General features: G+C 47.6%; 3 protein-coding genes and 1 non-coding gene across 7 annotated transcripts; 3 read left to right on the plus strand and 1 right to left on the minus strand.

Moving 5' to 3' along the window:
- Positions 1 to 2,249: 2,249 nt before the first annotated feature.
- On the plus strand, positions 2,250 to 68,249 carry GRHL1 (grainyhead like transcription factor 1). Of its 3 annotated transcripts, none has more exons than XM_066234611.1 (16): positions 2,250 to 2,405; positions 5,577 to 5,763; positions 9,085 to 9,155; positions 12,494 to 12,884; positions 13,908 to 13,984; positions 15,441 to 15,597; positions 15,783 to 15,894; positions 17,042 to 17,136; positions 51,184 to 51,342; positions 56,574 to 56,661; positions 58,667 to 58,806; positions 59,808 to 59,845; positions 62,201 to 62,292; positions 62,621 to 62,706; positions 65,134 to 65,198; positions 66,506 to 68,249. In XM_066234611.1, the coding sequence occupies exons 1-16, from the start codon at positions 2,386 to 2,388 to the stop codon at positions 66,618 to 66,620; spliced, it is 1,893 nt and encodes a 630-aa protein (XP_066090708.1). In that variant the 5' UTR covers positions 2,250 to 2,385; the 3' UTR covers positions 66,621 to 68,249. The 3 variants fall into 3 exon arrangements, with proteins under 3 accessions (XP_066090708.1, XP_066090709.1, XP_066090710.1); XM_066234612.1 differs by having other exon boundaries at positions 56,574 to 56,625; XM_066234613.1 differs by lacking the exon at positions 2,250 to 2,405 and adding an exon at positions 2,570 to 3,080.
- Positions 68,250 to 98,587: 30,338 nt separating this feature from the next.
- On the plus strand, positions 98,588 to 112,078 carry KLF11 (KLF transcription factor 11). The gene is made up of 4 exons (XM_066235825.1): positions 98,588 to 98,817; positions 100,600 to 100,869; positions 103,034 to 104,000; positions 109,545 to 112,078. The coding sequence occupies exons 1-4, from the start codon at positions 98,776 to 98,778 to the stop codon at positions 109,763 to 109,765; spliced, it is 1,500 nt and encodes a 499-aa protein (XP_066091922.1). The 5' UTR covers positions 98,588 to 98,775; the 3' UTR covers positions 109,766 to 112,078.
- A 4,478-nt stretch (positions 112,079 to 116,556) lies between these two features.
- Positions 116,557 to 130,636, minus strand: CYS1 (cystin 1). 2 transcript variants are annotated; one of them, XM_066236790.1, is made up of 4 exons: positions 130,197 to 130,636; positions 122,259 to 122,317; positions 121,750 to 121,881; positions 116,557 to 118,379 (listed from the first exon to the last, which is right to left on the minus strand). In XM_066236790.1, exons 1-4 carry the CDS (start codon positions 130,545 to 130,547, stop codon positions 118,274 to 118,276), a joined length of 648 nt encoding a protein of 215 aa, XP_066092887.1. In that variant the 5' UTR covers positions 130,548 to 130,636; the 3' UTR covers positions 116,557 to 118,273. The 2 variants fall into 2 exon arrangements, with proteins under 2 accessions (XP_066092887.1, XP_066092888.1); XM_066236791.1 differs by lacking the exon at positions 121,750 to 121,881.
- LOC136309735 (U6 spliceosomal RNA) lies at positions 120,922 to 121,032 on the plus strand. The gene has a single exon (XR_010726386.1). It is a non-coding gene; the product is annotated as a U6 spliceosomal RNA (small nuclear RNA).
- Positions 130,637 to 141,709: the final 11,073 nt, after the last annotated feature.

Here is a 141,709-nt window from a genome sequence, read left to right on the forward strand (position 1 = left end):
CTGCTGTGGAGACTCACCCTGTCTCCAGGCGTTCAGCACTGTCTCGGAGCTGATGTCTTCCAGATGTCCATCAACCCAAATTTCTCCCTTGGACTCCAGACTCATGATCAAATGTCTATTGAAACATCTATTGGGATCTCTAATAAAAACCTTGAACTTATGTCCAAAATGGGACTCCTGACCTCCCCTAGACTTGTGCCTGCAGTCTTCTTCATCTCGGTGATGGTAAATCACTCCTTCCAGCTTTCAACCAAGAACCTCACAGCCGTCTGGGACTCTGCCGTGTTTCTCACACTCTATATCCAATTTTCATTGGATCTTATTGATTCTTTCTTCAGAACAGATCCAGAATTTGACCACTTCTCACTGCTCCACTTTACCACTACAGGCCACGCTGCGATGATCTTTGGTCCAGTCTCCCTGCTCCCGCCTTTGTCCCAGCAGCCAGACTATTTGAAGACAGGAGTGAGATCACATCACTGCCTGAACCCAAGCCCTCCAATGCTTCCCCACCTCACTCAAGAAAAACCAAAGTCCATACAAGGGCCTACACATCCTCTGTCCCACTGCTTTGACCCCCTTCAGCCACACTGGTCTCCTGCTCCCACCTTCTGCAAAGCTGTGCCTCTGCCTGGATCACTCCCCACCCCCCACCCCACCTCCTTGAAGGCCTCTCTTCCTCTGGTCTTCTAACCCTAACTCCACCCCATGCTCTCCAGCTGCTGCTCTATTTTTCTACCACAGAACTTGCCATTTTCTAACATAAAAACTTTTTCCATTGATTTGAGAGAGGAGGGGAGTGTGGAGGGAGAGAGAAAGAGAAAGGGGGGGGGAGAGAGAGAGAGAGAGAGAGAGAGAGAGAAAGCATCAACTTGTTTCACCTAGTTTAGTTATTTCATTTAGTTGTGCACTCATTAATTGCTTCTCCTAGGTGCCCTGACTGGCGGGGTCAAACCTGTGACCTCTGACACACGGGTTGACATTTTATCCATTGAGCTACTGGGCCAGGGAATATTTTATTTTATTTTTTCATGGTCTTTTACCCCCAGTTGAATGCTGGAAGGAGGAAGGGAAAGTTTTGTCGGTTCTGTTCACTGGTTTATCCTCAGCATCTAGATCAGTGCCTGGCACACCGTAGCTCTCTCAATAAATGTTTGTTGAGACTTGTCCAGGCTCTGAACAAGAAGGGTCTTATTCTCACGAAGGACCATTCGGGCCTGGGGTAGACATGCGTGGAAGCAGGGTAGTAAGAGACTGACTGCAATAGGGCTGCTGGAAGGAGCAGGGTGGGCAGAAGCCACTGAGTCTGAGAAAGGAGCATGGACGGTCCGGAGGAGAGTGCAGGGAGGGGGCCATTGGAGCCCAGATGGTTGTTCTGAGGACCAAGGGGTAGGCAGAGTAGAAGCGGGAGACTGGTGCGGGCCAGCAGTGAGGTGGGGCCCAGAAGAAGCGGAGGGGAAGGCACATGGGACAAGGCGGCTCAGGTGAGACTGATGCGACCACTCCGCAGGGACCCATCCTGCCCTCAACCTGGAGGGGATACATCGGTGAGGCTGTAGCGGTTGTCCAGTGACTGTCACATGGTGGATTTTATGAGATGGACGAGCAAGAAGTTGGAAAGGCAGACGTCTGCGGCGGGCAAGGCGAAGGGGGAGCCTCGGGTAAAAAGCCAGAGGCCTCTTCAGTACGTGGACGCGGACTGAGAGGTGACAGGGGACAGGGGGAGGTCGGGGCACTTCAAAGACTCCAGGTGGAGTCGGCCCCATGAGGGGTGCGGCTGAGGGTGGCGAGGCTCCATCACCGGGTACCGGAGGGTTAGGGTGGGCGGGCGGCGAAGGACGAGCTCCCAGCGCTCGGGAAGGCAGTGCCAAGGCACGGTCGGTCCCGCAGGTGGGTGGTCGAGGGCGTGACGCGGCGCCTGGCCGCCCTTAGGTGGGGTGGGCGCGCGGCGGCCAGCCGAGGGGCTGCAGGTGCGCGCCAGGAGCTGCGAGACCACACGGGTCAGGCCGAGCGAGCGAGAGGCCACCGGTGCCGGCCACGCCACACTGACGCTGCTACCCCCGCCCGCGCCTCCCAGTCCCGTCGCCCCGGTCCCGGCGCCCTGCGCGCCGGCCAATCAGGCGGCGCCGCCGGCCGCCTATCCCCGAGGCCACGCCCTGAGCCGGCGCGTCGCCAGCCAATGGGCGGCCGAGCCCGGGCTCCCGGTGCGCGCTACCCGCGCGGAGCCGGCTCAGAGCGAGAAAAGCGAATCCAACCCGTCGGGGCCGCTGCTCCGGACCCGCCGCCGCCGCCGCCGCCGCCGCCGCCACCTCCTCCCCCCGGATCGGGTGTACTGTCCCAACCCGAAAGTCCAGTTTTTCGGCCCGGCAGCGGCGAGCGAGCGCGATGACACAGGAGTACGACAAGTGAGTGAGACGCCGGCGCGCGAGTCCGGCCGGGCGGCCCAGGGCGGCCGCTGCCCGGCGGGGCCGCCGCACCTGCCACGAGGCCGGGCGGAGCGAGGGCGGGCGGGCGCGGTGCGGGGCGAGCGGGGTCGCGCGTCGTGCGGTCCGCTCTCTTCTCTGCTGCGGCCGCGGCTCCTCCTGCTCCCCATGCCTTTGTTCCGGCCAAGCCCCCCCGGGGGGACCCTCGTCTTGGGGACCGGACTCCATAGAGTCCTCCTCGCCCGCCTCAACGTCCTCGACCGGGGGACCACCCCACGGGCGCTCCCCCATCTCGGCTCCCGGGTGTCCCGGGTGCGCGGGAGGAGGCCCAGGGCGCCCCGCTCGGGGGCTGCAGCGGGGACGCGAGTTGTCCCCCCCTACCCTTTCCCCCCGCCCGGGTCGCGTCTGCTTGCGCCTCTGCTGCCCGGGGGGCTCCTGGCGACGCGTCCCGCGCGCGGCTGGCGGGGCAGAGGTCTCCGGGCGATCGCGTCGCTCGGCCGGGTCGGGGGTCGGCCTGGTACAACTAACTCCCCAAAGGAGAAACCGAGGAAAAAGTGGAAGCGCTGCGGCGCCCTGGCATTTTCTTTTCCCCCGCCGGCCGGCTGGGCGAGTGAGAAAATTGCCGTAGGAGTTATTTTGCCACTTGCATCACTGAAGGTAATTACAGGCTGCTGTAATTAAACTGGCTCCGAACATATCAGGAGGACGAAACTTCGAAATCAGGGCGATAAACTTGAAAGTCCCGGACTAATGTGCCTTTTTGGAGTGTGTGATTAGAGAGACGTTTTTGACCAGTGCAAGGTTAGGTATGAGACGTTAACAGGAGACACGCTGGGTGAGGGACAGTTCTGTATTTTCTTGGCAGCTTTTCTGTAAATATAAAATTGTTCCCAGATTTAAAAAAAAATCTTAAAAAAAACCCCCAAACAAACAGGTAAATCTTACCAAACCAAATCGGTATATTTTAGATCAGTAAATCCAGGACGGAGAGGTACCCCCTCCCCAGTTTATAATTATTTGCAGAGGATCATTTTGTTGAACTGTGCCCTTTTTCTGGATGCGTAGGTTAGATATTATGGACTGAATATCTCAAATAGATTATTTTTGGGTTTTGCTGTAGAATATGCAGTTGAATTATCTCCTGAAATAAAGTATTTCGGAAGTCTTGGAGAGATTGCTGATGGAAGGTCTCGGACTCCCCGGAGGCGGTGATGAGCTTTGGGGACTAGCAGCAGCCTGTCATATGAGGAAGTAGATAGACTAAGGCAGCTGGTTTCATGTTTATTCTCAACGTGTAGTTTAGAGAAAGCAGATTCCCAAAGCTAAAATTTTGGCCCGAGGCACACTTTGGAAATGTAAGACACCTTCAGGGTGATCAGACACAGAACGATTTGCAAAAAAAAAAAAAAAAAAAAAATTATTTTCTGTTGTCTCTCCAAATTTGGGGTAGGCGTGGGAGAAGGGAAGCTGAAAAACTAGCATTATGGGGATTGAATGAGCCAAGTGCTGTCATAATCTTTTGGAAGTAGCTATTACACTATTAATAATAGCTTAGCAGGACACCAGTAAATCACCCCAAGGTACCTACCACTGGGTCAGCAGCTGTTATGCTCTGTTCCTGACTCCTGACAGTGCAGGGACTGCCCCTTTGTATATTTCTTCTTTCTTTTTAAATTTGAGATCTGTATAAATAGCCTTCATTTTACAACAAACTGTTTGAACAGCTCATTTTGTTTGTTTTGTGTTAAAATAGTACACTACCTCAAGACTTCTTGCTCTACCAATATAAGCTAACTCTGACTTTATGCCTAGACCTGAGTAAAGCATTGGCTTTGAAATAAGACTTAATTTTGACTGGGGATAAATTAAGTTGTTGGATTCCTCCCACCCCCTTTTGCAAAGATGTTCTTCCTTTTTAAAAACTCTATCTGGTTTTAAAGGGTCTGGGTGCTTGCCAAACCCTAACCCTTGTTGATTACTTGAAAAGATAATAAGTCTTTCTACATTCACTTTTAGAGTAGGTAGGTCACCTTTAGGCAGTTTACATATTTCATTTGTGTGTTGCAATGAGCACTGATCCACAAATTTGCTTGTTGGAATAGTGATAATTCAAGAGTAGTTCTGAACATTTAAATTTTTTCCTTTAAAAAAAAAAACTGCTTCATTTTGCTGGAGTTAGTGTTCCACTTTTTCTCTTTATTGACTTATTAAATAGTACAAACCTAACAGTTGGGACTGTTTACATTTCAAGATTTTGGAATCAGTAATGTTTGATTTAATCTTTGAGTCAAATCTGCTATAAGGGTTTACTAAGATCCACAACTGATTTTGCTCTATTTTTCCCACCAAACTGCAGTGTTAAAATGAAACTGTTCTTGGCCAGTGTGGAAAACGGGTAGAGATTTTTTTAAAACAGATTCCCTCCTGTTTTCTAAAACAAAACATCTTTTTGTGTAGTGGTTTCATTTATTTTTGTAGATTCTTAAGTGTTTATCTCTAAGATAAACAGTTAACTCCCATGCCAGAAAATTATGCCTCTATTGATTTACAGTCCCCTTTGGCCACATTCCATGCTCAATCTGCTGGTAATCAGTAGAATATTCTAACTTTCTCATATACCCTGGAGGATTAAACCAAGTATCCCTTTTTCTTTCAACTCTTCTCTCCCTTGTTTGGAGGTAGGAAAGTTTTTAAGGCATGGCATCAGCGGAGAAAGGGAAATAACATGTAGCAACATGATTGAACCATATATGTACTCTTTTAAGAGGGTATGGTCCTGATTACATATGTCTTAAGAGAATAAATGTTCTGTTTTGCCTTCCTTTGTATTTGTTTATATGAAGTGTTTGAATAGCCTAAATTTTCTTGGAGTGTTGTATTTTTGTTTTTGTTTTTCCTGAGTTCCATGTGCAGATTAAACTGCAGGTTTCCTGGATGCCTAAATACCTTGTATCTTCTTGGGTGATACAGTAGCCTGCAGTGAAGTGGATTGCCTTCTGGTTGTCTTCATTTACTTTATCAGGTCATTGAAGACATAGTGGACTATTTCATTGGAACATCAATGAATTGGTTATTTGGTTCTTTAAAAATGAGCTTAGGATGCTTTGCATTAAAAAAGCATGATATATATTTATTTTTTAAATCTCTCTGAAGCAAGCGGCCAGTGTTGGTTCTTCAGAATGAAGCGCTCTATCCACAGCGGCGTTCCTATACTAGTGAGGACGAAGCCTGGAAGTCCTTCCTGGAGAACCCCCTCACTGCGGCGACCAAGGCGATGATGAGTATCAATGGCGATGAAGACAGTGCCGCCGCGCTGGGCTTGCTCTATGACTACTACAAGGTGGGTTTGACTGCTCTTTAAAACGCTTAACAGCAATCCATGGTGCACTTGATTCAAGGGCATATAAAACAGTAATTTGCTGGTAGAATGTAATGCAAGTTGCTTCTGTAGTGACTATAAATAGTTTAATGAGTACTTTGAATTACTATGGTTCAAAGCCGAAAATCTACAATCATAGAATCAAAGGGTTGTTTTTAAAACATGTAAAGTAGCCAGCTGTTCTGGCTGTCTCTGCAAGGTGAGGCTACCATGAAAGAAGGCTGTCGATGTGTCTCCATGAGACCGAACATTTTACCAAAGGAAGTTCTCAGTGCTGTCAGAGTGACAGTGACCCATTGTGATGTAGTCAGAGCGATGTCCTCTTTTCCCTATATAATATTTTAGAGCTTTTGCTTTGACTTGACTTGATTGTAGGATTCATGAAAAACAAACCAACCATATTTTCCAGTCTTAGGCCTGCTAGTTCTAAGATCAGGATGTATTTTGTTGTCTGTTTCTAGAGATTTGGATGAGCCTTAAATAAATGTAGTCTCTCCTCAGGCTGGAGTTTTACATGATGTTCATGGGCATGACGCCACTGGTCTGTGTCATCATCATCATTCTAGTAACACTAGCCAGCACTTGCTGATTACCTATACTGTGCTAGACATGTTAACAGTGAGTGTGTGTGTGTGTATTTCCCATGCCTCCAGAATCCCTGAAAAATATGTGGCATTATCTCTAGTTGGCAGATGAGAAAAATAAAATTCTCATGTCACACAACTAATGCGTGTTGCAGCCGGGATTCCAAGCCTGGCCGGGCTTGTGCCAGAGTCACCCTCGTCAGTATGCCATGCTGCCTCCTGTGGGACACGCTTTGCTTGTTAGGTTCACTCCAGCAATTCTTTCTAACCTATCACAGATACATTAGGGTGGCGACATATGACAGTTTATTTGTGCCATCTTTTGGTTCTTAAAGCTTCCAAACCGATAGGAAACTTAAAATAACAGGATAATTAACTCCTCAATACCTTCACCTAGGTTGACCATTTTGCCTGCCTTTTGTTATATTCTGACCCTGTAGTCTTTCCAGAAGACCAGAAATGCAGAGGGGGGAAAAGCAAAGATAGTTTGATTATCAAAATTAGGGTGGGACCTAAACTGAAAATTTTATCCTTTTCTGGTATGAGGTCATATGGTCACTTTGTTGAGTTTCAGAGAGTGAGGTACTTTTTTTTTTTCTTTAAATGTAAATGGAAACTTGTATAGTAACTAAAGATGCTGGAAGGAACCCTTCTCTGGGAAATGTAGCCACTAAACGTTCTTTTGAAGTGGAATTTATTATATAATCTCTTCTTTTTTGGTTTGAAACCCTGGGCTTGTCCAGTCAAGGCATATATGGGAGTTGATGCTTCCTGCTCCTGCCCCCCCCCTCTCCTCTCTCCTCTCTCTTCTCTAAAATAAATAAATAAATAATTCTTCTTTTTTATGGCTTGTTTTATTGACCCAATCAGTATAAAAACCATAAGTTTCTAAGTATTAATTATGAAGTTAGAAGTTACATATTTGTAACTGCAACTTTTTTTTTTAAATGTAACTGAAACTTTTGAGAGTGGGAGAAAACCCAACAAGTTTATGTCAGAAAGACTGATGTAATTAATATACTAATTGTCGTGGTTGTCTGAGTGTGTTTTAAATATAAAGGGTCCTAAAGGTATTTTATATCTTAGGAGAAGATAAACTTTCATGTCTGTTCATTATAGATGACATTCTTTTTTTTTACTGAGAGAAACAGAGGGACAGATAGGAAAGGAGAGAGAGGAGAAGCATCAATTCGTTGTTGCAGCATCTTTGTTGTTTCTTGATTGCTTTCTCATATGTGCCTTGACCCGGGGTGCTCCAGCAGAGTGAGTGACCCCTTGGGCTTGAGCCAGTGACCTTTGGGCTCAAGCCAGTGACCATGGGGTTATGTCTGTGATCCCGTGCTCAAGCCAGCGACCCAGTGCTCAAGCTGGATGAGCCCACACTCAAGCTGATGACCTCGGGGTTTTGAACCTGGGTCCTCTGCATCCCAGTCCAATGCTCTATCCACTGTGCCACCACCTGGTTAGGCACAGATGATATTTTTAATGGTACTCTATGTCAAGCTTCTTTTGATTGGTGTAGGGTGTTTGTTTTTAAATGAACTGACTTATTTCAGTTTTATAGGTGGGAGCCATCAGTCATTTTAACATAACTTTGGTAAAGCTTTAAAAGCATGTTGTTAATACATGAAACTACTTTTTTGTCTTTAAGGATAAAATTAGAATGTAGGAATAGAATTCCCACATTGACACTGAAAACCAGTTTCAAACATCTTAGCAGTTTTGGAGTACATGTTGGGAATTAGTCTCAGTTGGGTTGATGTTCCTAGTATCCCCTGGACTGTTCACCTGCTCTCATCGCCGATCCAAAGAGAGCAGAATCGAAACAGGAATAGCACAGACTCAGTTTGATCTGTCCTTTGGATAACAGACCATGTGAATCCCAAAGTATCTAGAGAAACTTATCATTAGAAAGAAGTATTTGGACCTTGGGAAGGCACTGTTAACATGGCTTATCCTTTGATTTTTGCATTTGACCTGAAAGGAAGGGAAGCCAACAGCGCAATGAGAAAGTGGAAGGGGCCCAGTGTGTTTCTATTAGCTGCTTGTCTGATATATTATGTGGATAATTGGGTAAAACCAGGCCACAGATTTTTTTTTTTTTTTTTTACAGAGACAGAGAGAGAGTCAGAGAGAGGGATAGATAGGGACAGACAGACAGGAATGGAAAGAGATGAGAAGCATCAACCATCAGTTTTTCATTGTGACACCTTAGTTGTTCATTGATTGCTTTCTCATATGTGCCTTGACCGTGGGCCTTCAGCAGACCGAGTAACCCCTTGCTCAAGCCAATGACCTTGGGTCCAAGCTGGTGAGCTTTGCTCAAACCAGATGAGCCCACGCTCAGGCCGGTGACCTCGGGGTCTCGAACCTGGGTCCTTCCACATCCCAGTCTAACGCTCTATCCACTGCGCCACCACCCGGTCAGGCCACAGATTTTTATTTTTAAGAGATGAAACCCAAATTTCGTGGACAGTAAATTTGTGAATCCTCATTATATATGTTTTTTACATACCTGCCTGGAGAACAGATCGTAAGCTCTTGAGGGCAGGCACTGGGTCATTTATCCTGTTTGCCCCAAGCCTGGTGTTTGTAAGCAGTCAGTGGATAGATGAATGGTTGGACTTACTGAAAAGTAAAGTCTGTAGCTATGCTTCACCAAGTAAGGATTAAATTGTCATGTGTGTTGATGTCTAAGGTTCCGAGAGAGAGAAGGTCATCAACCGCAAAGGCCGATGTTGAACACCCAGACGCAGATCACAGCAAAAGGTAATGTCTAATATGGAGCATAAAATAGTTCTCTTGAAAAATACCAGGCCGGGTGTCTGTGAAAATAAGATGAGGGTTTGTTCAGATGAACAAGTACAAGTGGAAGAGATAGGTAAGTTGGACCCTGAATATCTAAATTCAGATTTCAGTACTGATTTGCCTCTTACTAATTATGATTCTATTGCTCTGAGAAGTTAGTTACCAGTTCCTTTAGAAGTACACTGCTCACAAAAATGAGGGGGGTATTTTATCGCTTCTTATTCATTTTGAATTATCCCCTCATTTTTGTGAACAGTATAGTTGCCTTTTCTAGAAATCCAAGCATTAACTTTTTCCTCCTCCAAAGGGATGTTTTTAGTAATAACAGAAGTGTTTGCTGGTTTGTCTTTGATGTTCTTTTAAGAAGGGTATGTATGGCTTAAGGCAGTAGTCAATTGAAACAACTTGAGTCCCAGTGATCTAGAATAACTGCCTAAGCAAAACTCAGTAGAGTAAATTCAACCTTATTCCAAACTCCTGTTGAAGTTAATTAAAAAATATTTTAGGTTAAAACTTTCAGAAAATTAAATTAAGTCTTGACTTTATAGCCGTGAAAGAAAAATGTAAATATACCTTTTAAATTGCTCTGTGTCCTATTAGTAAAAAAAGAATAAAACATGATTTAGGAAAAAACGACAATTCAGAATTCCATTATACTGACAATGTATGCATTTACTTTGGGTCTGCGTGCATATTTTATGTGATTGTGGTTGTATTCAGAGACAGGATTTGATAGTAAGCTTTCTTCTACTTAGTAATGTTTCAGAAGTATTTTCCATATGGCTATTTTAATCTTTATAATTACCTTTTTGTAATTATAAATTATGGCTTTATTGTGTGCTTTTTATTATGGGAATTTTTAAACATGGCAGAAGTAGAGAAATAATATAAACCCACACATACCATTATCAACTTCAACAGTTATCAGTTTAATTCCTCTTGTTTGACCTAATGTTTTGTCTTCAACATTTTTAAAAGTTTATTGATTTTTAGTGAGAGAGACAGAGAGAGAAACACTTAATTTTGTTGTTCCGTTTATTCATTGATTGATTCTTATATGTGCCCTGACCAGAGACCGAATCCACGACCCCGGCAAATTGGGACGATGCCCTCATCAACTGAGCTACCTGGCCAGGGCCTGTCTTCTTCAACTTTTAAATTAATCTCTTAAATTTATTTTTGCTGCCTGACCTATGGTGGCTCAGTGGATAAAGTGGTGACCTGGAACACTGAGGTTGCTGGTTCAAAACCTCGGGCTTGCCCAGTCAAGGCACATACGAGAAGCAACTACTATGAGTTGATACTTCCTGCTCCTTTTCCCCACCCCCCCTTCTCTCTAAAATTAATAAATAAATCTTTAAAAAATTATCTTTTCTTGAATAGATTTTTAAATTTTTAAATTGATTTTAGAGAGAGAGAAAGGGAGAGAGAGAAAAAAAAACATTAACTTGTTTCACTAATTTATATATTCATTAGGTGATTCTTGTCTGTGCCCTGACGGAGGTCAGACCCACAACCTTGGTGTGTCGGGATGACACTCCAACTAGCTGAGCTACCTGTCCAGGGCTGCAGAAGTATTTTAAAATAAAACCTAGCTATCCCTAACATAAAGGCTTTATCTATTTTTTTACTGTTATAAAGCCTCAATGATCAATTTTCTCTATAGCTTTTCTTTTTCTCTTTCCTTAGGAAAAATTTCTGGGTGTGAATTCATAGTTTAAGGTTTGAACATTTTATTGATCTGGAAATGTACAAAGTTGCCAGATCGCTTTTTTCCTTAAAAGTGTCAGCCTGTATGACTACAGGGGGCTTTGAAAATTTATTAATTTTACCCTAGACTAGACACCATCATATATTGCCCAGGATATCTATTAAAGCAAAAGTAGCCCTGGCCAGTTGGCTCAGTGGATAGAGCAGCAGCCTGGCATATGGACATAATTGGGTTCAATTCCCAATCAGGTCACATAGGGGAAGCGACCATCTGCTTCTCTCCCCCTCCCCCTCCCCCTTTTCTCCCTCTTCTGCTCCTGCACCTAGTGCTTAATTAGTTTGGGCACTGGCCCCAGGTGCTAAGGATGGCTTGGTTGGTCTCAGCACATTAGCCTCAAGCACTAAAAATAGCTCCATTGCTTCGAGCATCAAGCATCAGCCCCCAGACATGGGTTGCCTGGTGGGTGGGTCCCAGTTGGGGCACATGTGGGAGTCTATCTCACTATCTGCCCTCCTCTCACTTAATGAATAAATTAATTAATTAATTAAAGCAAAAGTAATTTTATGCCAGTATGTCTACTAGTACAGGGGTAGTCAACCTTTTTATACCTACCACCCACTTTTGTATCTCAGTAGTAAAATTTTCTAACCTCCCACCAGTTTCACAGTAATGGTGATTTATAAAGTAGGGAAGTAACTTGACTTTATAAAATTTATAAAGCAGAGTTACAGCAAGTTAAAGCATATAATAATTACTTACTAAGTACTTTATGTTGGATTTTCACTAAGTTTGGCAGAATAAATCTTTATAAAACAACTTACTATAGTTAAATTTATCTTTTTATTTATACTTTGGTTGCTCCACTACCGCCCACCATGAAAGCTGGAACGCCCACTAGTGGGCGATAGGGACCAGGTTGACTACCACTGGGCTAGTACAATGTAATCATAGGTTTTCTTTTGGTGTAAGAGAAAGCCAAATAAGCATAAATACTAGGGAAAAAATGATGGCTAAGTAATAACAGCTCATAGCTCTTATAGCTCTTAAACACTTGTGTGCCCAGCATTATTATTCACATTTCCGTATGTTAACTTATCTATCCTCATTACAACCTTGTGAGGATAGATACCATTACTATCCCAATTTTATAGATGTGCATGTAGTTACTGAGAGATGAAGTAACTTGCTCAAGGTCACACAGAACTTGAACTAAGGCCGTCTGACTTTAGAGTCTGTATGTGAGCCATCATGCTAGGCTAATCCATCTAACCATATTCATAGCTTCAGGGTTCTAGTTTGGTAATTGTATTAGAATTATTGAAAATAAAGTGTAACGGAGAAGAGCTCTGAGTTCCCAGTATTCAAATTACATTTTACTTAATGCTTTTGGACTTTATTTGACCTATAACTATGAAATCTTCTTTTCATTTTCTAGTAATGGATTGTCACACCATTTTTCTATTTATTGAGTTTCTACCAAGTGTATTATAATTATTGCAGAGGACCCAGTAGCCCAATGCCATTCAAAAAATAAAAATTGTCAGAGAACTGTATAAGCATTGAAACAGTTTTGTTTTTTTTCTTAAAGAAACAGCATACCAAATGTGACTGAGCAGCCCCTCATTTCTGCTGGAGAAAACAGAGTACAAGTTCTGAAAAATGTGCCATTTAACATTGTCCTTCCCCATGGGAACCAACTGGGCATTGATAAGAGAGGCCATCTAACAGTTCCTGATACAACAGTCACTGTCTCCATAGCAACAATGCCTACCCACTCCATCAAGACAGAAACCCAGCCCCATGGCTTTGCTGTGGGGATTCCTCCAGCAGTGTATCATCCCGAGCCCACTGAGCGGGTGGTGGTGTTCGACCGGAACCTCAATACCGACCAGTTCAGCTCTGGTGCTCAGCCCCCAAATGCACAGCGGCGAACTCCAGACTCCACCTTCTCGGAGACCTTCAAGGAAGGCGTTCAGGAGGTACAAGAAACACAAGCATCTCCCTGAGTTGGCTGTGTGTTTGTATAAGTATCGTGTTCCAGCTCTTCCTTGTTATATAAGCCTGAAACTCACCCTGAAATGAATGGATTAGGAACAAAAGTGGGTTTCTAAAAAAAAACGACCTGTGGGTGTAATTTGTAAACTAAACCTAAAAAACCAGAAATTATCATCAAGGGTACATAGCTAATCTTACCAGCAGCTGAGTTAACAATGATGACTTCAGCTAAGTGATTTGCTGGAGAAGGTGAATGAGAGCCCTATACATAATTCTCCATCAGTAACGGCTATATCCACGTAGTTTGTCTTTTGTCCTGGAGCAAGACAGGCTCCCTGCCACTGGCCTTCATAGAAAACAATCAAACGTTATTGATCTGCATGGAGTTTCTTGGTTGGGAGTACTGTCAGGGAGGCAGGTGGATCTTGGTGACAGATACAGTGTGTGAAATTTACAAACGAACTGCAAATACTTGTGAGGGTTTTGTGGTGATGAACACCTCATTCGGGTACAAGTTAGGGAACTGAAGATGTTTAAGATTGTATTGAATGCTTGGGTGAGGGTTGGGGAATATATCTATCTGCCTGTGGAATTAGGGGTAGAGTACTAACCTCTCCTGAGTAAGTGCCGCAGTCTACCTGGCCCTGCGTGACCTTGATAGCCTGTCTTAACTTGGTAAGTGACAGTGCTGACTGCTAAACCCACATGATTCTAGAATTTGAACAGAATTAGGGTGTGTGGGAAAGACAGGAAAGGGAATTAGTGGAGAAGCACTTTGTAGGAGTACTTACATAGATTGTTTTAATTTGAGTGGCATATAAAATGGATATTTTTCTTTTTAACTTTCTTTTTTTTAAGTTTTCAAAGAGTTAAAATTTTTATTTTCGAACAAATGTTGAAAGTAGTGGGTTGCTGTGAGCTGCAGGCCCTGCTGCTGCACCAGACATTGGTCTTTAGTAAGCCTGACAACCAGTTACTAGTCGTGGCTCATTGCATTGATGTTTCAGGTTTTCTTCCCTTCGGACCTCAGTCTGCGGATGCCTGGCATGAATTCAGAAGACTATGTTTTTGACAGTGTTTCTGGGTAATCGTTGTCTTTTAATTCGATTTTTAACTTTCAGCTTTTATGACTTAATTTCTTTTTTGTTGATTTGGTATTGAAAAATCAGAGGTGGCTTGAGTGGGCTTTCCCCTGTGTGTCACTGCAGTTACTGTGACAGTAACGCCTTTCTCTGTGGGAGGACAGTTGCTTCTGTGCATTCAGTTTTGAACTCTGAGCTGTGTGTCATGTGTCCTTTAATTCTCGGTGTTGGTGCTTTTTCTCTCCTTCGGTTTCTTTCTGTGATGGTGGTGGAATGGAATCTAAAGAAGAGATGAAGACACTAAGTTAGATCTCTGAGGTCCCTCCTGTTTCCAAAAGGGGACAGTTCCGAGAGAATTGAGGAATAACATCAGGAGAATAAAGGCTTTTCTTTTTTAATTAGCCTCATTAATGATCAACGAAGTCAACTTGCTCTGACCTGATAACTTCTTCCTTTAAACCTCACAAAATGGTTATCTCCCACCGGGACTAAGAATATTTTCTAAGTGCATTATGAACATAATACATAAACATCTTCAGATATTTTTTGAAAGAGTTTAGAATTTCATTTTATAGTTTTGTTTTCTGTATTTTTTTCTGTGTGTGTATGTTTTGAAGTAAAAAAAGGAGGTTTTCTTTTAAAGTCCAGGATGTTATGGGAATCAAGACTTCCCTTGGAGACCTGCCTCAAGGTGCGGGAGTCACAGGCTCGATGCCTTTAGGATATAGGATGGGGTTTGGCAGACTCTCCCTGCAAAGGATCAGATAGTAAGTGTTTCAGGCTCTGTGGACCGACAGCCCCTGTCGCAACTACCAGCACAGGGCCTGGCCCTATGCCAGTAGGTTTTTACATTTTATTTGCAAAAATAAATTTATTTATAAAATAGGTGTAATTTGCCACCCCGTCTTGGGCAGGTTATTAAACAACTTCAGGGGGATATACGGATGGTACTCTAGGATAATAAGAAATGGGGAGAATTGTGAAGTACCATTTAAAGACATTTAAATTACAAGTAAAAACAACAAAAAAGTGCTGTGCTGACCAAATTGAATTTAATAGGAGGAGTGCCAGGCACCTGTTGGCAACCTTGGCTGGGTAAACACCTTGGCCGGTAGCATGTCTTGTGAGGTTTCCTTCCAATGTCATTTTCATCTGTTAGTATCTTTAATAAATATTCTTAGACTCCAAAGTCTAATTATTAACAGTTCTTCATAGAACTTCTAGTAGGCATATTATTGTCCCATATCCGTGAGATTTGAGAATTTCTACTTTGCTGAGGTTATATTTATGACAGAGAAAGTAGCAAATACTATTTATCATAGGACATGATCAGTTGGATGTTTCTTGGTAGCCTGCTATTTTCATAAATTCACACTGAAGCATTTCAAGATTGAACTAAGGCAGATGGGAAGCTTCCGAGGGAGTGGATAAGAGATCTGTGATTGTTTTGTTCTTTAGGAACAACTTTGAATACACACTAGAAGCCTCAAAGTCGCTTCGACAGAAGCCGGGAGACAGCACCATGACATACTTGAACAAAGGCCAGTTCTACCCTGTCACCCTGAAGGAGGTGAGCAGCAGCGAGGGGATCCACCACCCCATCAGCAAAGTGCGGGTAAGTTCTGCACTCGGTGGAATTCCCTGGGGAGGCTGTCAGAGCTTCACAGTTCCAGGTCTGAAGCAGAGCTCAAAGACTTAAAATGGCAGTTTTACTCCTTACCTGCAAAAGCTAATGTTGAAAAATTTCCCCACCAGTACTCACCCTGTATTGTCTTTGTGTTGTCCTGGATTCTCCTGTAGAGTGTGATCATGGTGGTTTTCGCCGAGGACAAAAGCCGGGAGGATCAGTTAAGGCACTGGAAATACTGGCATTCCCGGCAGCACACAGCGAAACAAAGATGCATTGACATCGGTGAGCGGCTCCAGAGTCTGCTTTTCTTCCCGGGGGTGCAAGCATCCAGTTTTCTAAATCCAGTTATTTTTGGCAGTGATCAGCTTCCTGCCGAAAGCATTTGAATTTTTATGCCAGCTACTGATCTGTTCCAGTGTCCTTGGCCTCCTGGAATCAGTGCTTTTAACATTACTTTCTTCGTAAGGACCTGTGCCCCATGCGGTGGCTTTCCACGTGACACCAGGGCCGGAGCTCTATAGCCTGCTCACATAAGAGTGTCCTACTTTTTAAAAGATCTGCCGATTTTTTGAAGGGTGACACCTCTATGAGAGTCTGATTATTTGGAGATGATAGTAAGGTAGAGGAAAACAAACAGTCACCAAATAAAAGAAGATACCGCTTATATGTAGTTACCCGACAGGCTTTCCCTCCTCCATGCCCAGCGCGTGCTGGGCTCTCTGTAAATAGACCCAGAGACTCATCGCCCAGGTAGAGCAGCCAGCCGTGTAAACCCCATTAGTGAAGTGACTGTGAGAATCTCAATTCTTGTCCTATGTATAATTTTCTTATAAAACTGTTTTCTGTAAAGTGTCGACCTGGAAATGCTGAGGTTGCCGTTCAAAACCCTGGGCTTGCCCGGTCAAGGCACATATGGGAGTTGATGCTTCCAGCTCCTCCCCCCTTCTCTCTCTCTGTCTCTCCTCTCTCTCTCTCTCTCTGTCTCTCCCTATCCTCTCTAAGAAATGAATAAATAAAAAAAATAAAAATAAACTGTTTTCTGTCATAAGATGGTTCTTAACCTTAGTGTCACTCCTTTTCTTTGCCTCTTAACGATGTTCATGGTTCTCTTCAAAAGAATGAAAAGAACTGAGTTCTATTCCTTGTTCTCTGGACTAGTTTTGTTACTTTGGAACAATTATTTAAACGTTTTTTAGACCTAAATATCCTAATATTGACATAATGAGGTAAAATTAAATATATCAAAGCTTTCTGCTATACAAAAATTCTTTTCCTTCGTTTTTTTGTGTTTTTTTTTTAACTTCTTTAAATCCAACAGAATGTTAGGTTTATCTAGAGGTGATAACATGAAAAACTGGTACTGTCAACTGCTACAATCTCATGTTGGAATGAGACATCAACATTGTTTTTCTTCTCATCTCTTACACAGCTGACTATAAGGAGAGCTTCAACACCATCAGTAACATCGAGGAGATTGCTTACAATGCCATCTCCTTCACTTGGGACATTAATGATGAAGCGAAGGTAGGTAGTGAGGCCCAGGGCTCCCTGTACTCCCAGTGCGCTGAGGATGATGGGAGGAACTTGATGATTGACAGCTGATGTGTTTTACAGAGGGGCATGCTTTCATTTCTTTGCTAAGAAATAGGGAGGATGAGCTCAGCTAAGAAGATAGGTTGGAGCTGTCAGTCCTGACGTGCAGGAAGATGGGCCAGGACCCCGGAAAAAGGAATAGCTCTTATTTCATCGGCCTTGCGCTTTCTTCCTATTGATCAATTCCAGTGGGATTTTTTACTTTCTCTCCAGTTTTTTATTTTCTGAAAGTCCAGCTTTTCCCCAGCTGTTCTGCAACTCTCCTTCTCCCCTTTCTCTCTTCTCCTTCCTCCAAAAAAGATAGTTTTTGTCAACCCGTGAAGTGCAGTGCACAACCCCACAGAGGGGGCGGGGGTGGGGCGGGCCGCCCCTGCTCACCGTGTGGCCTGCTGTCTGACCCCTCGCCGCCATGCTGCTTCCTCTGTTTGCGAAGTGGGCATCATGCCTGTCTGCTCCTTCCCTCAGGCATGCTGTAAGGGTTATTGGAACAATGTCTGTGAAGCACTGGAGTTTCTTCAGAAAGGTGCTTAAATACAAGTGTCATTAGCAGTGGTCTGTTTTTTGTTCCCTTTGAAGACTCCTTTAAGATTCTTCCATCGTGGACGTTTAGAGGTGCAGAATTGCCTCTAGTTCACGTGGTCATCTGGATTATTGGAACTTTTCGTACATTTTAAGAAGAATTAAGCATAGTCTTAGGTCGTTTCTGCCTTTCCCTTTTAGTAGAGTCCCTCTCTTCGCTAAATGATTAGAGTTCTAATATTTATTTCTTTTCATTAGCTTACACTGTATTATATGCTAAAATATTGCAGAATTTTATTTTCTACTGCCTAGGATTGCTTTCGAAAACGTATATGACAGGATTCTTGAGAAACATGTTAAAATTTATTATAATTGCTTTCCTTTCCTATCGTGGTCATCATGTCTAAGGCAAAAGTGTGCCTTAAATCTGCGGGAGACAGTGACTGGTGTCGGCCAGTCTGGAAGGAAGCTTGAGTCCCTGTTATTGCATGAAAGGCTCCCTGCTGACCACTGGTTCCCATGCAGGTGTCCTCGGGCTGCTTGGTCCAGAGAGTGGTGCTTGATCAAACAATAAGTTCACCCCAGAGGAGCTGCTAGAAGGAAAAGTAAACTTTTCAATTTTATGTAATTGTTGTTACAGTAATTTTGAAATTAAATATAATAGGACTCAGTGTGCTGGCCAGTAATAGCCTTTAAGAAGAGTTGGCCTGGGGCCCTGCAGGTATTTCTGTTCTTATAGCAAAGTAGGGAAATACAGCTATTAGGGACCCATTAAGGATCGAGGAGGAGGTGGGTTAGCACATGGAAGTCCTGAGTTCACTTTTCTGACTTATTTGTGACCTTGAGTTAGTCCTTTGATTCACTAGTTTTGTTTTCTCCCCTTACTCCCCCAGAAAAAGAAAAAGCCTATAGTGGCCAGTTTTCTTTGTGGGGAGTGTTGTCAGGACTAATAAACACTTGTCAGAGTGTGAGGAGCTCTTGGCAGAGAGGCCTACATATGGGCAGGGTGCTTTGTTTGTTTGATGTGTCACTCAGGATGGGAGTAATGAAAACTGAGATGACGGGCATGGATAATGGCTGGTTTCATTTAGAAGCCTTCAGCATATTTGTACTGAAGAGAAATATTGTTGGAGGCATGTCTTAAGTAGCCTTAATAGCATTGTTAATTGTTGTAGGTAAATTCAGTTTCATTTTCCCTTCCAGACACCCAGCCCAGGGCTGACTTGATTTTTAAGCGTTTTCCTGCTACTGGAGGGGGCCGTGCTGTCTCTCTTTTTTTTTTTTTTCGTGAAGTTGGAAACGGGGAGGCAGTCAGACAGACTCCTGCATGCGCCCGACCGGGATCCACCCGGCATGCCCACCAGGGGGCGATGCTCTGCCCCTCCGGGGCATCGCTCTGTTGCAACCAGAGCCACTCTAGCACCTGAGGCAGAGGCCAAGGAGCCAGCCTCAGCGCCCGGGCCAACTTTGCTCCAATGGAGCCTTGGCTGTGGGAGGGGAAGAGAGAGACAGAGAGGAAGGAGAGGGGGAGGGGTGGAGAAGCAGATGGGCGCTGGCCGGGAATCGAACCTGGGACTCCTTCACACCAGGCCGATGCTCTACCACTGAGCCAACCGGCCAGGGCCAGTGCTGTTTCTTAATGAGGCTGCTTGCTACCTTTAGAAGCAGCTACCAGGCATCAACTTCAAGTGTGAATTGGAATTAAGGATGTGGATTTTTGCTTTCCCTGGCCAAGTTGATGTTTTCTGCTCTTACACTTAAAGTAGTTGATGCCTCAGGGCAGCTGGAGCAACCGCATGTGCACGCAGAATCCTGTGTAGATTATTTTCTACAAGTATCCACTTTCTTGTTCTAATTCAGGATACGTTTATTGGTTCATAATTCCAGTTCATTCTCCCCCACAAATATTAGGGTTTCTTGGAGATAGGTGGCATGCCCTCCTACCCCTTACAGGTTTTTGTTGTTTTTGCTGTTGTTGTTGTTTAAGGTAACTAACAGACCCTTTTGGTCATGCTAGGGTAAAGAAAACCAGAATTCTGGGCCAGCGTTGACATCCAAATTCTCCTTGTAGTGTCTGTCCCCTTTGGAGGTGACTATATTTTGAGGGCACATTAGGTTGAATCTTGAACCCCTTGTTCTATGTTCTGGTTTGGGGGAAACGCTGTCAAGGTTAGACTCATTTTATACTGTCCCTGTACACGTTTACTGATGTGATCATATATGTGCTGTTACCATGGAAACTTGAAAAAGTAATGGAACTTGTAAAAAGTTATTAGTTTTCAGAGTGGTGGTGGAGAAAGATGTCACCTAGAAAAGCAGAAATATTTTAAAGGCAGTCTGCTGGGCAGCACCCCACTCTGCTGTGAGGACCTGTTTTATTCACTTTTCTGTGCTCTATACCAAGCTGGATTTGTTTGGGTAGTCATGCATCCTTTAGAGAGCCAGAAACCTCTGGACAAGCTAAAATGCATCGGCTCTGCACATTGCATTGTGAGTAATCAGATTTCTGATCTCCTGATGTGCCGCTGAGGTCAGCTGCTGGAGGGGTTTTGGCAGGAAGAAGCAGTTACCTCGGAAACATTAAAGGATGGTGCTCTGGTGCTGACAGTCAGAGTGTGTCAGGCAGGAGGGCGGGAGTCACTGTGGGAAGCAGGGACACTTGAGTGTGTAAGGCGGGGGTCACTCTGGGAAGGGAGGACACTCAGTGTGTCAGGTGGGAGGGTGGGGGTCACTGTGGGAAGCAGGGACACTGAGTGTGTAAGGCAGGGGTCACTGTGGGAAGCGAGGACACAGTGTGTCAGGCAGGAGAGGGGACTCACTGGGAAGTGGGGAGACAGAGTGTATAAGGCGGGAGGGTGGGACTCACCGTGGGAAGCGGGGACGCTGAGTGTATAAGGCGGGAGGGTAGACTCACTGTGGGAAGCGGGGACACAGAATGTGTTAGGTGGGAGGGCAGGGGTCACTGTGGGAAGGGAGGACACTCAGAGTATGTCAGGCGGGAGGACAGGGGTCGCTGTGGGAAGCTGGGACACAGAGTGTGTAAGGCAGGAGGGCAGGGCTCACTGTGGGAAGGGAACACACTCAGAGTGTGTCAGGCAGGAAGGGGGACTCACTGTGGGAAGGGAACACAGAGTGTGACAGGAGGGAGGGCAGGGGTCGCTGTGGGAAGGGAACACACTCAGAGTGTGTCAGGCAGGAAGGGGGACTCACTGTGGGAAGGGAACACAGAGTGTGACAGGAGGGAGGGCAGGGGTCGCTGTGGGAAGCAGGGACTGGGGTGGGCTGGCGGAAAGGAGGTGGAGGTAGATGAGATGGACGCACTCTGGCACTCTCTCCATGTCTCCCGCAGTCAGCTGTGCGCCAGCCCCGCTGCAGGAATTCATCATTTTGTCCAGCAAGTATCTGAGTGCTGCTGTGCCTAAGGTACTGCGGGCAATCCCAGCTAGGATACCAGTACTGTGGGTTAAATAAGCTCTTGTGGGCTAGCCTGAGATCCTACCTAGAACATGATTTCTAAGGAAAAGTGTGTTTACGTGCTACCTTGCAAATGAACTTTGGAGACACAAATGATGTACAGATTGGGATCTGCTCATTTCAGTAGTTCCAAAGCCCAGTGAGTAATTCTGGATGGGCTGCCCATCTTGGCCTAGGGCTTAATTTCTTGCTTGGATTGTCAATCTAATAGTTTGCAACAGCACTGAGATTTGGTTAGTGATAGGAAGTGAGGGCCTCTCAGAGCCTTAAGATCTAAAATAAATAGAGGAAAAAGCAGCTACTAAGAGAGAACTAACTTCCCTGAATGCCTGTTTTGTGCTAGGTCCTGCTACAAAGGAACCTTACCTGTGTTCCCATGCAGTGCGGCAGTGGTCCCTGCTCCGTACCCGTGAGAAGCACCACGCACGTGGTTGTCAAAATGAGGCCAGCCGAGGAGGCAAGAATCTGGACTTTGAAATGGACAGAAAGTGTTCTTGACAGGGGAGAGTATTTCAGAGTGTCCAGGTTCTTATTAGTGGAGTAGCATTATGGATTTGCTAGTATAAATTCCTCTAGCACTTTTGCTACCAGGAAGTAATTTTTCTTAATTGTTGGATGAGTGATGTTCAACTACAGAGGAGTGGAAATTATAAACCAAAACAGGGTTGTATGGAATCTAGGGAAAGTGGGCAGCCAAGTCTGAGGGGCCGTGTGAGGCGGGCGGCCCCAACAGGAACAGCTGTCTGGCGTGGTCTTGGAACGTACCGGACTGGAGTTCACCCGACAGCATGGCGAATGGGGACACAGCGGCAGTTGAGAGCACAGCTCGGTGTGGCTTTGATCAGCTATGTGGAGCTGCAATTTCTATTTGTGTTAAGCAAATCTTTTAAAAATATAATGAACCCCAGGGGTACAAAATATCTAGCAGGTTTTTTTCTGACAGAGACTCCTAAATCCTTACACTGCAATGTAGATCATGGTGTAGCTACCATTTGCCTGTGTCATTTTTAAAACATTAATAGCAGAGAATGCCCATCAGACCTGCACTGAGCTTCTGCCAGAGTAAGCATCACCAGAGAAGCTAGGTGTGGGATCTCATTCTCCTTTTTTGTATTGTGCTTCTTTCTGTGGCTTAAAAGAATGTGCAGAGCTGGGAGTTTGTCCTTCAAGGCTGCTGTAAAACCTGGTTGCTTTTCTCTGTCCTCCTTGGCCCTTCAGAAGGAAGCATGCCCTTTTAGACTATGATCGGCTTTGTCGCAGACAGATGAAGTTGTGTCTTTTTTTTTTTGGTGGCATGATCTTTCTGGGGGTGACGGAGCCAGTTTATTTTTATTTTTTAAGTGAGAGGAAGGGAGTTAGAAAGACAGACTCCTTCATGTGACCCGACCAGGATCCACCTGGCAACGCTGTGGGGTCGATGTTAGAATCAGCCGAGCTATCCTCAGCGCCTGAGGCCGATGCTCAAACCAGCTAAGCTATCTTCAGTGCCCGGGGCCACACTCAAACCAATCCAGCCACTGGCTGTGGGCCGGAAACAGGAAGAGAAGGGGGAGAGGGAGGGGAAGAGAAACAGATGGTCATTTCTTACATGTGCCCTGACTGGGAATTGAACCTGGGATGTCTGTATGCCAGCCCAATGCTCTATACCAGGGGTCGGGAACCTATGGCTCACGAGCCAGATGTGGCTCTTCTGATGGCTGCATCTGGCTCGTAGACAAATCTTTAATAAAAAAAGTAATAATGTTAAAAATATAAAACATTCCCATGTATTACAATCCATTCATTTCCTACCACTCATGTTCATGATTGCGAGTGGCTGCAGCCAGTCATAGCTGTCCTCCGGGACAACACCACATTTTTATTGGATAATGTGTAATGTACACAGGTCGTTGTATGGCTCTCACAGAATTACACTTTAAAATATGTGACGTTTATGGCTCTCTCAGCCAAAAAGGTTCCCAACCCCTGCTCTATACACTGAGCCAACCGGCCAGGACCAGACTAGTTTTAACACACTAGATGTGTTTTCCTTTTCCCATAGTTTTTGCCATCAGTGTGACGTTGGCCTGTGGAGAAGGGACAGGGGCAGTCAGGGATAGGACAAAGCCAGTGCAGCCAGTTCCCCCCAGGAAAAGCCTTGTCCTCAAGAGCACTTTTTGCTTCTGTCTTTAATTCTATTCTCTCTGCTCTAAGAAGGGACTCCAAGGCATTCTGAAGGATTGTCCTGAGCCAGATGTTTTGTGTGTCATGCAGTCTCCTGTTACAAAAGAAAAGGGGTTAAAATAGAGTGTGGAGCCTGCCTAGAGCCCCGGGAAGCTCTACCATGGTGGGGGACAGGCTGTGTCTGGATGCAGTGTTGTTGCCATCTGTCTTCCCCTTTTGTCTCCTTGTCGCTGAGAAAACACGTGGAGCTCCCGGTGAGGGATTTCTGAGCCTTGCTTCCTTCCTTCTGTCAGATGGGTGTGGCCATTCTGGTAGCTTGAACTTAAGACTTTCTGTGTACCATTTGTGGGATGCAGGTTTATGGGTTTAATAACAGTTTGTTGTTTTGTCTAAGCATAATATTTGGAATTCATTGTGAGAGTAATTTTTAATTTGCTTGGGACCAAGCATATTGCTTGCATTTATAGGGATTCCATTCTAGTGAAGCATCAGTCAAGTGCACCATTAAAGTAAGGTGTTGCCATGTTTGGTTGCATTAAACAGGGACAGGTTTGGTTTGTTTCACAACTTGAGGTTGCCGGTGTGAATGGGAGGGAGGAGGGAGAGGAGTGAGTCAGGTATCTGTCTCACTTGCCATTGCCATTAGACATAGGCAGAAAATTTCAGACAAAAGTGTATACTCCCGGCCTGAATAGAAGAAGCAATCAGAAAGCATTGTTACCTTGAAAACAAAGCAGAAGGACTTCTCAAGGCCAGGCACACCAGGGCTAACTTGATGGCTGTGGCTGAGCCATGTTCCATCCTTAGACTCCTAAGGAAACTCAGAGTGGCCAGGGGGCTTCTGAAGTGACATTCATGCCACTCCTGGGGTTTCCTTGTGTACAGTTTAACGATACATATTTATTCAAGAAAATTTAAAATTTTAGTGCCAGAACAATAGTCCTATTTCTCTATAGGAGTCAGTTTGATCAGTAATGGAAATGGCAAGACACTTTCCTTGACTGGAAATTTGTGAGGAATGCCTTTAATTAGCTGCTCATGGAATAAATTCGTTACGTGGCGGCTGGAGAGTTTGCTTTGGAAAATCAGTTCTGGGTCTGATTGTGAGAAGAGTTTCTCCTTGAAACGTTTTAACTTTTTATTTTATTTTTTTAGCAAGATTTGCTATTTTGACTTGAAGCATTTCACAGAGTGCACTCTAGTGTCTAAGCAAGATGTAGCGTCCAAAATGCAGTCAGTGCTGGGGGAGACTGAGCTCTGTCACTGATCGGACGAGGGAGACACTTGGCCAGGGGAGAAAGCCCTGGTTTGGTAGCGAAACCTATGTCTTATGGAACAGCTTGGAAGCACCATATCTGTTTAGCCATGATTTGTGCTGTCACTTGAATTTGTTTTTTCTTCTTTTTTTTTTTTGGTCAGATTCCCCTTCTTCTCCACCCTGCCACTGTCACAAAACAATAAGCTCCTCTGTAGAACTTTGTCCATTGACGGTGTATCACTGTAACCCTCCTTCTAGGTCTTTCCTGGAAATTCCATCTACAGTGGTTTTTTTAATCTGTCATTTCAGCCAGTTGTGCTGCTTATAAGCTAGATCACAGAGCTTTGAGTCTGGCCTAACAAATTTAGTAGTAACTGAGTTTACCTGAAAGAGAGATTTCAAGGCAGTAAAGGGCTTTGAAGTGCAGGTTCCTTTTACATGGCACATCTTCGTCCAAGAATCCAAATCCTTTAGTAAAAATATAAGTGAGCACTACAGTAATTACTCATGTAGGGATTTTTTCTTTAGCTTTTTTCTTTTCTTTCTTTTTTTTTTTTTAATGCGAAAGAGACTGAGAGGCCGGGGTTGGGGGAGAGAGAGAGGCAGGGGTGGGAGACAGTCGGACAGACAGGAAGGGAGAGAGATGAGAAGCATCAATTCTTTGATGTGACACCTTAGTTGTTCATTGATTGCTTTCTCATATGTGCCTTAATCTGGGGGCTACAGCTGAGTCAGTGACCCCTTGCTCAAGCCAACTACCTTGGGCTTCAAGCCAGCGACCTTTGGGTTCAAGCCAGTGATCACTGGGTCATGTCTATGATCCCACGCTCAAGCCAGCGACCGTGCACTCAAGCCGGATGAGCCTGCACTCAAGATGGCAACCTCGGGGTTTCAAACCTGGGACCTCAACGTCCCAGATCAACGCTTTATATACTGCACCATTGCTTGGTCAGTCTCTTCAGCCTGTTTTAAAGTGGAAGATATTTTATAATTAGAAATTTTGACCTGAAGTCAGCTTGCCTGCTGCGGCTCCCCTTGTGACCCACATGCTTACCTGTCCTATTCTGTACCTGGAGATGCTGGAATGTAGTCTTTTTGCCTTGTGTCACACCTGCATCCAGTTCTGCATATTTCAGAACAAACATGCTACTTATTTGGGACAGCAGGTGCCAAATCACTATATCTGCCAAGTGTCCTTAAGCTCACCAGGTCCTGCTTATAGGATACAACAGAAGGAAGACAGTATGTAGGACATCTAGAATCAATTAGCCAATATCTTTGTATCTCACTCTCTCTCTCTCTCTGATCCCCCCCCTTCTCTCTGTGACATTTCCCTGGCTCTCTGCAGTCTGCAGAAACCAAGCGGCCATGTGGGTGGTGTGGGAAGGCAGCACTGTGGCAACAATAAGGCTGATGACTGGGGCCTTGTTTTTGCTTCAGGGAAACGCCCGTGTAGATTTGAGAAGATTCCAAGTTAGTACTTTACTCTTCCCATATCTCAATCCTCCCTACCCCAGCCATCCTGTTCTCTTCCTTTTCTCCTGATGGTCATTTGATTGTCTGCGAAACGACACAAATACTAGTTGCACATTGAAGGCTTTCAGTCTGTGCTGATAGTGCTCTGTGGTAGATTGTTTTAATCACCTCATATTGTCTGGGCAACGGGAAGTGTGACTCTCCTAGGATTGTCTGTCGAATTAGTAGTGAAACTGGGTTCTCCTTCTTAGTTTCTGACTCAGTCTTTGGTACCTTCTTGGGCTTAATTACTTCATTAGGCTTGCACATACAGACTGAGGAGAAGAACTGTATGTTAGTTGTTCATACATGTTTTTGGTTAGGGGGAAGGAATGTTGATTAGGATTAAGTGTCTGCTGTATAACATTTAGTAAATGTATAATTAGACTTCAGCCAAGAATCGGATCTTGAGTTCTTAAAGTGTTTCCCATTCCATTGGCTTCAGTTGACATTTATAAATTCATATAAAAATATTGGGAAATGGTGATTTTATTTTATTTATTTATTTATTTTACAGAGACAGGGAGTGAGTCAGAGAGAGGGATAGACAGGGACAGACAGACGGGAATGGAGAGAGATGAGAAGCATCAATCATTAGTTTTCCATTGCACGTTGCAACACCTTAGTTGTTCATTGATTGCTTTCTCATATGTGCCTTGACCGTGGGCCTTCAGCAGACCAAGTAACCCCTTGCTGGAGCCAGTGACCTTGGTTGGGTTCAAGCTGGTGGGCTTTTGCTCAAACCAGATGAGCCTGCGCTCAAGCTCGCGACCTCAGGGTCTCGAACCTGGGTCCTCTGCATCCCAGTCCGACTCTCTATCCACTGCACCACCGCCTGGTCAGGCGGGAAATGGTGATTTTAGTCTCTTTAATTAGTGTTGTTGGATTTCGGGGGGAGGCATGAAGTCAATACTACGTTATTGACCTCACATAGTAATTTCATTTGTCAGGAGTTTTCTGACTGAGAAGAGCTACTTAGACATGTTTCAGAGTGATTTTATTGACTGTTATGGGAAAGAGTTAAAATTTGTTCTAGGGTTTCTACTTCCAATTTGGTAGATCATTTACAGTCTAGGAATGAAATTATGGATATTGTGTCTGTATTTGACTCATTTGAATTTTAATACTAATGGGTTAAAATTATGAAGATTCCCAGAGGAAGCTGGACTGTATCCAAGATGTCTGCCCCTGTCTCTGCTGGGGTCACATCATCGACTCAATCCCGTAATTTATGTGAAGTCAAATAGGAGCTACTTGGCCCTGGCCGGTTGGCTCAGCGGTAGAGCGTTGGCCTGGAGTGCGGGGGACCCGGGTTCAATTCCCGGCCAGGGCACATAGGAGAAGTGCCCATTTGCTTCTCCACTCCCCCCTCCTTCCTCTCTGTCTCTCTCTTCCCCTCCCACAGCCAAGGCTCCATTGGAGCAAAGATGGCCCGGGCGCTGGGGATGGCTCCTTGGCCTCTGCCCCAGGCGCTAGAGTGGCTCTGGTTGCAGCATAGCGACGCCCCGGGTGGGCAGAGCGTCGCCCCTGGTGGGCGTGCCGGGTGGATCCCGGTCGGTTGGTCGGGCGCATGCAGGAGTCTGTCTGACTGTCTCTCCCCGTTTCCAGCTTCAGAAAAAAAATACAAAAAAAAAATAGGAGCTACTTGATTTAAAATATAGGGATCTTTAACTTCATGCCTCATGATCGTGAAACACCCTTCTGCTCATAGCCATTTGTGGGGGGGCCCTTTTCCCCTTTTCTCCTACTTCATGGAACAGTTGTCCCACGAGGACCTTCTTCATCTGTCTGCTTCGTTCTGGCATTGCGGTTCCGAGCAGTAGTCTGGAGCAGGAGACACGGGGCCTGGCTTTGTCTCTGTCATCATTTACTGTGTCTTTTACTGTCTGTGACTTCAGAGCCTCAGCCTCAGCCACAGCTGGACGGTGTATCTTGAGTTGAAAGATACTAAGCAGCCAGACTATGGAGCGTGGGGCGCTCGTATTTGTAGGGTGCATGGCAAGGACCAGTGCACTTTGGGGTGTGAAAGAGTTTTCATTTACCATCCTGCTGAAGCATCTTCCATACCTAAACCAACCCACATTTATTTTTTCTTTTCTTCTTCTTTGCTTATATGTACCAGCAGTTAGACCTCACTGGGGCCATCTCATTATGCAACCTAACACACAGTCACCCATGTATGACACTGACAAGGGTGGTCAGGCAGGCCTTCAGCTCTGTGTATTCACATTCCGCCATGTCTGCTCTGTGCATCTGATTTGCAAGAACAAAGCAACATTCTCCATTGAAGTTTTTTTTCAGTCATTATTGATCAATTTAACTCATTTCTTTTTTTTTTTTTCATTGATGGGGTAGGGGGAGAAGCATCAACTTCTTCCACTTAGTTTTTCCATTTAGTTATGAACTCATTGATTTCGTCTCATTTGTGATCTGACCAGGGGTCGAACCCGTGACCTCGGCACACCAGGACGACACTTAATCCGCTGAGCCACCCGCCAGGGCCCATTTCTAACATTTTTATAGGAAATTCTATGCAAGATAATTAATCTGTTGCTACTATAGGGAAGAACTGGCTTAAGAAGCTATGTTGCACCTGACCAGGTGGTGGCGCAGTGGATAGAGTGTTGGACTGGGATGCCGAGGACCCAGGTTTGAGACCCCGAGGTCGCCAGCTTGAGCGCAGGCTCATCTCGTTTGAGCAAAAAAAAAAAAAAAGCTCACCAGTTTGGACCCAAGGTTGCTGGCTCGAGCAAGGGGTTACTCAGTCTGCTGAAGACCCACGGTCAAGGCACATATGAGAGAGCAATCAATGAACAACTAAGGTGTCACAATGAGCAATGAAAAACTAATGATTAATGCTTCTCATCTCTCCGTTCCTATCTGTTCGTGTCTATCCCTCTCTCTGACTCTCTCTGTCTCTGAAAAAAAAAAAAAAGAAGCCATGTTGCAAGGAGTTCACTTTTTTAACTAAACATTCATTCATTCAGCAAATTATTCATGCTACTTATCTATGAAAGAACTGTGAGAATAAAAAAAAATAAATCACATATCAAGTCTGTCCTCGAAAGAGATTGTACTCTCCATGTAAGGATACAGGTCATAAGTGAGGTTAAAAAATTACTTGAGGACCCTGGCCAGGTGACTCAGTGGATACAGTGGCACAGATTTGATCCCCAGTCAGGGCACATACAAGAAGCGACTAAGGAATGCACCACTAAATGGAACAACTAAGCGGAAAATGAGTTGGTGCTTCTCTTTCTTTCTCTCTTCCACCCCACCTCGCTCTCCCCACCCCCCTTCCTATCTCTCTTTCTCAAAATCAATGGGAAAATTTTTTTTTTTAATGCTTAAGATTTCTAGGGGAAAAGAGTACTTTCAAGTAAGGGAATCAGAGAATATTTTATGGAAGAGATAGCATTTGACACTATTCTTTGAAAAGTTGGACCTGCAGAGTATTTTTGCAAAGTCTGTTTGGTTGGATCTTTTTCTTTTCCTTTTTCTTTTTTTTTTTCCTCCACAAATAGCTGTTGTAAATTTAAGTGGCAACCGAATCACTTAGTCTGCAGAGGGGCACTGACATATTGGGGTCTAGACATTGTGTAGTGTAGGAAACAATGGGGACTCGTCTTATGCCACGTTTGAATCTAAAAGTTGGGGACATCATTACCACACCTCTCACTATGACAGGACCTGACAAGTAAAGGGATTACATATTTAATTATTAAATACAAAACCACAAAGTTCCTGCAGTGTCGATAGTGGAAGGATGCTTACCACAGTAACGTTTTAAAGCGTAAGAGGGAATAGATGGAATAGAAAGAACATTACATCATAGCTCATTGTGTGGATGTGTCTCTGCTGTAGAGCTTACCTTGTGTCTCTCTCTATACATACGTGTCAGCGAACCTCTGAGTACCATAGTTTTTTCCAAGTTAATTGAGGGAGTATATATAGTCAGTTATTCATTCAACAAATATTTGTTTAATGTGCAGTATGTATAAAAAGCTGCTTGGCATTCTGGGTTCTGCCAAGATGATCTAGGTTGTGTAACCTGTAAGCCGTGGTTTCCTCATCTGTGAAATGGGGTCAGAATAATACCAGTTTCATAGGTCGTTTTGAGGACCAAAGAGTCAGGTATGATGTAAGAATGCAGTTAACATATCTTAAATATCATAATTCCATATAGTTTAATTTGGGTGGAGTTAGGAATTTGGGGTCATTCATTCAGTGAATATATCTTTCTTATTGGCCAAGTACTGTCAGGACTCACTGGGAATGAAAGGATGAGTAAGATATGGCCAAGTTCTCAGAAAACTCAGTTTGGAAGGATGAGTAAGATATGGCCACATTCTCAGAAAACTCAGTTCAGTGGGGGAGATTGCTGCTCTAGGAAGTACAGTCACAGAAGTGAACACAAAGGAATAGCAGGACCAGAGAGGGCTTCTCAAGGTGACTCTTGAGTGAGCCCTGAAGTGTAGTAAGAGCTAGCCAAGTGTTCAGAGGCCATATAAACCTTGATGAGTTTGAGTGCAGAACTAAAACTATGGGGGCCTGACCCCTGAGGCCAGCTACGGTGTGGGGGACATGAGGCAGGAATCAAAGGAACCAGGTCCTGACAGCCCGGTGCACCCTAGTAAGGACCTTGGATTTCACCCTTTGAGTTTGTCTTGAACCCTTGACTCTTTGGACCAAGTACATTGGGGTGGGAATTTCTTTGAGGTTTTTAATGTTGTGTTTTCAATTCAGTGATGAGATTTAAATCCTAAGCATATTGCAGGTGTTCATTGCTGTCAGTAGGCTTCCGTGCTGGTGTTTGTCTGGGTCATAGGTTTGGGCCAGGAAGACCTAATCATTTCTTGGGCCTCTGTGTGGTCAAATGTCTGCAGCATTTGAGTAGAGTAGTATTTCTCAAATGAGGATCTGGCTATATTTTTAAAGTTAAGCAACTTTTTTTCCATTTTAAAAATGATATATATATTATTTTAGAAAAATACTGCTGTAGGTGGCAGGAAATATGACTGGAAAAGTGGATTGATGTCACATATATCATCTTGAATGCTAAAGAATTTAGTCTTTATTATGAAGATTATGGTACACTATTGAAAATTTTTGAGTAAGAATAAATAATTAAGATTCTATAGGGAACATCGAAAACCCCAAAGAATCCACAAAAAGACTACTAGAAACAATAAGCCAATACAGTAAGGTCGCAGGATACAAAATTAACATACAGAAGTCCATAGCCTTTCTATATGCCAACAATGAAACATCTGAGAACAACTCAAAAAAATAATCCCCTTCACGATTGCAACAAAAAAATAACATAGGAATAAACATAACAAAGAATGTAAAGGACTTATATAATGAAAACTACAAACCATTGTTAAGGGAAATTGAAAAAGATATAATGAGATGGAAGAATATTCCTTGTTCTTGGTTAGGAAGAATAAATATAGTCAAGATGGCCATATTACCCAAAGCAATATACAAATTTAATGCAATTCCCATCAAACTTCCAATGATATTTTTTAAAGAAATAGAGCAAAAAATCATCAGATTTATATGGAACTATAAAAAACCCCGAATAGCCAAAGCAATCCTAAAGAAAAAGAATGAAGCTGGGGGCATTACAATACCTGACTTCAAACTATATTATAGGGCCACGACAATCAAAACAGCATGGTATTGGCAGAAAAATAGACACTCAGACCAATGGAACAAAATAGAAAGCCCAGAAATAAAACCACATATATATATAGTCAAATAGTTTTTTATAAAGGGGCCAACAACACACAATGGAGAAAAGAAAACCTCTTCAACAAATGGTGCTGGGGAAACTGGAAAGCCACATGCAAAAGAATGAAACTGGACTACAGTTTGTCCCCTTGTACTAAAATTAACTCAAAATGGATCAAAGATCTAAACATAAGACCTGTGGCCCTGGCCGGTTGGCTCAGCGGTAGAGCATCGGCCTGGCGTGCGGGGACCCGGGTTCGATTCCCGGCCAGGGCACACAGGAGAAGCGCCCATTTGCTTCTCCACCCCCACCCCCCTCCTTCCTCTCTGTCTCTCTCTTCCCCTCCCGCAGCCGAGGCTCCATTGGAGCAAAGATGGCCCGGGCGCTGGGGATGGCTCCTTGGCCTCTGCCCCAGGCGCTAGAGTGGCTCTGGTCGCGACGGAGCGACGCCCCGGAGGGGCAGAGCATCGCCCCCTGGTGGGCAGAGCGTCACCCCTGGTGGGCGTGCCGGGTGGATCCCGGTAGGGCGCATGCGGGAGTCTGTCTGACTGTCTCTCCCCGTTTCCAGCTTCAGAAAAATACAAAAAAAAAAAAAAAAAGTAAAAGAAAGAAACCAAAACACTGAAAGAAATATATATATATTTAAGATTTTACTTATTGATTTTGAGAGAGAAAGAAGGGGCAGGGAGCGGGAAGCATCAACGTGCAGTGGCTTCTCGTAGGTGCCTTGGCCAGGCAAGCCCGGGACTGAACTGGCGACCTCAGTGTCCCAGGTCCATGCTCCATGCACTGCGCCAGCAGGGGCCAGGAAATTTAAAAAATTAAACAACACACGATCCCTACCATCCCTTGTCCTTGCAGTGTGACAGTGACAGAAGTGACCGACAGGTGGCACGTCCAGGGTGTTCCTCTGTCCACTTCCCTGGCCTCATGATGGGAGAGGCTGCAGCTCTTCATACAAAACAAGATCATTCTGGCCTGATCAAGCGGTGGCGCAGTGGATAGAGCCTCGGACTGGGATGTGGAAGACCCAGGTTCGAGACCCTGAGGTCACCAGGTTGAGCACGAGCTCATCTGGTCTGAGCAAGGCTCACCAGCTTGAGTATAAGGTCGCTGGCCCGAGCAAGGGGGCACTCCATCTGCTGTAGCCCCCCGGGTCAAGGCACATATGAGAAATCAATCAATGAACAACTAAGGAGCGGCAACGAAGAATTGATGCTTCTCATCTCTTTCCCTTCCTGTCTGTCTGTCCCTATCTGACTCTCTCTGTCTCTGCCACAATAAATAAATAAGAAAATATTTTTTAAAAAAATAAAAAATAAATAAAAAAAAACAAGCCTGACCTGTGGTGGCGCAGTGGATAAAGCATCAACCTGGAAATGCTCAGGTCGCCAGTTCGAAACCCTGGACTTGCCTGGTCAAGGCACATATGGGAGTTGATGCTTCCAGCTCCTCCCCCCTTCTCTCTCTGTCTCTCCTCTCTCTCTCTCTCTGTCTCTCCCTCTCCTCTCTAAAAGATGAATAAATAAATAAATAAATAAATAAATAAAAAAGAAACAAAGATTTAAAAAAAACAAAAACAAGATCATTCTGGCTGCTCTGATGAGCATAACACATTGTGACTCTGTTTTCATTTAAAAATCAGAGCCCTTAAAAAGAAAAAACTTGATTTCTTAACCCTTTGAGTAGTGAGTTGTTTTCATGCCCACTGACCCCTGGGAGTGAGTTTTTTTTTTTTCCAGAAAATGGAGTTAGTTCCAGTTCCAGTTTTATTAACTTAAAATCATGTTTGTTTGATAACCAATTTATGGAAACAAGAACATACATTTGCCTTTTTTAGTGTTGCCTTACACATTTTTAAAATAAATCGATATTACTCTGGATGGTCAGGAGGCATGAGGACATACATGAATGTTCGTACTACTCAAAGGGTTAAAAAAAACTCAGAAAACTATTCAAACTGTCAGAAGGGTGATTCATACTTATTCTAGCAAATCTGAAGGTTTATGTTTTGAACTACCTATTTTATTCCACTCATTGAGAAAACCATACTATGAAAGCCAGAGAGAATTATTTTTAGTTTTATAGTATCAGTGTTATAAAAACATGCAAAATTCTGTGTAAATTTTTCAGTGGGGAAAATAATTAGACTATATTATTTGGATTTTGAGTTTTTCTCTTGTACATGAATAATATAGGATGACTGTTACTATTGTGATAAAAATTTTAAAAGAAACAGCTTTTTTATTATTTCATGGGAAATAACCTTAAATAATTTAATTATTGTGTACTTAAATTAATCTCATCATTTAGCTTCTGACTCAACTGCTTATAATTTTGGTAACTTCTGACTGAATTCCAAGTGCCTTGTTAATGCTTTCTTGCTGTGAATTAGATGGGAGAAAAATAGATACTTCTGTGATTTCTCCCCACAAATGAAATTCACTTGCTAAAGCTCACATATCTGACTGTTCTCTCTCTTTTTTTTTTTTTTTGTATTTTTCTGAAGTTGGAAATGGGGAGGCAGACAGACTCCCGCATGCGCCTGACTGGGATCCACCCGGCATGCTCACCGGGGGCGATGCTCTGCCCATCTGGGGCGTTGCTCTGTTGCAACCAGAGCCATTCTAGCGCCTGAGGCAGAGGCCACAGAGCTATCCTCAGCGCCTGGGCCAACTTTGCTCCAGTGGAGCCTTGGGAGGGGAAGAGAGAGACAGAGAGGAAGGAGAGGGGGAGGGGTGGAGAAGCAGATGGGCGCTTCTCCTGCGTGCCCTGGCCGGGAATCAAACCTGGGACTTCTGCATGCCAGGCTGACGCTCCACCACTGAGCCAACCGGCCAGGACCTGACTGTTCTCTTTAGACGAGACAGCACATTTTACCGGATTGTGCCTGGGTTTGTGAGTAGGTGAGTTGAGGGATTATCATGTCTGTTCTCAGTGGCCTTCACTTTGTTGGCTGGGGAATGAACCTCTGATGACAACCTGTGTTTTGAACATATATCATTTTCTTGTGTCTTTCTCCCCCTTTTTTCCTCCTTTGAGGAGTAACTGTATAGAAGGCAGCCAGCTCCGTGAATAGTGTTGTGTGGCTACCATATGCTTCTTAGAAAAATCATTATAGGCCCTGGCCAGTTGGCTCAGAGTAGAGCATTGGCCCAGTGTGTATAAGTCCTAGGTTTGATTCCTGGTCAGGATACACAAATGTCCATCGCTTCTCCACCTCTCTCCCTCCCCCTTCTCTTTCTCTCTCTCTCTAGTCCTTTCCCACAGCCATGGCTCAAATGGTTTGAGCAAGTCAGCCCTGGCTGCTGAAGATGGCTCCATGGCCTCACCTCAGGTGCTGAAATGGTTTGGTTGCTGAGCAATGGAGCAGAAGCCCAGAAGGGCAGAGCATCGGTAGGGGGCTTGCCAGGTAGATCCTTGTAGGACACATGCAGGAGTCTCTCTGCCTCTTATTTTAAAAAGAAAGGAGGGAGGGAGGAAGGAAAGAAAGAAAGAAAGGAAAGGAAGAAAAGAAGGGAGGGAGGAAGGAAGCAAGGATCATTATAAATTAGTTCAAGCTCTTATTTCTTGTTGGTTCTGTGCTTGTAAGCATTGGGACCAAAAAAATCTATACAGGTTAATCCTTTGATGATGTAAAATCTTTCTTTTGTTGTTTTCCTCTTGTTTTCAAACTGAGGTTTGGTTTGAAAACAAAATTAACTCTTTTGAAAAGTTGTAAGTGCATGAATTCTCGGCCAAGAATGAGGAACTGTCTTAGAAAAATGGGCAGGACATTGAACAAGGAATCCTGCAGATCATCTTCTACCTGTCTAGCAGTTTATTTTTATGGTTAGTTTTTTTCTCTCTAGTGATTTGGGGTGGGAATATTAGTTACTTATGCTTTGAGAATTATGTTATGATTATTGAAATACAATCAGACTTCCTCAAAATCAGTGGCAAGAAACGATGAGAAAAGTTCATCAGTGTTGAGGTCTTAAAGAGCTTTGCATCATGCTAGAGAGGAAAGGTCTTATATCACTCAGCCTACCCGCAGACTTCAGAAATAGGATGCTCTAAGATCAATAAAAGCTAAGGGAAAAGGAGAAAAAATAAAATAAAATAGGTGCTATAAGACTGTGTGTGTGCACCCATGCATTTTATAGACAAGGAGTTGACTGTATAATAATTCGTCTCACTTTTTACCTCTTCCCCACCCTCTGTAAGAGGTAGTGGGGCTTTTCTGTAATCACATTATAGAAAGTATTTCTCTACACGGTGAGAGTGGTCTGAGCATTTGTTTGATTCAGACTTGGGTGACTTGGCCTATTTTCCTACTCGTTTGGGAGTTGCCATTAGGTAGATCCAATCCTGAGTGCTGATATGATGAGGAAGAGAACTAACTAACCCATCTTGGTGCTACCCCGGGATCCAAAGGAGGGATGTGCCTCGTGTTCCCATACTTGCCCTTTCGTCTGTTTTGGGTGCTCCTGATTGAGAATTGTCACCATCCTAAATAAAGATTCCTAGATGCTGAGCTTCCCCTTGAAAACTTACCTAAGTCCCCTCCATGAATGTAGGCTGTATCAATAAAGAGCATGGTTGCGTGGGTGAATGACACGTTGGCAAGAAGTCCACACGGGACGTATTCACAGGAAGTCGCTTATGTGGAAAGCGGAAATACTGAGTGACAAGGAAAATAATACTTCCTGCCTGTCGCCCACATCGTGACGTGTCAGGATAGATTTCCACTCGAGCAGCTTAGAGAAGGGTTTAGCTTCTTGAAATAGTGAACTGCAGCTCTCACCTATGCCGGCCAGCTGCCTGTTGGTACAAATAAAAGTTGTACCCATTTGTTCACTTCTGGCCTGGGGCTGCCTTTGCATTGTTACTGCAGAGTTGAGTATTTGTGTGTGTGGCCCACAAGAACTAAAATACTCTTGGACCCTTTAACAGAAAAAGTTAACCAACTCCTGTTTCAATAAATACATGGAAGCTACTTTATGTGTCTCCATTGCACTTCCTCTAAGCTATGTTTATTCACTGCTCCCTCTGCTTTTTCCTTTTATTAAAAACCTCTGTATTAGTCAGTGCTGTGTACCAGGCACAAAGGGCAGGGCTGAATGTCGTCTCTGTCCTCAGTAGCTTGCAGCTCAGTGGGGACATTACTAATGAGCCTTACACTGCAGTTTAGAGAGATACCTTACACCATCATCTGACCACACACTTCATGCACAATCATCAACCCCTATGAAATCAAACATCACCTAAGGCAGTGGTCCCCAATCCCCAGGCCGCAAACTGGTACTGGTCCGTGGGCCATTTGGTACCGGTCCGCAGAGATAGAATAAATAACTTACATTATTTCTGTTTTATTTATATTTAAGTCTGAACAATGCTTTATTTTTTAAAAATGACGAGATTCTCTCTGTTACATCCGTCTAAGACTCACTCTTGACGTTTGTCTCGTAAGTTCAACAATTATATTTAAAAATACCACAGTTTTTAGGCCGGTCGCATAATTTTTTTTATACATAAATTTTTATTAATTTTAATGGGGTGACATCAATAAATCAGGGTACATATATTCAAAGAAAACATGTCCAGGTTATCTTGTCATTTAATTATGTTGCATACCCATCACCCAAAGTCAGATTGTCCTCCGTCACCCTCTATCTAGTTTTCTTTGTGCCCCTCTCCCTGTCCCTCCCCCCACCCCCCGTAACCACCACACTCTTGTCCATGTCTCTTAGTCTTGTTTTTATGTCCCACCAATGTATGAAATCATGCAGTTCTTGGCTTTTTCTGATTTACTTATTTCACTCCGTATAATGTTATCAAGATCCCACCATTTTGTTGTAGATGAGCCGATGTCATCATTTCTTATGGCTGAGTAGTATACCATAGTGTATATGTGCCGCATCTTCTTTATCCGGTCATGTGTGTGTGTGTGTGTGTGTGTGTGTGTATACATATATATTTTTTTAACTGTGATTAAAGCCTTTAAGCAAACTCTTGGCCAATACAACAAGAATCCATAAAAGAGTAGTGTCCTTAACATGTTCACCAAGTCCAAGCTGGCACCAACACCATTCCAAATCCCTGCGAATGCAACCCAACCCCAGTTCAGTCCGTTAGGAGCTATCACAAAGAGCAGGAGTCCAGAAGAAGTCCACATCCAGGAAAAGTCCGCATGGCACTGGAATTGTTGACACCATTCTATACTTTGCAGCTCATGTCCAAGTCCCAATGACTGCTGCTTCTAGCTGGTAATGATTCAGGTAGACTGGAAAAGCCATCTGCAGCATGTGTGGAGATGGAGCCTCTGTTCTCCTCTGCCTGGAGAGATGAGACCAGGTTGCTTTTCCCTGGAGCTCTGCGACTGTGGCTTGGTAAAGAGAACCTTGGGATACACTAAGCTGGGTGGCAAAGGTAAATTCACAATAGAAGTTGGCAAAAGGGGGAAAGAGAGCTCTAAATTAGGAGTAGGTCCCAGCCTGAAATATGAGTGGGGCATTGAGGCCAGAGGAATAAAGGAAACACTATATATTGAACAAAGCAGCAGAAAATAGGAGTATCAACACCCACAACAGAGATCTTTGAGGGAAGAATAAAAAACCTGACTATTCAGGCAAGACATAGTTAAGTGACCCTTGTGCAAATGAGATCAGTTTACCTGCTTCTTGGAATAAGTACCCTAGGCTCGTCCACAGTGTTGTAGATGGGGCTGACGGCCCTGGGCACCTTCAGCCTTCAGTGGCAAACCCCAGCATTCTGGGCAAGGGTAGGTCATAGGTGGCTGGAGCAGGGCTGGAAGAGACTGAACCCTCCCTTAGAGGAGCGAGGGGGAAGCCTACCTTCCAGTGTCCCTTTTCCTCACAGCAAAGGCATGTAAGCCTGGCAGGCTTTAGCTCAATGACCTTCCTTTTCACTATTGAAGCAGGACCCAGATGGATTCCTTTGAGACTTCTTTGGGGCGTTGGAGCCTTTAAGGGTGTATCCTAAAAGCTGGTAATTCACCTGATCTCTATTGGGCTTTTTCTGCCTCTTGGTACCTTAAAGGCCATGCTCAGAAGATCTCGCTGAGGGGTTTGAGGATCCCCATCCGCCTATATAAACCTTTTCCATATATCTGGAGCTATTTAGAAAAAGACAAAACAGTGTTATTAGCTGGATCAAATAAAAGAAGGTAGAAGTTTGCAGGAGAAGATTTGGCGTCTCCTGTTCATCAGTATTCAAAAGAAATTTAGCCTGACCTGTGGTGGCGCAGTGAATAAAGCGTCGACCTGGAAATGCTGAGGTCGCTGGTTCGAAACCCTGGGCTTGCCTGGTCAAGGCACATATGGGAGTTGATGCTTCCAGCTCCTCCCCCCTTCTCTCTCTCTGTCTCTCTCTCCTCTCTAAAAATGAATAAATAAAAATTAAAAAAATAAAAATAAAAGTGTAAAAAAAAAAGAAAGAAATTTAAAAATTTTAAGTAAAAAGCATGGTATGGTAGACCCATAGGAGTTCCAGGATATGACTCCCCCCCCTTAAAATTTTTTTTTAATTGACCTTAAAATATTTGCTGGGTACACTTTAATAATACCTTGACTTTAACGATTTTGAGAGATACCCATAATTCGAAAGGTTTGACAAAATACAGTAAATGCTTTTGCTACATATGCGGGAGCATTGTCAGTTTAACCAGTTTAGGAAATCCAATAATAGAAAAATGCATACAGACAATGAGCTATAACATGCTTAGGAGCCTCTCCTGTTCTGACAGAGGTTACTGTAAATCCAGAATAGGTATCCACTGTAACATGGACATAGGACTGTTTGCCAAATGAAGGTATATGAGTAACATCCATTTGCCAAAGTTGTCCTGACAGGAGTCCTTGAGGGTTAACTCCAAATGAAGGGACAAATTGTAGTATAGGACACCTTGGACAGGATTTACCAAACTGCCGTGCTGCTTCCCGAGAAAGTTGAAACTGTTTACACAGGGCTGCAGCGTTCTGGTGGTGAATAGTATAAGATTGAATTGCTCGATCTGTCATCGTTGCTCCAAATAATTTTCTTTTGGGTAGCTTGATCAACAAGGGCATTCCCTTGTGCTAAAGCTCCAGGGAGCATGGAGTGAGCTCGAGTATGTCCTATAAAACATGGAGCTCTATGTTGACATACAAGTCTTCGAAGAAGGAGGAACTGCTGAAATAGTTCATCAGCAGTTGTCCCTAAGACAGCAATCTTTATAGTGGAAACAACCATAAGTAAATATTTGCTGTCTGTATATAGATTAAAAGAGGAATATGGTGAATGCTGAAAAGCCATGATAATGGCATATATTTCTAGTCTTTGAGCTGATTTTAAGTTGACTGTTTCAGTATAAAGTTGTCCATTGATTTGCAAAAGCGATTTGCCATTTAGTGGAAATTTCCCAGAGCCATTGTTGTTGATCCTTTGAAAAAAGGAACAACAATAATTTTGAGGCTCAAAACCTATAAGCTGTAAGGGTCGCCTGTGCCCCTTGATAATCCAGGAGGCGACAAGATCAAAATATGGAAGTGTATTCCATGGGCTGTTAGATGGTTCAATGTGCCCAAGCTGTAGCTACTCTTGTACCAATCGAGCAGCTGCCCTAAGTTTCTCCTGAGAAAGAGGGCATTGGTCTACCCATACAGGATTATCTGATTTCCAAGTAATTGGGTTTGCACAATGCATTATTGGGGTAGCAGGAGCTACCAAGGCCCCTATGCTAAATTTTGATATCCTAATCCACACCTTCTGGTATTGGGTGCCATTTTTATGGGGGTGAGAATTCCTCGCTGCTCTTTCCCTGGTCCCTTAGTGGGCAAAAATCCCCAATCAAGCATCTGAGTACTGACTAAACCAGGGGTCCCCAAACTACGGCCCACGGGCCGCATGCGGCCCCCTGAGGCCATTTATCCGGCCCCGCTGCACTTGCACTTCCGGAAGGGGCACCTTTTTCATTGGTGGTCAGTGAGAGGAACATTGTTCCCAATTTACTTGTTCTTTATTTTAAATATTGTATTTGTTCCTGTTTTGTTTTTTTACTTTAAAATAAGATGTGTGCAGTGTGCATAGGGATTTGTTCATAGTTTTTTTTTTTATAGTCCGGCCCTCCAGCGGTCTGAGGGACAGTAAACTGGCCCACTGTGTAAAAAGTTTGGGGACCCCTGGACTAAACCATTAGGACTGACAAGCAACACTCCTGTGTTTTTCAAAACATCTCTACCCCACAAATTAACTGGCCATCAGGGAGTGCATAAGGCTTAAAAAATCCAGAATGACCTTCTTAATCTTCCCAATGTAAAAAACTAGAACTTTGTTGAGGGGATTTACTCTGCTCTATACCTTGTAATTCTGTGGCTGCTGCATGAGTGGGCCAGGAAGGAGGCCAGTGTAGCTTAGCAATAACAGATACATCAGCTCCAGTATCTAAAAGTCCTTTAAATTTATGCCCTTGTATTGTTAGTTCCATTTCAGGGCGTTCCTGACCTTTTTTTTTTTTTAAATCCAATTGGCAAAGTCAGAAGAGCCAAATCGCCAATTTTCTTAGGGCCCCTTTTGCAGGATGTGGCCTGAGAAGCAGAATTAGCATCCTTATACTATTCTTCTAACTGACTGAATTAGCCCTGAGACAAATTCTTTTTTTATTATTATTAATTTTAATGGGGTGACATTGATAAATCATGGTACATATCATCAGAGAAAACAGCTGTAGGTTATTTTGCCATTTGCTTATGCTGCATTCCCATCACCCAAAGTCCAATTGTCTTTCGTCACCTTCTAACTGGTTTTCTTTGTGCCCCTCGTCTCCCCCACCCCCTCCCTCTCCTCCCCCCCACCCCATAAACCCCACACTCTTGTCCATGTCTCTGAGTCTCATTTTTATGACCCACCTATGTATGGAATCATATAGTTCTTAGTTTTTTCTGATTTACTTATTTTGCTCAGTATAATGTTATCAAGGTTCATCCATGTTGTTGTAAATGATCCGATGTCATCATTTCTTATGGCTGAGTAGTATTCCATAGTATATATGTACCAAAGCTTTTTAATCCACTCATCCTCTGACGGACACTTGGGCTGTTTCCAGATCTTCGCTATTGTGAACAATGCTGCCATAAACATGGGGGTGCATTTCTTCTTTTCATACAGTGCTATGGTGTTCTTGGGGTATATTCCTAACAGTGGGATAGCTGGGTCAAAAGGCAGTTCGATTTTTAAATTTTTGAGGAATCTCCATACTGTTTTTCACAGTGGCTGCACCAGTCTGCATTCCCACCAGCAGTGCAAGAGGGTTCCCTTTTCTCCACGTCCTTGCCAGCACTTATTCTGTGTTGTTTTGTTGATGAGCACCATTCTGACTGGTGTGAGGTGATATCTCATTGTGGTTTTAATTTGCATTTCTCTAATGATTAGTGATGTTGAGCATTTTTTCATATGCCTATTGGCCATCTGTATGTCCTCTTTGGAGAAGTGTCTATTCATTTCTTTTGCCCATTTTTGGATTGGATTGTTTGTCTTCCTGGTATTGAGTTTTACAAGTTCTTTACAAATTTTGGTTATTAACCCCTTATCAGACGCATTGTCAAATATATTCTCCCATTGTGTAGTTTGTCTTTTTATTCTGTTCTTATTGTCTTTAGCTGTGCAGAAGCTTTTTAGTTTGATATAGTCCCATTTGTTTATCCTGTCTTTTATTTCACTTATCTGTGGAGACAAATCAGCAAATATATTGCTGCAAGAAATGTCAGAGAGCTTACTGCCTATGTTTTCTTCTAAGATGCTTATGGTTTTACGGCTTGCATTTAAGTCTTTTATCCATTTTGAGTTTATTTTTGTGAATGGTGTAAGTTGGTGGTCTAGTTTCATTTTTTTGCAGGCAGCTTTCCAATTTTCCCAACACCATTTGTTGAAGAGGCTGTCTTTACTCCAATGTATATGCTCTTACCTCCTTTGTCAAATATCAGTTGTCCATAAAGATGTGGGTTTATTTCTGGGTTCTCAGTTCTGTTCTATTGATCTATATGCCTGTTCTTATGCCAGTACCAGGCTGTTTTGAGTACAATGGCCTTATGTATAACTTGATATCCGGAAGTGTGATACCTCCCACTTTATTCTTCCTTTTCAGGATTGCTGAGGCTATTCGTGTTCTCTTTTGGTTCCATATAAATTTTTGGAATATGTGTTCTATATCTTTGAAGTAAGTCATTGGTATTTTAATCGGTATTGCATTGAATTCATAAATTGCTTTGGGTAATATAGACATTTTAATGATGTTTATTCTTCCTAACCATGAGCACGGTATATGCTTCCACTTGTTTGTATCTTCCCTGATTTCTTTTATCAATGTTTTATAATTTTCCGAGTACAAATCTTTACTCTCCCTGGTTAAATTTATTCCTAGGTACTTTATTTTTTTGGTTGCAATGGTAAAGGGGATTGATTCCTTAATTTCTCTTTCTGACAGTTCATTGTTAGTGTATAAAAATGCCTCTGATTTCTGAGTATTAATTTTATATCCTGCCACCTTGCTGAATTCATTTATCAGGTCTAGTAGTTTTTTGACTGCGACTTTATACAATATCATATCATCTGCAACTAATGGTAGTTTTACTTCTTCTATTCCAACTTGAATGCCTTTTATTTCTTCTTCTTGTCTGATTGCTGTGGCTAGGACTTCCAGAACTATGTTGAATAAGAGTGGTGAAAGGGGGCACCCCTGCCTTGTTCCTGATCTTAAGGGGATTGCTTTTAATTTTTGCCCATTGAGTATGATGTTGGCTGTGGGTTTGTCATAGATGGCCTTTATCATGTTGAGGTATGTTCCCTGTATTCCCACTTTGTTGAGAGTTTTGATCATGAATGGGTGCTGGATTTTACCAAATGCTTTTTCTGCATCTATTGAAATTATCATGTGGTTTTTCTCCTTCCTTTTGTTTATGTGATGAATCCCATTGATTGATTTACAAATATTGTACCAGCCTTGCCTCCCAAGAATAAATCCCACTTGATTATGGTGTATTATTTTTTTCATATATTGCTGGATCCGGTTTGCTAATATTTTGTTGAGGATTTTAGCTTCTAAATTCATTAGGGATATTGGCCTATAATTTTCTTTCTTTGTGTTGTCTTTGCCTGGTTTTGGAATCAGAATTATGCTCACCTCATAAAAGGAGCTTGGAAGTCTTCCTTCCTCTTGAATTTTTTGAAATAGCTTGAGAAGGATAGGAGTTAGTTCTTCTTTGAATATTTGGTAGAATTCACTTGTGAAGCCATCAGGCCCAGGACTTTTCCTTTTTGGGAGCTTTTTGATAACTGTTTCAGTCTCATTTGTTGTAATTGGTCTGTTTAGGTTTTCTGATTCTTCCAGATTGATTTTGGAAGATTATATGTTTCAAGGAATTTGTCCATTTCATCTAGGTTTTCTAGTTTTTTGGCATACAGTTCTTCATAGTATTTTCTTACAATATTTTGTATTTCTGTTGTGTCAGTTGTTATTTCTCCACTCTTGTTTCTAATTTTATTTATTTGAGTACTCTCTCTTTTTTTTCTTGGTGAGTCTGGTTAAAGGTTCATTGATCTTGTTTACCTTTTCAAAGAACCAGCTCCTGGTTTCATTGATCCTCTGTATTGTTTCTTTAGCCTCTATGTCATTTATTTCTCCTCTGATCTTTATTATTTCCTTCCTTCTACTCACTCCGGGCTTTACTTGCTGTTCTTTTTCTAGCTCTTTTAGATGTAGGGTCAAGTTGTTTATTTGAGCTTTTTCTAGCTTCTTGAGGTATGACTGTAATGCTATGAACTTCCCTCTCAAGACTGCTTTTGCTGTGTCCCATAAATTTTGAGTTGATTTATGCTCATTATCGTTCATTTCTAGGAATTTTTAAATTTCTTCTTTGATCTCATTGTTTACCCATTCATTATTTAATAACGTGCTATTTAGTTTCCAAGTGTTTGAGTATTTTTCAGTTTTTCTGTTGTGGTTTATTTCTAGTTTTATGCCATTGTGATCAGAGAAAATGTTCGATATGATTTCAATCTTCTTAAATGTGTTGAGACCGCTTTTGTGCCCTAACATGTGGTCTATTATAGAGAATGTACCATGAGCACTTGAAAAGAATGGATATTCTGCTGCTTTAGGGTGAAAGGTTCTGAAGATATCTATTAAATCGAGTTGATCTAGTATGTCCTTTAAGTCTGCTGTTTCTTTGTTAATTTTCTTTTTTGAGGATCTATCTAGTGATGTTAGTGGGGTATTGAAATCTCCTACTATTATAGTATTGCTGTTGATCTCGCCCTTTAAATCCATCAAAGCAGGCATCGCCAAACTACGGCCCGTGGGCAGCATGTGGCCCCCTGAAACCATTTATACAGCTCCCGCCGCACTTCCGGAAAGGGGCACCTCTTTCACTGGTGGTCAGTGAGAGGAGCACTGTATGTGGCGGCCCCCCAATGGTCTGAGGGACAGTGAACTGGCCCCCTGTGTAAAAAGTTTGGGGACCCCTGCATCAAAGTCTGCTTTATGCCCTGGCCGGTTGGCTCAGCGGTAGAGCGTCGGCCTGGTGTGCAGGGGACCCGGGTTCGATTCCCGGCCAGGGCACATAGGAGAAGCGCCCATTTGCTTCTCCACCACCCCCCTCCTTCCTCTCTGTCTCTCTCTTCCCCTCCCGCAGCCAAGGCTCCATTGGAGCAAAGATGGCCCGGGCGCTGGGGATGGCTCCTTGGCCTCTGCCCCAGGCGCTAGAGTGGCTCTGGTCGTGGCAGAGCGACGCCCCGGAGGGGCAGAGCATCACCCCTGGTGTGCGTGCCAGGTGGATCCCGGTCGGGCGCATGCGGGAGTCTATCTGACTGTCTCTCCCCATTTCCAGCTTCAGGAAAAAAAAAAAAAAAGTCTGCTTTATATATTTAGGTGCTCCTATATTAGGTGCATAGATATTTATAATGGTTATATCTTCCTGTTGGATTGCTCCCTTTATCAATATGTAGTGACCTTGTTTATCTCTTACTATAGTCTTTGTTTTAAAGTCCATTTTGTCTGATATAAGTATTGCTACCCCAGCTTTTTTTTCATTTCTATTTGCGTGAAATATTTTTTTTCATCCATTTATCTTCAGTCTATGTGCATCTTTTTTTTAAAGGTGTGTCTCTTGTAGACAGCATATGTATGGGTCCTGTTTTCTTATCCACGCAGCTACCCTGTCTTTTGATCAGATCATTTAATCCATTTACATTTAAGGTTATTATTGATATGTAATTGTTTATTGCCATTTTATTCTTTAAAATTGTATTCCTCTTTTGCTATATTCTTTTTCTCCTTTGATTTGTTTACAACAAGCCCCTTAGCATTTCTTGCAGCCTTGGTTTGGTTGTAGTGAATTCCTTGAGATTTTTTTTGTCTGGAAAGCTTTTTATTTCTCCTTCAATTTTAAATGATAGCCTTGCTGGATAAAGTAATCTTGGTTGTAGGCTCTTGTTCTGCATTACTTTGAATATTTCTTGCCATTCCCTTCTGGCCTCAAGTGTTTCTGTTGAGAAGTCGGAAGTCATCCTTATGGGGGCTCCTTTGCAGGTGATAGTCTTTTTTTCTCTAGCAGCTTTTAATATTTTCTCTTTATCACTTAGTTTTGGTATTTTAATTATGCTGTGTCTTGGTGTTGATTTCTTTTGGGTTACTCTTTAATGGAGTTCTCTGTGCTTCCTGAACATGTGAGATGTTTTCCTGCCTTAATTGAGGGAAGTTTTCAGCTATGATATGCTTGAACAAAGTCTATCCCTTGTTCTTTCTCTTCTTCTTTAGGAACCTCTATGATGTGGATGTTATTTCTCTTCATGTTGTCACAGAGCTCTCTTAGAGTTTCCTCAGACTTTTTGAGTCTCTTTTCTTTTTTCTGCTCTGCTTCCGTGCCTTTATTTATTGTGTCCTCTGACTCACTGATTCGATTCTTAGCTTCATCTATCCTGCTTTTAATTCATTCCGTTGTGTTCTTCATTTCTGATATTGTGTTTGTTATTTCTGACTGATTCTTTTTTACTATTTCAATGTCCGTTTTTATATCTGCTATCTCTTTATTTAGATGTTCGTAATGACCATCTATTGTTGTTCTAATATCTTTAAGCATCGTAATAATCGTTATTTTAAACTCTGCATCTGGTAATTTGGTTATATCTGTTCCATTCAGGTCCTTTTCTGGGGATTTCTCTTGACTCATTTGTGTTGCATTTCTCTGCCTTCTCATCTTCTCTGTGTAAAAGAAGGTCTTGGCCACTGGAGTCCACTGGTGTGGTCTGTCTGCAGGCCCACCACCCCCTGTGCTGTTGCTGCCTAGGGCGTTTAGGTATGGGCGTTACCTGTGCCTTCCCACTGGGGCTGATGCTGTGGTTTCCGCCTTTCCTTCACGGGGTGGCTGTGAACACATGCTTAAGTGTACAAGCCTTGGTGGCCTTGGCCTTCGCCCCCGCCCCCATGGGTAGCTTTATGCTCAGCCCTAAGGTCAGTGGCAGCACCTTTGCTCAGCTGTGGTCTCCACCTGTTTCCGTGCTTTCGCCTCGCCCTTGCAGGAGGAGCCCGCTCGTGGGACGGCTGCAAGCCTTGGCTCCACAGGCCAGGCGGGACTGCGTGCCCATGCTCAGTAGCGGGTCTTCGCCTGTTCTGGGCTTTTGGCTCCACCTCCATGGGAGGAGCCGGCTCCCAAGTCAGGCCATAAGCCTCGGTTCTGTGGGCGGGGCAAGGCTGTGCTCCTGCACCCTTGCTCAAGGGTGGATCTCCACCCCTTCCTGGGCTCCTGCCCTTCCCCCTCAGGCTGGATTACAGGCAGGCTGCAGCTGGGCTTGACCACTTTTGTATGCCCCCTCCTCCCCAGCCGGGCAAGACTGAGCTCACACTTGGGCCCAGTGGTGGCCACCCAGCTTCCGCCCTTGCCGACAGACAGAACCGTGCCTCTGTGTCCCGCCGCCGCCTGCCCTCCGGCAAGCCCTCAGCCGTGTGGGTGTAGGCACTGCAGCTTAGACCCTAAGACTCACTACTGTAGACCCGAAAGCTCCCTCCTTCTAAGTGACTCTGCTCTGAGTGCAGCGGGAGAGCTTGTTTGGCTGGTGTCCTGCTTCCCTTTGCTGGTATTGCTGTCTCCGGGGGGAATATTCTTTTCAGATTTGGGGAGTGACTCATCCCAGGGGTTAGGGTGGCTGTCTCTCAAAGTGTTTCTCCCTGTGCCTCCTAGATTACACTCTCTTCCTGCTACTCCAGTCCTCTCCTCTCTCCCCGTCCCCCAGAGCCCCGGGTGAATGGTTGTGAGAGAGGTGTTCTGTACGGTCCCTTTAAGAAGAATCCTGGGTCTGAGAAATCAGTCTCTTTCTCACAAACAGTATCCTGTCTTGTTTCCAGCTAAATACTTTCCATACACCTCTTCTAGGCTCTGGGGCTGCAGGCTGGGGCTTTGTTCCTGGGACTCAGGACCCTCCCCTCTCTGCTAAACTCACTTCCCACCGCACGAGTCTCTCCCGGCTGCCGTTCACTCGGGGGAGCTGGGCAGCCCTCTCCGCATTTCTGCTTTTCCTACCAGTCTCGGTGTGGCTTCTTCAGTGTTCCTTGGTTGAAGAGTCCTCTTAGTTTAGTCCAAAGTTGGTTTTTCCAGATGATAGTTCTTAAAATTAGTTTGTAATCCACTTTGGTTCTGGGAGGTGGGAGTTGGTACGTCCGCCTACTCCAGCTCCATCTTGTCTTCTCTGCCGGTCGCATAATTTTATTTTGTGCATTTATCTGTCCCACCCTAAAGGCCAGTCCGTGAAAATATTTTCTGACATTAAACCGATCCGTGGCCCAAAAAAGGTTGGGGACCACTGCCCTAAGGGATCAACATAAGTAGAGTTTGATAGGTTTTAATAGGTTCTTTTTCTGGTCACTATATTGTGAACTATGAGCTCTTGAGAATTTACATGCCTTGTTAAATAGCAGGGTTGACCATTTTCTTAAATACTGTAGGTATCTTTCCATTGATTAGATGAATATTCTTTTTTATATTTATTTTAATTGTGTTTTAGATGAATATTCTTATTCAGTAGACTATATGATGGGATGCATATAAATACATGTAAGACTACCTGAATTCTTTATAAGGAAGACATATATTGGGACTTGTTTCAGTAATCTCTGGGTTTTGGAGCCAAAGTAACCATGAATAGTGGTGAGTGTGATGCCCTTGGAAGCCCCGTGTTTATACTGATCCTGCAACTTGACTCCTGCTTATTTCTGTTTCAAATAGAAACCTGACACTGGAGCAAGGGAATGTTAGGTTTTAGGTTGTATTACCATGAAATCCTCTTGTGAAGAGGATATCACTTTGGGTCAAAGACTTCCTGGAGTTGTCGCAGGTAAATATCTCTCCTAGGCAGCTGTTTCTGTGTGAGGAATAGAGCCGTGTGATCTAGAAGGATAGAGGAAAGTTTAGATTTTTCATTGGTTGCAAGATAAAAAATATAATGGTTTGGCTACTTTATGTGCTCAGTTGTTTTTCATGGATTACTGCCTTTCTGTTTGCTTTTCTGTCTTTCTGTGTTTCTTTTGTCCATTCCATAGACTTTCTCCTTCATTTGAATTTGAAGTGTTTTCTAAAAATATACAAAGCACTAGGTCTCTTTAATGGATTTGAACTTTTTGCCCATATATCTAAGATTTAGGTATTTTAAATTAAATCAGTTTGCTTATTTACTAAAAGTGGGTTAAATGGAAAGGAAAATCATCGCAGGCAAGACTAGGTCATCCTAGAACAGGTACTGTGCTCAGTATTGAGAAAGGTACACAGCAGCCAGCCAGGGCAATACAGACATACAGAAATGAAAATGGCAGAGCATTTCCAGTGGTGACGAAGAGCCAGGTGACTAGGGAGAGAGACAGCAGGGTGTCCTGGGGGACGTCCTGGATGTGAATCCCAGTCCTATGCATTCTACCTTGCAGACAGTTTAAAAAATCTCTCCATCTTTCTTTGTAAAAAAGGGGAAAATACCGTCTCTCAAGGTTGTGGTGATGGTGGGAGACACTGTGTGTGACGTGCCAGCACAGGTCCTGAAACAACAGGTGTTCAGTGAATGGTCTCGCTGCTGTGGCCTCACAACTCAAGTCTGGGGTGAGCGGCAAGAAGCTGTGGAGTTGGGAGAGGTGGAAAGGAACTATGGGTGTGACCCGGGCTGGGACCAGAGGAGGACAAGCACAGAGACATGAGGCAGGCACGAACTTTCAAAGGGTCTTCTGGGAACGGTGAGTAAATAGACTGAGTGGAGAGCTTGTGCAGGGACAAGATGAGAAATGAACTTTAAATCTGTTAATTTGGACAAATTCTCAGTCTTTTAGGATGTTTTGGTCTTTTTTTTTAAATTTAGAAACAGTATATAGGCTAGAGCAAGAATAAAAACTCTTATTTCAGCATTTTGCATACCTTCTGCAGAGCAGTTTTTGTCATTGTGGCTATAATTTTTCTTTCTCCTTACTCTCACTTTCCACTCCCTTAGGTTCTTATAGGTTTTCCCCCTTTTCTAACTTAATTAAACTTACGCCTCTTTGGGTCTCAATTCAGTCAGCAGCGCCCACACTGCTGTAGTAGATCTGTTCTTGGTCACAGCTGAGGGGTTGCTGACCTGTGGCCTGGAAGGAATACAGCCTAAGGACCTTAGGTCTTTGAAAGATGCCATTTTAAAACTGTAATTCCAGTAATATCCACTATGTGGTGCTAACACATCAGAAATAAATTCTAAAATGAAAGAATTGAAAGGGAGCTCAAAAACGTGCCAATGTGTGGAGAGGTTAAAGCCCAGAATCATAAAAATAGGAGGGGAAGTGGATTCTGCTTGTTTGCTGTACAAAGATTTACCTGGGACTCTGAGCAACAACCTCCAGGACCACTTTAGTCACATCACTCACTGATTTTGGAAATTCCAGAATATTCGAACATTGGGTACTGCAGGTTATCATGCAGACAATTCAGACGTAAATGCAGGCAGATACACAGAGAGTTTGAACTAAGCCAGAAAACAGCAGCACAGAAAACCTTGGCCATTGGAAACATTGAAAAGCGATGTAAAGAAAGACAGTGGATGATAATACACATTCTCTGAAGGGCCATTCAGAGCTGCTTTTTCCTTTAAAGCCTGCCATCGCTATGACCAAAAGTTTTAAAACAAACCCTTTATTTTTTAGATTTTGTTTTAAGTGAGAAGCCTGTGCTCTCATTTAGAACTAACTTGAGGAATGTCAGTGACGTTAGTACTGTTTAAGCTGTGCTAAGGCTGACTGTCGGTGCCGGTTGCTTAAAGAGCCTTCTCTTTGCAGGTTTTCATCTCTGTCAACTGCTTGAGCACAGATTTCTCTTCTCAGAAGGGTGTGAAGGGGTTGCCTCTTAACATTCAGATTGACACTTATAGTTACAACAACCGGAGCAACAAGCCCGTGCACCGGGCCTACTGCCAGATCAAAGTCTTCTGTGACAAGGTAAGACCATTGGGTGGGGTAGGCACTCTTACGGTAAAGCCTGTGACAGAAAAGGATATTTTTAATATTTAAGTTCAAGATGAATATGCTGTTGTCAATATCAATGTTTTTAACTTGCTGTTATCATTTTAGCCATGCAAGGACATGTTATATAGGGAAGGGGAGAAAAGTCTTGTTTTATTAAAAAAATGACATTTTGTTGGGCCTGTCTGCCAGAGTCAGGCGGTCCATGTGGGATGCTCGCCAGGCTGAGCTCAAGCCCTGGCGGCCCCTCTGCTTTCTGGGTTTGTAGGCGGCGCTGTGAGGTTGGGCTCATCCTGAGCTTTGCGTCTGAGGACTGATGTGGGTGCATCACAGAGGGCTGCCCTCTACCCCATCCTCCCTCCTGTTGTCAGCCGGCCCATGAAGGCAGGTGATGAGATGCAGATCAGATTCCTCTCTAAGCAGCACATAGGCAAGAAGAGAAAGTATCGGCCCAGATGATTTCAGGGTCATTTCTTTTCTCTGGTGTGACTCCTTTCTTTTCTGGAGAAGAGGTGTTCACTTTTGCCAGGTGCAGAGCCAGGGGCTCAGCTGAGTTAAATCCAGAGAGAAGCCAGTAGGCCCACTGTGTCTTGAGGGCTGCAGACAGTGGTGTCCTCGGGAGCTGGGCAACCGCCGTAGATGAGTGAGTGACCGTGGAACTAAGATTGAAGAAGACTGACTGGTCAAGGTGGCAGTGCAGATAAATGTGGTACTCAGATCCTCCCATGGCCATATTGTCTTGTAATTATAGCTAAACTGCAGAATAGCCATCATTCAGAACTGCCTGAAATATACATGAGTAGAAATCCTACAAGTAGGAACTGAAAGAAGCAGCCACGTTGAAACTGGTAGGAGAGATACAGGCACGAAGTGGCTGGTCCCACACCTACGTGTGGCAGATAAAAATTGGGAGGCATATCAGCTGCAGAGGTGTCCTTTCTGAGGAGCATGGGGCTCCGGCCCCAAACCAGGCCCCAAAGCCCAGGGTTCCAGTGCTGGGAAGAGAAGTCCCGGTAACTTCTGGCTATAAAAACCAGTGGGAATTGAGGCTGAGGGAGACAGGCTGCTGAAGTTCCAGGCACCTTCTTTTAAAGGGCCAGCACATGGACTGCCTCAGACTCTCCCCCTCTGAGCTCCAGCTCTGGGATAGCAGCTCAGAAGGCACCAGGGACATGTGGGAAGGAACTGAATTGTCTGGCAGCAGGAAGAGAGCTGGAGGTGCATAGCTTTCGCCCAGACAGAAGTTCTGGCAGAGGCCTTGTTCCTTCTCTGAACCTTTCCCACTCAGAGCAGGTGCCAGATCTGCATCTCCATCAACCTGGCTGTTGCTGTTCGCTTGACCCTGGTGATCCTGAGACCCTGCTCTGCCTAACTTGCAGGCCCACCCAAGCTGGTTCTCGTGACTTGGGTGTAAGCGCTGTGTGATGGTCAGAGGCATTCACACAGGGCCTGGTGAGAAGCGGGGCATCTGTGTCCAGCAGGCTTTGTCCACATACCCTCACCCTTCATGGGTGTGGCTGTCTTTGGAAGGCCCCTAAAAATATTCCTTACCTGTCCCTAGAGATCCACAGGGAGATGGCAGTTGGTGTCCTCCTGGATTTAGCCCCTACGGCAGGCATACAGGAGTGGTCATGTGTTGTATCATAGCAAGGCACCCAAGGGACACGGATGTGAAATTACACACTGTTTCCATCCCTAGGTTTTAATCTCAGCTGTTTTGGATTCTATAAAATCCTGCATGAGAAGAAAATATTGAGTGTGTCTAGTGTGTGATTAATTTTAAAAATTGTTAAACCTTTGAACCACATGCAGTCCTCTACGACCTCACACCTGCTCCTGATTCTTGTGCACCTGATTATAACTTCTGTCGTCCCTTACAGTCGTGGTTGCTTCTTCTCTTCCAGGTTCGTCTTCTGCCTCCCTTCTGTGGAGGGTCCCCTTACCCCCTTGATTCTCTCCTTTCTGAAATTTGATTCACCTGTTGTTGGGTGCCTGTCTATTCATTTCCCTCTGCTGGGTCTTAAAACACTCACATTTCACGAACCTGGTCTCCATTCACAGGAAGAAACTAGACGTAAGACATTTTTTGGATTCCTTCAGAGGTATGTACTTTACTCTGAGTTGCTTAATTAGTTGGACAAATAGAATGTTCTCTTATTTCAGAAGCAGCAGCAATGTAGCATTTTTTTCAGAGAAAGAGGACAAAGATTGGGTCCCTAACCAGCAGAAATTTGGCAGTTTCTCTCTCTGGGGGCTTCTATATATCCCCGGTTGTCTGAATGGAGAAAACTTTCATTGACACTCTTTCCCACAGATAGTTTTCTTCTTCAGGAGAATTTCTTCCTCACTGAAGTTGGCACTGTGGCCTGGTGTGAGTTTCCAAGATCAGTCTCTAGTTCTTGACTGAGAAAAAGAGTCAAAACAGCCTGAATTTTTTTTTTTAAACAGCCTGAATTTAAGTGGGTTCTCTCCTTAATGCCATAGGATGTCCTTTAACATTTCTTGCAGTGTGTCTGCTGGTGATGAATCCTTTTAGCATCTGTATGTCTGAAAAGTCTTTCACCTTTAATTTTGAAAGGTCGTTTTGCTGGGTATAACATTCTAGTTGGCTGGTTTTTCCTTTAATGCTTTAACGCTGTGGCTCTGTCTTCTCATACAGCTCCTGACGAGAAGTCTGCTCTCATCATTGGCTTTGTTCTTCTGTGTTTAATTAACATGTCCTTTTTTCCTGTTTTTAAGATTTTCTCTTTTTACTGGTTTTGAGCACTTTGATGTGTCTGTGTTTTCTTGTACTTAGTGTTATTTGAACTTATTGGGTGTGTGGGTTTATAGTTTCCATCAGATTTGGAAATTTTTCAGCCATAGTTTCTTCAAATATGTCTGGCCTTCCTCCTCCTTTGGGAAAGCCTGTGTGCGGCCTCCTGAAGTTGTCCCACAGCCCACAGACGCTCTTACTGTTGTTCTAGATTACTGTTCCTCTCTGTTTCACTTGGGGTGTTTTCAGTTGTTACATCCCAGAGTTCACCGGTCTTTTCTTTTGTCTACACAGCTGTTAATCCCATTGTGTGTGTTTTCATCTCAGATATTACAGTTTGCATCTCTAGAAGCCCAGCTTGGATCTGTTCTATAGTGCTCAGGCCTCTGCCTTAACCTGCCCGGTCCTTCCGCTTGCTCTGGAACACATGGCTGCATCTGTAAGAACCATGGTCATGTCCTTGTCTTGTGTGCATGTCAATGCTGGATTCCTTTCATGCTGTGCTTGTCCCCCTCACACCGTCCTCTTGTCCTGCTTCTCTGCCTGCCTGGCCAGTGTCTTGGACAGCAGACGTCATGAGTCTTACCTTATTGGGTGCTGGATAATTTTGTCATCCTACACATCTTCTTAAAGTTTGTCCTGAAATCTAGTGAAGTTACTTGGAAGCAGTCACCGTCTTTTCTGGCCTTTCACGACTTGATGGCTGTGTCTGGAGCAGTGCTCACTTTCAAGCTGGTTGTTCTCCACGACGGACGTGAGGCTTTCCTGACTCTCCCACCCACTGTCCCGCCCGGCACACTGAACTATAAGTGTGCTGGCCCTGTTGATGGGGACAGGCACTGTTTGGGCCCTGTGTGAGTTTTAGACACCATTCTCTCGTCTCTGCCTTTCCCCAGCTGCAGGTGCTGCCCCACACTCAGTACTGCACACGAGCACACTCTTATGGGGGTTCGTGGCTCAGCTGATCCTCGGGGACCTTCTGACAATCTCGGGGCTTCTCACTCTTGTGACCCCTTCCCATTGCTACTTTGGCCAGCTGCCTTGACCTCTCTGAGCCTCCCGCCCTGTCTCCTTGAGCCAGGGACCTCCAGACGGCACCCCCATGCCCTAACCCGGAAATGTGCTGGCGTCAGCAGGTGCAGCTGGAGGCTCGCCTTGCTGCGCCTTTTCCTTGGGGGTTGCTGTGCTTGCCTGCTGGCCAGGGCATTAAAAACCCCTTTCATACATTTTTTTTGGAGTTTTTTTTGTTGTTGTTATCTCTGGGTGAAGGGTAAGTATGGTCTGTGTTACTCTACTCTGAGCGGGAGCAGAAGTCCCTTACCATTCTGTAAGTGTGCAGCTGATAAATCAGGAGGAAAACGGCCTCATTTGTAAAACTACCTTTTGTGTGGGGTAATTTATCATGAAAATGAAGTTGCTATTAGACTATTCAAGGGGACTGAGAGGCAGACAGTTCTGTTCCATGCAGTAGTGGCTGGGGACATGGGGGCATACCTGCTGTTCTGTACCAGGGAGGTAATGTTTGTGTCCATAGTAATAGCAGTCTTTATAAGCAAATGTTAGTGTACTAACACCTGCTAGACAAGGCAGAAGTGGTTCCGTATGCTGTTTTCTTTGATGTGTTATTACTATATGAGAATGCCACATCAGTGGCACGGTTCTGTTGCCTCTCTTCGATATCAGGGAATTGATTTACAGAAAAACAGGGCTCTCGTTCATATTTAACTGGATAACATTGTGAAGAAATCTGTGCCGTCCAGAAATAAATGCCAGTAAGCCAAGCAAAATGACTAATTAATAGTAATGTTTTTATCCCACTTGTCTAATTTCAGGTCATGTTTATTACTAATGTGGCCCTTTTTTATCTTTGTGGGGTCATCTGTGTGACAGTGCCACTCTGTGTAGGTGGTGTGTCTCGGCGTGTGTGTCCTCTCTAGAGGGCTGAGCACACTTCTCTAAGGGATTGTGCAGTTTCCTGGTTCAGCCTTTGCCCGTGAGTCGCAGTTGGTCGTACTTGTCACTTAGTTGACGCGAGTCCTGGGAGAGAATCCCAGCTGTCAGGAATAACATTGCCCGTATAGGAAAATGCACTTATAGAAGGGTTCGTGATTTTTCTTTCATCTTCTGTTACTAACCCACAGGAAAGGTCACTCATATCTGTGAAGTCAGCATGGTACACTGACGGGCCTTCTCAGCTTCTCCTGGGACCTGGCCACGTTTATTATTGAGGGCATTTTGCTATGTTGTTTCCTTGTGATTTCATAACATTAAGGATAGTTTGAAGGAGAGGCTTTTAGGAAGAAACCTCCGTGAATGGAATGGGCAGTGGAGTCCATCTCCAAAGAGGAGCCGACGCTACCCCAACCCCCGCTGCTCAGGTTGAGAGCTGAATGTTTGGAAGAGGATCAGATAAACAGAATAATGTTTTGTCTTGTCTTGTTTTGACCTACAGGGAGCTGAACGGAAAATCAGGGATGAAGAACGAAAACAAAGCAAGAGAAAAGGCAAGTGCACTGACCCCAGCTCCCAGTTGAACGCCTGTAAGTAGAAATGTTCCCTCTGGCTCTTCCGACCTTTTTCTTTCTTTTTTTTATTTTTTTTTTATTTTTTTATTTTTTCCATTTTTCTGAAGCTGGAAACAGAGAGAGAGAGTCAGACAGACTCCCGCATGCGCCCGACCGGGATCCACCCGGCACGCCCACCAAGGGGCGACGCTCTGCCCACCAGGGGGCGATGCTCTGCCCATCCTGGGCATCGCCATGTTGCGACCAGAGCCACTCTAGCGCCTGAGGCAGAGGCCACAGAGCCATCTCCAGCGCCCAGGCCATCTTTGCTCCAATGGAGCCCTGGCTGCGGGAGGGGAAGAGAGAGACAGAGAGGAAAGTGCGGCGGAGGGGTGGAGAAGCAAATGGACGCTTCTCCTGTGTGCCCTGGCCGGGAATCGAACCCGGGTCCTCCGCACGCTAGGCCGACGCTCTACCGCTGAGCCAACCAGCCAGGGTCCGACCTTTTTCTTTCTGAACAGTGACTTGAGTTTTCAAGCAGGAGATGTGACAGGGGCTATTTTTCACTATAAAGTGGTAGCACCGCTTCCTAGACCAGAGGCAGATGCAAAAACAGATGAATGGCCAAACTGAGGCGTTTTCTTTGGAAATTCCAGGAAGAACTCATTAGTTTTTCCAGAGTTTAGGCTATTTTGGCTATTAGTTCTAGCTCAGGTTGCTGGTTGCAGTCCTGAAAACTAGTACACATTCCCTCCAATAACTGATGATAAAATTGGACTTGTTTAGATCTCTAAGAATGGTAACACCCTTGAGAATTTAGGATTTCTTAATTCCAAACGAGTGTTTTCTTCTATGTCATGTTCTGACATTTGCAGAATCTATAGAGCCTCTGTTCAGACATTTAACAGGGAAGTTTTCTTTCTTTCTTCTTTTTTTTGTTCCTAATGTGACCAGTATTTCTATCCACACAGTCCTGCGTCTCTTAGCTAACAGGGGAAAATGCTGTTCTGTGCCAGCTGCATTTCTTCTGTGGTCTGTGGGCTGCTGGCTCTGTTCTTCAAATGTTTTGTCTGGCTCAGCAGACGTTTGCCCTACAGCACATTCGTCAGGGTTCTCCTACTGGCGTCAAAGGGCAGCTCCCAGGGTCACTTCAGACAATAGCCAGCTCCCTAGGAAAGCTCATCCCTGAGGATCTCGGGGCCAGATGATGGGGTAGTGGACTCTGTAATTTCATAAAGTAAAGATCAGACAGCAGTTCTTACTACTCTTAACCTCACAGAGTTTCAGTTCTGAAGTGGTAGGTATAAAGCTAATGTGTGTGTGTACTTTTTGAGGTAGAAGAGAGCATTGCTATTAGAATGTATATAGATTATGGCCGTGGCTGGCTGGCTGACTGGTTGGCTCAGTGGATAGATAGTTGGCCTAGTGTGTGGACGTCCCAGGTTCAATTCCTGTCAGGGCACACAGGAGAAGCAACTGTCTGCTTCTATTCCCATCCCTCTTCCCCTCTCACAACCAGTGGCCCAGTGGTTCAAGCATTGGCCCCGGGCACTGAAGATAGCTCGGTTGGTCTGAGCATTGGTCCCAGACAGGAGGTGCCAGGTGGCTCCAGGCTGGGGAGCATGCAGGAGTCTGTCTCTTTAGAAAAAAAAAATTCTCAGAAAAAAATCTTTTTTAAATTTAAATTATTTAATGAGGATAGCTAAGATGAAGTTACCTCTAAGCTATGTCTATATATCAATAGTTATGTTTTAGCCTTTCAGAAAAAAACTAAATATGCTTTGCCTCTGTTCCAAATCTGTGTGTGTGTGTGTGTGTGTGTGTGTGTTTAAAGATACTATTTTCTTCTCTAATTTTTATAAGATGTTCAATTGATTTTAGATTGTTAACACGAACATGTTCCTTCACCTAAACTGATTTTTCTCTTCAGGTGACATACCTGCATCTCATAGTGCCACAATTTAAGCTTCTTGACCTTGAGGGAAATGCTGTCACGTGCACCCACACACTATTGACTGCGGTGTCCTCGTCTTTTCTCCAGTTACTGACGTGAAGGTACCGCTGCTCCCCTCTCACAAGCGCATGGACATCACGGTCTTCAAGCCCTTTGTCGACCTGGACACCCAGCCTGTCCTCTTCATTCCTGATGTGCACTTCGCCAACCTTCAGCGGGGCACTCACGTGCGTAACCAGCCTCCTGGGGTGGCTGCAGGACCGTGAGGCTCAGCTAAGTGGGGCTTTGGGAAACAGAAGCCAGAGCTGAGCAAGGCATGACCAGCATTAGGGGGCAGCTCTTCGATTGTCCGCTGGGGTGACAGGATGTCCTTGTAGTCAAGGGTGTGCAAGCACCACTGATTTGGAAACGCAGTCCCAAGCCTATCACCCAAATCCTGTTTGTATTTATTGTTTTATTTTAGCTCATTTAAAAGATGCAAGAATAATAACACAGTGTGGAGTTTGAACCAGTAATCTGGTGAAATTAACTTGCATGGGCAAGGACAGGAGGGCTAGGGGGTCAAGCAGCATCATGGCACACGGAACACGGTTCCAGTTACCGAGACGTCATCAGCACACAGACAGCTGTGTCTCGGCACGCCTGCACAGTATAATAGGCGGTCATGCCCTGCTCTGAGCGAGAGCACGGTGGAGATGGGAGCCTGCATGGGGAGGGGCTCAGGCGCACTCTCTGCTGAGCTCAGATGAACCCGGGAAGGACTGTGCGCACTTTGTAGACGGGTCTAATTCGCACAGACTGATGGTTTTTACTGTTCTCGGGGGAAGCCACTGCCAGTGTCTATAGTCCTAACAAGCAGCTTCAGCAATCTTTTTCTGAAAAGGGTCAAATAATAACTGTTTTAGGTTTTTTGGGTCATGGGGTCTCTGTTGTGACTGCTGCACGCTACGGCTTATGGTGCCAAGCAGGCATGACGACACTGCCCAAGTGAGTGTGACCGAGTGCACGGACACCTGATTACTCCCCCAGCGTCGGGCCCGACACGTTCGCCAGCCCAGGCTGGAGGTCAGGACACCCCTAAGCATCTGGTGAATGAGAAATAAGGCAAAAGGATCTTGTGTTAGCGTGGTCAGATTCAGACTTATTTTCTCTTGGGGAATAATTTATTTGTGGTCGGACATATTTTGAGCATATCTTTGAAAGGCAGTCTCTCTGCTGTTGTTCCCAGGCCCTGTCCATTGCCACGGAGGAGTTGGAGGGTGAAGGGTAAGAGTCACATCTTGTGTTGTTTTAATTCTTTTTATTTTGAAACAATCTCAAACTTATAGAAAAATGATACCAAGAACTCATTTTCCTCCTGAGTCTTTGACCCAGTAACCCCATTGCTCCTAAATACTTACTGTGTTTCCTACAACCAGGGCCATGCTCCTGCACAGAAGTCACAGTCAGGACGTTGACACTGAGACCCCAGTTCTGGTCTGTCCTCATAGCTCATGCTAGTTTGCTGTTCCAGTCATGTCCTTTACAGCAAAGAAGGGTCCAGTTCGGATGCATGGTGTATTTGGTTGTCGTTTTTCTTTTAGCCCGTCGTGTGGAACGGGCATCTCTTCGGTTTCCTGAGCTAATGCATGTGAAGATTATAAACCCTCTGTTTCGTAGACCATCCCCCAGTTTGGGTCTGTGTTGTCTCTGGATTAGATTAGATTAGATGAGATTAGATTGTGTATCTTGGCAGGAATGTCAGACATAAAGCTGCCTCCCTCCTGTCAGGTTGGCACCTGTCATTTGACCCTGTTGCTAATGTTGCTCACTCTGATGTCTTGGTTAAGGTGGTGTCACCAGGCTTCTCTACTGTGAGGCTACTCTTTCTCCTTTTATAATGTGTTTTATGGGGAAGGCTCTTTGTAGCTTTGTAAATATCTCACATCTCAAACTTTCAGATTATTTGTTTATTTCTATCAGTATTGACTCCTAGTTTCCCATTTTATTCAGCGGGTTGGAGTGCAGTACTGTCACTGGCTGCACTCACGCTGTCCCAGCAGGCCAGGGGCACCCTTTAGGCTCGCTCATGGACTCCTTGGCTGCAGGCCCCCCCCCCGCAATCCCCCAGAGCCATGAGCACTTTCTCACTTTCAGGCTGTGTGTTCTGGACACTCATGTGTTCCCTTCTGAAGCCCTAGAACCAGCCTCTCTCCCAAACCCCAGGAAGCAGGTTTTAGAGCCCCAGATGGGACCCCCGGGTGTTCTTGTTGCTGTTGAGATGTGGCCGCTCCCCCACCGACTGGGCACTTTGCCGAGCCCACCTGAGCCCTGACTTCCCACACTGGCAGCCCTCCAACTCAGTGTTCTGCCATGTTGAGGGCCCCCCTCTAAGATGTGTCAGAGTGCCCCTCCCTCCCATGTTGCCCACAATGTCTTCTCACTGAAGGCCAGCCTTCTGCTGCCTCCTTAACTCTTCCGAGCTCAGACGTAAGTCCTACACATGCTTTCATTGGAGGCTTGGTGTGTTCTAGAAGCCAGGACAGTTTCAAGTCTCCACCCCTGTTCTTGAAATGATAGTTCTGCTCAAAGCCAAGTACTAGGTTTCTTCATTTTCAGTTACTTTCCTGTTTTCTTGCTCACCCACACTGACCCTCACAGTGGTAATGCCCGTCACTGTGCCTGTGACAGCCAGTCACGCTACCCTCTTCACATCTGTCTTCAAATGCACCTGCATCCATCTTCCCCTCTCTATTCCCACTGACACCTGTATCTTAACCCTTTAGAATCGTGCTCTGATTGTGTCCAGGTCTTCTTCCTGTGGTTCTTCTGCCTGTGGGTCCTGGAGTCCCCTCCAGTCATTTTTCTTTTTAATTGATTTTAGGGAGAGAGAGAGAAACATTGATTTGCTGTTCCTCTTATTTATACATTCATTGGTGGAGTCTTGTCTATGCCCTGACCAGGGATCGAACCTGCTACCGTGGTGTATTCAGACAATTCTTTAACCAGCTGAGCTATTGGGCCAGGGCTCCCTCAAGGCTTTGCCACACATTCTCATCTCACAGAACTTTCACAGATTCCCTAGCACCCTCAGCATAAAATCTAAGGTTCCTTAGAGCCGTGTTGTCAAACGGCTTCACAGGAGAGCTTACCCTGCCCTTCTAGGTCTGACTTCCTGTGGAACATTCTGTTTCCGCTTCGTGTTTGACTGCTTTGCATTTTCCTACTTACTCTTTCTCCTTTTTTGACATGTCCTTTTCTTTGTTGGTACCTTTACATATATTTCAAATATTACCTCCATAAAAGTTTTTCCTGAAAAGAAAGTGTTTGGCCCGACCTGTGGTGGCTCAGTGGATAAAACATCAACTTGGAACGCTGAGGTCACTGGTTCAAAACCCTGGGCTTGCCTGGTCAAAGCACATACGAGAGTTGATGCTTCCTGCTCTTCCCCCCACTAAACATAAATAAATAAACTAAAAAAGAAACTATTTGTTCCTGGGAAGGTAGCTTAGCTTGATCTAGTGTCAGTGATGGGGGTGTCCGGCTGGCGCCCTGAGTGAACCCTCGCTGTGCCATTAATGGCAGCCCTAGTTCAGTCAGTATCTTTCTTTGATGTTACTAATTGCGCCTTTGTTCCTGCAGATCAAACTTGAAAAGGGGGCCATTCAGCTCAGAAGATGATTTCCCGATTCCACCTCCTGCTAAGCTGACCCGGATAGAAGAACCAAAGAGAGGTGTGTTGGCTTAATTTCTCAGTGGGAGTTTTAAATCGGAAGTGAGTTCTGAATCCATCAAAAGCATGAACTGCTCTGCCAGCCCGGTCCGGTTTGGCTTCCCTGAGTAGTCAGTCCCCGTCAGACCGGCTCCTGGCTTGAGCTGGAACGTGCAGCAGTTTGGGGTGCTGACAGCTGCGCTCCTCCTGGCAGATTTTAGATAGGCTCATGTTTGTGTCCTTGGTGCAGAGGCCACGTTTTACTTTAACCAGTGCTCAGGCTGTTTTCTCCATGCATCTGAATGAACTGCGTCTTTTCTTGTTCCTCTCCTTCCTCCCGCCTGGGCCAGTGCTGCTCTACGTGCGGAAGGAGTCGGAAGAAGTCTTCGATGCCCTGATGCTCAAGACCCCGTCTCTGAAGGGCCTCGTGGAAGCTGTAAGTAGTGTGCTTTGTAATGCTCTTTAAAATGTAAAAAATAAACTCACAGACTTCACAGACCATCCAGATTTCGTTGTTGCACTGAAACCTCCAAGGCCTCTGCTGAGTCCCGGTGCCGCGTCTGCCTCTGCGCACAGCCCCCATGTCCCCTGCCTCAGTGGTCCTCAGTCACTCGCGGGGCCATGTCCCCTCGCTCTCACACCGCTGCGCCCGGCACACCGGTCGGTGAACAGGAGTCGCTCACAATGTCTGCCCTCCCACAGTCAGCTCTCTGCTCCTGCGCTTCCTCCTGGCTCCTCTCACCTGGTCTTCTGACCGGCCTTTCTCATTTCTTAAGAATCATGCAAACTCTTGACTGTGGGGAAAGAAGAGAGTGTGAAAAAGATTGAGACTGACTGTGCCAGGTACAGCCATTCCTAACCCAGAGATTTCATCACGCTCCTTACATTTCCTGGGGCTGGGATTTCATGAACATGCAAGTGATTGTTGTCCAGTGGTACAGAGAAGAAATGGACTGGTTTGTATGTTGGGAGCTAATTGAGTTTGAAACGTATGTTTGTTAGCCTGATAGCCATCTGAAGGTTAGTGGTCTGAGGCCCCGTTTCGGGGTGTTGCCCCAAGCCTGGCTCTTCAGGAGGTGATGGTGGTAACCCCAGTGTGGACTAGGGCTGGACAGCAAGTGAAGCGTTTGCTCCAGACTGAAGCAGCAGCCTGTCCTTAGAGGAAGGCATCCTCCCTCTTTAGAGAGAGCCTCTGTGCCCCGACAAGAAAATGCCCTAATGTGACAGCAGCTGATTTCACTGCACTTGCTCTGTGTGCCCTGCTCGCTTGTCGTGGAAGGAGGTGCGGGACTAAGCAGGGGCAGTGGATGTTCCCCAGAACCTCAGTGATTCTGCAGCAGTCCTCACCGCTCTCCAGAGGCTCCAGGCAGGACTGGCGGGCATGGTGCTGTCTGTGGGCAGGGACGTGGATGCGTCTTTTGGTCTGTGGGGTGCTGAAGTGTTCTTTCCTTCCTGTAATTCTGCAGCTGAATGAACAGCTGCTTTGTGCTGAGCGCATGTTAATCTTCACGGCGATCCTGTGGTGTGTAAAGTGAGTCTCACACTACTGATGGAGTGTGAGGGTCAGAAAGGGCACCTGCTCACTGAGAGTGGATTGGAGCTGATTCAGATAATCTGACTCCAAAGCAAGGCCTTTGCACACTTGACTGGAGTAGCTGTGACTATGCAGATGTGTGTCATTGTGCATCTGTGGAAACCTATGGGATGTATAGCACAGAGAGTGCACCTAATGGAAACAGTGGACTTAAATTCATACCATGGTCCATCACATGGCACCACGCTGATGTGAGATATTAATTCATAGCTAGAAACTTGGCAAGGAGGGGGCGGGGTAAACAACTTGGTACTTTCTGCTGCTTTTTTTTTTTTTTTTTTACAGAGGCAGAGATAGACAGAGACAGACAGACAGGAATGGAGAGAGATGAGAAGCATCAATCATCAGTTTCTCGTTGCGCGTTGCAACTTCTTAGTTGTTCATTGATTGCTTTCTCACATGTGCCTTGACCGTGGGCCTTCAGCAGACCGAGTAACCCCCTGCTGGAGCCAGCGACCTTGGGTCCAAGCTGGTGAGCTCTTTGCTCAAGCCAGATGAGTCGGCGCTCAAGCTGGCGACCTCAGGGTCTCGAACCTGGGTCCTTCCGCATCCCAGTCCGACACTCTATCCACTGCGCCACCACCTGGTCAGGCCTGCTGCTTTTCTATAACCCTAAAACTGCTCAATAAAATCTTTAAAATAGCCTGACCAGGTGGTGGCGCAGTGGATAGACTCTATCCACTGACTATCCAATAGAGCGTCGGACTGGGATGCGGAGGACCCAGGTTCGAGACCCCGGGGTTACCAGCTTGAGCGCGGGCTCATCTGGCTGGAGCAAAAAGCTCACCAGTCTTGGACCCAAGGTCGCTGGCTCGAGCAAGGGGTTACTTGGTCTGCTGAAGGCCCCCCAGTCAAGGCACATATGAGAAAGCAATCAATGAACAACTAAGGTATCGCAACGAAAAACTGATGATTGATGCTTCTCATCTCTCTCCATTCCTGTCTGTCTGTCCCTGTCTGTCCCTCTCTCTGACTCTCTCTCTGTCCCTGTAAAAAAAAAAAAAAATCTTTAAAATCTGTGACCATGTACTACGTTCGTGGACATCTGCAAAGTAGGGGAAATAAAGCACCTGATTGCTGCTCGGTCCCAGGGCAGGTCACACCCCTCCCCAGGACAGGCACTGGGCCTTGTGTGTGTCTTTACAAAAGCATTTTTGAAAAACAAAGTTGGATGACTAGCCCACTAAGTAAGTATACAGTTTGTTTGTTTATTTGTTTGTTAAAGATGTTAAAACATTGTTTTATAATTCTTTTTCATTGCTCTTTTAGATCTCAGATAAATATGATATTCCCCATGACAAGATTGGGAAAATATTCAAGAAATGTAAAAAAGGGTGAGCATCAGCCGGCAGTCCTGGTATTTGAATAAGATTAACGTTGTACAACTTCATTGCTCCTCACGTGCATTTGTGCCCCATTCAGAAACGGTCAGAGAAACGTCAATGTGCAGACGTATTTTTTCCTTAAATTACCCACAGAAAATTGAGCTACCTTTTCTAAAACAGCCTCGTGGGTTTTCTTTCCAGTCAAATCTGTGTTTGCTCTTCTCACACTTGGCAGCAGTGAAGGGGCTCCAAGTTCCAGAGCCCCCGCCATGGGTCCGGCCTAGGTCGGTGCCTCTGCTGTTACCCTCTGAGAGGGGAACACTAGTCAGAGTTTGTAGCTGAGGCACAGAGGGCCCGCGAGACATCCAGGTTAGGGCAACACCCAGGCCATGACTCAAGTTACGTCCTGACCAACCGCAGAGCCCTTGCACGGAAATGGCTTCTGTGTCCAAAAATTACCGTATTTCTCGATGTATAAGACGCTCCCGTGTATAAGATGCACTTCCATTTTGGGCCCCGAAATTTGAAAAAGAATGTATTACATAAAGTTATTAAGCTCAAGTTTTATTCATCATAAAAATTCATACAACTCCTCAGCCATGTGAAAAATCAGGAAATGCAAGTAAAAAAAATCTACAACTACTGTATAAGACACACCCAGTTTTTAGACCCCAATTTTTTTGAAAAGAGGTGCATCTTATACATGGGGAACTATGGTGATATTTTTAGTTCTGTTTTGTTTAAGTGTCTATGCTGGTTGGCATGGGTAAGCAGAGGATAGCATAAAAATATTTTGTTTTAATTCTAAAGCAAACTCTAAGTGGAACTTTGTAGATGGGCCAAGTGGGAAGTGTTGGAACTTGGTCATAATTCAGTTAAACTTTGAAGATAGCTTGCCAGGGAAGATTGTCAGGGAACAGTAGCTTCAGATCCCATAGGTTCATGTTGTTGCCATACTTTCTAGAGCTGGACCAGTGAAGTGTGTCCTCTGTGGGCTTACTGTGTTCGTTATAGTGGCTGCTGTTCATCCAGCAGTTACTGTACACTGAAACAGAACAGTAACAGATAAGCAAGGCCATCTTTTTGCACGCATGCCCCAGTTGTCGCTGCTTTCCTGAGTCCTCATTTTCTCCTCACAGCAGTCCTGAGTGATAGACACTGTTATCCTCAGGCTTTAGTTGGGGAGAGCGAGGCTTGGGGAGGAAATAACTTGCCTCACATTGTCACAGCTAGTAAGTGGCTGAGCTGACTGAAATCTGGGTCCAGCTCCAGAGGGAGCGGGACTGAGTGCATCTGTCTGGCCTCTCCTCTTCCAGGATTCTGGTGAACATGGATGACAACATCGTGAAGCATTACTCCAACGAGGACACCTTCCAGCTGCAGATGGAAGAGGTGGGGGGGTTGTACCGACTCACCCTCACCGAGATCTGAGGCACCCTGGCCTGCAGGGCCCCACGCATTGAATGAAGATGTCACACAGGTCTTATCATTTGCCAAGCTGCAGGTGCGTGGTCAGCACCTTCCATACCCACGCATGGGTCTGTGGGGGCTCCTTTCAAGTCGGAGGTCACACGGCATTTGGCTTGGAGACAGCAGTGGACACGCTCTCGCCGGTTTCAGCCAACAGAGAGACCCATGTACAATTGCCATGTTTGAATTTTCTGATATAAATACTTAGGATTAAAAGTGAAGATCTTGTTCCGAGATTTAATAGACTTTCTGGGAACCTTAACGCTGTGTCTGCAACATTATTTATAAGAATATTTTTATTACAGGTTACGTTCAATATTATTTTGTATTAGTTTCAGGTGTCGCACACAGAGTAGCACAGTGGTCAGATTAGAAAAATGATGGGGTCTCTCCCTTTCCTTTTTGATGTTAGGGGGCCTGCTCACTAGGGCAAGTCAGGAAAGGCAGTGGGTGTGGCTTTAAGGACTTTTGCACCCTGGCCTGAACTCAGTGTAGCCACCTGCCTCAGGTTAGTGGGAGCAATGTCCCAGAAAGAAAGGGTTCACCCTTTCTCTCTCAGCCTCTCATCACCCTTGGTAAATGTTTACTCAAATAGAGCGTGGTACTGAAATCTTTCTTGGCAACTTTCTTGAATGGCACCAACTGCCTTTCTTATGAAGAACTTCAGTGGGTACAGTATGAATCAGTTAAGCTAATGCTACGTTGTATATAAGTGCAATACATTTTTTTCGAAGGCCTATGTAAATGTGTACATACATGTCTTATATAAATAACTAATATATAAATACGGTGTCTGTGTACATACAGTGAAGAGATGCAATGAGAACTACCTTCAAGACCAGCTGGACGACAGGTTCAGCCGCTTTGATACTGTATACCAAGCAGGTCCTGTGCTACTAGAACCCACAGAAACGCTTTCTGTTTCCCCAAACACAGTGCTCACTCCGTAGCATGCCAAAGCCTCAAGCAACAGGTTCTGTTCGCTTCCAAGAATGTTAGAATTTGGGTTTCTGCACTGTTTTAACAAATGAAGTAAAGGAAAAACAGCAACTCCTGAGTGTTGTGTATGCTAATATCAGTCATGTGTACCTAATACAGTGAACAGACAGTGATTGCAACGCATTGTGATTCCAGTAGGTCAGGTAACACCTCTCAAAGTGGAGTTCGTCCTCCTCTTCCTGGAAGGAGAAATGATTTGTTTTATGTTAAGAGCCTTCACACTTTATCTTGTATGCTTAGAATTGTAGAAAGCACTCCCGAATTTACGAAAATATATTACCATGGCAGGGGAACATTTTGTACACACGGTTTAAATACATGAAAAATACTAAAAAGTGTAATTTTATAACAAAATCACGGGTATCTTTAGGTTCAGGGAGTTGGTTTGTGCAAGTAGGATGGATAGTTACATTCTTAGGTTAAAATATTCTAATGAAGTATGTGAACAAAATTGCTGGTTTTCTAAGATATGGGACACGGGTCATATAACAAGATTTTCTGTTTTGTTTTATGAAATTGATTTTGTCTTGTGTACTGTTTTTAATTGTATCATTGAAAATGTATTTTAAACCAAAGGGATTAAATTTTATATGTCTATTTCATAATATGTGATTTCCTTTTAGTCAGTTGGAACGTATCCTTTTATTAGAACGGAGTGTGAGACCCTGCAACAGTGGGGCTGGAGAAGGTCTTCTCAGCACCCTCCTCTGGCTTTCCAGCACGTGTCCTCAGGTCTCTCCACCTTCATTTTTCCTTACAGGTATCGGTATTGTTAGAGAGCCCTGTAATTTTCAACTGTTATCAAAATTTAACCACTAAAGCTGCAGGTGAACACTTTAGACCTAAAATTTTAGTGCTCTTAGTTTTCAAAAGTATAGCAGAAAATGTTTGGTTTAAAAATCTACTACTGCCTGACCCGTGGTGGCGCAGTGGATAAAGCATCGACCTGGAACGCTGAGGTCTCTGGTTCAAAACCCTGGGCTTGCCTGGTCAGGGCACGTGTGGGAGTTGATGCTTCCTGCTCCTCCCCCTTCTCTCTCTCTCTCTCTCTCTCTCTCTTTCTTCCTCTCTCTCCTCTCTAAAATTAATTAAAAAATTAAAAAATAAAAATAAAAATCTACTGACCTTGGCCAGTGGCTCAGTGGATAGAGCATCAGCCCAGTGTATGGACATCCTGGGTTCAATTCCCAGTCAGGGCACATAGGTGAAGCAACCATCTGTTTCTCTTTCCCTCCCTCTCCCCCTCTTCTCCCTCTTCTCCTTCTGCAGACAGTGGCTCAATTGGTTCGAGCATGACCCTGGGCACAAAGGATGGTTCAGTTGTAGCCCATCACCCCCAGGTGCTAAAAATAGCTTGGTACTTGAACATCAGCTGCAGATGGTGTTGCTGGGTGGATCCTATTGGGGGGCATGCAGGAGTCTACCTCACTATCTTCTCTCCTTTCACCTAAAAAAAAAACTACCATTAATGTTTCATTTCATCAGAATTTCTAAATCAAACACCTGTTGTGAGCATATTTGGGTAATCTAGGGCTTAACTGTGATAGACATTAAAATATATTTCTAATGAACACACAAATTCATGAAGTAAGCTCCCTGATAGGTTTCCTGCGACACCTGGGCATTTTCTCTCCAGTCCTTGGGCCACAAGTCAAGAATCCTTAGGGGCAGACTGGGCTCCTGAACCCTCAGTAGTCCTCCCCACAGGGGCCTCCCCTGTGCTCCTGGTCGCTCAGCAGTTCTCCCCACAGGGACCTCCCCTGGGCTCCTGGTCCCTCAGCAGTCCTCCCCACAGGGGCCTCCCCTGGGCTCCGCCATTGCCAAGGCTGCAGGGAGCCCCTGGGGTTCCTCACACTTACTGCTTTCCACCTTCTGCTGTATTTCTTTCTCCCTTTGTCACTCGGCTCCTCTTCTTTCTGCCTCAAAACTTGGCACTCCCTGAAGTGAAAGGCCCCCAACATCGTCCCAGTGGGTGGCCCCAGGTCCCCCTCTCCTAGCACCCAGTGCTCCAGCTGTGACCAGAAACCTGCCAGCCTACCCAGGCCTCGTCTCCCTGGGTCTGCGGCGCCCAACCAGGTGCTGGCTCTGTTGCAGATTCTCGGGGAGTGACTGTAATGATTGATGAGGCAGGGCCATAGGAACCTGTCACTTGCATGGCATCAGAAGGGAGCTCGCCTAGAAGTGAGCAGCTCAGAAATTAATCTGGGCAGAGGCTAGCCCAGTCGGCCAGGGCGTAGGAATTGCCCACTCCACTTGGCAGAAGTCCCTAGGACACTGCCGAAGAAAAGCTGGTTTCCAGGGGCCGAGAAGACTTCGTGGAGGAGTCACAGGAGAAGGCAAATGAGCACTTGTAAGTGAGCTGCCAGCAGGCCGGGCCGTGGTGGGACCACAGAGTGCACACGCTGTGACTGCCGTGTCTCTGTCTACGTGCTCTGGAAGGGAGCACGCTAGTGTCATCATCCAGTATGAGCAATAGTTGCACCTCACCTGCACATGTTGAGCACCAACATAGAGCAAATGGAGGCTACCCAGTCAGGGAAGTCGGGTCTTGCGCCTCTACTTCCTGCCTCCTGAGGACCCAAGTCCAAGGACAGTCACCGCAGGCATGGAATAACAGTAGGTGCACAGATTGTGTCTCCTCTGTCCAAGTTCTGTCTTATACATGCATACCTTTGGTCGCCCTTTTCAAATCTTCCAAATTTTATTATGAATGTAACACATGCTAAGTTAAAAAGCATAATCCATTAGAATCCATGTTAGACCTGCGTGAGAAGGTGACTCTGAAGTAGACATTGCAATCAGAGCTGCCTCTGCAATCTCACTCCCCAGAGAGAACCTTGGGTAATATCTCAAGGCTACGCAGAGTCTTGTAAGGAACCGCCAGCAGACTATTCACACTGTTTTGCAAATAAGGTCCTACAATTATTTATTTTATTTTTTGGTGAATGTTTTCATTTATCTCTGTCCTTCCACACAGTTCCTTTTGAATAACTGTTTTTGTGTTCCACTGTATAGATAGCATCTTCCGATTGGTGCCGCTGATGGACGATGTTTGCCATTCCAAACACAGCTGCAGAAAGCATGCCAGCCTGTCTGTCCTTACAGATTTCTAAAGGAAAATTACGGGAGTTCTTAGCAGAGGAATGCAGAGCTGAAGAATATGTTAAGTAACTGTTTCATAGATAGGCTCAAATTGCCATCCAGAGTGAACCAATTTACATCCCTACCCACTGAGTGTGTGTCGGTCTCCAGACATCGCACTGCTTTCGTTTGGCGCTTCCCTGGATGACCTGGAGCTTTGCGCTCGGTGGCCATGTGTACTTGATCGCCTGTGCTTGTATCCTGGAAAAGAAACAATGTGTTCATTGACTCAATTTCTTCTTCAGCTCTTCTGTCCAGGGCAACCCAAAAGTCCGTCCCTGCCATACCATGTACCGAACTCCACCCGTCTGTCACTTGACAGTCTCCCTGAACGCTCACCAGATCAAGTGATGGGGGGTTGAGGGGGACGCCACCTCATTTCACAGAGGAGGCCCAGAGAGGTTCAGGTGATCGCACTGCTAGGAAGGGACAAGGACGTCCCGACTCCAAACCTCTGTTTCTTTCCACTCTCGACATGTTGTTTTCACTGACAGTGCCCTTCCTGAGGTTACTGATGACCTGATTGCTTATCTTTCATCTCTAGAAAATATGTGGACAGTGCACAAGCTTACGAGAAGTGACTCCGCATCCTATGCCGGCAGGGAAATGCCAGTCACAGGGTGTCATTGCCCAGCTATTGGAATGACCAGGAACCAGAACGCAGACAACACCACGTGCTGGTGGGGTGTGGGGCAGCAGGAACACTAGCAAAAAGACAACACACCACAGCTGCTTTGGAAGACAGATTGGCACTTTCTTACAAAACTAAACATACTCTTAGGTCCAGCAGACCTGCTCCTGGGTATTTACTCAAAGGAGGTGAAAACTTAGGTCCGCACCAAAGACTGCATGCAGATGTGATGCTTATAGCGAGCGGCTTGAGTTGTAATCACCCAAAACTGGGAAGTGACTAAGATGTCTTTTTGGTAGGTGATGGGTAAATAAACTAGTCCAGTTTTTATTCAGGGCTGCAAAGAAAGAGGCGACAATCCATGAAAAGACAGGGAGGGAACTTAAATGCACATCACTAAGTGAAAGGAGCCGATGTGAGGAGGTCCGTGTCATAGGATTCCAACGGCATGACCTTCTGGAAAAGGCAATGCACCGGAGACATGGAAAGGTCAGGGTCCGCCAGGATTCGTAGGGGAGGGGGGACCAGGCAGAGCACAGGAAACTATTCAGAAGGCTTCCATGATGGATGCCTGTCGATGTGTCGTTCTGCAGTCGCCCAAACCGTAGAAAGTGCAGCACCATGAGTGGAACCTAGTGTGAACCACAGACTTCACGTGTCACTGTGACCCATGTCCCACTGTGGGGAGAGATGGTTACCGTGGGGCCGGCTGTGCATGCGTGGGGACAGCGGGAATATGGGAAGTCCCTATACTTTACTGTGAACCTAAAAATACTCGAGCAAAGTGAAGTATTAATTAAAAATTTTTTTGTTCTCACATGAAAGCACAGACTTGGCCTCTGAGAAAGGGCCAGGGGCCTGCGAGAGCCCAGCCCGCTCTCCACTCCTGACTTGGGTATCTGAACCCAGCGTCAAAGAGGGCTCATTGGGGGGGGGGTGCAGGCCGCCTGGGTAGTTCCCCATCCCTGGGCAGTGTCTAGGGGTGACCCTATATCCAACGTAGGAACTGTGGGTGGCCTGTGTGCCCAGAGCTTGGGCTCAGTTGTGCGGGGAGGGCCGTGCAAAGGGACACAGCGCCCCTGGCCTCCCGGGACCCAAGGCCAGCCAGCTCTTTCTGCAGTTTCCCAATGGCCAGAAAGCCAGGTGTTTCCCTGCTATCACCCCTTCACAGCCACGTCCCACGGGGCCAGGCTTGGGTGGTGGATGTCTTGTCCCTTGGCTGCAGAGGGAGCCACCCAGAGCCCTGGTTACCAGGCACCCAAACGGAGCACTTCACCTTCGTTTGCCATCTCTGCTGCGGTGAGAGGAAGCAAACACCCCGTGCCAGCTGGATGGCGGTGGTTCCAGAGGGTGGAGGGGCCCCAGGGACAGGAGCCCCTCTCCAGGAGGGTCCTAGGGGAGAAATTGTGGGAGAGGAGGTCCTGCCTTCAGGGATGCTCGAGGCAACACCGAGAGGTGGAGGACAGGGGTCCTGATCCCCGTTCAGCAAGGCGGACCGCCCAGCAGCAGGCACGGAGCTGACCACCTCTGAGCCCTCCCTGGAACCGCGTGCTGCTGGCTGTCTGAAGACAGGGTGTCCCTTCAAGTTTCCACCCACTCCCAGAAGCTGATTCCCTTTTTCCATGTTTATTCTGTGGAGTCTGTCCCCTGAGCAGAGCGTGCCCGGCTCAGCAGGAGTGGGTAGTAGGCTGCCTGCTATCCTTACAGCTCCCTGTTTGTTCAGGTGGGGGGGCATGCCCAGGGGCTTCCAGCCCCTCCCAGCCCCGGTTTCCAATGGCAGCCACTCTGGGGCCACTCAGAGGCTGTGAGAGGGTGTGGAGGGCTCTGGACCAGCCCGCAGCACCCCAGGGGTGCTCTCTGGTGCAACTTCCTTCTCACACTTTAGTTCTCTAGACATGGTTTCCTTTATGTCTGTGACCTGACCTCATAACCGAGTCAAAGTCCTTGTCTAATAAACCCAATGTCTGGGACACTTTCTACTGGGGTTTTTTATTTCCCCCTTGTCTATGGCCCATGCATTTCTGTTTCTTTGCATCACTTATAATTCTTTTGTTGAAACTGAATATTTTAGACAATGAAATGGGGGCTGCTCTGGAAATCAGACTCTTCTTTTTCCCCGGGGGTTTGTGGTGGTTTGTGCAGTAAGTGTCTGTCCTGCATGAATTCTGTGGAGTCTATTTCACATTAGGCATGGACCCTGCACGCCCTGCTCCACTGGCGTTGGGGTTGGCCAAGAGTCGGACAGAGACTTCCTGAGGCTCACAGAGCCGGGGAGCCTCCCAGTCTTGGTGAGAGGCTCAGTGGCAGGGCGCTCAGTACCCAGCCTTAGCCCCTGCTTCCCACTGGCCCGAGCCACTGGTCAGCCAGCACTGACTCAGCAGGAACAGCCTGTCATTGGGTGTGGCCTTTCAAAGCACCTGCTCATTGGCCATTGCCCGCTTTGTCCTTTTAAGCTTCTATCTGGCCTGGCTGTTGTCCACCCTCTCAGGCAGCCATGAAATCCCACTGTTTTGGATACTCCTGACAAACACCCTTGGGAAAGAAACCTTTTGTGCTGGGCGGGCTCTGAGGTCACATACAGACAAGTGTTGTCAGCAGGGTCTTCCAGGCCCATTCTCCGGGGGTAGGGCTCTGAAGAAGCTCCAGCCTGCTCTGCCCCATCCTGGCTGTCATTTGTCGTCCTGACTATGGGCGCTTGGTTCAAGACATCCTCAGAGCTGGCCAAGACTGGGCAGTAAAATAACCGAACTGCGGACACACCCAAAACATGGATACATCACACAATAATGGTGCTGAGTTGAAGAAGACAGAGAAGAATACATCGTCTATGACTCCATTCATAAAAACCTCTAGACAATGCAGAGTAATTCACAGTGACCCTGGGAGGAAGTGAACCTTAAATATGGGTGGACAGGGTGTGTGATCTTCAGTGCAGCATTTCCACACAACTTTGCAAATGCCATGTCTGTCACCCACAAAATCCCAGTAATTATTGGGAAGCATTTACTGGGCCAATTCACAATTCCAGCAATGCCTCTGCTCTAACGGGCTTGTGATGTCTTAATATATAATGCTGACATTTCAAATAAAATATATTTTTATGACAAAAGAAAAAGAAAATAGAAAAGCCAGTGATTGCCTGGGAAGGTTTGCCAGGGAGGGGCAGGGGGAGTTACAAAGGGGCTCACGGAAACTTTGGGGTGATAGAGATGTTTGTTATCTTGATTGTGATGACAGTTTCATGGGTGTATACATGTCAAAACTTAGCAAACTGTGTGTGTTAAATAGGTGCGGTTTATCGTCTATGAATTATACCCAATTAAGCTGGGGGGGTTTTGTGTGTGGTTTTGTTATTTTTACTTAAATATTACCTGGATCTCCTACCTGGAAACAGTTGTATCTCTTCTCCCTGTTTCCCCACATCCAGTGCTGATGCCATCTTGTGTCCCAGGAAATCACAGACCACCACCCAGGTCCCAGTGGACATGGGCCCCGTTCACTGATCCTGCAGCTCCGGATCTCTGCTTCTGCCACTCACCTGCATAAATGCCTACCCACACACCTGGCCCTTCCCCTTTTTCTGATTCACCCCTACTCACCCTTCAGCTTAGCGGATGCCCCAAGGCTGGGCCCGGGCCCGCTCCCACTCTCTGTCCAGGCACTGCCCCCTCCACTACACTGGAACCCTCTGTTTGTATAGAGCAGGTGGACTCTAGGAATAAGGTGGAGGGCTGGGTTTTAGTCTCTATGCCCTGGGAAGTGTTGAGGCGGAATCTGGCTTAAACATCTGCTGCTTGAAACAAACTCAGCGGGAATCTGGTAACAGGCTCCCTGTGCAATGGCCAAGGGCTGGTGAAGGGCAGGGCGTTTCAGGGGCTGACAGGGGCAGGGTGGCTCAGGGGCATCTCGGACGAGGTCAAGCAAAGGGACTTGGGCAGTGCCTTCACCGATTAGCTGCACGGGTCGCCTGTCTCCCAGTTGTCCACGCCCCCCCGGACACCCTGATGGTGGCCTGGCGTGGACAGGCCTTGCTGGGAGAGGAAACAAACTGAGCATGCGCCCCATGGGCCTCTATCCTTTCTGTCCCTGGACCTCTCCTCTGAGAACCTCTGCCCTGATGTGGAGAGAAGGATGTTTAGCGGGAGTCCCTGGGGAGGCCTCACCAACCCCCTCCTCCCCCTAGCTGTTCACCCCTCTGCCTGGGTATCTGCTTCCAGAAAGCCTGCCTGTTAGGAAGCCTGCCTGAGCCTGGAGAAGCCTGGGTCAGAGGCAGGGAAGGGGGGTCGGCGACAGTGGGGACACCTGGCCGGCTCTCCCGAGAGGTCAGACAGTGGCCAGGCCTGCACAAGGTTTGTGCAGTCCTCCCTGGTGGCTGACGGCCAGGCACAGAATGGCCTGTGGGTGTCTAGCCCAGCTGGCCGCCGGCCACCTCACTCTGGCTGGCTCTGGCCCACAGCCCACCCCTGGCCCGACGCTGTGACCTTTCCCCCACTCCCAGTGCTGGCCTCCAGACGATGCCCCCTCAGCTGACTGGCCATTCTCTGCCTCCCTCCTCCTCCTGGGTCCCAGGTTGCACTGGTGAGCAGGGAGGTCCAGGACTTCGGGTGAGGCCTGCAGGGCTGGGACCGGCCTACAGCCAGGTCCCAGGGCCCTCCCTGCGTGCGGTGAGACCCCCAGCCCTGCCCCAGTGCTCCAGCTCATCACAATGCCCATCCTTGCCACTGGTAGGCACCTTGAATGTCGCTGCTTACACGGGCATCAGTCGTGAGGATGGGGGCCCAGTGACCACTTTCTCACGACTTCCAACACGGCAGGCTAGTGCTCAACACGGACCCTGACGGCTGCTTTGCGTGCCCTCAGTCAGCACCCAGGCCTGGCTCTCCAGCCCGGGGCTGGGGCGCAGCCTGAGTTCACCCATCCCTCTCACCCAGACACTGCCCTCACAGAGGGTGACAGCTGTTCTCCCCTGTCAACTTGGTGATGACACAGGCTGAGGGACAGGGCTCTCCCAGAGGCCACCCTGGGAGCACGGGGTTACAGGCAGGGCCTAGGTATGAGCGCAGGGCTGGCTTGCTGCTGCCAAACCGCTGACGGGCTTTGAGTGAGGAGTTCTAGACCCACTTTGTTGACAGGGAGATGATTCTGACTGCAGCTGGACCAGGGACAGGAGACAGTGAGGCCAGAGGCAGGGGGCCATGGAGAAGGCTGTGGTAGGAGTCCAGACACCGATGAAGTGAGGGGCACACGGAAAAGAGCTCCCATGAGAGCATGAGAGGTGGCTCAGACCGGGATCCTGCTGAGAAGGTGGCTCTGATTTCCTAGAAGAACCAAAATAGCAAACACACAGCATTGTCTGTGTGTCCCTTCTGCCTGGACCTCTGATCCGGGAGGTAGGGCTGCGCCTGCAGTGCGTGCACTGAGGGGGTTCGCCTCGCTCCCCAGCAGCTGCTGGGACCAAGGGGGTGGGGCATGTAGGGGTCTGAGGGCCCAAACCCGGGATCCCTGGGCCATGACCCATAAAGCTACACCTGAGCCTCGTGAGCTGGAGGCCATGAAGCACAGCCCAGTACCTGAGGTCCACAGGCATGCAGGGCATGGCCATCTGAACTGCATGACTAAGGGGTATGCACATGCGTGTGGTGTGTGAGTGTGTGCCTGTGCATGTGAGTGTGTGCCTGTGCATGTGTGTGCGCACACGTGTGAGTGTGCACGTACTGCTCCACTCCTTTGTTCAATATCTGTGGGACAGAGCTGGGGCACTGACATGGGGTGTATGGGGGGGGGGCCGAGGTGGTGGAACCTGCCCTCATGGACTCCTCAGCTTCTGGGGGAGAATAACGAGTTGTTCCAGGGCTGTGCAGGAAGTCTCGGGAGCAAACTGATGGGCCCCTGGTCGTGTCCCACCCACCTTTCTGTCCCCAGTGCCCAGCGCAGGGCAGGAGCCCAGTGACCACCTTGTACCATTGTAACTATCCTTTTGAAAAGGCCCTGGGAGAGTCTCCAGGAGCCAAGATGTGGGTGGGCACGTGGGTCAGCAGCCAGGCCGGAGCACCGGCCTGGAGGTGGGTGACTCTCGGGGACCACTGCTCCATCGCCCGTTTGGAGGTACAGGAAACTGGGGTCCAGGTGGGGCGGGTGGCGGGCCTGGGGCAGATGGCCTCAGGGTTATGGTCCTGGTGCTGCGGATGGCTGAAAGGGACACTGGCCCCTCAGCAGGACCAGTCCCTGAGTCGGCCCCCACTACTGTGCCGTGAACTTGAGGAGGAGAGACGGGGGGGGGGGGCAGGCCCCTCCAGGCAACCCTGCTGGGAGGAGGGCTCAAGTGCGGCTGGGACAGTGACCTTAGCCAACATCATGCCGAGCAAGGAGCCATCTCCCCAAATCACAGAATCAGGAGAAATAATAAATCACTGTCATTCTAAGTAACTAAATTGGGGAGGGGGGAAGTTGTTTAACAAGCAGTGCTCTAGGGGACTGGGGGGGGGTCTCACGTATAGGGTGTGCTGATGTCTGTGGTATAAATATCCCCATCATGGCTGATCTGGAACTACGACGTGACATCGGCAGACAGGGAACTGAGAAGATGTGCCTATGAGCAGGCTCCAGCCCACTGCTGGGCACCCCTCCCTTTAGCTCATGACAACCTGCAGAAATTGAAGGTCAGCTGCTCGGATAAGGTGAGTAAGCTCCAGGCAGGGGACATGTATGCCTGGAGGCATGCTTTCCTTTAGGGACGAGTTTCATGTTGGGCTCAGCCTTATCTTCAGGGCAGCAGGCAGAGAGGAAGGAATTTTGGAGTCATGCCCCACACCCCATCCTCTGTTCTCTTCCTTTGAAGTGTGGAAGCCGAGCCCTGGGCTTGCAAATCTGAGCTGCTCCTCTCATCAGGGCAGGTGAAGCCTATACCAGGCAGACCAAGGCATCAGCCTGAAGCCCATGGTACAAAGTCTGCTCCCCAGCCCCAGGCTTGATCAGAGGTCCTTCACCTGAGTCCTGAGCCGGGAGGGATGGAGGGCATGCATCTCTGTGAAGCCCTGGGGACCAGGGAGCCTGCCCTGCAGCCCTCCAAACCCCCTTCCCCACACTCACAGCAGCCAAAAGAGTGAGGTGCTGGAGCAGTGAGGGCACCGCCCAGGTGATGGCATGGGTGAGGCCGGTGGCACCTGAACACAATGGTCAGTGGGACTGAGCCTCAGGGCCTCGCCTCTCCTCACCAGGACCTGGAGGTGACGGTCAGTTACACATGTCGGCGTGGCCAGGCTCTCATCCCCGGGTATTCAATCTTACACTAAGCTAGGGGTTGCTGTGCAAGAATTTTGTCCAGGTGGTTAACGTCTACAGGTGGGCCTCCCACAATCAGTGAAAAGTCCAAATAGCAAAGCTGAGGTATCTCTGAAGAGGAAGAAATTCTACCACTGTCCCTAAGAGGACCAGCCTGCCACCTACCCTGTGGATTTCCCACTTGCCTAATCAGCTCCCACAACTGTGCATGCCAATTCCTTCCAATCAATCTCTCTCCATATACATATACATATGGATATATATGTATGGATATGGATATGGATATATATGTATATATATGTATATGCAGAGAGAGAGATAACTATAGGTACCTCTCATCTATATATAAATGTTCATTTTACATAGGTACCTAAAAACATTTGAAATTGGCTTTTGCAATATATACACACCCATACATATCTATGTCTGGGTGTGTATATACATACATGCATATACAAATACAAATATACATACATTTGTATGTCCATACACACATATCTCACTGGCTCTGTTTCTCTGGTGGACCCTCCCTGCCTGACACACCTGGTATGCTCAGAGCCCTGGTGTCATGAATGGGGACCTAAGTAGTGCAAGGCCCTCGTCGCTGCCCTCAGCCATGATGGGACCCTTTCCCATGCAGCTGTGTTCTGTTATCTGACATCTGCATCCACAGAAAGCCTTATCTCCATGAACACTCTGTGCCCTGAATCTGTTCTCCTCCTTCAAGGGTGGGCTTAGAAACACACCCTGTCTGATTCTCCCTAAGCAGTGGGACCAGAGCTGCCACCTGGACCAGGGAGCAGGGATGCGGAAGGGGGAGAGGGAAGAAAGGGAGACTCTGGGGGGAAATGCAAGCTCGAGGCTGGCCCTACACTAGCTTGTCAGGCGGGTGGGTGTGGACGGGGTTCAGAGGGGCGCCAATAGAGAGGGAGGAGGCAGAGGAGCAGAGCACCATCAGAGCCTGGCTTCTGGGAACTCCCGCCTGAAGGGGACAGAGGGGCAGGCAGGTACAAAGGGCTTCTGCAAGGCGCTGAGGGTGAACAGAAAAACGCAGAACACTCCCTCGGCTGGTTTGAGGCAGAGAGAGAAGCAGTGGAGGGAAGACACAGAATGTGGGTCCCTCCTTCCACCCTGATGTTTTGATTAACATTGAGAATAGTTACAGGGTGTGGCTTTGCATTTTGAGGCCCTTCCCAGTGGCAAGCCTTGGCTAGCCTTAGGTGGTATTTCAGAAGGGTTGGTGCCATAAAGCTCCAAAACTGGGAAAAAATAATAATAAAGAAAAATATTGGAGTGACATCATAGAAATGGCACCATGAGGACACAGACTGAAAAATCTCCCCAAAATTTCAACAAGTTCAACAACCAGAGACAGAAAAATCTATTCTTTGAGCATCTGAGAGTTTCACACCCTGAAGGCAAAGTGCTATCAACAAGACCACCCTCAAATGCCATTAAGAAAAAAGAAATCAAATATCATGGAAACAAAAGAAAGAGAAGTAACACAGATAGATGTGGGGAAATCTATGGAGAAAAATTTAATATATTGGAAACCTTGGAGCTAAATGACAGAGAATTTAAAATAGAAATCCTAAAAATACTCAGAGATATACAAGAAAATACAGAAAGGCAATTTAGGGAGCTCAGAAAACAACTCAACGAACACAAAGAATATATTAGAAGGAAATTGAAACTATAAAAACAAATCAAACAGAAATGAAAAACTCAATTCATGAACTGAAAAACGAGGTAACAAGCTTAGCTAATAGAACAGGCCAGATAGAAGATAGAATTAGTGACATAGAAGACAAGCAACTTGAGGCACAATAGAGAGAAGAAGAGAGAGACTCAAAAATTTAAAAAAATGAGAAAGCCCTACAGGAATTGTCTGACTTCATCAAAAAGAATAATATAAGAATAATAGGTATATCAGAGGGAGAAGAGAGAGAAAATGGAATGGAGAATTTATTCAAACAAATAATAGACAAGAACTTCCCAAGCCTGTGGAAAGAACTAAAGCCTCAAATTCAAGAAGCAAACAGACCACCGAGTTTTCTTAACCACAACAAACCTACTCCAAGGTACATCATAATGAAAATGGCACAAACCAACGACAAAGAAAAAATTCTCAAGGCAGCCAGGGAAAAGAAGAATACAACATATAAAGGAAGGCCTATTATATTATCATCAGATTTTTCAGCAGAAACTCTACAAGCTAGAAGAGAGTGGACCCCAATATTTAAAGTCCTGAAAGAGAGGAACTTTCAGCCAAGAATACTATACCCATCAAAGTTATCGTTCAAGTACGAAGGAGAAATAAAAACATTCACAAATACAGAAAAGATGAGGGAATTTATCATCAGAAAACCCCCAGGCCTGACCTGTGGTGGCACAGTGGATAAAGCGTCAGCCTGGAAATGCTGAGGTCACCAGTTCGAAATCCTGGGCTTGCCTGGTTAAGGCACATATGGGAGTTGATGCTTCCAGCTCCTCCCCCTTGTCTCTCTCTCCTCTCTGTCTCTCTCTCTATCTCCCTCTCTCTCTCTCCTCTAAAATGAATAAATAAAAAATAAAATAAAATAAAATAAATAAAAAAGAAAACCCCCACTCCAGGAAATACTAAAGGGGGTTTTCCAACCAGATCCAAAGAACAAAAAAAAACACAAAACCACAAGTAAAAGCTCCACCAAGAACACAATAAAACCAAATTTAAACTGTGATAACAAAAGCAAAAAAAAGGGGGGGGAGAGGACAGAGATTAACAGTAGCAAAAGACGATGAAGTGCAGAAACACTCGCAAGATAAGATACTAAACACTTGCAAGATAGGATACTACAATGAATATGGTAGGTACCCTTTTCATTACTTAATGGTAACCACCCTTAAAAAAAACCACCACAAAAGCACATGATTTAGAAAAGGTAGCAACAGAGGAGAAATGTACGGAATACAAACAAACAAAAACAAATGATAGAAAAACAAAAAAGAAGACTTAAACAAGATACAAAACTAACAGAAAGCAATTTATAAAATGGCAATAGGGAATCTACAAGTGTGAATAATTACACTAAATGTAAATGGATTAAACTCACCAATAAAAGGACACAGAGTAGCAGAATGGATTAAAAAAGAAAATCCAACTGTATGCTGCCTACAAGAAACACATCTAAGCAACAAGGATAAAAACAAATTCAAAGTGAAAGGCTGGAAAACAATACTCCAAGCAAATAACATCCAAAAAAAAGCAGGCGTAGCAATACTCATATCTAATAATGCTGACTACAAGACAGCAAAAGTACTCAGAGACAAAAATGGTCATTTCATAATGATTAAGGGGTTGCTGAATCAAGAAGACATAACAATCCTTAATATATTCAATATATGCACCAAACCAAGGAGCACCAAAATATATAAGACAGCTACTTATTGACCTAAAAACAAAAACTGATAAAAATACAATCATACTTGGAGACCTCAATACACTGCTGACGGCTCTAGATCGGTCATCCAAACAGAAAATCAATAAAGATATATTGGCCTTAAACGAAACACTAGAGAACCTGGATATGATAGACATCTACAGGACACTTCATCCCAAAGCGACAGAGTATACATTTTTCTCTAGTGTACATGGAACATTCTCAAGAATTGACCATATGTTGGGCCATAAAAATAATATCAGCAAATTCAGAAAAATTGAAATTGTACCAAGCATATTTTCTTTTTTTTTTCTTTTTTGTATTTTTCTGAAGCTGGAAACGGGGAGAGACAGTCAGACAGACTCCCGCATGCGCCCAACCAGGATCCACCCGGCACGCCCACCAGGGGCGACGCTCTGCCCACCAGGGGGCGATGCTCTGCCCCTCTGGGGCATCGCTCTGCCGTGACCAGAGCCACTCTAGTGCCTGGGGCAGAGGCCAAGGAGCCATCCCCAGTGCCCGGGCCATCTTTGCTCCAATGGAGCCTTGGCTGTGGGAGGGGAAGAGAGAGACAGAGAGGAAGGAGGGGGGGTGGAGAAGCAAATGGGCGCTTCTCCTATGTGCCCTGGCCGGGAATCGAACCCGGGTCCCCTGCACGCCAGGCTGACGCTCTACCGCTGAGCCAACCAGCCAGGGCCACCAAGCATATTTTCTGATCATAAAGCCTTGAAACTAGAATTCAACTGCAAAAAAGAAGAAAAAACCCCACAAAAATGTGGAAACTAAACAACATACTTTTAAAAAATGAATGGGTCAAAGAAGAAATAAGCACAGAGATCAAAAGATATATACAGACAAATGAAAATGACAATACGACATATCAGAATCTCTGGGATGTAGCAAAAGCAGTGATAAGAGGGAAGTTCATATCACTTCAGGCCTATATGAACAAACAAGAGAGAGCCCAAGTGAACCACTTAACTTCACAACTTAAGGAACTGGAATAATAAGAACAAAAACAACCCAAAACCAGCCGAAGAAAGGAAATAATAAAAATCAGAGCAGAAATAAATGAAATAGAGAACAGAAAAACTATAGAAAAAAATTAATAGAACAAGGAGCTGGTTCTTTGAAAAGATCAACAAAATTGACAAACCCCTGGCGGGACTTACCAAGGACAAAAGAGAAAGAACTCATATAAACAAAATCCAAAATGAAAGAGGAGAAATCACCACGGACATCGTAGATATACAAAGAATTATTGTAGATTACTATGAAAAACTTTATGCCACTAAATTCAACAACCTAGAAGAAATGGATAAATTCCTAGAACAATACAACCTTCCTAGACTGAGTCATGAAGACGCAGAAAGCCTAAACAGACCTATTAGTAGAGAAGAAATAGAAAAAACCATTAAAAACCTCCCCAAAAATAAAAGTCCAGGCCCAGACGGCTATACTAGTGAATTCTATCAAACATTCAAAGAAGACTTGGACCCTATTCTACAGAAGGTCTTCCAAAAAATTGAAGAAGAGGCCCTGGCTGGTTGGCTCAGTGGTAGAGCGTCGGCCTGGCGTGCGGGGGACCCGGGTTCGATTCCCAGCCAGGGCACATAGGAGAAGCGTCCATTTGCTTCTCCACCCCCCACCCCCCTCCTTCCTCTCTGTCTGTCTCTTCCCCTCCCACAGCCAAGGCTCCATTGGAGCAAAGATGGCCCGGGCGCTGGGAATGGCTCCTTGGCCTCTACCCCAGGTGCTAGAGTGGCTCTGGTCTTGGCAGAGCGATGCCCGGAGGGGCAGAGCATCGCCCCCTGGTGGGCAGAGCGTCGGCCCTGGTGGGCGTGCCGGGTGGATCCCGGTCGGGCGCATGCGGGAGTCTGTCTGACTGTCTCTCCTCGTTTCCAGCTTCAGAAAAATACAAAAAAAAAAAAAAAAAATTGAAGAAGAAGCAATACTTCCAAACACATTTTATAAGGCCAACATAACCCTCATACCGAAACCTGGCAAGGATGGCACAAAAAAAGAAAACTACAGACCAATATCTCTAATGAATACAGATGCTAAAATACTAAACAAAATACTGGCAAATCGAATACAACAACATATTAAAAAAATAATAAATCATGATCAAGTGGGACTCATCCCAGAATCTCAAGGATGGTTCAACATACGTAAAACGGTTAACGTAATACACCACATCAACAAAACAAAGAACAAAAACCACATGATCTTATCAATAGATGCAGAAAAGGCATTCGATAAAATACAGCACAACTTTATGTTTAAGACACTCAACAAAATGGGTATAGAAGGAAAATATCTCAACATAATAAAGGCCATATATGATAAACCATCAGCCAACATCATATTAAATGGCATAAAACTGAGGAATTTCCACCTTAAATCAGGAACAAGACAGGGTTGTCCACTCTCTCCACTCTTATTTAATGTGGTGCTAGAAGTTCTGGCCAGAGCAATCAGACAAGACAAAGAAATAAAAGGCATCCATATCGGAAAAGAAGAAGTAAAGGTATCACTTTTTGCAGATGATATGATCCTATACATCGAAAACCCGAAAGACTCCACAAAAAGATTACTAGAAACAATAAACCAATACAGTAAGGTCGCAGGATACAAAATTAACATACAAAAGTCCATAGCCTTTCTCTATGCCAACAATAAAATATTAGAAAACGAACTCAAAAAAATAATCCCCTTCATGATTTCAACAAAAAAAAATAAAATACCTAGGAATAAACATAACAAAGAATGTAAAGGACTTATATAATGAAAACTACAAAGCATTGTTAAGGGAAATCGAAAAAGATATAATGAGATGGAAAAATATTCCTTGTTCGTGGGTAGGAAGAATAAATATAATCAAAATGGCCATATTACCCAAAGCAATATATAAATTTAATGCAATTCCCATCAAAATTCCTAAGACATTCTTTAAAGAAATGGAACAAAAAATCATCAGATTTATATGGAACTATAAAAAACCCCAATTAGCCAAAGCAATTCTAAGGAAAAAGAATGAAGCTGGGGGCATTACAATACCTGACTTCAAACTATATTATAGGGCCATGACAATCAAAACAGCATGGTATTGGCAGAAAAATAGACACTCAGACCAATGGAACAGAATAGAAAGCCCAGAAATAAAACCACATATATATGGTCAAATAATTTTTGATAAAGGGGCCAACAACACACAATGGAGAAAAGAAAGCCTCTTCAACAAATGGTGCTGGGAAAACTGGAAAGCCACATGCAAAAGAATGAAACTGGACTACAGTTTGTCCCCTTGTTACTAAAATTAACTCAAAATGGATCAAAGATCTAAACATAAGAACTGAAACAATAAAGTACATAGAAGAAGACATAGGTACTAAACTCATGGACCTGGGTTTTTTTTTTTTTTGTTTGTTTTTTTTTATTTAAATTTACTTGTTCTTTATTTTAAATATTGTATTTGTTCCCGTTTTGTTTTTTTACTTTAAAATAAGATATGTGCAGTGTGCATAGGGATTTGTTCATAGTTGTTTTTTTTTTTTTTTTTAATAAATTTTTATTAATGGTAATGGGATGACATTAATAAATCAGGGTACATATATTCAAAGAAAACATATCTAGGTTATTTTGTCATCAAATTATGTTGCAAACCCCTCGCCCAAAGTCAGATTGTCCTCCGTCACCCTCTATCTAGTTCTCTGTGCCCCTCCCCCTCCCCCTAACTCTCTCCCTCCCTCCCTCCCATGTCCTCCCTCCCCCCTCCACCCTTGGTAACCACCACACTCTTGTCCATGTCTCTTAGTCTCATTTTTATGTTCCACCAATGTATGGAATCATGTAGTTCTTGTTTTTTTCTGATTTGCTTATTTCACTCCTTATAATGTTATCAAGATCCCACCATTTTGCTATAAATGATCTGATGTCATCATTTCTTATGGCTGAGTAGTATTCCATAGTGTATATGTGCCACATCTTCTTTATCCAGTCTTCTATTGAAGGGCTTTTTGGTTGTTTCCATGTCTTGGCCACTGTGAACAGTGCTGCAATGAACATGGGGCTACATGTGTCTTCACGTATCAATGTTTCTGAGGTTTTGGGGTATATACCCAGTAGAGGGATTGCTGGGTCATAAGGTAGTTCTATTTGCAGTTTTTTGAGGAACCACCATACTTTCCTCTATAATGGTTGTACTACTTTACAGTCCCACCAACAGTGAATGAGGGTTCCTTTTTCTCCACAGCCTCTCCAACATTTGCTATTACCCGTCTTGTTGATAATAGCTAATCTAACAGGAGTGAGGTGGTATCTCATTGTAGTTTTGATTTGCATTTCTCTAATAACTAATGAAGCTGAGCATCTTTTCATATATCTGTTGGCCATTTGTATCTCTTCCTGGGAGAAGTGATGGACCTGGGTTTTAAAGAGCATTTTATGAATTTGACTCCAAAGGCAAGAGAAGTGAAGGCAAAGATAAATGAATGGGACTACATCAGACTAAAAAATTTTTACTCAGCAAGAGAAACTGACAACAAAATAAACAGACAGCCAACTAAATGGGAAATGATATTTTCAAACAACAGCTCAGATAAGGGCCTAATATCCAAAATATACAAAGAACTCATAAAACTCAACAACAAACAAACAAACAATCCAATAAAAAAATGGGAAGAGGACATGAAGAGACACTTCTCCCAGGAAGAAATACAGATGGCCAACAGATATATGAAAAGATGCTCATCTTCATTAGCTATTAGAGAAATGCAAATCAAAACTGCAATGAGATACCATCTCACACCTGTTAGATTAGCTATTATCAACAAGACAGGTAATAGCAAATGCTGGAGAGGCTGTGGAGAAAAAGGAACCCTCATTCACTGTTGGTGGGACTGTAAAGTAGTGCAACCATTATGGAAGAAAGTATGGTGGTTCCTCAAAAAACTGAAAATAGAACTACCTTATGACCCAGCCATTCCTCTACTGGGTATATACTCCAAAAACTCAGAAACATTGATATGTAAAGACACATGTAGCCCCATGTTCATTGCAGCATTGTTCACAGTGGCCAAAACATGGAAACAACCAAAAAGCCCTTCAATAGAAGACTGGATAAAGAAGATGTGAGGACCCGGGTTCGATTCCCGGCCAGGGCACACAGGAGAAGCGCCCATTTGCTTCTCAACCCCTCCGCCGTGCTTTCCTCTCTGTCTCTCTCTTCCCCTCCCGCAGCTAAGGCTCCATTGGAGCAAAGATGGCCCGGGCGCTGGGGATGGCTCTGTGGCCTCTGCCTCAGGTGCTAGAGTGGCTCTGGTTGCAACATGGCGACGCCCAGGATGGGCAGAGCATCGCCCCCTGGTGGGCAGAGCGTCGCCCCATGGTGGGCGTGCCGGGTGGATCCCGGTCCGGCGCATGCGGGAGTCTGTCTGACTGTCTCTCCCTGTTTCCAGCTTCAGAAAAAAAAAAAAAAAAAAAGAAGATATGGCACATATACACTATGGAATACTACTCAGCCATAAGAAATGATGACATTGGATCATTTACAACAAAATGGTGGGATCTTGATAACATTATACGAAGTGAAATTAGTAAATCAGAAAAAAACAAGAACTACATGATTCCATACATTGGTGGGACATAAAAACGAGACTAAGAGACATGGACAAGAGTGTGGTGGTTACATGGGGTGGGGGGGAAGGGGGACGCGGGAGGGAAGGAGGAGAGGGGGAGGGGAAGGGGCACAAAGAAAACTAGATAAAAGGTGATGGAGGACAATCTGACTTTGGGTGATGGGTATGCAACATAAGTGAATGACAAGATAACCTGGACATGTTTTCTTTGAATATATGTACCCTGATTTATTGATGTCACCCCATTAACATTAATAAAAATTTATAAAAAAAAATATTTTGGGGAAAAATACATGCTGATGACTCTGGTCCCAACCCCCCAGTAACCCTTCTGATGGAATGGTAGCCTTTCCCACAATGTTCTGGAGGCTTTCCAGGGGAATCCACGCTCCCTGTCCCTTGCCAGCTGCTGTCTTGGGGGAAATCCCACAGGGAAGGCTCCAAGTCCAACTCTACAGCCCACTGTGATGGGTTACTCATTGGGACATGTAAGAGCTTTAATTCCGGGACCTTGTAATTTTCAGTTTCAAGGATTAGAAATCTCAACTCAGCTAAAGCCAAATAAAAAAGGGGTGGATTTACCCTCTGACAACCAGGCTCAAAAGAGTCATTACTGGACATCACTAACTAGGTCTGCTCTGCTTTGGCCTCCGTCTCTCCTGCTGCTGACAGACTCTTTCCACATGGTTAGACCCATGGCCTTGGCACATTCTCACCGCTGCCCTGGAGAGGCAGAGACTTTCTTCCCTGCCAACCCCAGCACAAGTTCCAAGAGAAGCTCTACTGGTCTGACTTATGTCATGTGTTCATCCTTCCACCAATCACTGTGTTCCAAAGGACACAGAATTATGTGGCAGATGCCCACATGGGCCACCTGGCAGGAGAAGAGGCTGGTCAAACCCTGGCCCTGGGTTTCTGATAAGGACAGTTAGCCTTCAGATCAGTCCCTGGACATGAACAGAGGAGTGAGTGGAAGAACTTTGTGAAACCTCATTGCAGCCTCTAAACCCCCCAGGATATTGGGGGGGGATCTCTAGGCTCCCACCTTGTCAAGACGGCTGCTACATGTGAAGGTTTGTATATAAAATCCTCTTTTCACATTTCCATAGATACTAAAGGATGCATGCACAAATAAACAGGAGGAGGCCCTTGAGGTAGACTAAGTCCAGAGATGGACCCAGGGTCTGCTATTCTGGTGCACATCCTGCATAAGTCCCTCCTCTCGAGTGTGGGTGGGACCTGTGGCTTGCTTCTAGCTAATGGGATATGCCACAAGTGATGTCACTCTCACATCTACATCTTGCCATACAAGGCTGTCTTAGGTGACTGGAGAGAGACCCTCTCCTGTTGGCCTCTAGCAAATGAGCTGCCATGTTGTGCTACCTAAGGTACAGCAGCCAGCTACCTCTAGGACCCAGGAGGGCCTCCAGCAGACAACCAGTAGGAAGCTTGGTCTCAGTCAGATAGCTGCAAGGAAAGGAATTTTGCCAACACCCTGAAAGTGGGAGCAGATTCTTCCTCAGTCAAGTCTCCAGATGAGAACTCAGCCCAGCTGAGGCTCCGTTGCAGATTAAGGAGACCCCTGAGCAGAAGACCCAGCTAAATCAGGGCCACACTGCTCTTTTATTATCTCATGGAAACTCTGGCTTAATAAGCTTGTGTTGCTTTAAGCCTTTGAGTGTGTGGTAATTTGCCACACAGCATGGAAATGAATGCACCCCCCATCTTTTCTCTGCAGCAAAGAATGATTGCAGCTGCTTACAGATGGGGTCCGAGCCCTGCAGCACTGCACCTGCTCAATCCACTCTCCATGCCACGGTCAGAGACACGGTCCTAAAACGCAAAGGTGACTGCCTTTCCCAAGTTTAAGTCCCGTGAATGCCTGCTCCTGGTTCTCAGCATGGCCTGTGAGGCCCTTGATAAATGGTCCTTTACCCCAACTCCACCCTGTATGGGTGGATGGAGATTGATTTCCCCAGCCCCTCATGGCCAGACCTTTGTGACCCACTCATTTTCCTCTGGATCTCTGTTCTTCCCCCCACTCTATCCCCCCAACCCCCTACACATACCTTTTCTTCTCTTTTTTCCTTTCTTCTTTGAAGCTCAGATCAAACATGGCTAGCGTTAGGGTTCAGACCCTAAGATAAAATGCCTGTCTACCTTGGGGGTCCTGCCCCTTTGCAGTTCCACCTCTGGGCTGTCTGCAATGCCTAGTCCCTGTGTGTCTCCCTTCCTTTCCCACAGTGTCCTCCAGGAGGGTGGCAGAAGCTGGCCCTCTCAGGATCCCTGGGACCACTCAGGGCTGGCTGCCAGCAAAGGTGTGCTGAAATGAATTCATGAACAGCAGGGGTACTTTCCAGGGTGGGAGTCACTTAACCCTTTCATATCCTCTAAATGAGGAATGGGGGCTGCACACGCACTGGGCAGTCTTGGTACCCAACCCGAGTTCCCGATCTGCCAGGGCCTTGGTCGGCAAACTCATTAGTCAACAGAGCCAATTATCAACAGTACAATGATTGAAATTTCTTTTGAGAGCCAAATTTTTTAAACTTAAACTTTATAGGTAGGTACATTCCTTATCGAGGTAGCGCCCGCACGTAGTATTTTGTGGAAGATCTGCACTCAAGGGGCCAAAGAGCCATATGTGGCTCGCGAGCTGCAGTTTGCTGACCAGGGTGCCAGGGCCTCTGTAGTCTGGTGGACATCTGCTGCAAGCCAGAGGCTGGTTAAAGCCCATATGGGGTGCCTTATCTACACGCTGTCAGCCCACTGCTACCATAATAACGTCTCCTCATAGTACAGAAGGGAAACTGAGGCTGGGGCAGGGAGGAACCGGCCTCCCCATGACCACTCTCCCCCCCCTCCACCAGCCACTGAGGCAGCCAGCCTGGGTGTGTCCCTCTGCAGGGGAAGTGGTGGCCAGGCCCACTCATAGGCTGGGGAGGCCTTTTCCCGTGGGTGGGAAGCTTCCTGCTCCCCAAGTACCGGACAAGGCTCTCCGTGGACCACTATGGGACAAGACGCTTGCTTCCAGGACCCCTTTTCACCTACTTCCCCCCAGAGGAATGCGCTGGGCCTGTGACACTCTCATCCTTCTCCACCCAGAGCTTTGTCATGAAAGCCAGGAAGCCAGAAAGTTGGGAACTTGAATGGTCCTCAAGCCCTGCTCTGAACATCTGGGCCATGCAGTGAGAGTGTGTCTGAGAACCCTCCGAGGCCTGGCTGCAGGGGCATGTGCTCTCCGACAGCCCTGGGACCACCCAGCCTGACCATGCAAACTCTGATTCCCTGCACTGGAGCTGGGTGGTGCTGTGCCTTTACCCGCAGGACTCCAGCCCCTGCCCCTGCCAAGGTCACATCCAGGGCTCTCAGTGTAGCCCACAGTGTGAGGCCCCAGGTGTTCCCTTTTGCCCAGGCATCAAATAGAAACTGCACACGCACGAGCGCGCGCGCGCGCGCGCGCACACACACACACACACACACACACACACTGGTTCTGACATGAGGGGAAGAAGGGACCCAGTTAAGCTCCCCCTCAAAAAAAGCCCCACCCCGGCTGAAGATCATTTGATTGCCCGTAACGCCATGTGCTGTGGAACTCCATCGCTAATGCCTTAAAGAACTCAGCTTGGGAAGCACTGCTGCCCCCATTTCAGCGCTGAAGAAACCAAGGAGTGGGATGTTGGGTGGACTTCCCGGGGGCTCTGGAAGACGCCGGGCCCAGGGCTGTCAGCATGGCCTGGGCAGAAGACATCAGGGTGAACAAGGCAGGCTGCAGCGTGAGGCAGGCAGCACCGCACACACATGTGACCTGGGAACCCAAACAAAGCCAGACACAATGTGTGTGCGTGTGTTCCCTCACAGACAAAAGTCTGGCAGGGGTTACCTGCCTTGGGAGGTAAGTGGGAGAGGGGAAGGCTTTCACTGTTTTCTCCATGTGATGAGAGAGAAAAGCAGAAGAGGAGGGAGGAGAGAGAAGGGATGGGGAGGGGAATAGAGAAGAAAATATTTTACTTCCTTTGTAGGTACATTCCTGGAATAAGGATGAACTGCTTTTGCAGTGGTGATATTAAAATGCATTTAAGTTATTATATAAAATAAATAAATCTTCCATCGGGCCCGCCTCAGAAACATTGCTTGAGGATTTAACCAGGGCATTCAAAGCCCCCTGGCCATGCACAACATTGCACCTGCTGGCCCAGCCCCGACTCTTTCACTGGGGAGCAAGGTCAAGGTCGGGTGGACAGCTGACTGAACTCTTGTTCCCTGACAATGACTTGGGCATGTTCCTTACCCTCACCCTTTCAAATCCCCCCTCTGAAACACGGGGTGACAATACCCACAATGCAAAGTCTACGTAAAAATTAAATGAGATCAGGGAGAAAATGTGTGTGTCAAGTGTCTGGCAAACCGTATATGACAAATAGTGGCTAATAACAATTTTTCTTGTTCACATTACTTACACTAATATTATTCAGGGTGAAGCTGGGAGACGCCTCCTGGCCCAACTGTGCTCAGCTCTGAGCTTGGGGCTGGCATCTTCAGGCATTAAAACCCATTTCTGTGCTGAGTCCGGTGACTAGGCAGCAGTGGACCACAGGGAATAAGGAGCAGGCTTCTGGACAGACCCCAGCTCAGGCCCCTGCTGGGCCCACACAAGTCCCCCTGTGAGACACGTCTCTAACGGTCACTCTGTCAACACTTTGAGCCGCTGCCCAGCTAGCCCTGTTGCCCCGCTGAGCCAGTACCAGCAGTGCACTGGGTCACTGGGGAGGCCGAGCTGGCAGCACACCTGGTTACAGGATGTCTGGCCAGGCAGAGGGCGGGGTGGCCACAGGGACACTTGGAAGGTTGCCTTCCCAGGCCAGCAGGTCGTGCGTGCCGCTGCCTAACGTCCCACTGGCCTCTAAGGGCTCTCTTCTGGGGTTGATCTTGGGACGTGGCCCGGCGGCATTCAGCCAGGGGGCCTTGTAATGTGGCAGAGGGCACGGAGTTGGGCATCTATCTATAAAACGGGGCTGAACATCAGAGAGTAAAAAGGGATGAAGAGCTCACACTTTGTACAACTCTCAGGCCATGTCCCGTGTTTAATATATGCCCGTAAGCTGACCTTTGTGACTCAAACACAGAGAGGCCTCGCTATCTTTCTCTCCTGAGCCAGGTGGCCCCGTGTGCACTTGCTAGGGCTCCATGTCCCTATCTGTGAAGTAGAAGCTTGCTCTGGATGTGCCCCAACTGCCTCTACAAAGCCCCTCTGCTCCCTTCCCCGACCAGCGTCCCAAGGGCAGGAGACAGGAACTGGGGTATCAGGAGCGGTGAATGCCGAGGGCCTGGCATTTGGCAGATCAATCACTCAACAGCTGGGGGGACTGGTGGGTCGGTGACTCATTAATCCATCCACTAGTCAATCATTTATTAGGTCATTTGGACTGCCAGTCTGGCCCCGTGCCACTTCCAGCTCAGTGAGCGCAACCAAGGGAGAAAGGAAAATGCAGGAAGGATGGGCTGGACCCAGCCCTGGCCAGCATCCAGCTCTCCCCTCCTTGCCAGAGCTCCCTGACCCTCCCGCCCAGTCTTGCAGGCAGGGGTGGGTTGGGAAGGGCAGCCCCAGCCCCACTTTGTTTCTCTTGGCTCTGCAGCTGGGCTCTGACCAAAGACTGAATACTCCAGAGCTGGCAAGGCCTGGGCCGGCCTGTCTGCGACCCAGGAGGGATGCGAGGGTCTGGAGAGGAAGGCGTCGGCCCGCTGTGGGTCCTTGCTCCTTGGCAGCTGCCAGGCTTAAGGCAGAGTGGAATCAACCTCAACTTTCTGTTTCTGACTAGGCCTGAAATCAGTTCCTCCGAGTTCAACGTGAAAAGACAAGCCCTGTGGAACCGTGGTTATGAGAGATGGAACTGATCTTTAAAAACACGTAGTCCAGAGAAGTCCAGATTTGGGCATTTCACTGACCACAAAACTTTGAAACGAATCTGGAGGTCGATCAAAGGGCGGCCAACATTTTGTTTTCATAAGTTAGATCTGCCATCAGCATCTTTTTCTTTTTTTTTTTTTTAATTTTTTTAAAATTTTATTTATTCATTTTTAGAGAGGAGAGAGACAGAGAGGGAGAGAGAAGAGAGAGAGAGACAGAGAGAGAGAAGGTGGGGAGGAGCAGGAAGCATCAACTCCCATATGTGCCTTGACCAGGCAAGCCCAGGGTTTCAAACCGGCGACCTCAGCATTTCCAGGTCTACGCTTTATCCACTGCGCCACTACAGGTCAGGCTCATCAGCATATTTTCATAAAAGACCAAACAGTCTAACAAGAAAAATATTAGGAGGATATCATCTCTGAATAAATGATAGTCCTTAAATTGTACTTTTTGACGTGACAAGATGCACTTTGTCCTTATTTTCCTCATTCAAAGCAAAACCATGAAAAGTAACCTGATCATAGTTCAGAACTGATTCGAATCACAGAGCTAATCCAAGTCCATTTTGCAGGTCAGAAAAGTGAGGCTCAACAGTGACAAAGAGGCCATCCCCCGGTGACCCAGCACTTTAGTACCAGGAGCAAGGACAAGAACCAAATTCTCTGTCTAGGGCCATTCCCAGTGGGTCCTCCATGCAGGAGGCCATTGCTGTCACCCTCCCTGGCTGAGTGCTTAACACATTTCTTTCTGAATCTATTCCAGACCTTTCTCACCTCACCAGGGCCCCTTCCCAGCAGATGACTTGTCCTCCCATGTCACCAAGAAGGTGGATCACACGTGAACACCCTAGCTTCTGGCCTTTTAGGCTCTCTATCCCAGAATCTTCCTGGATCTGCACGCACCTTCTCCCCTCCCCCACCCCTCCCCAGATGAAGCAGGTTCTCCCTCCTGCACAGGCCCGCTCCCCTGTGCTCACCCCTCCTGCCTTCCCCAAACACACTGCCGGTCCTCCTCCCACCATCAGCCCCTCCCCATCTGGCATTGTTTTTCTCCACTGACCCCTTCCCCTCAATATATGAACATCTTCAAGTTTCTGTCCTGTCACTTAAAATTCCTTCCGAATTTCACAGAAAAAGGAAATCAAGATGGCTTTTACATATTTGAAAATTCTCAAGTAAACTCCATCAGAGAAATACTGTTTCGTGAATTCTCTTTTTTTTTTTTCTTTTCCCACTTAGCTTGGTAAAGGCCAGAAGATTCAAGAAGGCCTGCATTAGTGAAGAAATAGGAGACCAGCTTCACAGCCCACTACTGGCACCATAAGTGAGCACAAAAGCTCGTCTGGAGAGCCATTTGACAATCTTTCTAAGTGAAAAGTTTACAAACCCGTATATCAAAATTTTCCTGGTGCTATATTCATAGCAGCCCCAGACTGGAAACCGATGGCCATCGGAAGAAGGACGGGCCAGGACACTGTGTGTTCTACAGTTATGAGGATCAATGAATTCCAATGAAACGCCTCTGCGCTCCAGACCCAATGGAGAAGGTGCAGTGTACTTCTCTTTGCACAAGTTTCAGCACAGGCAGAAGCAAACCACAGTGTGAGAACGGTAAGGCTTATCCTGGAAGGGGGTCAAGGAGGGCGCTTCAGGATTCTGCTGATCCTGTTTGTTGATCTGGAAGCTGGTGACAAGTGTGTTTGCCTTGGGAAAATGCACTGAGCTGTGCCCTTCAGTTTTTGCACTTTCCTATATCTATCCTATACAGTACTTTATTAAAATTTGGCAAAAGCCAGAAAAATAAAATACTGTAAATACAAAGAGCTGTTGACCCAGTAATTCCAACTCTAGGAAGTGACCCTGTAGTTATCCTCGCATATGGACAGAGGACAAGTGGACCTGATGTCTTGGCAAATTGGAAAGCACCTAAGCCCCCGGTGACAGTGACATAAGCTGCAATGGTTAAATAAATTATGACCCATACATGTATGTCTCCACGTCATGAAACATTACTCAACTATTACAAAGCATGAGGTTGATTTTTTTTTTTTTTTTTGTATTTTTCTGAAGCTGGAAACGGGGAGAGACAGTCAGACAAACTCCTGCATGCGCCTGACCGGGATGCGCCCGACCGGGATCCACCCGGCACGCCCACCAGGGGCGACGCTCTGCCCACCAGGGGGCGATGCTCTGCCCCTCCGGGCATCGCTCTGCCAAGACCAGAGCCACTCTAGCGCCTGGGGCAGAGGCCAAGGAGCCATCCCCAGCGCCCGGGCCATCTTTGCTCCAATGAAGCCTTGGCTGCGGGAGGGGAAGAGAGAGACAGAGAGGAAGGAGGGGGGGTGGAGAAGCAAATGGGCGCTTCTCCTATGTGCCCTGGCCAGGAATCGAACCCGGGTCCCCCGCACGCCAGGCCGACGCTGTACCGCTGAGCCAACCGGCCAGGACCTGATTTTTTTTTTGAGGTTGATTTTTGTGTACTGATATGTCACAGCCACCGAGATATACACAGAAAGTCAGGGAGCAAGGTTCAGAAAGTGTACATAGTATGTTTGCATTCACACAGACTCTCTCTGGGAGGACACACAAGAAAGTGGTCGCAGTCAAGCTGGTGGCATCTACTTTACAGAGGAGTTCCCTGTGTCTGTGTCCAGTCTGCCTGCCTGTCCCTGCTCTGACTGCAGGTCTGTGATGCCTGGTGCTGACAAGAGCCTCTGAGGGAATGACCTATAACTATCTTTAGTTTACAAACATGTCAATATTCCTCTGACCACAGGCAGGACCAGAAGCCAGGCTTTGGCAGCTGGTGTGTGTGTGTGTGTGTGTGTGTGTGTGTGTGTAGAAAGTCTTCATGGAAAAGTGGTACCTGGGTAGACGTGGAGGAGAACGGAGGAGGGCCCAGCAGGAGTGAAGACCTGTCTGTCTGGAACATGGGCTTGACCTGAGAAGAATGGGGCCTTATGCCTGCAGAGCCTTGAGCCAGTCTGCTGTCCAGGTTTCCAGGTATTGCTTCTGTCCCAGGAAGAGAAACAGAAACTGAAGTGAGACTAGCTGGGGTGCCAGACTCCTGGGGGGCTGCTACCACCTCCTACTCTATAGGAACAAGGCACCGGCAGCCCTGACTTGGCCACATGGCTGAACTAAGGTTTGGATCCAGGTCTGGGTCCAAAGCCCTGTGCTTATTAGCATTCTGCTGAGTGGGCCTGCCGTTTGGGAGCCGGGAAAGGCTTCCCTGCGGAGTTCCACTGCAGCCTTACAGGGTCAAAGCGGAGAAGGATCAGGGTGCTCCCCATGGAAGGAACGCCATGTGCCAAGGGTTCTGTATTTGGAGGACTGGTTGGAAATGGCACAGGAAGCGCTGCGCAGGACCTGGGTATGCAGTCACAGCTAAACCCAAGCACCAAGGTTTAGTCCCCAGTCCCAGAGCTGTTTGGATTCCAACTGAGGACTTGAATACCGGTTTGATGCCATCTCTACTTCTGGAAGTTCATTCTGGTAGCAAGATGAGAGGCAAATGGTAGGTGCTGCCGCAGGAGGTAGGGAGACCTGTTGGGAGGCGGTGGCAGTAATTCAGGGGAGATAGAAGGGTGGCCCGGACCAAGGCGGGAGTGGGTGGCAGGAAGAACTCAACAGTTTGAGAGAAATTTATGAAGAAGGGCATGAAGCACTTGGCAGAAGGAAGCAAGTGCAGGAAAGGGAGGAGTCAGAAATGACCTGTAGGTTTTGGGGCAGCTGGAGGTGAGAAATCCAGATTTGGATAGAGTATGCGTTCAGATTCAAGGACACTGAATTAGAAGTGTCTGCAGGATAGCCAAGCAGGGGTATGTGTGTGTGTGTGTGTGTGTGTGTGTGTCCATACATGCTCACCTTGATTCATCCACTCAACCCATAGTGACTGTGCCCCTGCGGTGGGCCAGGCCCTGGGGGTTTGCAGTGAATTCAACAAGCTCCCTAACTTTGAGAGGGTTTCCTCAGGCAGGAAGCCAATTAACATAACTAAAGAAACAAAAGTTAAAGGTCTTCAAAGGTACAGTGGGGGGCCTGAGGAAGATGGAATGGAAAGAAGTCACCCTACTCAACTCCTTACACATCCAGAACAGTGAGGGACAAGCTGTGACCAGAGCCCTGGGCCCCACCTACTTCCATCTCAGCTTGAAGAGAAAAAAGGGCCCTCGGCATCTCTCTCATTCAGGCCTGAGGACTTCCCAGAGGAGATTACACTTGCACCAGGTCTGGGAAGAAAGGGCGGGTTTCATCAGGCATCTCTGAACTGATTCCCTGTCTTGGCTTCCCCTAACGTCACCTAAAGAGTGGAGACTGTGGCCCCGAGCTGCCAGGGGAGAGCTGTCAGAGGCAGACACTGGCCTGGGAACTCTGGCTCTGGGTGCCTGCAAGCAGCAGCAGATGCAGGCAAAATCAGCTGGAGCCAGCCAGCTTTCAAAGCTCTCCCTGGCCAGTGATGCAACAGTATGTTAATAAAAACGAAAATCAAGCAGGCAGTAGCCGGGTTGGAGCCTCCAGGTGGACTGACTCAGTCGATGGGGGCCTGCGCCCGGGGAAGGCTGCAGGTAGCGGCCCCTTTAAGCGCGGTGCCCACCCCCGTGGGCGCGTCCAGAACTGGGGACTTCCCTGGACAGCAGCTGCGCCGCCCACGCCACCGCCGAGACCTTTTCCCTACTTTCCAGGACCTCAGGCCCCACCCCTACGCTCGGACCAAAACACGTGCCGCATCCCGCCCTTCCGCATCACGCCGCGGCCAGGCTTTGATCACGCGGCTCCCCGCCGCTTCCATTGGCCGGCTGTGCACGGGCCAAACGTGGATTGGCTGGCGGACACCTGGCCCCGCCCCGGCGGGGAGCGGTGTATTTTGGTTTGCCTCCGCGCTCCGCCCCCGGCGGCTGCCGAGAGGCGGCCGCGCCTTCGGCGGCCGCCCCGCCCCTCCCCTCCCGCACCACCAGGGCCGCACGGGGGCAGAGGCGCGCGGGCAGCCACTGGAGCTCGGCTCGTGCAAGCCGCCTCCGCCACGCACGTGCAGTCACTGCCGTGCTCGGAGCGTCTGCCCGTCGCCGCTTTGTTGCCTCTGGGCTGCAGGCACCATGCACACGCCTGGCTCCGCGGCTCCCAGCGAGACACGCGCGGTGAGTGGCCGCCCTTCGGAGCGAGGGGCGAGGCGGGGCCGCACCGCCTTTGCGGGGCACCAGGGCGCGAAGGCGGCCGGGGGCGCGCGGGCCCTCGCCACGGCTGCACCTCGGGGGCCGGAACGGATCGCAGAGCCCGGAGAGGCGGCGACCGCGTGGGGCCAGGCGGGGGCGTGTACCCGCGCCGCCCCGTTGCAGCTTTGTCCCCTGCCTTCGCAGCGGCGCCGCCAGCAGGCTGCGGGGCTATTTCCAGGCCATGACGTCACTACCCCGTGTGAGCCAAAGACCGTTGGGCGGGGAGCGGCTGGCGGGAACGCGGCGTGTGACGGCGGGGCGCGGGAGGGAAGTGGCAGGAACGCGGCACGCGGACGGCGGGGGCGGGGCAGAGGGCCGCGAGCGCGGGAGGGATGTAGCGGGAACTGGCATGCGGACGGTGGGGGCGAGGAGAGCCTGCTGAGGGCGGGGCAGAGCGCCGTGAGCGCGGGAGGGAAGGGGCGGGAAGGTGGGAAGGTAACATGGGGCGGGGCTGCTGCATTGGCCACTCGAGGGGTACAGGAAGGTCGCTGGTTCCACCTTTACACCCGGGCTAGATGAGGGTCGGAGCGAGGGGTCTAGGAGCTCCACGCGTCCTAGCCCCTCCCTGCATGTGTGGCCGCAGAGCAGGCGGCAGTCCCGTGTCTGACTTCGCAGTTTGTGCCAGGACCAGGCAGAACCTGGGCCAGAATAACATTCGCATTTGTAAAGGCTCCTTCCTTACCTGTGTGCCCTCCGAGCAGGACAGAAGGGTTTGATGCCTGAGCACCCTAAGTGGAAATGGGTCTCTATAGACTTGAAGTGTCTTGGGAAGAGATCAGTTTCTTTCAGTCGCTTCCCTCTCCATCCTCTTCAAAAAAGCCAGGTGTGGTCTCACCTGTGGTGGCGCAGTGGATAGAGCGTCGGACTGGGATGCTGGGATGCCAAGGACCCAGGTTTGAGACCCCGAGGTCACCAGCTTGAGCGCGGGCTCATCTGGTTTGAGCAAAAGCTCACCAGCTTGAACCCAAGGTCGCTGGCTCGAGCAAGGGGTTCTCGGTCTGCTGAAGGCCAGCGGTCAAGGCACATATGAGAAAGCAATCAATGAACAACTAAGGTGTCGCAATGCGCAACGAGAAACTAATGATTGATGCTTCTCATTTCTGTTCCTGTCTGTCTGTCCCTGTCTATCCCTCTCTCTGAAAAAAAAAAAAAAGCCAGGTGTGATACCTGGGAAAACAGTCTCCTGGGTTGTGGTAGATCTTACAAATGCTTTCTCTTGCCCCTGCCCCCACTAACCTTGTGGTATGAAGGAGTGACTTACTATATGGGTCCATGAAACTCAGCCTCTCACCCCCTAAAGTTCTGCTGGGGTAGGGCTGTGGAAGATGCCCCAGAAAGTTGCCCCAAATGCATACGTAGTGATGCTCTTCCGGTAGCTTTGCCAACTCAGAAGAGCCGTGCCCTTCGTCCCCTGGTGTGACTGGCCACTTTGGCTTACACCTCTGGAGTGAATGTCTTACGAAATGTTTACCAAAGAAGAACATGAACTTCATATCAATAACTTTTTAAGAAACAGGGCTTGCTGTGGAAAACCTTTCCTCTTCAGAACATGGGGGTGAAAGCAAAACTGTGGCGATTGCTCCATTGCTGTATTTTCCTAGAACAGAGCTTGTTGTGTGCGGAGTGTCGTGTATGTGTTGCATGTGTGCGTATTCATATGCCTCCTTTTGTGTCCCTTGGATTGAGAAGCCCTTATATTGCGTTTAGGTTGACATCATGGACATATGTGAGTCCATCCTCGAGAAGAAGCGCCATGACAGTGAAAGGTGTAGGTGCAGCTTCTTGGAGCAGAATGACATCGAGGCTGTTGAGGCTCTTGTTTGCATGAGCTCCTGGGGTCAAAGATCCCAGAAAGGTGACCTATTAAAGATAAGACCTCTCACACCTGTGTCTGACTCTGGGGAGGTCACCACCACTGTGCATGTGGACGAAGCTACACCTGAGCTAGCAAAGGACTTCCATTCCTTATCGACGTTGGTAAGTCGGGGCGAGGGGGTTTTTGTGCAGTGGCTGGCATATCTTCAGTAAACGTGCGGAGGGAACTTGTGGGTGGATTCCCTGGGAAGTTGGCAGGCAGGTTCATAGCCTCCCCTGTGGAGGACCTGAGATCGAAACTTTATCTCTTAGAAACACGTTTGTTCCACTGATGGGTCATAGCTTGCAGCCTCAGGGTTAAAATGTCCATAGAACAAAACCTACAGATTGATTCAAGAAAGGAAAGCGTGCTCATTTACTTGGGGAATTGCAGGGTGGGGACTAGGTCCTCCCAGATGACCGAAGCCAGGATGAGGTTATGTGCGTGGCAGCTGGGAAGGCTTGTGCTTTGGCACCAGACTCTCTTAAGTTAGCTGGGTGGAAATAAATACTGGCCTCATCGCCTCCCTGTGGCAACCAGCATCTTTCTTGTGTGAGTTGGCTGCAGGCAAGCACTGTTTTGTTTTCTTAACTTGCGACAGCTACAGAATTGCTGGAAGAAACTACTTCTCAGCATCAGTTGCTATCAGAAGTGAAAATCACAGTCTATTTGCCCTGGGCTGGAAGCTGTGCTGGAGGGAGTGTGGAAAGCCACTTGGAGAGGGATGAGAAGGGGCTTGTAGGTGGTAGAGAGGATTGTACAAGACCTGGCCTGGCTGTGGGTGCCCCTCTCAGAGTTACTTGGCATTGAGTTCTTCCATGGGAGGCTGGGAAAGTAAGTGGGACCTGTTGGGGGCAGTACAGAGAGGCTTGGTTTAAGCCAGGGGTAGTCAGCCTTTTTATACTTACCGCCCACTTTTGTTACTCTGTTAGTAAAATTTTCTAACCACCTACCAGTTCCACAGTAATGGTGATTTATAAAGTAGGGAAGTAACATTACTTTATAAAATTTATAAAGCAGAGTTACAGCAAGTTAAAGCATATAATAATAATTACTGACCAAGTACTTTATGTTGGTTTTTCGCTAAGTTTGGCAGAATAAATCTTTATAAAACAACTTACTATAGTTAAATCTTATCTTTTTATTTATACTTTGGTCGCTCCGCTACCACCCACCATGAAAGCTGGAATGCCCACTAGTGGACGGTAGGGACCAGGTTGACTACCACTGGTTTAAGCAGACCATTGGTTATAGCATGGCCTTTTGGGGCTCGTTCCAGTAGGTTCACCTTGCCTTAGCTACTAAGCACTGGCTAAGTGTGTGTTAAGTGATTACCATTGGGATATTTATTTATTTATATATTTATTTATTTTTGCAAGAGAGACCGACAGGGACAGACAGGAAGGGAGAGAGATGAGAAGCATCAATTCTTTGTTGCAGCACCTTAGTTGTTCACTGATTGCTTTCTCATGTGTGCCCTAACTAGGGGACCCTAGCCGGGCCAGTGACCCCTTGCTCAAGCCAGCGACTTAGGGGGTCAAGCCAGTGACCTTGGGCTTCAATCCAGCGACTTTTGGGCTCAAGCCAGCGACCACAGGATCATGTTTATGATCCCATGCTCAAGCTGGCAATCCTTCTCGCAAGCTGGTGACCTTGAGGTTTCGAGTGTGGGTCCTCAGTGTCCCAGGCTGACACTCTATCCACTGTGCCACTGCCTGGTCAGGCACCACTTGGATTTTTAAAAGTTTTTGAGAATCTAAAATTATTATGAAAAGCTCTTGCTTTGAGCATAAATTTGTCTTTTCTCTGTACTCTTAATGCTTAAATATCTCATTTCAGTAATTATGCAGGCCCAGAAGTGACACTGACATTCTTAGAACCAAACAAATGGTGGGTTCAGGAGAGGTCAGAAAAGGGGAGAAGAGCCTGACCTGTGGTGGCGCAGTGGATAGAGCGTTGATCTGGAACGCTGAGGTCACCAGTTTGAAATCCCCAGCTTGCCTGATCAGGGCACATATGAGAAGCAACCACTATGAGTTGACATGTCCCATGGCCCCGGTCTCCTTTCTCTTTCTTCTCTCTTTAAAAATAAATAAATAAATGGTGAAGAGAAGACTAGAAAATCAAGTACCTTGTGCAGCCTTGAGATTCACTGCTGTTAGGAGCCTGCCTGGACAGGGTTTTCCTAGATACTACTACTTAATGGCATTGGGGGCGACACGATCAAAGTAAGCCTTAAAATTTAACCAAAACACCCTCTTTACACCATACTTTTTTTCCCCCAAGTGCATGACTCCTCCTCAGAGCCCTGATCTCATAGGGCCATCGACAGGGACACTTGTTCCTTCCCAAGTAACTGATTCCAAAGCACACATGGTCACGGCCGCACCCCCAGCATCTGCAGGGGCAGCCAGAGTGCCAAGCAGGGGCGAGGAGAGGAGCCTGCCTGGTTTGAAACCGGAGCTGCTGCAGCCAGCCCCTGACCCCCACGGCAGGGCTACGGTGATCAGTGTTACCCACCACACCACACGGAGACCCGCTTCTGTCCACATTCCCACCGCCCAGAGTCAAGAACGCCAACTCTCAGACAACAGAGGAGGAGGAACACAGTTCTTGGGACATGCTGGAGCTCTGCAGGACCCATGCCTCACGGACCAAGTGTTCAGCATTAACTCAGCGTCCTATCCACCTTGCTTGAGTAAGCCTGGTGACCTGATCCCCCCTGATAAAGGACAACAAGCATGTTGGCCAGTTGCAATTCAAGCCTGCTCACCAAAGAATTATGAAAATGACTTACCAGGGGAAACGACCCCTCTGATTTCTGTCCCCATCCCCAGTCCGCCTGTCCTTTGCCAGATGATCCCTGTGACGGGACTGAGTGGCATGCTACCAGCTTTTCGGAAACCATCTTCCCCGGTGTCTGCTAGAACTGTCACACCCATCCTCCCCCACGCTGCCACAGTGCCCCAGCCTGTGTTCATGGGACCACCCGTGCCTCAGGGAGCTGTCATGCTGGTCCTGCCCCCCGGGGCACTCCTCCCGCCTGCCCCCTGCTCTCCTGCGAGTGTTGTGGGAGCCGGGAGCACCAGGTTGTTGCCTCTGGCCCCCGCCCCAGTGTTCATCACCTCTGGTCACGACTGTGCCCCTCAGGTAGACTTTTCCCGAAGGAGGAACTACATTTGCAACTTTCCAGGCTGCCGGAAAACCTACTTCAAAAGTTCCCACCTCAAGGCCCATCTCCGCACTCACACAGGTAAGCCCTGAGCAGGCAGGGTCTGGGCATGGCAGGTCAGTGGTTAAGGAACGCACCTGGAGCCCTCATTGCTCTGGAAGAAAGCATGAGAACCGCCGGAGAAGGTGGCAGTGTGGCTGTTTCCCTTCAGTCCTGAAAAGCCTTCATGGTCGTGTGCGAGTTGGGGTTAGCATTAATTAGTACAGCCGTCAGTGGTCCTTGTAGAACACGGCATCAGTGAATCCCAGTCCATCAGGTGTGGGCTAGTTCTGTGACCGTGATCCTTGGGTAGGCTGTCAGGGTGATGCTTACATTGTCCCTTTCTCTTCCCTGTTTCAGTAGATGTCTCCTTTCTGTGCAGCCTAAAAAACATGCACAGCCCTTCAGTCAGCGTTGGTGTGAGCTAGGTCTACTGTGGGGGGAAGGGTCATTCCCAAGTGTGGGGAAGTTTGAATTCTAGAATATTGACATTTAAAGGAATAGAATTTTTTTCAGGAATAGTTTTTAATTCTGAAGAAGTCATACAAGAAAGTAATACAATGACCTAGTGATCTCTTTATTGTCTTTACCAGCTGCATTCGATAGACTTTTCTGCAAACATGAAAATATTATCTGTCCGTTAAAGTAGCCACTAGGCACACTTGAAACGTGGTCAGTGTGACTAAGGAGCTGAATTTCACATTTTCATTGAGTTAACATGGACATAGCTCCCTGGGCCAGTGGCTGCCGTGCTTGGTGATAGGTCTGAGGGTAGCCTGGGAGACTGGGTGCGTGACTTAACTAGGGCAGACTGTCCTGGTGTTCTGCAGCACTCTTGCTCTTTGATTAGTGCTCTGTTTTGGTTTGAAGGGGCCTATGGTTAAGTTGTCATGCTTGTTAAACCCGCCTTTCAGGGTTCACACAGACAACATGTAAGCACGATAACAGGTCACGGGTTCGCAGGAAAGATGTGTTTGATCATGGAGTTCTCCCCCCATGGTGTCTGCTCACAGCCTGTGGGACAGCAGTGTGTTGTGGAGCACAGCCCCGGAAGGCTAGACCGGAGGGAGCTAAAATGGGTTTCTCACTGGCGCTGGGGGTGCTGGGGTGGCCTGCTCGTGGAGGGAGGTGGTCTGGAGCCTGCGAGCCTCCCAGAGGGCTCTCCTGCCTGCCGCAACTCTACAGAGCAGCCCTTTGCTGCGGCTGGCAGCTCCAGCCTGGCCCCTGAGGAGCTTGCTCCTCTCTGCCTTTACCTCCTGTCCACTTCTACATCCTGCCCCTCTCCCGCCACCCTCGGCCTGGCGCTCTGTACTGAAACCGGGTAAGGGCCTTCCCACACCAGTTCTCCAGGGCGTGCCCTGATCTCTCCTTCCTTTTTAAAAATTTATTTATTTATTTATTTATATTTTTTACAGAGACAGAGAGTGAGTCAGAGAGAGGGATAGACAGGGACAGACAGACGGGAACGGAGAGAGATGACAAGCATCAATCATTAGTTTTTCATTGCGCGTTGTAACACCTTAGTTGTTCATTGATTGCTTTCTCATATGTGCCTTGACTGTGGGCCTTCAGCAGACCGAGTAACCCCTTGTTGGACCCAGTGACTTTTTGGGTTCAAGCTGATAGGCTTTTGCTCAAACCAGATGAGCCCGCGCTCAAGCTGGCGACCTCGGGGTCTCGAACCTGAGTCCTCTGCATCCCAGTCCGACGCTCTATCCACTGCGCCACCGCCTGGTCAGGCTCCTTCCTTTTTTGACCCTGGTGGTTTGTTGTGTTGACCAGCACATTTTTTTGTTTTCTAGTTTCTTGTGTGCTTGACTGGTCTAAGGATGTGAACTCTGGGTATCTAGCTCAAGAGCCTGGCACTGGGACGGGTGGGCACTGGCACTGAGGATAGCTGCCACAGCATCTGTGAACCCACAAAAGCTGACTGCCAAGGTCCACCCTTCGCTGAGATGACCGAGGTGGAGGTGGAACTGGAGTTGGAGCTGTGATCACATCCACATGCAGACTCCGAAGTCGGGGAAGCAGAGGGCTAGGTCTCCCTGTGAACTCGGTCAGCCTCCCTTGGTAGGAATACAGGATGCCATAAAATAGGGCTGCAGTCAGAACAGGCTCTTCCCAACTGTCCCGAAACACATCCATTTACAGAGCCATGAAGTTCTGAAGGATCAGCTTCTTGTGCTAGTTTATAAACATTCAAGTTGGAATATTTTAATAAGAAATAGGAACTCTGGGTATTTTTACCTTAGATAAGATAGTTTTCCATATATTTCTACCAACCTGAAGTTTAAATGGAATAAGGTAAAGTGAGAGCTACACTTCTTTTTTTTTAATTTATTCATTTTAGAAAGGAGAGAAAGTGAGAGAGAAAGGTGGGAGGAGCAGGAAGCATCAACTCCCATATGTGCTTTGACCAGACAAAAGTCCCATGCCAAAGGGTGGTTCATCTCTGTCTAATAACCTGGCCATCCTGGCATGCCGCCAGTGGTGGTGGATTCCTGGGAACAAGTGGGCTTCCTTATGCTTATAGCATGGGGTCTATGAAATCCATGAAGTTCAGGCCCTCTTCCTTAGAATGGTTTTTTTTGTTGTTGTTGTTTTGTTTTTTTTCTGAAGTGAGAAGCAGAGAGGCAGACAGACTCCCACATGCACCCGACCAGGATCCACCAGCAAGCCCACTAGGGGGCAATGCTCTGCTCATCTGGGGTGTTGCTCTGTTGCAATTGGAGCCATTCTAGTGCCTGAAGCAGAGGCCATGCAGCCATCCTCAGTGCCCAGGCCAACTTTGCTCCAATGGAGCCTTGGCTGTGGGAGGGGAAGAGAGAGAGGGGAAGGAGAGGGGGAAGGGTAGAGAAGCAGATGGGCGCTTCTCCTGTGTACCCTGGCTGGTAATCGAACCTGGGACTTCCACAAGCCTGGCCGACACTTGACCACTGAGCCAATCGGCCAGGACCAGAATGGTTCTTAAGAGAGTATTGTGCGTGACCAGGCGGTGGCGCAGTGGATGGAGCGTCGGACTGGGATGCGGAGGACCCAGGTTCGAGACCCCCAAGGTCGCCAGCTTGAGTGTGGGCTCATCTGGTTTGAGCAAAAGCTCATCAGCTTGGACCCAAGGTGGCTGGCTCAAGCAAGGGGTTACTTGGTCTGCTATAGGCCCCCAGTCAAGGCACATATGAGAGAGCAATCAATGAACAACTGAGGTGTCGCAACGAAATACGGATGATTGCTGCTTCTCATCTCTCTCCGTTCTTGTCTGTCTGTCCCTATTTAACCCTTTCTCTAACTCTGTCTCTGTAAAAAAAATAAAATACAATACAATAAAAAAAGAGTATTGTGATGCTAACCTTTACCATTAGTTCAACTTTGAAAAACATCAAATACTTAGTCCTAGTCTCTCATTCATTCCAAATCATTCCTCTGCCACCTGCCAAACAGAATGCTATGCTGGGCTGAGGCTGCACAGATGGTGAACTAGACCTCTCATCACACACCCCTGAGAAGGCAGGGCATACAGCGTGAAAGTGTTTAAAAGTCAGTTCATGAGGCTGCACGGGCAGTGTGTCATTGTCACAACCTGGTCAAGACGAGCTTCAGACCTGATCAGTGGTAGTGTAGTGAATAGAGCATCGACCAGGGACACTGAAGTCCCAGGTTTGAAACCCCGAGGTCGCCAGATTGATCACACGGCCTCATCTGGCTTGAGTGCGGGCTCTCCTGCTTGAGCATGGGATCGACTGAGTGATCCTGTGGTTGCTGGCTTGAGCAAGGGATTGCTGGCTCAGTCCAGGCACATGGGAGAAGCAGTCAGTGAACAACTTAAAGTGATACAAGTGCGAGCTGACGCTTCTCGGCTCTCTCCCTTCCTGTGTTTCTCTCCAAAAAGAAAAAGCTTCAGGCTGTAGGAAAGGGAACCTTCCTGCTATTCGGAGTGGGGCTATGCTGTTACCTGCAGAAAGAGGCTCCCTGGCTCACCTCTGAAACTCCAGGAAGACGTCCTAAGGACACCTGCTAGGTCAGGGGTCGGGAACCTTTTTGGCTGAGAGAGCCATGAACACCACATACTTTAAAATGTAATTCCATGAGAGATAATACAACGACCCCCAGAGGACAGCTGTGATTGGCTCCAGCCTCCCGCAACCATGAACATGAGCGGTAGGAAATGAATGGATTGTAATACATGAGAATGTTTTATATTTTTAACATTTTTTTTATTAAAGATTTGTCTGTGAGCCAGATGCAGCCATCCAAAGAGCCACATCTGGCTCGTGAGCCATAGGTTCTCGACCCCTGTGCTAGGTGCTCAGAAACTAAATGAAGGAGAGGGACACTTGGAACTGGTAACTGTAACAGGAAGATGCTTACTGGAATTCTGATCTATTTTACAACTCACCTCTTTGTCAGTGTGCTAACAAATATGAAGAGTTTATACTTCTGAGGAATCTTATAGGTCCTAGGAGGGATTTTTTTTAGATGTGCAGCTTCCTGAGAGGGAAGGAGCTCTTTTCAAGAGTCTTTCCCCTACTGTAGGCTAACAGTTGAAGATTTACTTATTTAAAGATATTTTCTGAAAGATTTAGTTTGATCTCTTTGGCCCCTGACTTACTATTGATACATCTCAGGTGTGGCAGGAAGACTTGCTTCTTGGGGGTTTCTGACTGCTGAATAACCGGATACCAGGATAACAGGCTATTACTTTTGCCCTAGGTTTTTGTCTTGTTTGGGTTTTGTTTTGTTTTTTTTCTTTTTTCTGAAGCTGGAAACAGGGAGAGACAGTTAGACTCCCGCATGCGCCCGACCGGGATCCACCCGGCACGCCCACCATGGGGCTACGCTCTGCCCACCAGGGGGCGATGTTCTGCCCATCCTGGGCATCGCCATGTTGCGACCAGAGCCACTGTAGCGCCTGTGGCAGAGGCCACAGAGCCATCCCCAGCACCCGGGCCATCTTTGCTCCAATGGAGCCTTGGCTGCGGGAGGGGAAGAGAGAGACAGAAGAAAGCGCGCCGGAGGGGTGGAGAAGCAAATGGGCGCTTCTCCTGTGTGCCCTGGCTGGGAATCGAACCCGGGTCCTCCGCACGCTAGGCCGACGCTCTACCGCTGAGCCAACCGGCCAGGGCTTGGTTTTTAGTTTTTTGGGGTTTTGTTTTTTTTTTTTTTTACAGAGACAGTCAGAGAGAGGGATAGACAGGGACAGACAGACAGGAACGGAGAGATGAGAAGCATCAATCATTAGTTTTTCGTTGCGCATTGCAACACCTTAGTTGTTCATTGATTGCCTTCTCGTATGTGCCTTGACCCTGGGGGTACAGCAGACTGAGTAACCCCTTGCTTGAGCCAGTGACCTTGGGTCCAAGCTGGTGAGCTTTGTTCAAACCAGATGAGCCTGCGCTCGAGCTGGGGACCTCAGGGGTCTTGAACCTCGGTCCTCCGCATCCCAGTCCGATGCTCTATCCACTGCGCCACTGCCTGGTCAGGCTGCCCTAGGTTTTGAGGAACAAAATGTAAAAGCACAGATTACCCCATGCGACAGTGATGGGTGCTGGGCACCCCCACCCCCGTTAACGTGTGTTTTCTCCCTGCCAGGAGAGAAGCCCTTCAGCTGCAGCTGGGATGGCTGTGATAAGAAATTTGCCCGTTCGGACGAACTGTCTCGCCACCGCAGAACACACACCGGGGAGAAGAAGTTTGCATGCCCGGTGTGCGACCGGCGCTTCATGCGCAGCGACCACCTGACCAAGCACACTCGGCGCCACACAGCCACCAAGAAGATGCCCGGCTGGCAGGCGGAGGCTGGACAGAACTGAACTGCCTCTGTGGTGAACCCCGCCAGGGGGTGTGCCAGCCCCTGCCTGGGGTCAGCAGAGACCCACCCAGAGGGAGTGTTAAGACCTTTTTCAGGGAAAGGGACCGATGGTTTTGGTTTTCTCTCCCAAAATCATCCTCTGGGGGGTGGGGCTGGAAGAAAGTAGCAGGCCAGTTCTGATGAAGACACATTAACTCTTCTTTCACAGATGAGACCTGGTTCAGCGTCTCTTATGGTTTCAGAAGTTTTTTAGGGAAATGGAAGAAAATTTGATGATCTAAATCACCAGCATTCAGACCAACATTTCGGCAATAAATTTTACAGAATCTGATTATAGCCTTTCTATCCATGTTTTGTAGAAATGAAACAGGGTATAACTTTATACTGTTTTTTTTATGGAAATATTTATATTGTTGGTACTCAGAGATACCAATTTCTAGAAAGATGATTTTACAGTCTTTTTTTTTTTTCAGTGTTTAACAATGTTTTTATAATAATTCTACTGTTAGTAACCTTGGAACGTTATTTAACCAAAAAAAAATCACAAGTTTGTAATCAGGCCTTTTAGATCTCAGAATTGTTTAGTATCAGAACTGGTTGACGGGTCTCTTAAAGAAATGGGGCAGGGCTTGGTACTCAGCTTCTTCATAACATCTTCAAGGGGTATACCAGGCAACCTTCCTGTACATCTGTAGCTGCACTGATCAAGTAGAACTAGTCACCTGTGTCCATGGTGTGACTTATGGAGGATAACTTGTAAACACTCAGCTGACATCCTGTGATAATGTCAGGGAGCCTCCACAGAGTCCCGGAGTCCGAGGGTCTGTGTTCTGCGGTGAGCACGCCACTCAACAGTTTCGGACTTGTGCCTCAAACACCAGGAAAAAGACAGTGTGAGCGCTCAAACCCAGCTGTTTTGTCTGTTGTCATTGACTTCTTTTCCTGTGGCCTTATCCATGGTATTTTGTGGGTAGAGCAACTTCTTAAGAGAAAAAGGAAACAGCCTTATTGGTTGGAGAAACTACACCCAAGTGCAGCTTTGTACTTTGTACACAGAGACCAAGTGCACGTGCAGACAGCCCAGCCCGTGTTTTGATTCCTTTGTTTATTAAGAACCGGAGGAGATGCACAAGTTACGCCAAGTGGCAGTAACAGTACTCAGCTGTCTCTACGTTCATGTGTTTGATCAAACAGAAAATTACTAGAAATGGATGGGGGTGTTTTGCAGTGATAGAAGGTAGATGTGGGTGTCACTTTGCAGCTGTGTGAGCACAAGCCCTGTCTAGACAGCCCCTGCACCCCAGTGACCAGGAAACCTCTGCAACTGCGTTTGTTAGGCAGCCCTGAGACTCCGGGCCACAGGATGCCTGTGAGGAACACAGGATGGTTCTCATTGTGCTATATGTACTTCGAGTTTGTCTTGGCCTAGTAGTCTTTGGCACTCACTTTTATTAAAATGATGGTGGGGTGAAATATTAAATAAATATATTAGGTTTTGTGTTCAGGTCTTCTAAGTCTGATAACCCTCCCCTGGTCATTCAGTGGACGTTCGTTGATTCCCATTAAATTGCCCTTTAGTATCAACTAGCAACTGACCTACATGTCTGTGAGTGCCGGTTGTGTGTTAGTTTAGCACTTCTGGTCACGACACGTAACACAGTTGTGCAAGAGAATGGGGGTTAGATGTGTGTAGCCCATGTTTCCATGCCACCTGTCTCCCACTCGTACCTTAAATCAGCACAAACCTCTATGTGCATGCCACAGATGGCTTTAAATTGGGGTGTTTTTCTTAATGATACACAATGTTAGTCCTCATGCCGTGGTGGAAAGTACGAGGTCTTCGAGTACTCCATGGCTTATCACATTGAATTTCATCCTCTGAGCAGCATTGTTGCTAAAGAACATGTGTTGAAGATGGTTTTGATTTACACTTCCATTTCCTGAGTAGAGTTAGAAAGACCTTCTGTAAACAAATGATTTCTGGCCTTCTGTTTGTCCATTGAAAGATAAGTTGGAAGTCAGCTTCCTCTGAAGAATGCTGGCCTGAGCACCAGCCCCCTGCTGTGGCTCCATGTGAAGACTGCAGACTGCAAACAGCTGGGCGTGGCTCGGAGCGTGGGCGGTGTGCCCCCCCCCCCCACCCCCAGTGCACTTTACTTCTGAGCAGTTTTGCTTGCCCTTTGTTGACTTTGAGCCTCCTAAGTAGTTTCAGTAATAAAATTTTAAATGTTTTGGAATTATGTTTTATGTAAGAGACTTTGACTTCTTATTTAAATGGATGTGTGATATAATATTTTTCTTTGAATCATATAAAATTTCCTTGATTTGTGAACTGGACTTGGGTCCTGTGTTGATTGATTGATTGTGGTACACCCAGTGACCTTTCAGAAAATGATGTACAAAACCGTTGTCCACTGGCCCCACGTGGACCTGCTCTCTGTCCAGGCGCTGGGCCACTCAGTGGAGGGTTCTTTCTGAAAGACGTGTGCCAAGAGGCAGCTTCTGTGTGGGCCACTCCGATGTCTGGTCTGGTCCTGGCAGAGGGGACCATGGGCGCCAGGTGACCTTGTGTCCCTTGTCCTCGTGCTCTTCCTGTGCCGCTACATGGAATGTGAGGGAGCCTCTTCCCCTTCGCCTTCCACCCTGAGCCCAGGCATTAGAGTGCAGCACAGAGCCACCATCTTCACTGCTCTGGGGTGCATGCTCTGCTGAACCCACTTGGGCTGGGACTCGGCATCTGCGTCTCTCTGAGGTGTCTGCTGTGGATGTTGCCAGAGACGTGGGTTCAGTTCTCGCATGACGAGGACGTCGTATTTGTCCAAAATGAGCAAGCTCCTTCTCACCCAACACTTGATTCTCTCACTGTTGACCCTGTTGTCTTTAATTTTTATTGATTGACATTTCGAGCGAGATCAACCACATTGTTATTACACCCATTTATACATTCATTGGTTGGTTTGGGGGGGGGCATGAGAAGTATCAACTTATAGTTGCTTCACTTTAGTTGTTCATTGCTTGCTTGTTGCTTCTCGCTTGTCATACATGCATTAACCAGGCAAGCCCCAGGGTTTAGAACCGGCGACCTCAGCCTTCTAGGTTGATGCTCTATCCACAGTGCCACCACAGGTCAGGCTCATTGGTTGATTCTTATATATGCCCTGACCAGGGATCAAATCCGCAGCCTTGGTGGATTGGGACAATGTTCTAACCAACTGGCTACCAGTAGTGTTGAATGGCCAGGGCCTGACCCCATTGTCTCAAAAGAACAAGTTGACCCTGGCTGGTTAGCTCAATGGTAGAGTGTCAGCCTGGGGTGTGGAAGTCCTGGGTTCAATTACTGGTCAGGGCACACAGAAGAGCCCATCTACTTTTCCACCCCTTTCCCTCCAGTTGCAACACAGCAAGGGCCCCAGATGGGCAGAGCATCGCTCCCTAGTGGGCTTGCCAGGTGGATCCCAGTCGGAGTGCATGCTGGAGTGTGTCTCTCTGCCTCCCCTCCTCTCACTAAAATAAAAAAAAATAAAAAAAAAATAAAAAAAACAAAGAACAGCAAGTCTACTCTTCTAGCTGTTCAGGTGCAAAACCTTAGCATCACCCTGGCCTCCTTTCTCACCTGCTGTTCACTCAATCCTGTTGATTGCCTTCCAAAGCTACCCATCCGGGGATGTGGTGGTGGCAGACATGCAGTTGTCACTCGTAGGCCATGCTGGTCCTGGTCATGTGTGTATGTGCATGAGGCGTGTCGGGGAGAGGGGCCCTAAATGATCCTAGTGGGCTTTGCACTTAGCTATCCATCTATCTACAAGTCTCTCCAACTCCAACCCCTTTGCATCTGGGTGATGGCAGCAAGGGTGTTCCTCGGCTTTGTGGCTTCGTGCCTGCTGTCTTCCCTCTGTTGTCACTGAAGTTCTACTTTCCGGCTGTTCCTTGCTTTCAACCATTGTTTAGGGACTTTTGCAATGAGGGATTTGAGACATTTTCCTAAAGGCTGGGCCCCATCCTGGGAGGAAGCCCAGGCACCAAGGACTCCTTACCCCGGAGGAGAGAGACTCGCCCAGAGTCCTCTGGTTAGGCAGGCTCACTCCCAAAGGCCTCTCTCTGTGCCCCAGGAAGCCCAGTGAGTCCCAGGACAGCCCTGAGCTGGCTCTGAAGTTGGTGTTCTCTCCCCAGCGTGGTCTTACTGAGCTTAGCAGATGAACTTGCCAAAAAGCAAAAATGATAAAGAAGAGACAAGATGCTACAAGCCAGCTGCAGGAGGAGGGGTTGCACATGTGTATGAGATGACAGCACAGAGAAGTGGCAGCTGAGGGCTCAACCTCCCTTCTCGGCTCTCACCCAGCTTGGGGGGCAACTTCTGAGGAGCCTTCCCATAGCCCCTTTTTCTGAACTCCTTCAATACTACTGGTTCTGATCACTAGGAAGAATTGGCCATGTTTTATTGAACTTCATTGCAGGTCTAACCTACCTGCTAAATGTAAGGTCCCCTGTGACAGGGATTGTATCACATCTCCCCCACACACATACCCATCCAAGTATCCATCCATCCATCCAAACTAAACCTGTTTCCTTATCTATAGAATGAGGGCTGTAGAGACAACAGGTGTAACGTGCCTCTCTGTTTCTGGCACAAAGGGCGGACACAGTGGGACAGGACGTTGGCTAGATCTAGGACTCTGGGTGCACCTGTCCCTGACCCCGTGCCCACCTGGCTCAGGGTTTGACCCTGGGGCAGATGGCTCCGTATGTGGACACTGAGAGCAGTGACACGAAGTGCCCAGGTGGATTTAGTGAGGGGCTCCTCTACCAAGGTGCTGCAGAGGGGAACTTTGTTAGGCCACACACGCAACCCTGGGCCCCAAAAGACCCTGGGATCTTGGCTTTAGCTGCAGCAGGGACCCTTGGAACCACTGAGTTCTTTCAGGGTCTGGAGGCCTACGGTTAGCCTCAAGGGGGCGCAATTGAGCATCTACTCTGGGCTGGTGACAGAATTACCTCTAATATACGAACCCTCAGAAAAATACGGAATTCCTGCTAGCAAATGGGGTGGGGTTCTTTATTATCTTTCACCTCCAGGGCCTAGCACAGAGCCTGGCATGGTGTGAGCCCTCCTCAAATAGTTGAACAATTTTCAAAGAGAAAGGAAAAAAATGTTTCTGTAACCTGCACCTCACTAATGTAATGTGCCACTAAGGCCTTTTTATTTTTCACTCTAATCTTTTCCTGCCAGATGTATAGGAAAGCCAGCCACTCCCTCTGCAGTTCCCCCCTTCCTACAAGTTGTCCTAAAATCCCTTGGGCCTTAGCCCAAGCTGAAGTTCTTCCAACTGTCACTCCCCAGGGAGAGAGCCATGGAGTCCAAGCTGAGACCACTACTGTGAATCTTGCTGCTACTTGGTGCCCTGGCTGATAGCTGGCCACAGGCCCCAGGCCTTGGGGGAGCCCTGCACGTGTCCTCAGTGCCACATGAAACCTCACGCACTTTGGGTCTCAGGTGAAGCCATACCCCTAGGCGCTAGCTCCACGGGGTGTCCAAACACTTAAGTTTCCTCCTTCTTCCCAGGGTCCACACCCCACAGAAAGGGCAACTTTTCCTTTCCAACCCTGGAAACGAAAGGGTTTCGTCAAACCAGAAAGGAGAGCCCCACACGCTGGGTAAGGTCTGATTTGTTCCTGGAGGTTTAGCGGTCACCCCACCAAAGGGCTGCTGTTACATTGCCTTCTTCCCGAGGCGCTGATCTCCAGATCCTCCAATGTTCCCAACCCTCTCAACAGCAACCAAGAAGGCTTTTCTCTCGAGTCATTACGACCAGAACAGGAAAAAAAACCCCACCCAGGTTAGACCTTTGGTGAGGCTTGGGCTGTGTCCCGTGACTGCCTTTACCTTCTCCAGGTGAATACTGTCAACAGGTGTGCCTGTGCCTCCAGAAATAGCACGTCCTCACTGGCCGAGCCCAGATAGGCTAGGCACGAGTCCCGGCATCTAGCGGAGGGCCAGGTTCAGGGCAGCAGGGGCTCAGGAGATGGGACCAGAGGAGGACTGAACAGAAACCCCTGGGGCATGACCATGGGCATCTCACCGCGCAGTGAGGGTGGCAGCCCAGGCACTAGGGCCACGGTGTCTCTGTAACATCAGAGAGGCGTGTCTTAGAAAAGCTCCTCTCCTGGTGAGGGGCTGGGAACCTGAACCTCACTGCACCTTTCCCAGAAAGCCCACGCAGTGTTTCTAGACCCAGGAAGGGCACGTGCTTGCCATGTTCCATGTCTTGGGAACTCCCACGACACAGAAAGCAGAAGACAAGTGCATGGCGCTTCGACTTCAGACAGGAACCTGCGTTGCCTGACCTTCGCTTCTGAGACGCTGTCTTCCTTCCTCTATTTCAGCCTCATCCCTCCCCGGCCACGAGCAGCTCCCACACTCAGCTCCAGAGCAGAAGCAACACCGAGCGGCCCCAAGCCCAGGGCTGTACCCGGCATGTGGCAGGTGCCCTGCCTGGTCACTGCGTGCAGCCTCCCCCTGGCCCGCACCCCGCTGCCACCACCGGCACCCCCCTTAGTGCTCAGCACCCTCCTCTCACCCTGGAGACCGGGCAGCATGCAGACACGTGGCTTTATGGAGCTAGCTGCTGTTCCGAAGACACTTGTTCTGAATCTGAGGAATAATAAAAAATGGCCTGACAACTACTGCTGTTACTTCTTGGCTTTGAGGAAGTGTATTCACCTCAACACTGACATAGACCGTAAGTACCAGAAGTTGTCCTTGGCACTTTTTTTCTTATGAAGGGTTTTATGAGGTTTCCACTGGAAAATGAAGGGATCTCATCTTCCTCTTAGAAACTGGCTCCATGTGTCCCATCTGAACTAAATAATAGTGTAAAACTAGAAACATTTTATATCATGAAGTCAAGGCCTGATCTGTCTGGTTGTGGGAAATAAAATTTTAACTTCTTTTAAAAGAAGCATTTGTATTACTAGAATGGTAACGGTTTTAATTGTTAGATCAAAAGAAAGGGTTTGGGCTTGGGTGACATACAGCTCTCCTTTTGGGAAGGGGGGTTCTGAGCCAATCCTCCCGAGATGTCACGGCTCCATCCTGACTTCGCAGAACCAAAGGCATGCTTGTCAAATAAGGAAAGTTCACGGAAACACCCCTCTGCCCATGATGGTGACAGGCCTGTGGATCTGGAGACAGTGCCAGTGGCCGCTGATTGGTTTCTGCGATGCTCTTGCATTTTGCAGGCGACGCCAAGGACTCCATTGTGCTAGTGGTAAACTCAAGACAAACTGGGGCCGATTCTGGCTTTGGCAAAAATCACTGTCACCTCTGCGTGCCTCTTCGTGCTGATGACCTCATCAGCCACTCTGGAGGGGCCCTACCACTGACCTCATGGCCCTTCTCTGGAGCAGCACACCTGGGCCACACAGAAGTCCCACCTCCCGGTCAGGCCACGGTCCCCTGGCCCTGCCTCTGGTACGTGAGGTGTCCTAGGCAGGTCAGCTTTTTCATCCATCAGCTGGAAACTATCTCGGCTCTTCTGGGCTCACGGCTGATGTGCACCTTCCATGGGATGGGCCCCACCAGGCATGCTTCGGGTGTGAGCAGGTGACCCCGAAGACCCTTTCCGGGGGGGGCATGCCAGCACCCTCAGTAGGGTGCAGCTCTGTGCCCCAGGGGTGTGGGAACAAGAGAGAGCAAGGAAGCCTGGAGCTGTGTGACCCCAGGTTGTCAGTCTTTAAGAGGGAAACTGAGGCCTGGAGAGGGAGAGTTATTGCTAGTGAGTGCAAGAGCAAGGATCAGAGCTGAGCACCAGCTCCGGCCCAGGGCTGTCCCTCCGGAGGGAGGTGGGCTGAGCTCTGAGCAGCCTCTAGCTCCAGGGTGTAGAATTCCACTCAAGCCTCGCTCGCTGCTCAGGTGTGGCTGGGAGCCGGCAGCGTGGGTCTCACCTGGGAGCTGGTGAGAGGTAGACTCTGAGACCCACCGCAGGCCAGCTGGACAACCTCCCTGGGACCCAGAGTGACTCTCTCCAGCTGGGCAGGGCACATCTGGGTGCCCCCTCACCGTGGAACCTTCCTGAAGCTCTGTGGGATGTGCTAGCAGCCCTGAGGTATCTGGTCTGAGCCGTGTTCTGCTAGGGAGCCCCCCAGGCCCGGGTACGGAGCGGCTCCCAGAGGGGAAGTGCTCAGGCCCCTGCCGAGCCTCAAGTACAGGACCTGAAGCTGACAGGAGGGCGGGTGTCTGAACATCACCTGCCCACACACCTGTAGGAGCCAGCACCTGCACCTCCTTTTGGGCTGGGTCTACATGGCTGACCACCTCCTTCTGACACGCATGACAGCCAGCAGCCGGCCGTGCTAGGACCGGCTGACTACGGACTGGAAAGGCTAGTGGAAAGAGCCGTGAGTAGCTACATGTCGCAGCGGCTTGGCTCTGCTGGGCGGGGCAGGGGGACACACACCCCCAGCCCGGGTCCCGGGAGGCCTAGTCCGCAGCATGGGACTGACGGACGGGGCCTCAGCGACAGTACTCCTGCTCAATGCTGGCCATCAGCTCCTCCTCTGAGTAGTCGTACAAGATGACCGCCTGGCTGTCCGGTATCTTGTGGCTGCTGCCTCGGGCTCTGCGGGCCAGAAACACAGAGGGGAGTGTCAGGAGGCAAGATGTCGCCTTGGACCTCGGTTTCTCTACTGGACAACCACCATGGCCCCTTGACGGAGTTCTGATCATTCTACAACCCAAACCAAAGCCTTTGCCTGGGGATGCCTTCCTGTCTCTTGCATGAGCCTGTTCTCTGGCTTCACTTCCCAGCCTTCTCTGCCCAGACCTGCTTGCCAGGGATCCAGGGCCTGCAGTATCTGAGGGTGGGCGCCCCAAGGCAGGGGGGCGCCCAGTTCAATACTCAGCTCCGCCACTTACTAGCTCAGTAGCAAATTTATTTCTCTAAAATGGAGCTATATTCGTAGGTTCCTTCTGAGGCAAAAATTAGAAAATGCATGAACAGCATGTGACACTGAATCGTGCCCTCGGCAAGGGGGCGATGTGTCACTGCAGCCATTGGCTTGACTTACTCCCTGGGCTTGCTCCTCTGGCGGGGGAGGGAGGTCTCACAGGAGCAGGAGCTGCAGCTGTGGGACAGGAGGGGGCCCCTGCACGCTGACCTGAGCATGACATGAGACGCTCAATGTTGCGTGATTCGCATGGAGCTTGGCCCCCAGAAGCACTAGGCAAAAAGGTCACACGGCAGAGTACTGGGGACAGAGGAAGGGCCCAGGCAGTGTTACTTCCTGTCCCTTCTGTCCCCTCTGGGGCGCAATGAAGATGGCAAGGGAGAAGGAATTTGGAATGGGGAGGGGCACCTCAGAGGCCCTCAAGGGCAATAGGGTCTCTTGGCCAAGCCAGAGGACCGAGCAGGAAGCCAGCTGTCCTGCAGGTGTCCAGGAGCACCAGTTCAGAGCCTGGGGACCTCCCAGCAGGAAGAAAGCCTCTCTGGGTCTCCCAGGCCAGACCCCTGGTTGTGAAAGCTGCAGCCCTGGGGAGAAATGACATCCCCCAGTCCCCCAGTGACCTGGCAGCCCCCAAGGCAAAGCCTGCCACTGTGCTGAGCAAGGCTCTTGACCTTGGCTGCTGCTGCAAGGGGGTTGAGCCTAAGTGTTCTTGCTGTGTCACCCTCCGCTGTCATAGTGGTGTCCCAAAGCCCAAAGCTGACCCCAGCGTTCTCTGACCCGACAGTAATGACCAATGGTTTCAGCCTGGCATTCAAGGCTCTCCTTACATTTCAAAACTTGCCTCTTCCCATTTCCTCCCACAGACCTGTGCTGAATGCCACCACCGTGCAGTTTTGCTTACTCGGACCACTCCCTACCTCCTCGTTCCTCCATGGACTCCTCCTCCCGTCCTGCTAGCCACTAAACCACCAGCCCCTCCATGGGGGAGCCTCTGTGACCTCCCTGGAACCCATGGCCGGCACCTCTGAGGAGACCTCACTCTTTGGTGAAGGATCTCTGCAAAGGTTTGCTGACTAAGGGATACCAGCAAGGCCCTTGCCCCGAAACCATCTGGCACTGGTAATAAAAAAAATAGCTGTTCCAGTCTACCTGGACCATTACCAGCTAGAAGCAGCAGTCATTGGGACTTGGACATGAGCTGCAAAGTATAGAATGGTGACAACAATTCCAGTGCCATGCGGACTTTTCCTGGATGTGGACTTTTCCTGGACTCCTGCTTCCTGTGACAGCTCCTAACAGACTGAACTGTGGTTGGGTTGCATTTTTCAGGGATTTGGCATGGTGATGGGGCCAACTTGGACTTGGTGAACATGTTAAGGACACTACTCTTTTATGGATTCTTGCTGTATTGGCCAAGAGTTTGCTTAAAGGCTTTTAATCACTGTAAAAAAAATAGAAGACTGGATAAAGAAGATGGAACACATATACACCATGGTATACTATTCAGCTAGAAGAAATGATGACATCGGAGCACTTACAGCAGAATGGTGGAATCTTGATAACATTATGCGGAGTGAAATAAGTGAATCAGAAAAAAACAAGAACTGCAGGATTCCATACATTGGTGGGACATAAAAGCGAGACTAAGACATGGACAGGAGTGTGGTGGTTAGGGGGGGGAGAGGGAGGGGTACAAAGAAAACTGGATAGAGGGTGACGGAGGACGATCTCTCTTTGGGTGATGGGTATGCAACAGAACTAAATGACAAGATAACCTGGAAATGTTTTCTTTGAATATATGTACCCTGATTTATTGATGTCACCCCATTAAAATAAAAATTTATTAAAAAAAAAAAAGAAAATAGCTGTCAACCTGACCAGGCAGTGATGCAGTGGATAGAGCATCAGACTGGGATGCGGAGGACCCAGGTTCAAGACCCTGAGGTCGCCAGCTTGAACGCGGGCTCATCTGGTTTGAGCAAGGCTCACCAGCTTGGACCCAAGGTCACTGGCTTGAGCAAGGGGTCACTCTGTCTGCTTAAGCCCTGTGGTCAAGGCACATATGAGAAAGCAATCAATGAACAACTAAGGTGTTGCAACAAAAAACTAATGATTGATGCTTCTCATCTCTCTCCATTCCTGTCTGTCTGTCCCTATCTATCGCTCTCTCTGACTCTCTCTGTTTCTGTAAAAAAAAAAAAAAAAAAAAAGCTGTCAGTGCTAGCTTCGGCAGCACATGTACTAAAATTGGAACGATACAGAGAAGATTAGCATGGGCCCTGCACTAGGATGACATGCAAATTCATGAAGCGTTCACAGAAAATTTTTTTAAAAAAAATAGCTGTTAAGGGCCCTGGCCAGTTGGCTTAGAGGTAGAGCATTGGCCTACCTAGGTTCAATTTCCGGCCAGGGCACACAGGAGAGGCGCCCATCTGCTTCTTCACCCCTCCTCCTCTCCTTCCTCTCTGTCTCTGCCCCTCCCACAGCCAAGGCTCCATTGGAGCAAAGTTGGCCCAGAGGGCTGAGGATGGCTCCATGGCCTCCGCCTCAAGTGCTAGAATGGCTCTGGATGCAACAGAGCAATGCCCCAGATGGGCAGAGCATCGCCCCCTGGTGGGCATGCCGGGTGGATCCCGGTCAGGAACATGCAGGAGTCTAACTGCCTCCCTGCTTCTCACTTCATAAAAATACCGTCCTAGTGCGTCAAGGTCGCGGGTTTGATCCCCAGTGAGGACACATACAGAAAGTAACTAATGAGTGGACAACTACAATTGATGGAACAACTGAGTGTAACAACAAGTTAATGCTTCTGTCTCTTTCCCTCCTTCTCCCACCCGCCCACCATCCTCAAATCATTGGAAAAATCTAAGTACATTTTAAAAATATATAGCTGTTAAGCCAGAATTCTCCAACTTTTCACATCCGTGATTTTGAGCACCATAATCACTGGCACCCCAGTGACAAAGCGCAAATCACTGTCACCCATCAGAGACCAGAAAGACAAGGTGGGAATGGGCCAGGTTGAAGGTCATATCAGTCTGTCACCCCAGCCTGTGCCGACTGCTCCTGGTGCCGGGCAAACAGCAGCGCAGGGCCTCGCAGAAGGCCTGGTCTCTGGGCCTGTGGTCCTCCACTGGAAGCCTTCCGGGGAGTTTTACATGTGTTTTCCTGAAAAGACTGTAATAGGTTCAGAGGGGCCTTTTGTTACTCCTCTAGGTAGTGAACTCCTGAAGGCCAAGGCCTGTCTCATCCTGAGTGAACGGGTGGGGCTGGGATGGAGCAGGGGGGGAGGGAATGTCCTGTATGAGCTGAGTCAGGGCCATTTCCAGAAGGGAGGTCAAAGCTGTTGAGAGGTTGTAAGGCTTCTGCCCTTTCCCAGGGCTGGGACCTTCCCCCGAGAGGCGGAGCTTTGCATTTAAAGGGGCAGCTGTGTCTGGGAAAGGAGCTGGGACCCAGGGGAAACGGAGGGGAGGTGTGGAGGGGGGGGCAAGAGGGCTCTGGGGGCAGGTCGAGCCAACAGCAGTCTGACAGGAGGTGAGCTCCCCGGTACTTACTTGGAGACGCAGACACTGCTGCTCTCTGGGTGGTCCTCAGCACTCTGTTTTGGGGACACCTTGAGAAGGACAAAAGAAAGAGGCATCAAAAGGTCATCAATGGTGAGCCTCCTGACAGTCCTGCTTTCTGCTGACAGATGAAGGCCACCAGTTCAGCCCAGGACTGATTAATAGTCCATTGTATGTACACACAGTTGGCTCCCCTATTCCACAGGTTCTGCATCCATAGATTCAACCCACCAGGGGTCGCGAAAAGAGTCAGAGAAAGAAAAAAATAACCTTGCTGGCGTATGCTATGTAGTGAGGCCTACAATGGCTGCATGTGTACTGAACCTATACAGACTATACAACAGCTGTTAAGCCCTGGCCAGGTGGCTCAGTGGATAAAGCGTCTCTTCACACACCGAGCTCACAGGTTCAATCCCCAGTCAGGGCACATACGAGAAACAATAACAACTACTTACACAGCATTTTCATTGTATTAGGTATAATAAATATAATAAGTAATCTAGCAATAGTTTTAAGTATACAAGAAGTTGTGATAGGTTATATGCATATTACTACACCGTTTTAAGAAAGAGACTTGAGCATCTGAAGACTCTGGTATCCACAGGGGCCCTAAAACCAGTCCCTGATGGAAAACGAGGAATGACTGCACCACATTTTCCTCTTTTTTAAAATTTATTTTTTTCAATTTCTGCTTATAGTCAATATTCATATTAGTTGCAGGTGTACAGTGGTTAGACAAGTATATCCTTGACAAAGTGTCCCCCTGATATTTCCAGTCCCACCTGGCACCACACATAGTTGTTACGGTGTCACTGATGAGAGTCCCTAGGCTGTGCTGGACACCCCGTGACTGTAACTACCAGTCTGTACTTCTCGGTCCCTTCACCATTTCTGTCCAGCCCCTCCCCCTCCCCTCTGGCAGCCATCAGTCTGTTCTTTGTAGCCATGAGTCTGTTTCTATTTTGTTCATTTATTTTGCTCTTTAGACTCCACATATAAGTGAAACTTTACAGTATTTGTCTTTCTTTAACTGACTCATTTCTCTTAGCATAATACCCTCTAGGTCCATCCCCACTGTCACAAATGATAAGATTCCATTACTTTTTATGGCCAGTACTATTCCATTGTATATATGTACCACCACATTTTTATCCACTCATCTAGTGATGGACACTTCGTTGCTTTCACATCTTGCCTATTGTAAATAACACTGCAATGAACACAGGGGTGCATATTTTTTCAAATTAGTGTTTTGGATTTCTTCGACCATATACCGAGAAGTGGAATCATTAGGTCATAATGCAGATCCATTTTTAAGTTTTTGAGGAATCTCCACACTGTTTTCCACAGTGGCTGCACCAGTCTGCATTCCCACCAACAGTGCAGGAGGGTTCCCTTTTCTCCACATCCTCGCCAACACTTGTATCTTTATTGATGAGAGCCATTCTGACAGGTGTGAGGTGACAGCTCATTGTGATTGTACCATATTTTCGTTATTCATTTTGTTTACTCATTTTGTTTAGCTATCTTGTCGATGGACACTTGGACTGCTTCCTTTCGCCTTTTGTGACTAACACTTCCATGACCATGGGTGAACAAAAGTCTGAGATGTGCTTTCAATTCTCTTAGGTATATCTGAGTTTTCTCCGAATTAATGCCAATCTGCCTCCCTGCAGCTTTCCTCACTTGGCCTGGGTATAGTCTTGGAGGCCATCCAACCATCCTTCCACTGTTTTTTTATGATGTCATTCTATAGGGACCCTAGTTTCCTCTTGCCAGTTTCTGCTGGAGCCAGCTTTTGCTGTCACCTGGGGTGGCTATTCCTTTCATCACTGGATTTTGTAAGGGTTGTTAACCGATATCGTTTCTCCCATCAGGAGAGCAACCGGATGAAAGGACACAAGCTTGGACTTAAACATCTGCACCAACAGTGCACTGCCAGCCTCTCAGGGCGGGGACCACGCGGGACACGATTACATCTGTTCAAAAGGTAGGTCGTACTCTTTCTTTAATAATTTCCCTGACTGGTCAGCCTTGTTCTATCTGTTCAGTTTTCACCTTTCTTTCTGTGCCTGTGACTTGACTGTGTGGTCCTTTCTCTCAGCAATTTGGTTACGCCTTTAACTTGACTTGCCCTGATGGTAAAGGTGTTAGGCGGGCTCCCAGAAATAAAGTTTGCTGAAGCAGCAAGGGGAGCTAGGATGAAAAGCAGACACAGTGGCCCCTGGTGGCTGCCCCAGCCTCTGCAGACACAAGTTTCCACCACCAGCCAGGTGGCAGTCTGCCACCTTGAGGTCAGACATCTGGACCGCAAGGAGGGAGGAGCCTGGGCTGGGGCCATGGGAACCAAGCTGCGCTCAGGGAGGCCTGAGTGTGTCTGGGCGGGGCAGGGACACGTCCTCACTCGAGATCCCAACGAGGCTCTGAAAAACCACACCGCAGTTGAACAAGACCCAGAAAACATGGAGGAATTGAAGATGATCCTTTCAAGTCTTCTCTGGCCCTTACAAGTAGAGGGTTTTTTTTTTTTCGAATAGTGAAATATCAAGTTAATTTTTTAGAAAATCAACTATAGCCTGACCAGGCGGTGGTGCAGTGGATAGTGTTGGACTGGGACGCAGAGGACCCGGGTTCAAAACCCCAAGGTTGTGCCTGACCAGGCGGTGGCACAGTGGATAGAGCGTCGGACTGGGATGCGGAGGACCCAGGTTCGAGACCCCGAGGTTGCCAGCTTGAGTGCGAGCTCATCTGGTTTGAGCAAAAGCTCACCAGCTTGGACCCAAGATCACTGGCTTGAGCAAGGGGTTACTCAGTCTGCTGAAGGCCCACAGTCAGGACACATATGAGAAAGCAATCAATGAACAACTAAGGTGTCGCAATGAAAAACTAATGATGGATGCTTCTCATCTCTCTCCATTCCTGTCTGTCCCTATCTATCCCTCTCTCTGACTCTTTCTCTGTCTCTGTAAAAAAAAAAAAAAAAAAAAGGATAAAACCCCAAGGTCGCCAGCTTGAGTGCAGGGTGGCTGGCTTGAGCGTGGGCTCGAGGCCCAAGGTCACTGTCTTGAAGCCCAAGGTTGCTGGCTTGAGTGCAAGGTCACTGGCTTGAGCAAGAGGTCACTCGCTCTGCTGTAGCCCTCCAATCAAGGCACGTATAAGAAGCAATCAGTGAATAAGGTAACACAATGAAGAATTGATATTTCTCATCTCTCTCCCTTCCTGTCTGTCTGTCCCTTTCTCTTGATTCTCTCTCTGTCTCTGTCCAAAAAAAAAAAGAAAGTATTATATCCTGCTTTTTCTACTTAAAGAGTCCTTCTCTTAGCCCTTAACAGCTTTATATGTAAATATATACAGGTTGAGGCAAAACTAGGTTTACCGTTGTTCATATGGAAGATAATAATACAAGAGCAAACTCTTTGTGTTTCACATACTCACAACTGGCAACCCACTTTTTGTCCCACCTCGAATATGCACACACATCAATCATGTACAAAATCCCATAGGACAAGCTGCACGTGTTTAAAGATTGCGATTTGGTAGGTTTTCAAACACGGAAACACCTGTCAACCAATCACCGCAAAGTACTAAACATGTTCTTCACCCACTCTGTGCTGTTTCTTCTTTCCTCCCACCTCCAGGCAACCACCTGTCCGCTTCCCATCCCTGCAGACATGCGTGCACCCTCTAGAAACCTCCGTACTGCATTCGCACGGCATACACGCTTTCTTGTCTGACTTCTTTCACTCAGAATCACAGTTCTGAGCTCCACCCACATGGCGTGGATCAGCGGTTCTCTTCTTTGAGACTCATATTTGGTTGCTTGATATTTCAGGTTTCATTATGGAAAGTTTTTTTCTTTTTTTTCTTTTTCTGAAGCTGGAAACGGGGAGGCAGTCAGACAGACTCCCGCATGCGCCCAACTGGGATCCACCCGGCATGCCCACTAGGGGGCGATGCTCTGCCCATCTGGGGCGCCGCTCTGTTGCAACCAGAGCCATTCTAGCGCCTGAGGCAGAGGCCATAGAGCCATCCTTAGCGCCTGGGCCAACTTTTGCTCCAATGGAGCCTTGGCTGCGGGAGGAAAAGAGAGAGACAGAGAGGAAGGAGGGGAGAGGGATGGAGAAGCATATGGGAGCTTCTCCTGTGTTCCCTGGCTGGGAATCGAACCCGGGACTCCTGCACGCCAGGCCGACACTCTACCACTGAGCCGGTTGGCCAGGGCGAAATTTTAACACACAAGGAGGGAGAACAAGGTACTGGACCTCCTGGTACCTCCATCTTCCAGCCTCAGCAAATTTCAGTCTTTTGCCAACAAGGTTCAGTCCTCTTTTCACCACCAGAGGGCGCTATTGTCCTTACTTAATGGCCTCGCAGGCAGCAAAGGCTGCTGGCTGAGGAGGAAGGACATTGCTATAAGAGCTGTTGTACATTGCTCAAGAGATAAAGGGTTTTTACAAAGGGAGTCTGTGACTCTGAGACCACCAGTTCTAGGTCCTACACAACTCCCTTCACAAGGCCTGGCCTTCAGGAAAGTGTTTCAAAGAGAAAGTCAGTCTGGGGGACCTGGAGAAGCTAAAGGGGTGGGATTAGAGGAAAATAACACATTATATAGTGTTTTATCCCTTTATAAAGCACATTCACATACATCTTTTTTGTTTTTTATAGTGAGAGAGAGTGAGAGGGGAGAGAGAGAAGAGAGAGGAAAGACAGATAGGAAGGGAGAGATGAGAAGCATCAACTTGTAGTTGTAGCACTTGAGTTCGATTGCTTCTCATGTGCATTGACAGGGAGGGAGGTGCTCCAGCCGAGCCAGTGACACCTTGCTCAAGCCAGCAACCTTGGGCTCAAGCCAGTGACCATGGGGTCATGTATATGATCCCACACTCAAGCCAGTGACCTTCGAGTTTTGAACCTGGGTCCTCAGGGTCCCAAGTTGACACTCTTATCTACTGCACCACCGCCTGGTCAGGCACATACATTTTCACATAATTCTTCCAAAACTCCAGTTAATACACAATTACTGAGGACTCAACTAGACTGCGTGTTCCTGCCCCGGGTGCCCTCACCCAGGTCCTTGGCCCCAGAGGCAGATGACCTGGTGGGGCTCCTAGCCCTGCTTGGGGGACTTGGGCAGTCACGAAGCTGGCCTCTGCAGTGTAAATGAGAAGGTAGCCCTGAGCGGTTGCTAAGGTCCCTTTGGCTCTAGCAATCTGTGATTCCCAAACTGTCAAGGAATGAAAGGGGTCCTGGACTTCAGCTGTCAGGCAGCAGAGTCTAAGGAGAACCTGGATTGGTGGCCTTGGGCCGGGGGCTGCCCTCCTGCTGGTAACAGGCTCCCAGTACTCAGGTGTGAAAGAACTGCCATTCTGGCCACACCACTGCTCACCCTACCGACCAGAGTCCGGTTAGGGCTTGTCAAACTCCCAGGCCACATTTCCACTGGCATTGCTTAAGGTGGCACACACACAGCAACATCCAGCTCTCCACAACAGTCCCTGAGGCCTGGCATCTGGCCACCCCTACCCAGCTGGGCTTCCTCCAACCATAGACAGCGGCCAACATCTGCATCAACTTTTGTGCTTCCCGGCCACCGGGCCACCATTGACTGCATCTGGAGTTCTCTCTGCCCAAAGGCTCTTCTCCACTTGTTTGCCTGGCTAAGGCCATAGACTCTTCCAGATTCGAGTCAAGTGCTGTTCTTCTGTCCTTCTGGAATGCCATCCTGACTTCTCCAGAGCTCAGTTACTCCTCTGGTGAACTCAACACAGAACTCGAACCACACTGTATTCTACTGTGTCGGCAGACCTCTTCCCTCCCCCACCTCCTTAGATCGTGGCCTTCGTTAGGACAAAGACAGTGTGCCTTCTGTGCTGTTCTCCAGGACCTAGAGTGGTGCCCGGCGCCTAGTAGGAGCTCACCTAAAAACTTGAGAAATGGGCCCTGGCCGGTTGGCTCAGCGGTAGAGCGTCGGCCTGGCGTGTGGGGGAACTGGGTTCGATTCCCGGCCAGGGCACATAGGAGAAGCGCCCATTTGCTTCTCCACCCCCAACCCCCTCCTTCCTCTCTGTCTCTCTCTTCCCCTCCCGCAGCCAAGGCTCCATTGGAGCAAAGATGGCCCCGGCGCTGGGGATGGCTCCTTGGCCTCTGCCCCAGGCGCTAGACTGGCTCTGGTCGCGGCAGAGCGACGCCCCGGAGGGGCAGAGCATCGCCCCCTGGTGGGCAGAGCGTCGCCCCTGGTGGGCGTGCCAGGTGGATCCCGGTCGGGCGCATGCGGGAGTCTGTCTGACTGTCTCTCCCGTTTCCAGCTTCAGAAAAATACAAAAAAAAAAAAAAAAAACTTGAGAAATGGCCCTGGCTGGTTGGCTCAGTGGTAGAGCATCGGCCTGGCGTGCAGAAGTCCCGGGTTCGATCCCCGGCCAGGGCACACAGGAGAAGTGTCCATCTGCTTTTCCACCCCTCCCCCTCTCCTTCCTCTCTGTCTCTTCCCCTCCCGCAGCGAGGCTCCATTGGAGCAAAGATGGCCCAGGAGCTGGGGATGGCTCCTTGGCCTATGCCCCAGGCGCTAGAGTGGCTCTGGTCGCAACAGAGCGATGCCCCGGAGGGGCAGAGCATCGCCCCCTGGTGGGCAGAGCGTCGCCCCCTGGTGGGCGTGCCGGGTGGATCCCAGTCGGGCGCATGTGGGAGTCTGTCTGACTGTCTCTCCCCGTTTCCAGCTTCAGAAAAATAAATTTTTTTAAAAAAATTGAGAAATGACCAAAGGACCAGTAAGGTGGCCCCTGCACCCTGAGCCGCAGCGATGCTCAGTGTCTGGGGGGGAATCCATTTTCTCATTTGCACAACTGAAGTTTCCAAAGCACTTAGAAACTGAAGCCTAAAACATTGTTTCCATGCTATCTCAGAATTTCCCTCAATTTCTCCACTGTTCTTCCGTTTTTAGTGTTATATAACCAGTGCTGATGTAGCCTTGAAGGAATCCTGTTATATAATTCAGCCTGCTTAACTGCAGCTCACTTGGGGAGGGCAGCAAGGGCAGGGGGTGGGCGGGGGAACGCAGGAAGGCCCTGCGCTGTCAGGGTGAGCCGGCCTCCCCACCCTCGCGGAGGCGTTTTCGGGATTCCACCGCTGAAAGGCACCGCTTCCCGCAGGTCCCCAGCGGGGAGGCAGAGCCTGTGCGGGACTCTGGGCCCGCGGGTGCTGCCTGCAGCGTCCTCCTCACGCCCAGGAGCTACTCTTCAAGATCTTGTTCCTTCAGTTCTGCTGGAGTGAAGTCTGTTGCCAAACCAGAGTGCTCATTTTGTTTTCTAGAACAGCACGAATATTGTTACAGGTGTTCTGGACGAGGAAATAGGGAAGCCAAGAAGAGATCCCGCAGTAAGCGCACGGATTGGCCGACAAGGCGAAAATCTCAAGGAGTCTGACACGCAGGGCATTTGTGAAACCACTGTCTGGCTACCGGTCCCACCACTGAGCACTTCCTCCGCCAGTGTCCCCAGGGGCTGCCAAAGGGGAGGCACCCCTGGCCAGCTCTCACCTGGGCCTGGCGCCCGGGAAGCTATACCAAGCAGGCAGACACACAGCTCCAAGAGGAAAAAAGGAAGGCGAGCTCTGGCTAGAAGGAAGCCCCGGAGACGCACTTCTGCCCAGGGGTGCCTGTCCCCTGTTCTTTAAGGCTGCTCTCAGCATTGTCACCCAGTTAAGCCAGCACCCAGAGGAGGCGGACAGGGAGAAAATCAGAGTCGTGCTAGGGAACGAGAGGCCGAATGATCCGCAAGGTCCTCGGAGGGATTCGGGGACAGCGAGACAGCGTTTGGCACAGGCCGAGGGAGCTGGTGGCGACTGGGGGCGGGTGGGAGGACAGCACGTGGCCCGGAGGACACGCAGGGGGGAGGCGCTGAGGACTGGGCGCATTCGGGGTGCAGCCACACTCACCCGGCTCCCCGCGCCGGCGGCGATGGGTTGGGGCCCCGCTGGGCCCCGCAGGGCCGCCTCCCCAGGCCCCCAGGCCGCAGACTCTTTCAGCAGCTGGTCCAGCAGGCGCAGGGTTTCGTCCCGGCCGTCGGAGGTCGCAACGGGGCCGTGATCGGGTCCGGGGTCGGGGTCAGCCGCGCCTCCAGCCTCCACCCCCGCTGTCTCCGGGGCCTCCTCCCACACTGTCGCCTTCGCCGAGGCCCGCGGCCCCGTCCCGCCCTCCGAAGCAGCCCCGCCGGGCCCCGCCGGCCGGCTGTCGGGGCCTCGCAGCCGCCTCAGGGCCCGGCCACTCCGGCTGCTTCCGCTGCCCATGGCCCACTGCCCGCCGAGCTAGCCGGGTGCCGCAGGAACCGGAGCGCGTTTGGCCGGGACCGTACGCGACAAGGGAGGGGCGCTGGGGGGGCTGCACCGCGGGGAGGAGCTGGTGTTGGGGGCGCCGGAGGCGGGGTTGACCGGGGTGGGGGCGGGGTCAGGCGGTCGGGGCAGGGCAACGGGGGGCGGGGCGACCCCTCCTTCTCTATCCTGACTCTGCACCCAGGTCCCGCTTGGGGGTTCCTTCCTTGCTGGTCCTCGCCGCCTGGAAAAACTGCGGAGGTGACCCCGCAGCCTCGCCCTACCGGAGCTTCGAGGGCAGGGGCGACCTCATCTCTCCCAGCCTGCTAGTCCTCTAACGTGAAGGCAAGGCCGGGGCGGGCGGGAACGGTACCGCGAATAACAAAGGGAGCGAATAGGGTCACACACCTCCGTGGCCTCCCCATCCTCAGGTGTCTTCCTCTCCCACTCCCTCACAAGAACTTACCTGAGACAGCAGAGGAGGGGAGGGGGCAACGCTACCTGGCGGGACAGCCCCACCTACCTTCCCTGGGCAGTGGGCAGTGGGGACCCTCCGTTTCCCGCCCCTCTCCTGCCTCATCCGGGATCCGGGATCTGGCCTTGGAATGGTGAGCCTCATCAAAAAAGTCATCAAGCCTGACCAGGCGGTGGCGCAGTGGATAGAGCATCAGACTGGGATGCAGAGGACCCGGGTTTGAGACCCTGAGGTTGCCAGCTTGAGCGCGGGCTCATCTAGTTTGAGCAAAAAGCCCACCAACTTGAACCCAAGATTGCTGGCTCCAGCAAGGGTTTACTCGTCTGCTGAAGGCCGGTGGTCAAGGCACATCTGAGAAAGCAATCAATGAACAATTAAGGTGTTGCAATGTGCAATGAAAAACTAATGATTGATGCTTCTCATCTCTCTCTGTTCCTGTCTGTCTATCCCTCTCTCTGACTCACTCTCTGTCTCTATAAAAAAATAAAATAAATAAATAAAATAAAACAAAAAAGTCATCAAGAAGTAATCACTTGCCTGACCAGGCGGTGGCGCAGTGGATAGAGCACCGGACTGGGATGTTGAGGACCCAGGTTTGAGACTCTGAGGTTGCCAGCTTGAGCGCGGGCTCATCTGGTTTGAGCAAAACCTCACCAGCTTGGACCCAAGGTGACTGACTGGCTCAAGCAAGAGGTTACGTGGTCTGCTGAAAGCCCCTGGTCAAGGCACATATGAGAAAGCAATCAATGAACAACCAAGGTGTCGCAATGTGCAACGAAAAACTAATGATTAATGCTTCTCATCTCTCCGTTCCTGTCTGTCCCTATCTATCCCTCTCTCTGACTCTCTCTCTGTCTCTGTAAATAAATAAATAAATTTTTTTTAAAAAAGAAGTAATCACTTATGGGAAAAAGAAAACAATTTAAAAGAGAGCAACAGAAAAAGCATTTTCTTTCTCCCAGAAAAAAGCAAAGGAAATCCGAGTATCTACTGATCATAATTTGTTCTCGCTTTTGGTGATGGGATAGTAAAAAGAAGGAAAGAGCCTGACCTGTGGTGGCGCAGTGGATAAAGCATTGACCTGGAATGCTGAAGTTGTCGGTTCAAAACCCTGGGCTTGCTCGGTCAAGGCACATATGGGAGTTGAAGCTTCCTGCTCCTCCCCCCTTCTCTCTCTCTCTCTCTCTCTCTCCTCTAAAATGAATAAATAAATAAAAATAATTTTAAAAAAAAGAAGAAAAGAAAGAAAGAGTGAGAGAAAGAAGAAAAGAGGAAGAAGCGAGAAAGAAGAAAGGAAAGAATAGAAAAACGGATACTATTTTTAAATGGACTAACTCCAAAATAAGAGAAGAAAAGGCTCAAAGCTGTCGGGCTCAAACCCAGGCATGTTATTGTTGGTCATGCCTGTGTTTTCTTTTTTTTTTTTTTTAATTAAAAAATTTTTTTTTTTAATTTTTTGTATTTTTCTGAAGTTGGAAACGGGGAGGCAGTCAGACAGACTCCCGCCTGCTCCCGATCGGGATCCACCCGGCATGCCCACCAGGGGGCGATGCTCTGACCATCTGGGGCGTCGCTCTGTTGCAACCAGAGCCATTCTAGCACCTGAGGCAGAGGCCACAGAGCCATCCTCAGTGCCCGGGCCATCTTTGCTCCAATGGAGCCTTGGCTGCGGGAGGGGAAGGAAGAGACAGAGAGGAGGGAGAGGGGGAGGGGTGGAGAAGCAGATGGGCACTTCTCCTGTGTGCCCTGGCTGGGAATCGAACCCGGGACTCCCGCACACCAGGCCGACGCTCTACCACTGAGCCAACCGGCCAGGGCTTATGCCTGTGTTTTCCTTCGACTTAAGTTGCTTCTTCTCTTTCCCCTCTTACCAATCTAGCTTTTCCAAACCTGGCCTCAGGTGCCTCTTTTTTTTTTTAATTGGTTTGAGAGAGAGAGAGAGAGATGTGGATTTGTCATTCCACTTACTTCTGTGTTCATAGGTTGATTCCTGTATGTGCCCTGAAGGGGGATCAAACGCCCAACCTGCATATTGGGACATTGCACCAACTAACTGTGCTACCTGGCCAGGGCCTACTCATATGTCTTGACATTAACCCGAATCCAGGCTGGATTGCAGAATAATTGTTTAAATGAAATGTTAGCTAACCTTTACCAATCATACACTTGAAGCTATACTATTTTATCACTTTGGAAATAAGCATTAAAAACTTTATGACCGGCCTTGGCCCGGTTGGCTCAGTGGTAGAGCGTCGGCCTGGCATGCAGGAGTCCCAGGTTCGTACCCCCGCTAGGGCACACAGGAGAAGCGCCCATCTGCTTCTCCACCCCTCCCCCTCTCCTTCTTCTCTGTCTCTCTCTTCCCCTCCCGCAGCCAAGGCTCCATTGGAGCAAAGTTGGTCCAGGCATTGAGGATGGCTCTGTGGCCTCTGCCTCAGGTGCTAGAATGGCTCTGGTTGCAACAGAGCAACGCCCCAGATGGGCAGAGCATCGCCCCCTGGTGGGCATGCCGGGTGGGTCCCGGTCGGGCGCATGCAGGAGTCTGTCTGGCTGCCTGCTCGTTTCCAACTTCGGAAAAATAAAAAGAAAATTAAAAAAAAAAAAAAAAAAAAAAAACACTTTATAACCAAGGAAATGGAATAAGTGTGAGATTCTAGTTCATAGCCATTTAGTTTTATTATTAAGAAGCCAGGGAAGTATTTATAACACCCCTTCCTTTTTTTTTTTCTTTTTCTTTTTTTGATGCGCTGTCTTAACCATCCAGATGTAGGAGTTTGATATCATTTGGGTGTTCTAAGTCTGCAGATATGTCTACTTTGGAAGCTGTCAATACAAGATTTCTCTTTAAGAAAACAAATCTGGTCTTCAGACTCTTTAAGCCTGGAAAAAAGTGTTCAGATGGAATTTTTTTTCTTGAACTAAGTTCAACTAAGTTTAATCATTTAAAGGAAAACATGCTTTACTTCTGCCTAAGTGGAGCCTCGTCATGTGACTCAATAATACAGCTCCCTGTGCTCACCTCCCAGAGCAATGGATTTTTCTGACCCTTTTGATTCCAAGCCTGTTTTCCCCAGACTTGTCTAGCTTACTCCACTCTCTTCAGGGAGGGGTGCCAAGCCTGTGTTCTTTCCATCTGAGAGTGCATTTAAAATCAGCTACATTCCGCCTGACCAGGCGGTGGTGCAGTGGATAGAGCATCAGACTGGGATGCGGAAGACCCAGGTTTGAGACCCCGAGGTCGCCAGCTTGAGTGCGGACTCATCTGGTTTGAGCAAAGCTCACCAGCTTGGACCCAAGGTCACTGGCTCGAGCAAGGGGTTACTCGGTCTGCTGAAGGCCCGCGGTCAAGGCACATATGAGAAAGCAATCAATGAACAACTAAGGTATCACAACGAAAAACTAATGATTGATGCTTCTCATCTCTCTCCATTCCCATCTGTCTGTCCCTCTCTTTGACTCTCTGTCTCTGTAAAAAAAATTATAATAATTATAAAATAAAATTTAAAAATCAGCTACATTTGGAGACCTGGCTTGCATCAGATAGGGGAACCCTGGCTTGAGTTTATTAGGAGCTCTCCTATGCAAACAACCCAAGCTTTCCCATGGGACTAAGAATCTCTTTGTCCCAAAGGGATGGCAGTGTCCCCAGAAATATTGGGACATTGAAAATGGGGTCCAATCCCTCTCAGGAAGCACCCAGTGGCCACACCTCTCCGCCTACAGGATTTCTTTTTTTTTTTTTTTTTCATTTTTCTGAAGCTGGAAACAGGGAGAGACAGTCAGACAGACTCCCGCATGTGCCCGACCGGGATCCACCCGGCACGCCCTCCAGGGGCGATGCTCTGCCCACCAGGGGGCGATGCTCTGCCCATCCTGGGCGTCACCATGTTGCGACCAGAGACACTCTAGCGCCTGAGGCAGAGGCCACAGAGCCATCCCCAGCACCCGGGCCATCTTTGCTCCAATGGAGCCTTGGCTGCAGGAGGGAAAGAGAGAGACAGAGAGGAAAGCACGGCGGAGGGGTGGAGAAGCAAATGGGCACTTCTCCTGTGTGCCCTGGCCGGGAATCGAACCCGGGTCCTCCGCACGCTAGGCCGACGCTCTACCGCTGAGCCAACCGGCCAGGGCCTTTTTTTTTTTTTTACAGAGACAGAGAGTGAGTCAGAGAGAAGGATAGACAGGGACAGACAGACAGGAACGGAGAGATGAGAAGCATCAATCATTAGTTTTTCATTGCGCGTTACAACACCTTAGTTGTTCATTGATTGCTTTCTCATATGTGCCTTGACTGCAGGCCTTCAGCAGACCGAGTAACCCCTTGCTGGAGCCAGCAACCTTGGAATTAAGCTGGTGGAATTTTGTTCAAACCAGATGAGCCCGTGCTCAAGCTGGCGACCTCGGGGTCTCAAACCTGGGTCCTCTGCATCCCAGTCTGATGCTCTATCCACTGCACCACCGCCTGGTCAGGCTACAGGACTTCTTTATGCAGTGACTGTAGTGGTGGCTGGGGAGGGGGGTTGAAGAGGAGGCTCTACTTGGGAGCTGTCTTCCTAATTCCTTGCAATGAACAGATTGAACTTTGGGAGAGAACTGCAGTTGTTGGTACTCAGAGCAGGGACTGTGTCCTGAGTGATGTTTCCTTGGCAACAGGACTAGCCTGGCATCTGGAGCTGAAGTAGTCTTCCTTACCACAGCTCTAGGGCCACCCCCATTACAGCAGCCACAAGTCCTGCCCCCACAAATGCCCACTCAAGTGCCCTTTTTCAGGGACCCTCCAGATCTCCGCTCCCTGCTCAGAGCCTGTATTATGTCCATCATTCCTAACACATCACTTGGTCATACATAGGAGAGCTCTATTGTGTAGGTGCTGGTTATTATGAATATGCAGAAAGATAGCATTTATATTCAGATGAGAGAGGAGATAGCATCTGAGACACAGGCAAGCCTTGCTTCTATTTTTAATGCTTAATCAGTAATGTGAGAAAGCTACAGTGCTACTGATCATTGCTAATATGTTTGGACAGCGATAGCTCATATAACTTCTGTTGTCTTTGGGCAAAAGGTCCAAACTTCTGCATTTGGTTTCATGGTTCCTTGCAAGAGTCAATACGTATTCATTAAGGATGATTAGTGAGTTACAGACCCCTTATATTTACTCAGAAATAGGATTAAGTCCTCAGCGTTGGCACGCATGCATCATGATTGATTTGGCCCCTTCCATAACATTGTACCTGTTGGTTCTGTTTTGCTGGATAACCCTGCCTAATACCGTAGGCCACATAAAACCTATGAGTAAAGGTGTGACAAGGTACCAAGAAAATGTAACATTGTTAGCATAAGCAACACTATTTTGTGCCTTCTGAAACCAGCATTTTAAATTTTTTATAAGTGCAAGCTGAGCTAAACTACAAGTTGTGCTATCAGCAATACACGTCAGGAACTTGTACAGCAGAGACTTCCTGATAAGCTAACCACTACCAGTTCTGCTTTTATAACTGCTGCTGGCACCTGCTAAACTTCCTTATCTAGACTTTGTGGGATTTGCCTTTATAAACCCTCAACCTCAAGAATTCAGGGCTGCATGCTTTCGGTCTGTACTAACCCCCGTGTAGCCGCTGGCTTAATAAACTCTTCTTAAAATTCTTCTGTAACTTTAGTGTCTCTCTGGAACTTGCTGGTCACTTTACAACAATGGGAGCAGACTTATTTTCCTACATTTCTTCATAAAGTTAATACTTCTGTTTGGGATAGTCTTGGGCTTCCTCTGCCACACTGCCAGCCGAGGTTCTGCAGAGTTCTGTGATCTCCCAACTCTAAAGTAAACCAACACATCCAGCAGACTCTCTTCTGCCACAAGAGACCTAGAAGACAGTAACTAAGTGGGTAAGCAATGGGTTGTGAGAGCAGGAGGTGAGCTCTGCTGAGGCAGGAGGCAAGTCGTCCTTCGGGGTCTGAACCTGCCATCCAGACACGAGAATCTGGCCTCCTGGCTCTGAGACTTGTGCTTTTTTTCACTCACAAATTGATCTCGATGTTAAAATTACAAATAATCACAATACCATAATAACCTTACTACTTGACGGCTTCCATTTTCTATGTGCATGGTATGTTTATTTATTTTATTTCATTTTATTTTTCCATTGATTTGAGAGAGAAAGGAAGGGAGAGAGGGGGAAAGGAGAGAGAAAGAAACCCCAACTTTTTCCACTTAGTTGCTCCATGTAGTTGTGCACTCATTGGTTGCTTTTCTCGTGCCCTGACTGGGATCGAACCCATGACCTCAGCGTGTTGAAATGACACTCTTATCCACTGGACCACCCAGCCAAGGCCTATGCATGGTGTATTTAAAAGAATGGGCATTTAGACCTGAAAATGGACTGTTTAGTTCAAGGGTCCGCAGCCTACAGTCAACAAGCCAAATCCAGCTTCCACTAGTTTTTGTAAATAAAGCTTTATTGGAACCCAGCCATGCCCCATTTGTGTGTCTCTGGCTGATTGTGTTATTAAATGCAAGGGGTTCACCACTTGAGGTATTCTTCAAAAACAAGACATGGGGCCCTGGCTGGTTGGCTCAGTGGTAGAGCGTCGGCCTGGCGTGCAGAAGTCCCGGGTTCGATTACCAGCCAGGGCACACAGGAGAGGCGCCCATCTGCCTCTCCACCCCTCCCCCTCTCCTTCCTTTCTGTCTCTCTCTTCCCCTCCCGCAGCGAGGCTCTATTGGAGCAAAGATGGCCCAGGCGCTGGGGATGGCTCCTTGGCCTCTGCCCCAGGTGCTAGAGTGGCTCTGGTTGCTACAGAGCGACACCCCAGAGGGGCAGAGCATCGCCCCCTGGTGGGCAGAGCGTTGCCCCATGGTGGGCGTGCCGGGTGGATCCCGGTAGGGCGCATGTGGGAGTCTGTCTGACTGTCTCTCCCCATTTCCAGCTTCAGAAAAATACAAAAAAAAAAAAACAAAAAAAAAAAACAAGACATGGTTGTTGCCAGGTAGTCTTATTTACTTGTAGCAAGGAAAGGAGATGGGGTTCACTCCAAAGCTCTGCCTCTGGGAAGGGAGGCTTAGCCATTGCTTATGTACACTATTTGGTTAATTGCATGATTTCTTCTTTGCAGTTGGCTACTTTCACCCCATTGAGTTCCTGTCTGCTCATCCTGTTAATAGCTGCAGCTGCAAAATACTATGCTACAGTTTAACATTTAGCGAGAAATAGCATTTAAAACTGCCCAAACTGGCCCTGCCTGGTTGGCTCAGTGGCAGAGCATCGGCCTGGCGTGCAGGAGTCCCGGGTTCGATTCCCGGCCAGGGCACACAGCACACAGCAGAGGCGCCCATCTGCTTCTCTACCCCTCCCCCTCTCCTTCCTCTCTCTTCCCCTCCTGCAGCCAAGGCTCCATTGGAGCAAAGTTGGCCTAGGCACTGAGGATGGCTCTGTGGCTTCTGCCTCAGTCACTAGAATGGCTCTGGTCACAACAGAGTGATGCCCCGGAAGGGCAGAGCATCGCCCCCTGGTGGGCTTGCCAGGTGGATCCCGGTCGGGCGCATGCGGGAGACTGCCTCCCTGTTTCCAACTTAAGGAAAAAAACAAAAACAAAAAAACTTATTTATTGACTTTATGGGGGGAGGGTGAGACGTATCAAATCAGAGTGGCTTCACACTTTAGTTGTTCATTGCTTACTTGTTGCTTATCCTGTGTGCCTTGACCAGGCAATCTCAGGGTTTTAAACTAGCGACCTCACTGTTCCAGGTTGACACTCTATCTGCTGGGCCACCACAGGTCAGGCTAAAGTTGTTCTTGTGTATGAACCAGAAACTAGATCTGAAAGTCATCTTTATTTTTCTACTTCTTCCACAGTTTCTTTTTTTTTCTTATGAATAAGATGTTAAAAGCATTTCCTCTCCCACGTGTTTTCTCTTATTCAGACACCAGTAAAAGGGAAAAAGCTTTCCGATGTCCAGTTTTACAAGGATCAACATTAGGAATACATTAAAAGTTATTTTAATCTTCTCAAGAATACTTATCCAGGCCTGACCTGTGGTGGCGCAGTGGATAAAGTGTCAACCTGGAAACGCTGAGGTTGCCGGTTCAAAACTCTGGGCTTGCCTGGTCAAGGCACATATGGGAGTTGATGCTTCTTGCTCCTCCCCCTTCTCTCTCTCTTTCTCTCTCTCTCTCTCTCCCCTCTCTATAATGAATAAATAAAATCTTAAAAAAAAAAAAAGAATACTTATCCAAATGTGTCTTCATTACTTAAACTGAAAGCAAACTTACACCAAAATGAAATCATCAGAAAAGAAACCCAATCTGGGCCCTGGCCAGTTGGCTCAGTGGTAGACCGTCGGCCAGGGCACACAGGAGAAGCGCCCATCTGCTTCTCCACCCTCCCCCTCTCCTTCCTCTCTGTGTCTCTCTTCCCCTCCCGCAGCTGAGGCTCCACTGGAGCAAAGATGGCCCGGGCACTGGGGATGGCTCCTCGGCCTCTGCCCCAGGCACTAGAGTGGCTCTGGTCGCAACAGAGCAACGCCCCGGAGGGGCAGAGCATTGCCCCCTGGTGGGCATAGCATTGCCCCCTGGTGGGCATGCCGGGTGGATCCCAGTAGGGCGCATGCGGGAGTCTGTCTGACTGTCTCTCCCCGTTTCCGGCTTCAGAAAAATACAAAAAAAAAAAAAAGAAAAAAAAGAAAAAAAAGAAACCCAATCTGTTTGAACAAGTATATAACCCACATATGGTCTATGTGATTCAATTCTACAAACAAGACAGCTGTGTTAAATAAATAGAGAGCCTGACCAGGTGGTAGTGCAGTATATAGAGTGTCAGCCTGGGACTCAGAGGACCCAGGTTTGAAACCCTGAGGTCCCCGGCTTGAGCACGGGCTCACCAGCTTGAGCACAGGGTTGCTGGCTTGAGCAAGAGGCCACTCACTCTGCTGGAGCCCCCCTGGTCAAGGCACATAGGAGAAAGCAATCAATGAACAACTAAGGTGCCACAATGAAGAATTGATGCTTCTCCTCTCTCTCTCTTCCTATCTGTCCTTCTCTCTGTCTTTGTCTCTTTCACTAAAATTAAACAAATATATAAAATAAACCAAGAGAAAGAAAAAGAGAAATGTGAAATAACAATCCCAAAATACAGAGAAAGAGAAATTAACATGAATTAAGAACTCTGGGAAAGGTCAATAAAGGTCACAGAAAGAACCCAGAGCAGGAGTCTCCAAAGGCAGAGACAGAGGTGCTGAGACAAGGAGGGCAGGGGACAGTCAGTGGGCGCTCAGTGTGCTGCAGGGTGAGGGCAGAGCAGTGCCCTCAGGGTCCTCAGCTTACTGCAGCTGTGGGGAAAATAGCAATTTGGTTTTTTGAGGAAAGAATTCTGCAGTTGAAATGAAATAAAATCCTAAAGTAGGCCCTGGCTGGTTGGCTCAGTGGTAGAACGTCGGCCTGGTGTGCAGGAGTCCTGGGTTCGATTCCTGACCAGGGCACACAGAAGCACCCATCTGCTTCTCCACCCCTCCCCCTCTCCTTCCTCTCTCTTTCTTCTCCTCCCGCAGCCAAGGCTCCATTGTAGCAAAGTTGGCCCGGGCACTGAGGATGGCTCTATGGCCTCTGCCTCAGGCGCTAGAATGGCTCTGGTAACAACAGAGCAATGCCCCAGATGGGCAGAGCATCACCCCCTGGTGGGCATGCCGGGTGGATCCCGGTTGGGCGCATGCGGGAGCCTCTCTGACTGCCTCCCCGTTTCCAACTTCAGAAAAATACAAAAAAATAAAAAATAAAATCCTAAAGTAAAGAAAGGCTTCTTTGGGCCCTAGTCCATGTCCTGTCCCCAGCGCCAACACCACCATTCTGTCACTTGGATCATTGCCCTCCTGGTCCTATACTGTTGCTGTGCTGACAGCCACGGGAGAGCACCCAGCAAGCACCAGGGCGTGGAGTTGGTGCTGGAAGGAACCCTGGGGTGCACATGCTCACCGTAGGCTCCTGGAGAAGGAAACTTGACTCGTCCAGGTCTAGCCGGACAAGGATTACAGACCCACCATTTATGGAGGGCCACCATGTCCTGGGCACCCTGTGAACTCTGCCTGTTTAACTCTCTGCAGCTTTATAGGGTAAAGCCGTTCCCTCATTTGACAGACAGGGGGCAAAGGCTCAGAGAGCCCAGGACACTTGCCCACAGTCACACAGCTAATCAGTGCTGGAGCCTCGGCTGGTCTTGCTGCAGAGCCAATGTATCCTGGGCCCTGGCCTTGCCCTCCAGTACCAGTGGGCCACCCTAACCAGTAGATCAGCAGACAGTCACGCAAAGGGCTTTGGGAGCAGTTACAGAGCATGTGTCAGTCTGTATCCTCTGAGGAGTCTTTCCCCTAGACCCGGGTGTTGTAGGCATCTCCCACCCCCTAAACAGATCCCAGTCCATTTTTCAGTTTGCACAACCTGGCACCCACATGCCACCTCCAATGGCCATCTGCAGCAGAGATTTATTTGAATGTGTGTGGCGCTTCGCCATGGTGTCATCATACATCTCTAAGTCTCTCTAGTGCACCACTAAGTCCAAATAAGATCTGAACACCAGCTGCCCAGAAAGCAAACTTTGGTTTCCATGGTAACTGAGTAACATCAGCTCTTCCCGACTTGAGCCTTGAGCAGCGCCAGCAACAGCACTGTGGTTCGGACTC

This window comes from Saccopteryx bilineata, chromosome 6, assembly GCF_036850765.1.
Source record: "Saccopteryx bilineata isolate mSacBil1 chromosome 6, mSacBil1_pri_phased_curated, whole genome shotgun sequence".
In the NCBI taxonomy this organism is placed as follows: Eukaryota; Metazoa; Chordata; class Mammalia; order Chiroptera; family Emballonuridae; genus Saccopteryx; species Saccopteryx bilineata.

What these genes read in the sequence shown, in the direction of transcription:
- GRHL1 (XM_066234611.1), top strand. Translation starts at nt 2,386, where the DNA reads ATGACACAGGAGTACGACAA. An exon ending in ACATTAATGATGAAGCGAAG is followed by an intron (nt 17,137 to 51,183) that starts GTAGGTAGTGAG and finishes TTCTCTTTGCAG; the next exon opens with GTTTTCATCTCTGTCAACTG. An exon ending in TGAAGGGCCTCGTGGAAGCT is followed by an intron (nt 62,707 to 65,133) that starts GTAAGTAGTGTG and finishes TTGCTCTTTTAG; the next exon opens with ATCTCAGATAAATATGATAT.
- KLF11 (XM_066235825.1), top strand. Translation starts at nt 98,776, where the DNA reads ATGCACACGCCTGGCTCCGCGGCTCCCAGCGAGACACGCGCG. An exon ending in CTCCCAGCGAGACACGCGCG is followed by an intron (nt 98,818 to 100,599) that starts GTGAGTGGCCGC and finishes TATTGCGTTTAG; the next exon opens with GTTGACATCATGGACATATG. An exon ending in TCCATTCCTTATCGACGTTG is followed by an intron (nt 100,870 to 103,033) that starts GTAAGTCGGGGC and finishes TTTTCCCCCAAG; the next exon opens with TGCATGACTCCTCCTCAGAG.
- CYS1 (XM_066236790.1), bottom strand. Translation starts at nt 130,547, where the DNA reads ATGGGCAGCGGAAGCAGCCGGAGTGGCCGGGCCCTGAGGCGGCTGCGA. An exon ending in CCGCCGGCGCGGGGAGCCGG is followed by an intron (nt 122,318 to 130,196) that starts GTGAGTGTGGCT and finishes GTCCTTCTCAAG; the next exon opens with GTGTCCCCAAAACAGAGTGC. An exon ending in AGCAGTCGGCACAGGCTGGG is followed by an intron (nt 118,380 to 121,749) that starts GTGACAGACTGA and finishes TCTGGCCCGCAG; the next exon opens with AGCCCGAGGCAGCAGCCACA.